The 144,179-nt window shown below is 47.1% G+C and overlaps 2 protein-coding genes across 3 annotated transcripts; both read right to left on the reverse strand.

Annotated features, from left to right (window-relative positions):
* Positions 1 to 19,220: 19,220 nt before the first annotated feature.
* Positions 19,221 to 93,229, reverse strand: ACSS1 (acyl-CoA synthetase short chain family member 1). The gene is made up of 14 exons (XM_059720263.1): positions 92,961 to 93,229; positions 80,156 to 80,252; positions 61,896 to 62,095; positions 60,723 to 60,898; positions 51,673 to 51,825; positions 48,543 to 48,690; positions 46,187 to 46,324; positions 45,121 to 45,213; positions 39,855 to 39,967; positions 37,002 to 37,128; positions 31,118 to 31,245; positions 28,684 to 28,747; positions 28,045 to 28,163; positions 19,221 to 24,050 (listed from the first exon to the last, which is right to left on the reverse strand). The coding sequence occupies exons 1-14, from the start codon at positions 93,208 to 93,210 to the stop codon at positions 23,874 to 23,876; spliced, it is 1,983 nt and encodes a 660-aa protein (XP_059576246.1). The 5' UTR covers positions 93,211 to 93,229; the 3' UTR covers positions 19,221 to 23,873.
* Positions 93,230 to 117,919: 24,690 nt separating this feature from the next.
* Positions 117,920 to 138,237, reverse strand: VSX1 (visual system homeobox 1). Of its 2 annotated transcripts, none has more exons than XM_059720265.1 (5): positions 137,874 to 138,237; positions 137,669 to 137,747; positions 136,095 to 136,218; positions 131,885 to 131,933; positions 117,920 to 121,204 (listed from the first exon to the last, which is right to left on the reverse strand). In XM_059720265.1, the coding sequence occupies exons 1-5, from the start codon at positions 138,217 to 138,219 to the stop codon at positions 120,975 to 120,977; spliced, it is 828 nt and encodes a 275-aa protein (XP_059576248.1). In that variant the 5' UTR covers positions 138,220 to 138,237; the 3' UTR covers positions 117,920 to 120,974. The 2 variants fall into 2 exon arrangements, with proteins under 2 accessions (XP_059576248.1, XP_059576247.1); XM_059720264.1 differs by lacking the exons at positions 117,920 to 121,204; positions 131,885 to 131,933 and adding exons at positions 132,354 to 133,638; positions 134,473 to 134,653 and having other exon boundaries at positions 137,874 to 138,236.
* Positions 138,238 to 144,179: the final 5,942 nt, after the last annotated feature.

A 144,179-nucleotide genomic window follows, 5' to 3' on the forward strand; every position in this document is an offset into this window, starting at 1 on the left:
GTACTGCGGACCGCTGGGTGAGCCGACCCGAGCTCTGCCTGAGCCCCCGCGGCTGGGGGCCTGTGCAGGCCTGGGCCAGGCACACCAGGCCCCCCAACGCGGCTGCTGCCTCCATCCCTGTGGGGAGCCAGCTGCCCGCCACCGCCCTTCTTGCAGGTGGGGCGGGCTCTGGGGCCTTCTGTTCATCCGGAGTCACCAGGGACAACACGGTCAGGACCCCCCCCCCCCCCCCCAATCCAGCAGCCCCTGCAGTGAGGCAGAGGGGTGTGCCCAGCTGTGGCTGGTGGAGGACAATGGGCATTCACCAGGTGACATTTGCTGGTGATGGCTTGATAATTTGAGCCCCTAGTCTAGAGGGAGCAGTGGCCTCACACAACTGCTGGTAGAGGAGCAGGTAGGCACCTTAGTGAGTACGCGCCTTCCTGCACCAGTGCCATGACTCCTCACTTCCCACGTGCAAGCAGGGAGACCCAGGAGCTGCGTCGGGTCCTGCTGATTGCCCTGCGTGACTCTCGTCGTAGGATACGGTACATCACACATGGGCTGCTGACTCTGACACGGCAACGAGAAGCCCTGGAACGTGTCCTCTTGCCAACGCGTACCGAGCCGTGTGTCCTGCCTCTGCACCCCTGCCCACCAAGCATCCATGACTGCGTGTCCAGATTCCTCCTGGAGGATGACGATGAGGCCCTGCTAGATGCCATGAATGCGGGGGTGCTCTGGGACCACCTCCACACTGTTGAGCGCAAGGTCTGGGCACACCCCAGCAGCACTGACTGGTGGGAGCGGGTCGTCCTTGGCACTTGGGATGACGAATTGTGGCTCCAGACCTTCCGCATGCGACGGGACACCTTCATGGACATTGCCGCCCAAGTGGCCCCCCACATCGCACGCCAGGACATTGTCATGCGGCCAACCCTCAGTCCAGAGAAGCGGGTGGCCATTGCTGTATTGAAGCTGGCCACTCCTGGCAGTCTCCGCTACATTGCCAACCAGTTTGGTGTCGGCAGGTCCACAGCTGGAGAGGCTGTCCGGGAGGTTTGCCTGGTCATCCAGGATGTCCTGGCAAATCGCTTCATCCGCCTCATCAACCCTCAGGAAGTGGTAGCTGGCTTCCGATGCATGGGCTTCCCCAACTGTGTAGGGGCCATGGACAGTACCCACATCCCAATTGTCTGCCCACCCCAGGGTGGCCAGGCATTCATCAACCGCAAGGGCTACTACTCGGTCATCCTGCAAGGCGTCGTTGACCATCGGGGCCGTTTCACCCACATCTATGCCGGCTGGGCAGGCAGTGCCCACGATGCCCGTGTCTTCCGAAACTCCCCTCTCCCCAACCTGATGGAGAGCGGGCGCTATGCCTCCGGGCTCCCTGATTGTGTCATTGGCGATGTTGTCATCCCCCCGCTCATCATCGGTAACCCAGCTTACCCCTTCCTGCCCTGGCTGATGAAGCCTTACGAGGGCCAGCTGGACCGTCGAAAGGAGCATTTCAACCAATGCCTGAGCAGGTGCCGTATGGCGGTCGAGTCTGCCTTTTGCCGCCTCAAGGCACGTTGGCGGGCTCTCAGCGCGCGCCTCGAGGTGGACAAGGAGAACCTGCCACGACTCATCAGTGCCGCATGTGTCCTACACAACATCTGTGAGACCAGAGGGGAGGTATTCCTGGAATCCTGGGCAGAGGAGGCACAGCGCACTGACCGGGCATGTCAGCGTGAGCGCACACGGCGCAGGGATACGGATGAGGGTGAGCCCTCCGCCGCTGTTGGGGGTCCTGGCACTGCACAACAGCAGGCCGGCCCTATCCGCGAAGCCCTGGCTGACTACCTAGTCACCCTCGCAGACCGGGGGGCTGAGGAGTAGGGGCAGCATGCTCTGTCTGCCCATTTATTGGCAACGGGCTGTGCTTCAGCCCCTGAGCTACAAAGCAGGATTTGCTGGAATGGGGTGTGATGATGACACAAACCTTGTTTTATGCTTTTGTGTTTGTAAAAAATTTTTTATTAATAAAGAAAACCTGCAGAACATGTTCCCTCCCTCTTTCCAGTTCACACCACACCAACCAGGAGAATTTTTGAAGGGTGCATAGGGGGTGGGATGTGGTAGGGGGAGAATGGCCATGACAGGATAGGTTAGGACAGGGATGGGAGATGGTTAGAGCGGGGTGCAGTGGGGTGGGGTCTCTTGCACAGGGTCAGAATTGAGGGAGAAGAGAGATATGGCACAAAATACAGAGCCTTTCACCAGGGACATGACACCTTGTCCTGGCTCTCCTTCAAGGGACCCTCTGCCCAAGTGCCCATGACCCAGTCTCCCTTTTCAAGTGCTGGCAGCCTGGCTGTCAAGTGGGTTGGGCCCCCTTCCTCCCTGCTAACCTTGAAGCATTCCTGCAGCACTTTGGGGCTGATCTGAAAGTTATTTGGGGGCCTGTGCCTTTGGGCCAAATGCCTGTAGCAGGAATAGTGGGTGGACCTAAGAGGTCACTGTCATTCCCAATGGTCCTGGCTATTGCCTCAGGGGAGCATCTTTAGGGCATGGGTCAGTAAGTTGTGGAGGACTGGGTGTCTGCCAACCTCACCATTCCTGGGTGGTGGGCCTACTTTCCCATGGGACAGAGCACTGGTGCCACTCAGGGGGACATATGTAGCTGCAAATCAGTTCAGGATCATGTAGCTCAATTCCCTCTCCCGGCAAAGCAACTCAATAAGCTCTTCTGTGGTACAGTTTCCCTCATCCAAATTGTGTTTGGCTATCTGGAGCTCCTGCACCATGGTAGCCTGCTTCTGAGCCTGGACCAGCATATCCATTTCCCACCTTCTCTCCTCATGCTTAGCTCACAGCTGATGCCAGGAGTCTGTGGTGCACACACAGAGGTCACAGAATGAGACCAGAGACTAGCATTTCTAGTTACAACCTTCAGGACGTTTCTGACATGCTTCATGAATTCAGCAGATATTTGCCAGGCTGGCCTTGAGGTACCATCCAGTCCACTGTGAGCTGGTCTCCCATGCACAGATGCAGCATCTGTAGTCAGAGGAGGCACAGAGGCTTTGTGTAAATTTGAAACTTTCAGTGATAACTATTATAAAGACAAGCTTCCTGGACCCTCTCATCACTTGCCTGGACACTAACACCTCAACAAGCCACGGTGAGTCCTATGTCAGCCCCCTAGAACCTCCCCCACAACCCACAGGCTAGTGCCTTGGATGGAAAGGGGCAATCTGCTTTGATGGCATCCTGGGGGAAGCCCGGTTTGCCATCAAACGTGAGAATCCACCTCCAGTGGTACCTGTGACAGCACTATGAAGTGCTTGTGCCCCAGGATGAATTTGCAATTGCCAGTGCTATTAACAGTCTGCTCAGCCTCTGACCTGTCCAGGTGGGCAATTCCCAGGATCCTGTCGAGTCCTGCCGTGCACCCCCTGAGTCTTTGAAGCCCTTGTCTTTCCAGCAGAACTTCTCTACTTCGGGAGCGGGTGAGGAGGGGGTGAGGTCATTTTGCTTTCAGAAATTTGGAGTAGGAGGAGGGGTTTGCTCCTGGGCTGGGATGGGGCTGTGGTTGGTGTATGGGGGTGGTGTGCCCCATGGGAGTTGAGGGTCAGATTTCACATTTCCCATGCAGAAAGGGAGAACCATTGGTAGGCTTTAGATCAGGAGCAGGCAAAATATGGCCCATGGGCCAAATCCAGCCCACCAAGCAATTTCATCTGGCCCACCGGGGCCCACCAATTAATTGAACCCCACCAAGGCTGCATGCCTCACCCCCACCCTCATGGGCAGAAGGGCCCAGTCCAGCCAGCATGCAGCTTCTGGGCAGGGCTGCTGCTATCACTGCTGCAGCTACCATGGGACCTGTTCAGCTTCCCCGGCATCCAGCAGCTCCTCCTTGTCTCCCTGCTGCAGCACTCGCTCCAGGCAGCATGTAGGGAAGTGGTGTGTGGGAGGAGCTGCAACTGGGCAGGTCAGGGAGCATGGGGCTGGTGGGAGCGCAGAGCCTGAGTCCGGGGGCAGTGCTGGGAGCTGCATGTGTGGTGTGGGGAGGCCTGCACGACAGAGGCAGGCCAGCCTGGCTGAGCTCCTTGCCACCGCATGCGGCTCAGGCCAGAGCTGCACACTACTGGGCAGAAGTGCCTGCACGGGCCACAAGTGCCCTGAGGGCCCACAACCTGCTGCTGCTGCTGCTACCAGTAGCAGCAAGGGCTGTGTGCCATGGGAGGGAGTGTGGGGAGGTCCCTGCACCCTGCCACCCTCCCTCACACCCCACAAACAACACACACCCACACCCTTCCCTCACAACCCCCAGATACACACACACACACACACACACACACACACACCCATGCCCCCCCACACAGCCACACCGCCTCACAAACCTCCCCACACACACCCTACACTCCACCATACACACAACCCCCCAGCCACACCCCACACACAGTATACAAGAGAAAGGCTTTATTTTTGAGCTATTATGCAATCACCTTTCTATACACTACACAAGCACAAATCATGACAAAAATATTTTTTGTAATAAAATTAAAATATGTTATAGTAGGTTTTTTACTTTTTGTATATGATTTGGGGGTTTTCTGTTTTAAATGGCAACCCCCCCCCCAAAAAAAGGAGTACTTTCGGGGCAGGGGGAGGGACTCCTAGTGGTAAAGGGGACGGGACTTCTGGTCCCAAGATGGCAACTGGGGGCAGGGCACCTGTCAAGGGATGAGGCTACCCTTGCAGCGCTCAACAGCTCACCAACACATTAAGCAGCCCCCTAGCCAAAATAATTGCCCACCCCTGCTTTAGAGCAAAGGGGATGTGGTCTTTCTTGCTGTGGTGAGGCTGCCAGTTATCTGCTGTCTGCAAACATTTTAGAAATTGCCTGCAGTGCTCAATAAATGCCTTGAATGCCTTATCCAGTGCTGGCTGGTGCTACTGGTTCTGTTCTGGCTCCCAGTGGCATACTGATGGGCAGGGGGGTGGGCCAGGCCCCAGGGCGCTGGCCTGGGAAGGGTGCTGGCCAGGCCCTCCAAGGTGTACTTGGCCCCCTGGTGGCACTTCCGGTTTTGCCTCCTGTGTTTCCGGGCTTGGCCGCTGGGGGACGCCCCCTCCTCCTCCGCTGCTCCGTGACCGGCCGTGGACAGGGGGCGTAAATGCAAGCATTGGCCCCCAGGTGCCAGAGACACATGATACGCCACTGCTGGCTCCTCACAATGCAAACTCACAATGGACATAAGAACTAGCAAGCATTGTATCAACAATTAGGCATATTTCTGTTCCCATTGAGTGGGAGGCACTGTTAATTGCCTATCCTGGCTGATGGCTGGCTATTGGCCGCTCTGCTGTGCTGAGGGATTTGGAGGGCGATCGAAAGAGGGAGGTGACCAGTCTCTGATCAATGCTGAACCCTTACTTCACTTTGGTGTCTGGCCTGCTTCATAGTGCATGGGCAGAGGGACCAATTCACCCTGTACCCTGACCAGATGAGATTCTGGTGTGACCATGGGGTTGGCCGGAATCAGCTGCAGCTGCCACTGCTAATCTTTTCCTCCTGATCCCTCCCCTTGTCCCCTGGGCCAGCGCATGTACTACCCTGTGCCCTGGGTCCTCCCGGTTATGTGGAGCTGTGACTAGCCATGCCCTCCAGGGCTGACAGGTGTCCTTCTTCTGGGTCTGAGTCACCAGGAGAATGGTGGGGAAGGTTGGTGGTGGGTCACTCAGGCCATGACCACTGTGAGGAACATTGTACCAGGGCCCATATGCTTGGCCACAGTCTGCTGTGGTCAGGTCAGAGATGGGGGATGCTCCCATGTGGTGGAGGGCATCTCCCAGGGACCCAGGTCCTGCACCTCAGTGTGGTCTCACTCAAGGGCAAGAAAATGTCCTGAGAGCAGATTTCCAGCTGCTGATGGATCTCTACTCCCACATCCTGAGATGAAGCAGGGACCAGCAGCAATGTGTTTGTCTCCTCGGGGGCTGGCACCAGCAGCTGTGCTCTTCCACTGTGTCCCCTGAAACTCCTTCCTGGGCATCTGCCAACACCCTGGGTGTCCCATCAACTCCTCCTCATCCAAAGGGGCCCCTGACACCAGATTTTCTTTGGTGCTATAACTGTGCAGGTGGGAGGGTCCTAGCCAGATCCACTCCCCTTAGACAGAGGGTGCCCGGTGCCTACTGGCACTAACTCTGGGGAAGCAGAAGCCACCCCTTCCTCCACTGACTGACTGGCTGCCTGCCTGCCTCTATGCAGGTGGGCAGGAGGGGCAATGGAGCCAGCAATCGGGGCTTGGGGGGCCCTGGCCAGGTCCCACCACCCAGGGACAGTATCCCCAGTCCCTGCTGGCACCAGCTCTGGGGGCAGATAATCTGCCCAGAGCCCCACCACCCACAGCACATTGGGGCAGGGCAACTCTGACTTTCTCCCCACAACCTGTTTAGGGAGAGGGTCCCCAGTGCTTCTTGCCAATTTCCTGGCACCCCATCCGCCCCAGGATGCCAGCAGGGCTAGTCGAGCCTGGCCTGTACAGGAGTGGGGCTCACCATCCCCCAACTCTGCCCCCTCCTGCCCACCTGCCTGCTACTTCTCATTAGTTTTAGTGCCTGGCTGAAGAAGCAACAGGTGGGTTGGAGTATGGGTTCTGAGCCCCCCAGCCCAGGTCTGGCCCTTCCCCAGGGCTTGTGTGGCATGGGAACTGGCATCTGAAACCCCAGGCCACCAACTGCTGCTACACCATCTCTGGAAAGGGTGGGGGTGCAGCTGGGCAGCAATCAAAGATGGGGGTGGGGGCTAGTTGCCCCCTCTGCAGAGCAAGAAAATATCCCTGGTGCCCCACTGGAAAGGAGGGGGCACACCCCCAAGTCCTGCCCCACCCAACAGGGAATGTCCACTGGCTCAGAGATCTAGCTGTTTCCCAGAGGGTGGGAACGCACATGAGGTCTCTTCCTCCCCACATGGCCGGACAGGGAGGAGACTCTCTGCCTCCTCCCTTTGGCAGACCAGGGGCATGACACCTAACCATGGGCAACTGGTGCCATCTGAGTTGCATGTGGCCCCCCAGCAACCAGTCAGCAACAGGGGGCGGGGATTCCCCTACAGCTGATCACACCACCGACCTGGGAGCCGTGCTCCCAGAAGTGCCAGCAATGCTTCACCTGATGCTCCCACTCCCCGGCCAGCACTTGCGAGAGGGGGGACACCGACACTCCTGCCTGCCCCCACTGCCTGTCACCTAAACAGGGAGTGCTGCAGCTAACCCTCACAGGGAACTGTATACAAGTTCACTAAGGTGCTCTAAAGCAAAGCATCTTAATCTGTTACCTGATTAGATGAGAGTTACTTTTTTACATGATCAGCCATTTTAGAAGCGCTCTGCAGCCGTGTGCATGTGTTAGGACATGGCTGTACAGCGCTTTTAAGAGCCAAATTATGCAAAAAATGTTCATTTCTGTCAGCACCCATAGAGAAGTGGGGCTGGAAGGGATGTCCAGAAAGCATCTAGTCCAACCCCAAGATTATCCCTATTTGACCATTCCATACAAACTATCATCTAACCTAGGGGTTGGCAATGTTTTTGGGCACAGTGCCAAAAACACCTGCACCCTTGACTTGTAAAATGTTGGCGTGCCAGGGGCAGATGGTGGGGGAGCCATGAGGGACCCAATCCTTGTTGTGGCAACACAGCCCCAGCCCCTTCCCTGCTGTCTTTTAGACCCCTAAAATTTTTTGAATGGAGGTGACCCCTTTGGAAATTTCAGATGGAGAGGTGGACCCCTTTGAATTGTAAGTGTGGGCATTCACATACATTTGATTGATCATAATAATCTTTTGCAGACCCCTCAGACACAGTCTATGAATCCCCAGGGGTCCTTGAGCCTGTACTTTTTAACATCTTTATTAATGATGTAGACACTAGTATCAGAAGGAGACTGACCACGTTCGCCAATGACACCAAACTTTGAGGTAAAGCATCCACACCTAAGGATAGGCTGGTAATCCAGGCCAACCTAGACAGGCTCAGAAAATGGGCAGAAGAAAACCTGATGGCATTCAACACTGAAAAATGCAAGGTACTCCACCTTGGGGAAAAAAACCTGCAGCACACTTATAGGCTCAGCAGTGCTATGCTTGCTAGCACTGTGGCTGAAAGGGACTTGGGGGTCATGATTGACCACAAGATGAATATGAGCCACCAATGCGATGTCGCAGCTGGTAAAGCGATCAAAATTCTGCCTTGCATCCCTATATGCTTCTCAAGCAAATCCCAGGATGTCATCCTCCCACTGTACTCGGCATTGGTGAGGCCGCAGCTGGAGTACTGCATCCAATTCTGGGCTCCACAATTTAAAAAGGATGTGGAGAAGGTTGAGAGAGTCCAGAGGCAAGCTACATACATGATCAGAGAGCAGGAGAACAGGCCCTATGATGAGAGGCTGAGAGCTATGGGACTCTTCAGCCTGGAAAAGTGCAGGCTCAGGGCGAACCTGGTGGCAGCCTATAAGTACATAAGGGGTGTGCATCAGGATCTGGGGTAACACCTGTTCACCAGAGTGCCCCAATGGATGACAAGGTCCAACAGTCACAAACTCCTCCAAGACCGTTTCAGGCTGGACATAAGGAAAAACTTTTTTACTGTCCAAGCCCCCAGTGCCTGAAACAGACTGCCACCAGAGGTGGTGCAAGCACCTACTCTGGACTCCTTTAAGAGACATTTGGACATTTATCTTGCTGGGATCCTTTGACCCCAGCTGACTTCCTGCCCCTGGGGCAGGGGGCTGGATTCGATGATCTTCCGAGGTCCCTTCCAGCCCTAATGTCTATGAAATCTATGAAATCTATGATGCGGTTGTCATAACCCAATGATTTTTAGTGCCTCGGCACATTGGAATTTTCCCGCCACATGGAGCTTTCTTTGCACGGTGGATTTCTCAGCTGCAGAGAGAAGACCCCGGTGCAAAAAGCTCCCGCCACATGCATGCAAATTAGTGTCCCACTATTGGTCAATTCTAAATTATTCCTACGTGGCAGCTAGCAATTGGCTCGCTAGCCGTATAAAAGGTTAGAGCAGTTTCCGCCCAAGTTGGAGGACTCCACAACCATCTCGTGGGGAACTCTGAGCACGCTGTGGAGCCTAGCAAACTCCGCGTGTGTCTTGGAGGAGGACATAAAGGCCTGATCAGCTTTTAGCCACTCCCCGTCATAGTGGAAAATTTGACGTACCCCCGTGTGAAGCGCTCGTGGAGTTGTACATCAACGACTCATCTCGGTTCGGTGCGGTTCGGAAGAGATCTCACTTGTGTTTGTTTGTGTGCAACTGCAACTCAAGCAAGTTTCTTTCCTGCACTGTGACCATCGGCAGTGTAAGTAAAGCTTTCTTTGTAAAACCAATACGCTTCCATGCCTAACTCCACTCCGTCGTGGAAAAACCCCACCTGACGGTCCGGGCTACTGGCCATAGCCTCAGACCGCCCTCAGTCCCGACATGGCGTCACAAACAGGATGCGGGGAAGACACAACGGAGTTAGAGCTAGTGAAAAACTGCCCTTGGCGCAGTGGAAAACGGCATGTAACAGACGCCGAAGAATTAGAGGTGCATACTGCTTACCATCAGGCGGGCGGAACGGGTGAAAGGCCCATCAGCGGCTACTTTTTGCTAAAGGGAGAAGAGAAGGTAGTGCATCTTCACCCCAGAGCTTTCGGGTGTGTGATGGGTGGAGAGCGGGTCCTATTTAGATCCCAAGAGGAAGGGGGCACCGTATCCTCGGTCCGAGTGAAACCGGTGGGTGCAGTGGACCCGACCCTCGACCCAAAGTATACCCGCTGCCTGCGATATGTGCAGGAGACGGAAGACCAGTTTACTCCCCAAGCAGTGTTGTCTAGATTGAGGAGCCGCGAGCTCCTGTCCGATCTCCGTGAGAGTTTGGAGACAGAAGGACGCGCCGCAGCTGAAAGGGCAGCCCCGAAGTACGACAGGGGAAAAATTTTAAGTGCAATGGTCCATGCTATGACAACTCTCATGCGGGAAAATGCAAGTTTGAAAGCCCAGCTGCTCGCAACCGTTCAGGCAGCTAAAGATGCGGCTGTGAGAGAGGATCTTGAGATGCCATTTCAAGATGGTGCCGAGCAAGAAGGGAGCCACGCGGAGGAGCCGGAAAAGATGGGCGGAGCTTCAAAAGACTGAGCGAGAATCCATCCAGCAGTCCCGCCCACTGAAGTGACGTCGCCTCCGGCGGCCCCGCCTTCTTGCCGCAGGGAGGGAGCATCGAGCGGAGAAGAGCATCCGCCCCTCCTACCAGAATCAGTAATGGCTCTAGCAGCAGTTCGCCCTGTGACACCGACCTGCCAGGCAACTGATCCATCGAGTGCAGCTTGTACTACCACCTACCGTGCTCATACTCGGACTGAGTTGCAGGAACTGTACGAGAAGTCAAAGATCAAACCTGAAGAGACCCTAGCCGTATGGATGGGACGCCTAGTTGTGGAATTTGGGTCTGACTTGCTGGACTTGGAGGAAGCAAGTTTCCTGATCTGGTGGGCCTCGTGGAGCGGAGGGCATGCCATCGACATCAACACAGTGACATTCAACGTTCATTGGCCCATTCTGCTTCCGGCGCTTGCCGCAGGACAAGTCGGTCGGGAATCTCACGCATGGCATGATGGACAGACGGAGAAAGCCAGCGTGGAGCAGCTTTTGCTGGCCATGGTCGGGATCTCGTACTACTCCTGGAACCCCAGAGCATGTGTACTGGGACTGACATCATCCCAGCAGAGAGGGCCGTGGCCTCACCGCTATCTGCGAAATCCTGGGACAGTTCCAATCAATTTAAACAGTGTGAAAGCCTGTGTTGAGGTCTATGGAGGAAAGAACACCATCGTCATCCGGATTTTCCTCAACCCAATGGTTGGTCAACCTGCAAGCAACCTTTTGCGTCAGCTTTCACAATTGCGCATCCTCATGAAGTCAAAAACACCCAGTGACTGGGAGCATCGATCCACTATATACCCGATCGAAGCTCAGGGCACAAGCCATAGCGAATCTGATCATCAACCGTTGCCACAGAGAACGCCCGAAGAGCGAATCATGTTTGGGTTCCTCATAAACCATTCTGGGCTCACCAAATGACAGCTCTGAGTCCTGGGAGACGCAGGCCAATGGCAACTGGCTTATGAACTGGGTTTTCAGTATCCAGACAAGCTAGACGAAGACTCCTCGACGTTGTCATCGACATTTTCGTCTTGCTGAGCGTGGATAAGACCCCGCGGTGTTTGCCATCCACTTCCGCGTTGGTTGTATCCACGAGCGTGCAAGAGAAAAATCGTCCAGAGCGGAGCTGTGCCCGAGCACCTGTATTGTGTGCTGTGAAAAGCGGGAAGCGGCGACAAATCTTGCTGACTGCCCTATCGCGCGCGGTTCCATGTAAATATTGTAATATAGGTTAATTTATCGTTTTGAAGATTTTCTTTTTTACAGGTCCAGGACTCAAAGTGTGTGGTGGAGGGAAGTCCCGAGAGAGAGACGGAGAACATCATTAAAGAAGCGAGAACTGGACTTGTGACTTCGCCATGACGCCTACTGAAGTCCTGATAGTTGAATTTCTTGTTATGAACATAATTATGTGTCTGTGTGTTAGTGCCGGCTATTATCTGATTCAGTCCTTAGAGGACAAACTTATTTTGTTGTCTGAATTTGTGTTTAACCATTTAACTTATGAACCAGCCGAGAGAGCTCATAACGACTCAAACAACACGCATGTGGTTTAAAATTCCAGCTGTGCCATCGGCAAGGGGGCATGTCATAACCCAATGATTTTTGGTGCCTCGGCACACTGGAATTTTCCCACCACATGGAGCTTTCTTTGCACGGTGGATTTCTCAGGGGCAGAGAGAAGACCCCGGTGCAAAGAGCTCCCACCATGTGCATGCAAATTAGTGTCCCACTATTGGTCAATTCTAAATTATTCCCACATGGCGGCTAGCAATTGGCTCGCTAGCTGCATAAAAGGTTAGAGCAGTTTCCGCCCAAGTTGGAAGACTCCACAACCATCTCGTGGGGAACTCTGAGCACGCTGTGGAGCCTAGCAAACTCCGCGTGTGTCTTGGAGGAGGACAGAGAGGCCTGATCAGCTTTTAGCCACTCCCCGTCATAGTGGAAAATTTGACATACCCCCATGTGAAGCACTCGTGGAGTTGTATATCAACGACTCATCTCGGTTCGGTTCGGAAGAGATCTCACTTGTGTTTGTTTGTGTGCAACTGCAACTCAAGCAAGTTTCTTTCCTGCACTGTGACCATCGGCAGTGTAAGTAAAGCTTTCTTTGTAAAACCAATACGCTTCCATGCCTAACTCTACTCCGTCGTGGAAAAACCCCACCTGACAGTCCCGGCTACTGGCCATAGCCTCAGACCGCCCTCGGTCCCGACAGAGGTTAGCAAGGTTTGGTGTTTGTTTGAAGTCTAGGATGGGTGGTTCTGGGAAGATCTCTTTAAGAGTTGGGTCTCCTTCTAGTATGGGTTGCAATTGTTTGAGAATTTTTTGTATAGGTTCGAGGGAGAAGTGATATGTCATAACCAGCCGTATGTGATTTGTGGGAGCTTTCCTTCTGTACTGCAGCAATTCTTCTCATGGTATCCGGGTGGCTCTTTCAAATATGGAATCTATCTTCTTGAATGAGTGCCCTTGTTGAGTGAAAACCTTTCTAAGATTAGTGAGGTGGCAATCCCAGATGTTCTCCTCAGTGCAAATTCAGTGGTATCTGAGGGCTTGGCTGTATATCACATCTTTCTTGGTGTGTTTAGGGTGATTGCTGGTTTTGTGCAGATGTGTATGTTGGTCTGTGAGTTCCTTGTATAACGTGGTCTGTATTTTACCATTCTGGATACTGATCATTGTGTCTAAAAAGAAGATGTTAGTGCTGGAGTATTCATGAGATAGGCAGATGGAGGGGGGATGATTGTTGAATTTCTGAAGGAACTCAATCAGAGATTGCAGGTTTTCAGGCCAAATGATGAAGATGTCATTGATATATCTTAAGTATAGCAAGGGTTTGATGGTATAGCCCTTGAGGAATTCTTCTTCCAGATGGCTCATAAAAAGGTTGGCATACTGTGGGGCAATTTTGGTGCCCATAGCTGTGCCCATGGTCTGGAGGAAGTGTTGGTTATTAAAAGTGAAATTGTTGTGTGTGAAGATGAAGTTTATAAGGTCAGTAATATCTTTGGGTCTGTACTCCGAGTTGTCATCTTGCTCTTGTAGGTATGTACAGCAGGCTTGGATGCCATCCTGGTGTGGGATGTTGGTATATAAGATGGTAACATCCATGATGGCTATGAGGATGGTGCTGGGAAGGTGGTCCATGTTTTTAAGTTTTCATAGAAAGTCTGTAATGTTTTTCAAGCACTGACTTGCATTTGCTGCTGGTGTCCAGTCGTGTTGTACATTATCTCGTATTCTCCAGAGGTGTAAGAGACCAGATCTGTGTCCAGTCTTGTGCCGTACACTTCAACAAAGATGTGGACAGATTAGAAAGAATCTAGTGGAGAGCAACGCAATTGATCAGGGGCCTGGAAAACATGACATATGAGGAAAAGGGGAAAAAACTAGGCTTATTTAGAAGAGGAGACGGGGGGGGGGGAGGGGGGAGATTTGAAAATAGTCTTTAAATACCTGAAGGGTGATTATGAAGAGGATGAAGATAAACTATTCTTGTTGGCCATAGGAGACAAAACTAGGAGCAATGGCTTTAAACTGAAGCTAAATAAATTTAGGTTGGAGATTAGGAAGAGTTTTCTCACTATGAAGTGAGTTTAAGCATTGAAACAGGCTACTTAGAGAGGTTGTTGACTCTCCATCCCTGGAAATTTCCATGAGCAGGTTAGACAGACACTGGATGGGGATGATTTAGTTAGGGATGATCCTGCCTTAAGCAGGTGGCTGAAGTAGATGACATCATGAGGTCCCTTTTAGCCCTATTTTCTTATGATCCTCTGAGTGTGCCTGTCATGCAGTGCTCTGAAATGTTTCAGTGCAGACTATTGTTTTCTGGGTAAGCTAAAGTGTGGAAGTTCCTATCAGGGGAGGCTCAGCAAAAGGGTTATTCCAAAAATCTTTTAGGTGCATCTCAGGATTAAGTAAAGATGCTCTAAGACTTTTAGCTTATGAGAACAGCTGTTTGCAGCAAGCTCCAACTAGTAGAGACCCATACCTCTAGTACTGACATATAAAAAGGTTAGGTTCTCATCCAGAGTGAGTTAAAAGGACAAGCACACCAGTGCTTTCTAGCTTTACATGGAAGAGAACCACTTATGAGATGGCTAAGAACATCCTTGAAAGATTCAGAAGGTTCTTGTGAGGTTGTAAATTCAGATGGGCGTGTGTGTGTGTATGGATTTTCAGTGGAGGTACATGTGCCAAAACAGACTACCATTGAACAAATGGTAACTGTAATGGTCTAATTATGATTTTCATGGTGGCATCAAGCTGAACATCCACATATATGATTTCTGAGCTGCCTGCCCATGCTGATATGCAACATTCAGCATATCTATGCTAAAGTTACTGTTCAAAATGTGGAGATATCAGCACCTTCCTTTCTGCCTGTGGGTTTTTAGACAAAGCCAATCCTGGCATTCACCTTTTCCAGATGGCTTATAAAAGTCAAGCTTCTCTCTAAAGTTACTCCCTAGTGCTTTGGGTAAGGCCCACTGACAGCAGAAGAGATGCTGAGTGGTCCCTTGGTAATGTATGTTGTGTCATTCATGGCAGTGACAAGTTCCTAGCCAGGAATTTTGCCTCAAGCAGCTTATTTATAGTCTGCAGCACAAGTTTATTGTGGAACAATAACATCAGCATTTTCACCTTGTGAACTCCTGGGAGGTAGGCACACTTAGCATGTGACAACACTTCCACATTAATTTAGTATGCTTTCCTCTCCCTGTCACCTTGAAAAGCATGCATCTGTGGGAAGCAAAATTTCCAATTACTGCAAGCTATGCTGGAGCCTGCAAACAAACTATACCACCTGCAAGCAATGGGTTAGGGACCACTGGCTTAGGGTGTAACCACTCTACAAAGTGTCAGTATCCTTGAAGTTTGAGTGCAGGTTATCTAGGGCTGCTGAGTATGTATTCTGGTTGCTAGTGTGTAGTGAAACTCATACTAGCTTGTCTTTGCTGCAACTGCTACCCCTCCTGCCTCCATGAAAATAGCATGGATATGCCAACTGTGCTGCTGTCACCTGTTCCTTTTTGCTAGCCGAGTAGGCCCTAGTGAATGGATAACTTTTGTACAAAAATTCTGGTCTGACATCAACTGCAAACAGTGCAGGCAAATCTCAGAAACAAAAAGCCTATTTATTCAATACCCAGTTCTATAGTATTTAAATGGACTGTTACCTTGGCATCCACTAGATGGTACTAATATGCTGAATTGATAGGCCTAAGTGCCTCTGTCAAGTTCTTGGATAGCTACTTGGCTAAACAGAAAAACTGAAGCAGCCCAAAGCATCACAAGGTAACATCTTGGCCCATTAAACCTAATGGCAAAACTCCTATTGACTGCAATGAGGCCAGGTGAGTTAGAGAAATGGGGAAGAAATGTCCTCTCTTCCATGTAAAGCTAGAAAGCACTGATATGCTGGTCCTTTTAACTCACTCTGGATGAGAACCTAACCTTTTTACACATGTCAGTACAAGAGGCATGGGTCTTTGCTAGTGGGAGCTTGCTGCAAACAGCAAGGCACTGCATCACAACATGGATCTATGAGTACTGGCTGCTTCAACTGTCTTCTTTGTGCAAGATCCTTCCAGGGTTTCAGCAGGAAGATGCAAACATTGCTACCAAGCTTACTGTGCTCAACAACGGTGAACTCAAATGCACTGCACTGCCCCAGGGAGATGCCTTGGAAACCAGAAACAATGTAAGCGACATCCATTCAGTACCATGAATGGGTAATTAGCACTGCTAAGTGACAGGACCAATTAGCTTGTCCCTAAGCTAATTAGCCTTCAGGACACAGAGCAGGCTACGCTACTTCATGTTTAAGAGACACCCTGCATGGGGCAGCAATGTGTTTGAAGGCACTATTCTCAGCAACGGTAAATTTGCCATGCAGATGTGGTGACTCATATTTTATTCTCCAATCTTACCTGCCTGCTTCATCTCTCAGCTTCCCCAGACCATTAATAAGCCATCTAAGAGTCTGAAAACATCTTTGATTGTTAACAGGTTTTGGCTCCTTTGGGAATGAGGTTGTAAATTCAGTGAGAAGAATGAAGTGGCATCAGCGTGGCGCTGTCCAATGCATTAACAATACAGAAATGACACTTCTCAAGTTTAAACTAATAGGAAATTGAGGCCAGGAACAGTGAAGAGTTCAGGGTTTGGCAGGTAATAATAAAGGCAATCTGGTAAACACACTTCTGAACCAGCTGCCTTCGGTATTGCTCAGGGAGATGGGATGTGAAGGTTTTCACCCATCCTGTTTTGAATTCAGTTAGTCTTGGTGGTGACTGGGAGCTGAGAGAAGCAGGTGAACTCCAACTCCCTCCCAGTGGCTATCAGTCCACATAAACAGGTGCCTCAGCAACTGGTATATCTGTGAACCTTGATGTCAGGAGGGAGGCTGTCCTTACACTTTTCCCATGTGGTAGGGCTGTAGTGTACCACTTGTTAACTCCACAGAGCTGAGGGCCAGAGGACCTAAGGGACAGGCCCAGGGTCTCACAGGAAGTCCCTATCATGGAAGGAAATTGAGTCCGGGTCTTTCATGGCCCAAGCCAGTGCTCTTAGCAACTGTCATGTCAGGATACAAATGGCCTGGTATGGGTCACTTGAGGATTGAGGTGCCAACCAGGGTGGGGCGAGTGAGTGGAATCTGAGATCGAACTGTGTCAGGAAGCCAGCAGGTCAATCCAAGAGCAGGGTCTAGGAGCAAGTTGAGTCAAGAAACCAGGAGATCAGAAAGAGTGAAGTCCTGGAAAAAGCTATGTAAAGAAGCCAAGAAAAGCAAAGCTGAGGAGCAAGCCAGAGGGAATAGCAAAGCAGTCTTGAATCATGTTGTCCTGTTCCCCACACTCCCTGTACTAGGTGAGAGGTTTATATGGGGAAAAATGGAGGGGTCAGCTGACCCCAGCTGGCCACTTCAGTGACAGGGAGGGGGTGGAGGGTTAGGCCATGCTAGAGACTTCATGCCAACCTGGGTGGCAGGGTGGAATGAGTGGCTGTGCAGCCAGACTGAGGTCCCAGGTTTTAGCCCACACCTGACAGCAGCCCGGCTCTTGTAGTCTAGGCAAATAAACCAATTGAAAGGACAGAGGGGCTTAGCTAACCTTTTACCTACAAGTCAGTTTCTCCAAAATGGGGTGAGGCACATTAACTGTGCAGAGGGAGAACTGGCAATTGCAATCTATACAAATAATTCTTTAATTGCTCCATTAAGCTATGATAGTCCTAATCAATGCTGCAACCAAGAGTTACTAGATTACAGGTTGCTCCTATTTGGACTGTTTCTTAGTGACAGTGCTCATTCTTGTAATACAGCATCCTCCACCGCACGGCTGCACTGATGGGATTGTCAAAAAAACAGCTTACTTCTTTTACCTAAAATGTAGGGGGAAAGGGGCTAGAAGGCCCTTAGGAAGTCATCTAGCCTAACCTCCTGCCCTATCTGTGCCTGTGGTGCTCAGCCTTCGGCCGGTAGGCCAGACCTGGCCTATGGCTCTCCCCACAGGCCTGGAAATTTGGCAGCAGTGACAGCATTACTTACTGCTTCTGTTGCCAAATTTCTGGACCTGTGAGGAGCCGTTGGCCAGATGATAGCCCTATAAACTAGATCAGGCCAGCACACAGGGTTAGGCCAGCACACAAGGCCTGATCCAGGCATGCAGGGTCAGGACACTGCACAGGGCCCAATCTGGGCATGTAGGGTCCAATCCAGGTCAGGCTGACATGTGAGGGCAGATCCAGGCACATAGGCTTTTATTGGGCGCACAGGCCTGATCCAGACATGCTGAGTCAACACCCACAGGCTGACCCCATGCACCACTTGTGCGTGTGGGATCCAGCCTGCAGACCAGCTCCACACCTTCCATCCAGCCCATAGCTGAATAGGCTGAGCACCACTGGTCTACACTATCCCAGACAACTTTGTCCCACCTCCCCTTAAAAGCTTCCAGTGATGGAGACTCCACCATCCCTCAGGAATCTGTTCCAGTGCTGAACCACTCTCAGAGTAAGAGTTAGAAAGTAATCAGATTGCTTGTCAGGGTGACTGTTTAACCCCATTTCTGAAATCAGGTGTGTGACTAGTTACTGCACCCATAATTGGTTCCTGTCACAATCCCACATGGAGCTGATATTCAGGCTGAAGGCACAGCCAGTCTTCCATGATACAAAGGATCATTGCCAGAAAATGAATCACCACAGCAGCTTCAGAAAACACAGTAGGCAGGAAAAAATAAAATTCTATTTTAAACCCATAATGCAGCTCACCATTCCCAGGTGATGCTTTTGTGTCTTGTAGGAGCTGTGAATGCAATTGGACATGTATCTAAATAAGATTGTAGGATAGCTAAGCTGCTGGAATGAAACTAAATACCTTGGGGAACCAGTTAATAAACATACACAATATATACTTAGCTGTGTTAGTTCAACAGTGCTATACTTGAATAGTGGTATTCAATGAGTTAATGACATCCTCACTGGAGACAACCTATCCCTGGAGACCTGCAGTAGCATAAGGGGAGAGGGGTGATCAGGGCAGCAGTATCAGGCACCACTGCCTGTGTGAGGCCACAAAAATATCCATAGCTATAGTGGCAGCTGATTGCACTACTATAATCAGCACCACAGCAGCTGGCACTGCCCCAAGCGTCACGCGGCTGCCCTGCTATGTCTCTGCAGAAATGTGTTGTACTGCTGGCATTTGCAAATTTTACATAGCCTTTGGTCAAATAGTACCTTACTTCCATCTGCTAAAGGTGGCTTCTAACAGCTACAAGTTCACTTGTCTCAGAAACTCTCTGCCCTTTTCGAAAAAGTCCTTTTTCTTTTATGTCATTTGTGGATCAGACTTTGCAGTCTGTAAAACTCCAAGGGCTCCTTATAATGAAACAAGTCAGTTGTACAGGCTTGTCCAAATTCATTAACAACAAAAAATCCCCTGATTTCCTCCACCCTGGATGGTGGAGGGTGGAGGTAAGTGAAAGAAAATCTCAGACCTAGGGTCCGAACTAGCTTCAAATTAATTCACTTTATTGTTTTTTCACTAGAAATAAGTCCAAAGTCAGAACAAGAACTCCTCCCCTTTTCTAGCTCTGTTTTGCAGTGAAAGTTTTGTGGTGGAGATGCAATTTTAGCAGCAGATTTGTTGCTTGGATTGCGGTTTAATTCATTTTGATCTCATACGTTTGGGCGCCTATACACATGCAGTGTGTATAGATTGCAGTGTGTCAGAGCAGACTCAATTAATCAAGGCTGCTGGAGTGTTGTAATTACTGCACTCTATCAGACTCCAGCGTCATATGCATCAGCATCCCCACACTGAAAAATGGCAGTGGGGGTGCTTTAACTAAAGCTTGTTCAATAAGCTTTAGTTAAATCACCCCCACCACCATTTTCCAGTGCAGGGATGCTGATACACATGATGCTCCTGAAGTTTTAATCAGAGCAGCTCTTGGACCTGCTCTAATTAAAGCCCCCCTCCCCTGCTTCCTGGAGCATGTGTATAAATGCCCTTTTATTTTGAAAAGCATGTAATGTATAACCAGACCTAAATAATCAGTCAAGGCAAAACTGAGCATTAGGACCAGAAATCCTATGTTTTTTGCTAATCTGTTCTGTATTTACCTCTCATCTGTAAAAAAAAAAAAACAAAGATTTTTCTCCAGTAAGTGTAACAGAATCATGATCTCTGTCATTGGTACATTATAAACATTTATGCCTACAGTAGGAAAAAGGCAGCATGGCTAAAAGTCATTGGCAGAAAGAGTGGAGAAATTAAACAGGTGCAAGCTGGACATAAACACATGGGTTAACAGGAAACATTTTGTTACTACTAGGCTCTAAGGCTAGACCCAGAATTTGTAGACAATGCAAAGCCTTAATTTTCTTTTTTCATTTCCTGTTGTCCCTTCAATTAAAAAAAACAAAGTATCAAAGTGACTTAGAATCTTGTTCTTTGATGATACATCAGCTACAACAATTTTTTTTTTTTTTTTTTTGCACATCAAAAGTCCAAGAGCTTATTTTGCACCATACGGCATGTAAAAGATCCTGGTACCTTTGCTTTGATTTTATAGTAGATCTGTGCTGTTCTCCCATTTTCCAATGTATTTCTTGTACCCAGCTATTCCCCTCTGGGATCGGTCCCAAGCACAGAAAGGCCTAAGGACTTTGGAAGCTTCATATAATCTAATATTCTAGGGAAGGAAATAAGTACATTTGAGGGCTCTGATCCTGGAACCTGAGCCAGGTAGACAAACCATCCTGAAACCCCACTGACTTCAGTGGGGTTGTGTGAGTGTGACCACTGGCCTACACAGAGCAGCTTTCAGAACCAAGGCTAAAGCATGCTGAAAGATCAGGGGTATTATCCTTCATCCCTGCCTGTGTTGCAAGTCAGAGCATACATTTTAATTAGAAGGGATACTGGTTTTCTCAGATTTAAAAAAATCCCCAATTTTCAGATTAGAAAAAGTAACCCCAAATCCACATTTTTCTGTGATTAAAATGAAACACTGCTAATATACTGCTATATATCGAGAGGTGTTTCATTTTAGTCATGGACAAATGTGGATTTGGGGTTACTTTTTTAATATGAAAACTGGGGATTTTTTTAAATCAGGGAAAACCAGTATCCCTGTGGCACCAAGGCAATAGGGAGTTGCATAGTATTTCATGTATATTAAGTGTAAAACTCTGCCTTACTTTGGGGCTGCAGTTTATGCTGGCAACGTATCTGCTAGGAGATCAGAACCAAAATAGAATTTTGCCTGTTGCATATTTACACAATATGGGAAGGACATTTCTGGGAGCAGTCCTAGCCTACTGTTGATTTCAAACTGTTAAAGGGGAGCACCTCTGAACCTCTGGCCTCTTGTCCCTGGGGATTCCCAGGGATCTGGGGGGGATCTATCAGGGATGAAAGGAGTGTCACACTCAGCTTGTCCTGCTTCAGAGTGGGAATACTCTGAAGAACTGCTCCAGACAGGAGTGATCTTACTAACTGTGCTGCATTAGAATTGCAGCCACTAGTGACAATAAACTTGTCTGTTTTTCTGATATGCAAAGGTACAAAGTTCACTCTCATCTACAAACCATGAGTTATGTGAAACAGGCAGACTGTGGTCTGAGAAGGCAGATTCCACCATAACTGCTGGAGCTTTGCTTCCACAGTCAGTGACCTGGCATCATAGCCCCTTGTGGCCTAGCAGCTCACAGCTATCCTCTCCATAGTGTTGCAGACAAAATGTGCCGTTTAGTCTGCAACTCAGGGTGTGGTTGGTTTCAGGGATTGAGCGCTGACCAATCATGTGTCCCTTTGTAAAGCCAGTCCTGGTTTAGCCCAAGTGAGGTCTGTGCTAGGGTTCCAAAACGCAGCTTAACAGCTCCAAATGGCCCACAGCAACAATGGCATCACTTAATGATTTTCAACCAGGTGCTGCAGAAACCTGGGCTGCCTTGAGATCCTTTTAAGCATGGCATAATAGGACATGCAAGGTGAGCACTGTTAGGTGTGCAAATACGATTCACAAGGTAAACCCAAAGATTTCAAATAGGAATCCGTAATGTCAAAACGATTCTGCCCTACTGTAGGCTTTTTGAGTTCTTTGCAACAGAATAATTGCTCTAGTATTTATCTGTAGTGAAAAAATAGAGTGAAAACTAAGCTGGTATTTTCTGAGGGGTGCCTTGAGCCTAAGGAGGTTGAGAACCACTGACTTAAACATTTGATGTAGATGCTGTTCATGAAGCACTAAGCAGGCTTATGCCCATATCAAGTCCTTGGACCAGCAAAGCTCCCTTAAAAAAAATGAAGATGATCAGACCCACAGAGTGTATTTTAACCCCTTCATGGGCAGAAGGAATGAGGGAAATTTTTTTTATCAACCAGTGCAGTTGCAGGTGAGCCCTCCTGAATGCCTAATGTAAGGCACTATGCAAATAAAACAGCTATACCAACTCAGATGTATTTGCATGGCTATAAAAGAAAGTATTTTCTTGCAGCTTGTCCCCATTCCCTCAGCTTTTGGTTCCTGCTGTACCAAGACTATACTCCTCAAGTTGTTTAACAGTATGTGCCTTCCTCTTGCACTCAATGGAACCCAAGTCAGAGCTCTGCCTTCAGCTCTGCAGATAACCCTTCCCGTGGGAGTAGAACAGAAAGGTGAGCTAGCATTTGCATAGCACTGGAAACCAACAAGGGTACAGGAACAGAATGATACCCTGGTCTCCTGACTTATATCTGAGCCCTCTCAAGTACTTTCAGAATTAGGTCCTGCTGTACTGGTGAGGCAGGGTTCTCCTTCTGGGGATGAGAATTCTCAGTACTGAAGAGACTAGCCCAAGGTCACAGGGAGTTTGTTCCACTGGCACACCTACCAGCTGCAGCCTGCCTGTCCAGTTTTCCAAGGGTGAACAGCTGCCAGGCAGATCCTCTGTACAGTAGTGTGGCTAGCAAAAACCATGCTAATGCACTAATGAACAGTAAATTAGTCCAATGGGCATTACGTGTTATAGAAAAAGTATTAATCTGTGCTAATGCACAGTAGCACCAATCATGGCACATTAAGTTAGTACCTGTTATTACAGGTACTAAACCTAATATATCATCATTACAGCGCATTAATGAACATGTAGACAAAACCTACTGTCTCTCAAAAAATCCAGCCTGGTGTCTGAGTTTCTAAAGGTCACATCTAACTATGAAGGACTGAATTCCTGCTTTGGTATGCAATCCACCTAAGTGAGCAGCTCACTGAGGAGGTCTGGGGTGATGGGGGAAAGATGGAATGGCTTTGGGGCTAACACCCACGATATCGAGTTTCAATTTCTACCTCTGACACGGAGCCACATCGCTGATATGTGAAGTGCCATAGGGTTTAGGGTAAGCTAGAAGTGAGTGTTACCATCCACAGTATCTGGAAGGGTTCAAGTTTATCAGTGATCACACAGGGATGGAGGCAACACCACCTTGAAGAAAAGTGTGGGAATCCCTGGCTTCCAAACTGGCTGTTTTGAACCAAGTGTAGCCATGCCTAAAAGCATAATTGGGTGCCAAAGCAAATTTGTAATAACAATCAGCCTGTCTAATCCATTAACCTTTTCTTTCCCATTTCACAGATAATGTACATGAAATATGTACTATAGTATACAGCACTGCTGAAAAGGCACAACTGTTGCTATTAAATACAACTACTTGAACTTGGAGGCCCAAGTCAACATGAAAAAGTGAACAAGTGTTTCTCTGCTACCATGTCTGGAAAGCAGTATTGCTTCAAGGATCAAAAAGTTAACCCCATCTCAAGAGTCAAGGCTACATTACCAATGGGTTGTTTTAATGTAGCTAGTGGAAATCCCAAAATGCTGCTCCATATCCTCCCTAAAATAGTGCAAAGACACTTTCTTATGGCAAATTGATTAAGGCAGGTATCCTGGATATTCCTAACAGGTTATGTTTCACTCTTGGTATTTCACAGTTTCCAAGAAAACAGAGAGGGCAGCTGTGTCTATGATAGGTCATACCACACATTGTGAGAAGCAGCAGCATCTTGTTCTCCTTCAAATGAGAGGAATTTGGTGACAAGCCACAAAAGAACTATGTTGTATGGCCGATTCTTGATGTTCCTTTGAATTTCCATTGGCAAGAGACTCCAGAACTCCATATTATGATGTCCGCTGTTCACTTTTGTATTTTTCATAGGCATCCAATATTTCTGTGATGACACTTGGATCTTCCAGCGTGGTGATGTCTCCCAGGTTGCTGCCTTCGTCAGCGATGATTTTCTTCAGCAACCTTCTCATGATTTTCCCTGAGCGGGTTTTAGGAAGGCGTTTCACCACCTGGTGAAAGAAACACACATCCTAGTAGGAACTAAATAGAAAGATCTGGGCAACTCCAGCTCTGAAACACTCACACTGGCACAGCCCTAAGGAGGCTCTCAGGAGCTATCTAACACTGGCTAACAATTAGTCAGCGTTCAAGATGAAGGAATACAAGTCATGTTTACTAGATTCTATCAGGCTTATTACTCTTCCTTCAGTTCTGGCACACTGGTAGTTGCTTTTGAAAAATCAGGTCACTTTACATACTAAGCAAAAAAGCTAAAACCCCCATCTTGGACAACGACCCGCACATCACGACGAGGGACATGCTCAGCTGGGATGGGCTTCACCTGTCCCCCAAAGGTAGCGTGTGTTTTCTTCCAGGTTGGCGGATCTCCTCCGGCGGGCTTTAAACTAGGCTCATCAGGGGGAGGGGAGTACGAGGGCGGGGGAAGCTATGGACCACCAAACCATGTGGCACCCACAAGGACAGCCCAGCCTGAAGAAAGAGAGCATTGGAAACCTGAAAGCCATGGGGAGACCAGCACTATGGCACAGGTAAGAAACGAGAAGGTAAGAAACAATGGGCCCCTTGGGACTCGGAGCAGGGGGGGGGCAGCAAAGGCACCAGTCGCAGGGCTCAAGTGCCTATATACTAATGCTAGGAGCATGGGAAACAAGCAGGATGAACTAGTGCTCCTGCTTGCACTAAACACCTATGACTTAGTGGGGCTAACAGAAACCTGGTGGGATTCATCCCATGACTGGGCGGTACATATTGAGGGATATAGATTGTACAGAAAGGACAGGGTGGGGAAAAAAGGGGGAGGGGTTGCGCTCTATGTCAGTGAGCAATATACATCAACCCTCATCAAGACAGAATCTGAGGTTGAGGAAGTAGAAGGATTATGGGTTAGGCTACATGGGGGGCAAGGAGAAAGGGATTTGGTGGTAGGGGTCTGCTACAGACCCCCACATCAAGGGGAAGAAAGAGATTCAGGGCTCCTGAGGCAACTCTCGGAGACCATAAAAGCTAAAGAGGCGGTAGTCATGGGGGACCTAAACTACCCGGACATCTGCTGGGAGTCACAGACAGCAAAGTCCCACCGCTCACGCAGGTTTCTAACCTGTGTACAGGACCTCCACCTGACACAGGAGGTACACAGTCCCACTAGGGGGAATGCCATACTGGATCCAGTATTGGCAACGGGGGATGACATGGTAGAGGACCTCCAGATCGGTAGCCATCTGGGGGACAGTGATCACCTAATAATAGAATTCAACATAAGATGTCGAGTGGGTAAGGTAACTAGTAGGGTGAAAGTGCTAGACTTTAGGAAAGCTGCTCTCAATGAACTCAGGCGATTAGTCAAGGACGCACTGCAGAGTAGGAGTTTTGAAGGGATGGGAGCCCAAGAAGGGTGGCTGTGCCTTAAGGAAACGATCCTTCGGGCACAAAGCAAGACGATCCCCAAGCAAGGCAAAAGAGGGAAAGGGACCAGGAGGCTTCCCTGGCTGACCAGAGAAATCCAGGACAGCCTAAGGGACAAAAGGGGAGCACATAAAAAGTGGAAACAGGGAGAGATCACCAAAGACGAATATACCTCCTCTGCTCGTGCTTGTAGGGAGGCAGTTAGACGGGCCAAGGCTACCATGGAGCTGAGGATGGCAACCCAAGTAAAAGACAACAAGAAATTGTTTTTTAGATATATAGGGAGTAAAAGGAAGGCCCAGGGAGGAATAGGACCCCTGCTAAATGGGCAGAAGCAATTGGTGACAGACAGGGGGGACAAGGCTGAACTCCTCAACGAGTTCTTTGTCTCAGTGTTCCTAAGTGAGGGACACGACAAGTCTCTCACTGGGGTTGTAGAGAGACAACAGCAAGGCGCCAGACTTCCATGCGTAGACCCTGAGATGGTGCAGAGTCACTTGGAAGAACTGGATGCCTTTAAGTCAGCAGGCCCTGATGAGCTCCATCCGAGGGTGCTGAAGGCACTGGCCGACATCATTGCAGAGCCACTGGCGGGAATATTCGAACACTCATGGCGCACGGGCCAGGTCCCGGAGGACTGGAAAATGGCCAACGTGGTCCCCATTTTCAAAAAGGGGAGGAAGGAGGACCCGGGCAATTATAGGCCAGTCAGTCTCACCTCCATCCTTGGCAAAGTCTTTGAAAAAATTATCAAGGCTCACATTTGTGAGAGCCCGGCAGGACAAATTATGCTAAGGGGAAACCAGCACGGGTTTGTGGCAGGCAGATCGTGCCTGACCAATCTAGTCTCTTTCTATGACCAGGTTACGAAACGCCTGGACACAGGAGAAGGGATGGATGTCGTATACTTAGACTTCAGGAAGGCCTTCGATACGGTATCCCACCCCATACTGGTGAACAAGTTAAGAGGCTGTGACATGGATGACTACACAGTCCGGTGGGTGGCGAATTGGCTAGAGGGTCGCACCCAGAGAGTCATGGTGGATGGGTCGGTCTCGACCTGGAAGGGTGTGGGCAGTGGGGTCCCGCAGGGCTCGGTCCTTGGACCGATACTCTTTAATGTCTTCATCAGTGACTTGGATGAGGGAGTGAAATGTACTCTGTCCAAGTTTGCAGATGACACAAAGCTATGGGGAGATGTGGACACGCCGGAGGGCAGGGAACAGCTGCAGGCAGACCTGGATAGGTTGGACAAATGGGCAGAAAACAACAGAATGCAGTTCAACAAGGAGAAATGCAAAGTGCTGCACCTAGGGAGGAAAAATGTCCAGCACACCTACAGCCTAGGGAATGACCTGTTGGGTGGCACAGAGGTGGAAAGGGATCTTGGAGTCCTAGTGGACTCCAAGATGAACATGAGCCGGCAGTGTGACGAAGCCATCAAAAAAGCCAATGGCACTTTATCGTGCATCAGCAGATGCATGATGAATAGATCCAAGGAGGTGATACTTCCCCTCTATAGGGCGCTGGTCAGACCGCAGTTGGAGTACTGCGTGCAATTCTGGGCGCCACACTTCAAAAAGGATGCGGATAACCTGGAGAGGGTCCAGAGAAGGGCCACTCGTATGGTTAAGGGCCTGCAGACCAAGCCCTACGAGGAGAGACTAGAGAAACTGGACCTTTTCAGCCTCCGCAAGAGAAGGTTGAGAGGAGACCTTGTGACTGCCTATAAGTTCATCACAGGGGCACAGAAGGGAATTGGTGAGTATTTATTCACCAAGGCGCCCCCGGGGGTTACAAGAAACAATGGCCACAAGCTAGCAGAGAGCAGATTTAGATTGGACATTAGGAAGAACTTCTTCACAGTTCGAGTGGCCAAGGTCTGGAACGGGCTCCCAAGGGAGGTGGTGCTCTCCCCTACCCTGGGGGTTTTCAAGAGGAGGTTAGATGAGTATCTAGCTGGGGTCATCTAGACCCAGCACTCTTTGCTGCTTATGCAGGGGGTCGGACTCGATGATCTATTGAGGTCCCTTCCGACTCTAACATCTATGAATCTATGAATCTGCAATCACCAACATTTAAAAAGTCTGGTCTCAGCATAAATCTGCACAGGCTGTGCACAAGAAGGTGGGCCTCCCTAGTCAGAGCATCACACAATACTGTATCTCAGCAGCAGTCAGAAGCAGGACTCAGGTCTTTGATACCCAAGCCATACCCATTGCGCTATGCTGCTTCCCCTGTAGAAAAGAAAGGGATAACCATAACTACCATGGTCATAAAGAAGGTCTGAGCAATGGGCCCAAAGGCTGGATGGCTGGATGTGTAGAACAGAGAAACTGAGGCCTCACAGCTTCTTACCACTTGCCTGTGCATATCTGAAATGAATCCTGAAGGTAGGCCTATGGGTAAGAAAACTGTTGTGCCTAGGGAAAGACAGCAACATGACCAGCAATGGACTTCTCAGGGACTCTCCTAAGGCTCCGGAGAACCTGGTCTCAGGTGGCATTACTGAGACAGGATTATTCCTGCTAAGCACAGTTACACAAGATATTTTTTACAATTACGCCTCCTAGCACTTACCAGCACATGATCAGGCACTGCATATTTTGCTATCTTGGAAGCAACTATTGCTTTGAGCTCTTGTTTAACATGTTCTGTCTGAACTGTGTCATCTTTCAACACTACGAAAGCAAAGGCACCTGGAAGGAAAGTGAACAGGGAACATGTGCTGCATGTTAGTGACTGAATTCCAGTGGAAATAAGACTAGATTGGCCATTAGTAGGGGAAGAGAAAACTGGAAAGGGACAACTGCATCATGCCCAGACAGCGGAGGGAAGTGAGCAGATGGAATGGAATCTGTCCCGACAGCTCCACATGGGGAATTACTCACCTCTCACCCCCTTGGCCTTTGCAAGTCTCTCCCTGAGGATGTCAAACTTTGGCAGCTGATGTCAAGCTACATGCCGCGCTGATGCAGCAAGAAATCTGGCCTTTAATTAGTAGGGTCCTATACCATCAAAGGCCTTGAGTATCAAGTCTAGACCCTTGAAAGGGATTGAGAAGCAGGAGGGGATAGAGCACTGGCCACAATAGTATCTGCTGGTGTGCTGAACTGGGCAATCTACCCCAGTGCTCAGTGTGCTACATAGGGCAGGAAGCTCCAAAAAAAGAGAGTTCCAGCTGACACTTCAATTCAGGACTTGTCCTTAGAGACATACCTTCTCCTTTGATCTCATGAGGGTAACCAATCACAGCTGTTTCAGGCACAGCAGGGTGTTCATCCTTTTAAAAAAAAAAAAATGGAGCAAGATATAACAAACTGCCCCTCTTTCAGACCTTGTAGCATCCAGGGGCCCATCCCAACTGTTCTGGGAAATGCAGCACTGTTAAACAAGTACAGAGTCCTTAAGGAACTCTTTTGCCATTCTAAGCATGTCTGCACCATGGGAGCAGGGTGCTCAGTCTCACTGCTGAGGAAATACGCCACTCATCTGTCCCCAATTTGATTCAAGCCCCATAAATGAGAAACTTGCATGCCCCAGAGGTGCCCCAGCCTGCCCATCTGCAGTAGGCCAGGAACTCAGATTGTGAGCACAGTGTGAGGGGTGTGACCAAGCCATCCTTCTGGCTTCCTTTCTAGAGCTGGCACACGGAGTGGAAATGGGAGTGAGTAGGCCGGGCTTATTTCCACAGCTGTATAAACATGGCCTGTGTTCCTGCTTTGAGAGCACAGTACCTGGAGGCCAGCTTCCATTCCTGCTGCAATGAGCAAGAGCTCCATGTGCCCAATTGGGTGCATCTTCATGAGACACTTTGAAAGCAGTAGACTAATTCTACTGCACATTAGCGCAGTGGGTAAAACCTGTGCTAATGAGTTAATGCACAGTAGAATTAATCTACTATGCATTAGCATCATGAAAAAAGTGTGCGCCGATGCTAATGTTCAGTAGTGCCAATTATGGTACATTAAGTTAGTACCTGTAATTATAGGTACTAAACTTAATGTGCTATAATTATAGCACATTAATGAACTTGTAGATGTGCCCACTGAAAACAGTAGGGAGTTGCCTGGGTGTGGCTGTAAAGGGCCCCATTTTTAAACAAGCATGTAGTATTTTTGACATGGCTTTCTGCAAACAAGAATAAATCTGGAAGTGAGAAGGGTCCTCTCTATCCTTGGAATGAGTGCAGCCAGAGCCTGGTGAGTGCAGCCAGAGCCTGTCACAAACCCCAAGTGCAGACCACATGGCAGGCTGCACTAGTTTGTGTAGCTTTCACAGAGAGAATCAGTGTAAATGCAGATTCCAAGCTTGAAAACAGCCTCCTTGCCAACACTGTATATGTCCTGCTGCAGCCCCAGTGATTGCTGACCCGGAACAGCTGAATCTCCAGCAGAGTCAATATCTACTCTACACCTTGGGTAACTGTTGATACTAGACTGAGGACAAAGATGCCACTCTGCATGAGCATACATCATGCATAACGTTCAGGGCAAAGTCAGGGAGAGTTAGGCTCATCAATCTTCCAATGGGAAAGGGAGGTGCTGCTTCTCTCAGTGAAAGTTTTCATTATTGAGGTATACAATAGTGGTTTATTCTGCTACAGTTCACTGTTAACACTGACAGTACTTCTACACTGATGGAGCAGATTGTGTATACAGATTGAACAAAACAGCATGTACTAATCCCAAACTGAAAAATGGGTTATGTTAGTTTAAAGTTGATTAAAACATGGAAGAAAGCCTCATTGTACCAGGCTCCTCTGAAGGGCACCCAACATGAAAATATATAGCAAGTGTTGTATTCCCTCATCCAAGAGCTATAATCAAAAATTTGCACTGGGGTGGCTAAGAGGTTTATTTGCAGAGGAGAGATTACAATCACTCCTGAAATGTAAACATGACTTTGGCTTATCCAATTTCACATCTTAGAGCTGCTTGCAAGTGAGGCACATAGTAGAGCAAACATATTTGGGTCAAGCATTGCAAGCAAATGCTTTATAAGACTCCGTGTTCTGTTCTGTGGGTTCCCACAACCCCTTAGCCATGTGGTGGGAGAGCTTATCAGCTGGTGTATACTGTTCCAGATTTAATGCTGCAAAGTGCTGCAAAAACATGCTCAGATATTGCAGAAGGACCCGAGTCACAACATTTAGAGGAAAATACCAACTCTGTCCAAGATGTTGGCAGGAGAGGGGAAGTCTGATCCTGTGTTCTGATTCCCTCACTATCTCAAATTAACATAACAAGGGCATAGAAATATTTCTGGCTCTTTGAGAAACTAAATGCCAAATGAAATCTTGCCAATCCAGCCAAAGGAGCTGCATTTATCCTTTCATAGAGTCACTCTGTGAATGCTACACAACCCATAGAGGAACTGAGAGAAATCTCTTCACCACCAATTCTTCAACAGGCCTTTCCATGATTGCATCATGAGATGGTTCTTTTCTTTAGCCTGATCACCCTTGCTTTTCTACCTAAGGTATGTGCAGATGAAAAATTCAAGAGTAGCAACATTAACACCTGCACACAGAACCTCCCCTCCCTGGGCCAGATCTTCAGTTGGGGTAAGTTAGCAGGGCTCCTTGAAAGCCATGAATCTGTGATGTTTTCCACCACATGAGGATCTGGCCCTAGGCATTACTGAATATTACCATGGCATCTTCAATCTCGGCGGTTCCAAGCCTGTGACCACTGACATTGATGACATCATCCATCCGCCCTGTTATCTGGTAATATCCTTCCTTGGTTCGATATGCACTGTCACCTGTGAAATAATAGCCTGTAGCAACACAGAAGCCACTGATCAGTAGCAGCTGGTACAACAATTCATTATTAGTAGCTACATTGGCAAATCTAGGGTTATGAAAAGGGGGGTGGAGGTGCAGATGGTGTTGGGGCATCATTACATATATCATAGCACATTTTTTTCTTGAAGTAAAAAGAAACAAGAAGCTTTACTAATATGCTATGGGCCCAGGGCTGTGTTATTCAGTTTTAGATTGAAGCAAAACATTTATTGGAATGTACATTAATTTGCTATATCATATATAATGTATTAAAAACATAATAAATGGCACAAATAATAGAATATGTTGTTTCTTTAGTCCTGTAGTAATTACAATTAAATATACATCTCTTTCAGGGTCATAAAAGAAAATCCAGACTTTTTGAGCATCTTGAAAGTGCATCTAATACTTCACTGAAAGTTATTTCCACACCTGAGTTAATGTTAACCAGAGTTAGTGTTCTTAGATAGAGCTAGAAACATCTTCAGGGCTGTGAAATAGGAGCTACATTACCAGAAGCAGCTAACAGGCAGCAGAATTGCCGAAGAAATTATAGTTTGATTAAGGAAGAACAAGACCAATAAAAATGGGAAGGGGTATTAGCACCTGTGGAATCAAGAGTTTAAAACAAATTGGGTAGATTATAAGGAGTCATTGTAACCAGACTTGGGCTCCAGGGGTGGCTGAAACGCCCCCTGGTAGCCACATGACCCTTACCCTGCTCCAGCTCTAGGGTGTTCACCCTTTCTCATTCGCCCACCACATCTTTGATGTAATTGTTTGATTGGAAGGGAGACTACCTAATGGGTCCTAGAGCAAGCCCCAGTTCCTCTAGATGCCATCTAGTTCTCCCAGGGCACCTGTTAGCCTTAAGGGCTAATTACATGGCTCTGACCATACCTTACACTATGCCCATGCCTTGCAGAAGTTACCAATTAATGACTTCAGTGGCCACAGCCTCAATCCAATCCCAGGCCACCTCAGGCCTTTACACCCTTGCTGGGGCCTCAACCTTCCTGGCCTCAGCCCCTTTTCTCTTACTGGTTCCCTTAGTTTAGGCCCATTGTGCTGGGCTTGATTTCTGGGTCCCAGCCCAAGTCTTGCCCTCTTAGGTCATGCCCTGCTTGGGCTCCAGGCTACTGGCCCTAATCTCACCCCTCTAAGACTGCCTCTGCCCTGCATCAAACACTGAGCCTGCTCTGGCTCCATCTGGGCCTTTGGTCCCAGTGTCCTTCACTCCGAGCCCCTGGCCCCCGTCTTTGTTCCTCTTGTGCACAGGACTCCCCTGCCCTTGGCTCTGCTCTCCCTGAGCGCTGATCCCCCTAGCCCTTGTCCAGTCCTGTGGAGGCTAGGCTTCAGCCTTTCTTTCTCTCTCTCTCTCAGCTTGGATCTCTCCTTCAGGTCTAAGCCCCAAATCAAGGCTCTTAGCGGGGCTCTAAACTCTGGTGTGCCCATGGCACTCTGCTGTGGATTAAACGCCTTGTTCCCTTGCAGCTCATGATAAACAGCTTTCCCTGCCTGAGGCTCTCTCTGCTGCTCCTTCACCCTTGAAGTAACAGGAGCCTTTGGCTCCCTGTTACAGTCATGAAGTCAAGTGACTCCCTCATTGCTGCCTGAATAGAAATGCTGCTGCAACTGCCAGGCTGATGGTTTTAAACTTTAGGTGGACCAGGAATTAAACAAAGGGGTGGGGGGGGGGAGGGAAGGTGACTGCACCACTGTATCCCCACTCACCACCACCCCAGCCCCGGCCCCAGATGCCTCCCCAAGCATCTGTATTGTCTAGCTGGGCCAGGTTTTCTTACACCTGCTGTACAGATAGGTAACAATACATACCACCTTTCTCCTAGCATAAGCAATGAGCCCTCTAAGACAGGGGCGGTCTCTAAGACTAGAGATAAATATCACCAAATGAACCAGGTCATCCGTGCCAGGATGTCTCCCTGTGCAGCTGATCCACTTCTTTGGGCAAAACACTCATCACCTATTGCCCTGCCTGTTGATGCTTCAGGGCAACGGGCAAAGTGTTCTCCTGAGGTTTGAGGGGCCCGGTTCTCTGCACACTAGGAATTCCCATGCAGGATTGGGCCCCTCCAGCCATGGGAGTACCTGCCCAACCTTCTCCACTTGCAGAGATGCACCCCAGGATCTCTGGAGCACATCTCCATAAGCAGGAAAACTGGACAGGAACTCCTAAGGCTTGAAGGGCCTGATCCTGTGCAGGAATTCTGGAGGTGTGCACCTGCCCAGGGTGACTGCAGAACGTGGGCAGCTTCAGGCTGCCAGCATCTCACGCCATAAAGTAAACAGACACCTGCTGCTAAACAGCAACACAAATTGGTGCCATCATTTGCAGCATAACAAGAAACATGGACGTCTGTTTGCTTGGCCTTTGCGCTACCATTAAGATGTTCATGGTGGCACAAAGACAATGAAAGGCAGTATCTGTTTCCACCCTAACATTCCCTAAAGCACAATGCTAGCCCTGCATGATTCTGTCCTCACTGCAACTTCTAGGAGCTACTAGAAGGCAAATATTAATGATCAATGAGACATGAAAAAGTTCATGTGCTCCTGCTTCATCCCCCCAAAGAGACGCAAGAGCCCCTCAGGCACCCTCTTCTCCCTTGCCCCAGAGGCAATCTCAGCCCTCTGCAAGCCTAATGCCTGAAGCCACCACCTCAAAGCCCTTCATGCACCCCTCGACCAGGGATCTGGGTTTACAGGTCTCATATCCACTGTGACCAGAGACCAGAGTTTAGAGGAGCCCAAGCTCCAAGAGAGGCATTACAGTCCCAAAGAGAAGGCATGTCACTGGACTTCACCACCTCTGGGCTAGTCTTTCCTCCTGCCCTGCTGTGTTATCTTGGCCAAGTAACATACCTGTCTCTGATCTCTACCTCACCCTTGGATTTGCTTCCCATGATCCTAAACTCTTTGGGACAGGGACACAGATTCTTACCATGGGGTGATAGAGTGAGGCCCTGACCTCATCTAGGGCCTCTAGTTACCCCTGGAAGCTGTATACTAAATCTGACTGAGGACACATACTACTAAATGCTCAGCTGCAGCAGTCATGGGCAAGTGTCACTAAGGCTGAGCTAGTCCACCGGCTTCTGTAATGCAGCCAACTTTACCCATAAACACTGGTGTGCATTCATACTAACAGAAGACTTCTCCACTCAGGCTCCTGCTCCATGGTAAGAGTATGTGTGCATGGCAACTACATCCCCAGGCTTACCCAGGACAGAAAACATATAAAAGAAAAATGGCTTCTACTCTGCCTTCTGTTTATGCTATAGAGATAAATTACATCCAGTGCCATCTGATCTGATGCAACAGCAGGCATATGTCCAGGCTCATGTCTACTAGAGGTCATTGTGCTGCAGCAATTCACTGAAAAAGGAAAGTGCTTCTGCCTGACTTCTGGTAGACTAGCAGTTCCAATTTGAGCCATCAGTGTTTCAGTTTATGCAAAGACGCTTGCTCTTGCTAAGTGCAAAGAGCCCTGACAATGTTATTTTTCATACTATCAGTGTGGCAGGGAATAAATGGCAGGGACCTAAATAGCTCTGGGGATGTATATGAAATATGGAAATCTGAATTTCAAGAAAGTGGCATTACAGATTAAGAAAGTTTAAGTACAAAGTTCAGATCTGGTGGGAGATTTCTAAATACTGGAGAACAAAAAGTTTACCTCTAATTTACGTGATCCCTACCTATCTCAAACACTAACTACACCAAGTCATTACACAGCACCCTCAGGAAGCTTGAAAGTGTTTGTGCAGCAAGTTTCAATATGGCAGGGATGGTCAACCTGTGGTAAAAGTGCCACAAGTAGAACAGGCAGCTTCTGTTTGTAGCATATGGCAGACTGAGGTGAGGACAGGCAGGACAGCAGTAGACAGGCCAAAAAGAAGCAGTCTAGCAGATTGGGCAGGGAGCACAAGGCTGGGAACAGAAAGCAGGGCAGCAGATCAGGCAGGGGAAGGAATCAGAGTGGCACTTGGGTAGGATGTGGGGCTAATTAGCAACATGCCTCCCAGAAAGTTTGGCCCCCACTACACTATGACACAGTAAGATGAACTGATTTGCCTGAAGCCAGACAGTGAGATCGTAATAGAGCTAGGACAAGAAGGCAGGCATATTAAATCTTCACACCATTGCTTTACGCGTTAGGACGCAATAACTATCTACTAGTTTGGATGAATTACTGAACACAAATACACACATCTGCTCCCAGACAGCACGCAACACCCTGCCGAGCCGCACTGCACCTGCGCAATGCAACAGCTGCCACGTGGGTGCCAAGTGGGGGTACCATCCTCGCTGCCCCACATTGTCCCACACTGCGCGGGGGGGGCTCTGCCACAAGCCCCCAAAGGACCTGATTGCTGCTGCTACATTCAGTGAGTGCGGGGCTTTTTTTTTTTGCTTTTTTTTTTTAATTATTAAAGTGCCAGGAGGCTAGTGCTGGGCGGGGGTGGGGCTGGGCAGGGCAACCACAGGACCTTCTCCCATGGCTCCCCCCACCCAGGGAGTGCCAGGCACAGCCAGAGGAGCCACAGGAGAAATTGCAGCTGCCCGGATGTGCCTGCCTCTCCCCGGCTGATCCGAATCTCTGAATCAGCGCCGAAACAACATCGAAACTCTGAAACAGATTCGGCCGAATCGAAATGGAATGGTGATTCGAAACACCAAAATGAATCACTGTCCATCCCAAACAGCCAAATCCAAAACGGAAATGAAATAGCTGTTTCACACAGCCCTATTGGACACATGAGCTACAGGCTTCTGACCAACAGCAGAAAGACGGCTGTGGGTGTAGAAGTATTCTGTGCATGTTTTACAGCACTGTAATTTAGTGCAATTTTTATAGCATTAGAAAGTTACACTGCCCTTAAACATGACAGCAGTGCAGTGTTTGGTGTGGCACCTCTGTGCCTCCCTGCGCTTTCCAGGCTTGGAGGTTGGGGGCGTTCCACAGCCTCCTGGGGCTTCTCCACTGGTCAGAAATTTGATCAGCGTAAAGGATGTTATTAAAGCACTGTAAGTTGCTAGTGTGGTGTTTTTAGGCTTGCAAAGAACTGTACTCATTTATAACGTGCTGTAAAGCCATGCACTTCTGTTAACTTATGGCAATAAAGCACTTTAAATGGCAAAAAAGCAACTTCCATACACACCCTGTCAGAGGAATTGCAATATGCCTTAAAAATAATAGTTGGAGCAGTCAACAGTCTGCCATGTAGATTGTGTCTGCAGCAAAGAGAAAGGTTTATTGGATCCTGACCAATTCAGAGTTTGAAGAGCACATGAATTTTAAGACATGCTGAGCAAAAGGGGCTTTGCTCTCTAATATGCTGGATCAGAACTGTAGACTACAGCTTGTCCATAAATCAAAAGTGGTTGCGGGGTGGGGGGGAGGGTTACAAGCATAAGATACTCTTTGCCATGGAGAAAAGTAGCTTTCTAATGAATTCCCTTTGCCAGTGGCGAAGTTGGTTTGCATCAACCATACTGCTTCCTAAGACTGCTCAAGTGTAACTGTACTACACCCACAGCCATGGGAACTTTAAAGCAGTAGCCTCCACACAGCTCAGAACACATAAGCCTCCCCTTCAGTCTAGCCAGTTCTCACTCCATTCAGCAGAGGCCATTAGCACCAGTTCATTGCAGTATAGACACAAGGTAAAGTCTTGCAGTGCACTGACACTGATAGCACATGGTTTTCCCTAGCCATTCATCTTACCTGGGTAAGTTTTGAAATAAGCATCTACAAATCTCTGATTGTCTCTATAGATGGTTCTTGCCATGCCAGGCCACGGCTCCGCAATGCACAGAGCACCAGAGACATCATTTCCTTCTATCACTTTCCCCTGTAGGTCCAAGAACAGGACAGATCATCAGACCAATGCAATGGAAACAGTACAGATTAAAGGAAAGGAGCTGGCAACACAATCTACCTGAGTGAAGCATCATTCTGGCCTCACCTCAGTTTTACACTGGTATCATCCTACTGACTTGAAAACAGTCATGCCTACCTGCACCAGAGCAAGTGAGAGCCCCACCAGTTTTTCAGTTTCAGTGTTAATTGCTCCACTTATTTATTTTCATTGCTTCCCACTCATATTTTGCCTGTGGTAGAACATATGTGGAAAAATAGGTCTCCACTACTACGTATTGACTGTGTCACACTTTAATTATTCAGATATACCAATAAGAGGGCAGCTGAGTATTATAAGAATAACCCTCTGTGCAGGTGAAAGAGCAGGTGACCCCCTGGACTGTAAAAGACAATACAAGATATACAGAACACCACTCCTCAGCATGCTGCTCCACACCTTCTTTAAACCCCCAGATTCATACCACTACCAGTGAAGAACCCACCAGAAGGATACAGGGACTTACACCTTTCTCATTTGGGGCTGTCAGTACCAATTCTGGCCCAACCACAGATTAGCACAGTCCTGAAGGCCACTGCATCAGCACAACTCCCCATTCTGTCCTAAGCATGCCATCCCAGCTCTCACCCACACATCACTAAGTCAGAGCAGTTCTTCTCACACTGTCTGAAAACCATGGTGATAGAACTGCAACAGCTCCAAAAAAACTGCTAGCTAGAAAAAGGCCACCCAAGTCCCTTTGATTTAAATGGAAGGCAAATGCCTAACCTGCTCAGGTTGCTATAGGAAACCCCACAAAGTGCCATCTTCTATCTCTGGTCATTTAACACCTTGGAAATTTTGGCCCTACATGACTGAGGAGGTGGGTGACACAAAAGCAAGCCCCCCCCCCGAATGAGATCTGTACGGTAGTTTTTTACATCCAGGCCAAGTCCAACTGCAGCCCATGGGCAGGTGACCAACCCAAAACAATTTTTTTTAATGACAACCTGTAAAAATTTTTTACTGACATATGCTTTACATAATGTAAATGTAACCCTTCTGCCAGGCCCTGGACAAGGGTAGGTTTCAAATTTAGGGGCTTAACACCAAACATAGTAAAAATGTTTGGCCGTCAATAAAAAGTTTGCAGATTGTCAGAAAAAAAATCTCTTGGGTTTACAACCCCAGTTTGACTGCAGCAATGGTTTTTCTACCCTACTACCCCCATTCCAGGGTTCCTCTACTCACCCCCACACCGTGACATCCCCGATTGCATCCCGTACCAGACTGCCCCACCAAGACTCCCCACACACACCTTGCCCCTGCTAGCCCCACTCCCTGTCCCAGCTCAGATCCCCAAGGAAGGACTTCTATCTGCCTACCTGCAAGGTGAGCAGTGTTACAGGCAGATGAGATGCAGCAGCAGCAGCACACATGACGGGGTCAGGAAGGAAGCTACAGAGACTCCCATGAGCTACAAAGCCTTGATAAGAACTTCTCTGAGGGTGCTGTGCTCCTGCTTAGACACCAGGTGGCGGTGCTGTACTCTGTCCATCCTTCAACACTGCCAGCGAAGGGAGCTTCAATAAAGCTCTGGCTGCTTAGTGTTTATATGAACAGCTCCATATTTTTATGGACAGGTGTTTTTAGGCTTGCTTTTTATGCAGCATCTGTAAATTTATGGACAGCTAACAACCATACCTGTTGGGCTTTGTGTCCACAGGTCAGGGCCCAAGTCAATGGCAGAGATAGGGCAGCAGCTCCAAATCCAGGACACCTGGGCACACCAATGAGTTGCAACAAAGTAAAAGGGGGCGTGGCTTTACCATGTGTCCACTGTTCTGTGGTGTTTGTGTGTGCATGCTCCTACCCTATGGCAGAAGAAAGCTAACCAAAGAAAGCTTAGCTCTCTTCTAATGCCTGCTTGGTGAGGAGTGCTACCACTGATTAGTTGCATGTACTGTGGAGTAAGAGCATGCTACATGGGCAGTTACTACAATGCAGATGTGAGGGTGTGGATTCCTAGCATTTACTCAGTGGTCACTTACTCATTTGCCCACATCTAAAGTATTGTTAGTCTCTTACAGCTCTCTTAAATGAAGGCACCAGTTCCACCTCTGCAAGGTCAGAAGTTTAACCCAGGCCATAACTATCTCATTCCACAATAAAGGTGGCTGCTAATAATAGAAAGATCTCGTCTCAGGCTACAGACCCATTTTTCACAATACATATTTCTCAGAATGCTCAGAAAATGCCAACAGATACTCTGAGCTCACTGCTTATAAGAAGAACATGGTGGGCAGGGGAATTTTCTTGGCTACAGTACACATTTAGAAGTGAATTTTAAGAATAAAATCCTTTCATGGTTGCAAGTAGGCTGTGTTTTTAGCGAATCTGACTCATGTGAGAAGTTCCTTTGTCTCTAAGGAGACCGTGCCAGAGCCAAGTTATACATGTGTCAGTATCTTCAGGACTGTGCCCTTCCATGATAATATCATAGGAGCCACCCCAAAGCCACTTTGCAGCTGGCATTCTCATCAGTGTTAGAGATATGGTATTTTATGCAACCGGATCCTCTACTGTATCCATTTAACGGAGTTTAAACAATATTTTTCCTTTTCCTAAATTATTTTGGCATTAAAAAGGCAACACAAGACAGACAAATGAGGTGACAGAATCTCTGATAGGTTTCTTATCTGAGTGCAGTCCTAACTCACGTTCTCATCCATCAGTACAGGTACAATCCCAAAGAATGGTCTCATTGCCATAGCTGGAATTATTTCAGCTCCTTCCTCTGATGGTCGTGGAGCAATGCAAATACCACCGGTCTCTGGAAAAAGAATGCAAGAGTCAAAGAGTCTGGGACTCATGTGCATGTCGTTTAATGATGGGGTACAGGAAACACCTACATTTTGCAAACTAAACCAGAACAGAAACTTACAGACCTCTCACAGGTAAAACTCCATGGACTCAGAATTCCTGTTTAATCAAATTATAGGACCCCCCTTTTAGTGGGGGGGGAGGGGCGGAAGGAGGGGCAAATCAAATCTTTTGGCTAAGATCAAGCGAGACTGGGGGCATCTGAACCTCAAGGCCTCTGGGTCTGGGGCTTGCGCACAGGATGCCTGCCTGGATTTGGGAAGTATCCAAAGCCCCAGACCAATGGGTCTGGGAGGGAGGATACTTGCCCAGTGGTAGAGCCATACAGATTTAACAACAGAGCTCTGCTCAGTCAGACTTTGGAACTTGACTACTGGGCTTTGTCCAACTGAATCTGGAATTGATTTGGCCCTTGAAATGAAATATAAAACGGAATCCTTATCAATGGCTGGCCAGCTCGTGAGCTGTGGCTGCTGCTCATTACACTGGTCACACCTTTATCACTGTTACCCTGAGTTCTCTCTCTCTGTCACAGGCACAGAGTGACAAATGAAGACTGTCAGCTCATTTTTTGGACAGGGACCATGTTTTGAGACAAGTCTGACCAGGGCCTAATCATGGCCACAAGATGCTACTGCAACAAGTAACAACAGCGATGATATGTATGTTTCAAATTCTTCCCTCTTTACCTTTCTTCCTAGAGTCTAATTTCTAAACATTTCAGCATCCATTTTGCTTTTCACTGCATATCAAGAACTCCTTTAAAAAGCATGGCACCTAAAGCTACAGACAGAAGGTTTGCTGGCATATCAATGCAAAACATCTGTCTCCCTTGGCCTTCCTAAGCTACATATAAACATACATTTATCTATATGAAATGATGATGAGCGGAAAGAGCAAGGCATGGGTGAGCAACTGGCCTCAGGTGGGTAGCAACTCCTCTCATTGTAGGGTATTACACCAAAAAAATGGACTTAGGGATTAATGCTGCAATCAGTTGTCAATGGTAAAATTCCTGCTAACTTTAATAGTGTAGAAACATGGCCTTCCTGAGGATTAGCCCAACAGCTGCAGCAGCTGGGTCACCATGCAGGAAAGAAAGAAGCAGCCTGTGTGTGTCCTGTCAGGGCAGCAACTGTAATCTGGATGCACATCAACATTTAAAACCTGGAGATTCCTTACCTTAGTCCCAAACCCTGTGAATAAAAAAAAGATAGCTGATCTATTGGGCCTATATACTCCTATCCTAGAATCCAGGCCACAACTATCATAGTTCATGCTCACATAGCCACCCAGTAGATAAATTAATCCCTACAGATATCAGCCAGTGCTAAATGCAGACAGCAAGAAGGTAGCATTTACACCTTTACTGAATCCCTTCACATCCCTAATGCTGCCTGGACAGTGCTATTCAACTCCTTTCATGCTGCACAAATGGGTTCAGAAGTGATGACACAAGCAGATGATTTTGGGAGGGTTGATTTCCTGAGCTGTTTTTGCAGCACTTTGAGAGGTCTGGATGAAAAGCACTCTGTGAAGCTCAATCACCATTATTACAGAATACCTCATGAGAAGCACACCCTGTAGTGTAGGCCCCCTTGTCCATATCCCTCACCAAGAGCTCAAAAACCGGATGGTAGGGCTCTGCAGCTAACTTGATATGGAATGAAGCCTCCAGCCATTTTATGGCCCCTAGCAACTGGCATCCCAAGGAAACCCACCTTTGGTTTCAAACCATTATTCTCTGTAGGAACTCCCATATCTGACTACCCTGCTTTCTGTCCTTTCCATGCCAAGGGAAACATTAATTAGCTGCTCCAAGAGAGAGACCCTTCTGAGCTTTCTGGCCCCACTGTCCATTTCCTATGGCTTAATCACAGGAGGTACAATAATACTGTAATAGTATTACTAATCAAGAGATTGATTAGCAGTTATGTTCTTCTCTCCTTTTGTTGTACCATGGAATAAATTGAAGGAGAAATTCACAATAATGTACTTGGGTCAAGCCTTATTTGCAAATGATGAGTCAATGCAAATAATGAGAAAAGCATCAGTCTTTGCGTGTCCCTGCTCTTTGTTAACACAAAGCAAGGTCAATTTGTCTAGCTGGCTGACAGATATTAGTACCCCTGTTCTGAAAGAAAAGAGGTTTGCTATTGATTTAATGATAGCAGGAGCAAGTGCTTGAGCAGATCCTATATATGTGATGGATAAATAAGATAACAAGCACTAAAAGGCCCATCTGGAGTATAGTATGTTCCTCTGAATACCCCCTACTTATTCAACATTATTCAATACCACAGTCTAGTGATTCAAGAACCACTTACAAACAGCTTTACCTTGGGAACAGAAGTAAATTTCCCAAATGGGAAATTGCAATTTATACACACCAAGAAATGTGGGCTCTGGCTATCAACCTGGCAACTGTTAATCAGTGTTAGCAAACACATAGCAGTCATCACAAGTGTGGGCCCTTTACTAATTCTGTAGCTACATGACAGATGTTAAGTACGTGACCTGAAGTAGCAAGGGAGGGGAAGAAGGCAGGGGAGCTAAATTTGTATTTCAAAGTAAAACTTGTAAGGGGCAAAATACTGGAATACCTAAGAAGAGGCAAAAGACAGAGACATTGAACAGTGCATGATAGTCATGAAACATGGGATACACGAAGGACCCAAGGGGGAGAAAGAGGCAGAGCCCTATGAAAACCTGGCAAAGACTGTGGAATTTCCCAGGCCTGTGGAATTTCCACCTCATCACCTAACAAGACCTGCAAAACCCTCAGAAAGACTTTCTGAATACCTCTGCCCTCAGGATTACATAAAACCTAAGCAAGGCTTTCTGTTGTCTTTTTGGGTTATTATGTTACATTTTAAATTAAGCTAAATTATGTGTACAGTTACTATGTCTTATTGGGTTGTCTTAGCTTAAGCAGAGTTCTGTTGTTCTTTGTTGTGTGCTTGAAGTTGCAAATTGCTGTGCTCAATAAATGCTCTCTTCAGAGAACTGACTATTCTTGCTCAAGCATTTATGAATTCACTGCCACTACCTACAGCCTAATATTCAGTCTAGTAATAGCAAAGTAGTAGTTGCAATTCAATTTTTAGGTTTAATGCTGTAGTTATTTTTTAAATGATATATATCTGGAAATCTGAGCCAATTAATATACATCACTAACTAATCTAGTGAAAGTTCATAAGTCATAACACGGGGACAGGGTACTTTCTCTGGTCCCCATCACTATACAGTAATCATTCATTGTTTTGGAAGGTTTTATTTTCTTACCAATTTAATCTCATGCATCAAAGATGTGACAAGAGGAAAGAAATACAGTTCCCAGTCATCTAGGCACTGTTTATCTTAATTTGACTGAGGAAAAAAACTAGTCTCATAACACAACATGCAGTATTAATTTTTCATCTGAAGAGTTTCTTTCTTTTTTTTCTTTTTTTAACCTAAATATAAGTGGAGTTTAAAAATCTAACTTGGATTACATGGGACTCACTCACTGATCTCCAAGCCAAAACAAGCAGGGAAAGGCACGTTATACTGGGAGTTCTGGCTGGAAGCAGGAAAAATGAGCATGGATCCCACAGTATGGAAACATGGAGGTGGGTTTGGAAGCAATGATAAAGTAAGCATGCTAGCCTCCTCCAGCAGAAGAGGGAGGTGCTCAGTCGCTGGGTAGGAGAGTCTGGAAATGGGAGGGGTGCTTGCTGGTAGAGGAGAGGAAGAAGGCAGTGTGAAAATACACATACTCTTTCTTTAATCTACAGCAGGAAGCCAGGCAGGAAGGAGAGCCCAGAACAAAGTATACACTGGAGTACAAACAGAGCCAGCAGCTTTCATGTGATCTTCCTTATTCCAGGTAAGCTGCTGGTTCAGCTCTAGAAAGTGACCTTTTTCTGATTCTTCTAGTCATATGACAGGCAAGAGCAGGAGAAAAGGCAGACCTGGAGAAGCACTCAAGGCAAGATCCTGTTCCACCTATTAGGTACATAAGTGTACTTAAGAGCCTAAGTATAACTCTATTCCACCCTGATCAAATCCCTAAAAAATAGTTAATGCAAAAAAGGGGAGGAAGGTGGGTCCTTCCCTTCCTCACTGCTTTTATGTGATTCGGTCTTAAAAGGTAGATGATGGTGTGTTACAAAAGTAGATGAACTGATGGCAGAGGTGTAAGTGTGCAGCTGGGTACCTTGGGCAGCTGCCACACACAAGGGCCTCAGCAACTTCTGATTGCTGCTGCATGACTGGTGAGATTGTGGCTGCAGCAATGACCCTTTTTTCTGCTTTACCCACCCCCACCCCACCTCCTGCCTCTCCCCCAAGTTGGTACCTAGGGTAGCTGCCCCAGTCACACCACTGATAGATGGATTTTCAGGACCTGAATACAGTAAAATAAAATCACACTTAGATGCTTCTGTTTACTTAGATACCCAATTGGTAGACTAGGATCTGGTCCCTATCTCCAGAAGGCCCTTCAGTAAAGAACAGTAAAGATGGGTGCATCATTCTTTTGTGACCTGAGAGCCCAAGCACAAAAGAGTATGCAAGAGAGTAACAAATAAAGTAACTCGTATTCAAGAACCTGGACAAAATATTTTCATGAAAATGTTTCCAAATGAAATAGACCATTTTAAACCAGTGGTGCTCAACCTCCAGCCCACATGCTGCATTTGGCCCATGGGGCTATGTTATCCAGCCTGCATGGCTCCTCACTGGTCCAGAAATGTGGTGGTAGGGGAGCAATGGCAGCCATGGCAATTAACTCTGCCACTGCTTCCCCACTGCCAAATACCTGTGAGGAGGCTTGATGGTGCAACCCCACAAGCAGATTGCTCTGGTATGTGGCATTGCTTCACATCTGGGATCACTCCATGACCAGATCTAGTGTGCAGAGCTAGGCTGGCCCACAGCTGGATCCAATGCACCAACCCCACACTGGATCAGTCTCAGCGGATCCAGCCCAAGGACCAGCCCTATGCCACTCATCTGGCCTGCGGGTCAAATAGTTGCACACCACCATTTCAAACCATTTTCTAACCATGATCATTTTTCCTGTCCCTTCTTTGCCACCAACCCCAGTATCATGCTGATTACCTGTTTGCCACCAGGTGTCCACAAGGGTGCATTTGCTATCTCCCACTACTTTGTGGAACCACTGCCAAGCTTCATGGTTAATTGGTTCTCCCACTAAAGCCAAAACAGCAAAGAAAAAGGAGTGAATTCTGGTGAAAGCACCTTTATGCAGAGCACTATCCCATCAACACCCCCTGAATGTGGACTGCATGACAGCAGGTTTATAATTATAGCAACTGGTCTGCAGCTACTAACTTTTCTTAATAATTGGCTGAGACATGAAAAGAAGCCTAATGGGCACACACAATAGCACAGCTAGAAGGTTCACCACTCTTTCCTTGGACTGGGGAACAGCACAGAAAAGTAACTGAAGGTAACTTGAGGATCTTCAGAAAACCACAACTGTGATAATGCAGGGGGGGTCATTTGGGCCTTGCCTACACCTCAGCAGCAGCCGCTAAAGGCAAGGGTGTCTCCCACCCACATCCCTCCCACCTGTATCTCAAGGCACACTCCAAATCTGGAAATACAACACTCAGGCAACTCCAAACTTATCCCTCTGTGCCTGCTCTCAAGCCTGCAGTCAGCCTAAGAACAACCAATAGGCATGCATCCACAGTGGTCTGTTTGGTGAACTTCTGGGTCTGGGATGCATCCATACATGCACATAAGTGCAGTGTGGGAGGGGTGTCCTCATCCTTGTCCTTGCCAGGCTCCTTGCCATAGTGGTGCAGAAAGCCCGTAGGTTGGTCCAGCATGAGAATGTCTATTGCTCTAAATTATGCTATTCAGGCCACTGAATTTGTCTGGTATCTTTTTCTGAGGAATGCTACTCTAGCTAAAGGAATCTCAGAGATAAGGTATAAGTCTGGGTTATTAACTGCCTTAGTTTTAAGTGCTTTTCCTTCTCACTTAGTAACTAAACCACCATAAGTGACAGGTGCGTGAAAGAACATCTACTCTGAGCCAAACTGCAGCTGGGTTAAGCCATCCTGGCTTCACTGATCTCAGCAGAGCTGCCTCCATTGTTATCTGCCAAGGCTGTGGTTCTACAATTCCTTTCACACAAGTTTCCAGTGGTTCTCACCTGACCCCAGGGTTTTTAAGGACGATCGGTCATACTTCTTCACCCACTGATCACCATATTTCAACAGCAGACGGATAGCAGTCGGTGCTCCATAAAACTGATTAATTTTTAGCCTCTGTACGGTTTCCCAGTAACGACCTGCAAAATCCCCAAGAGTCACCTTTAATCAAGCTGTTTACAAAACAAAGCTATTGTTGCAAATGCTGAACGTGAATGTCAACAGAATGTACAGGAGCCACTTGCAGTATCTAGAGTACAATGCTGATGACATCTTTATTACCCTTAGTACATACTTTTTTTAATAATCACATTGTAGCAGGTTTGGGATTAATACTTATCTTAACCAGTCACCTTAAATCTCTCACTTTGTACATTTATTCCCGAGCAACCTGGCTGCACAGGACTTTTAACATGTCAGGAAAAGTCATGGAGCCAGGCCCACCAAAGAAATTATAAGCCCCCTTTAGTACTGGGGGCCACTAACAATGTGTTACAGATGACTTGGGACAAATAATAATGAAAACAAGGACAGGAATGGAGGTCAAGAGTAATAACTAGTGTGTCAAGGGGGGACACTGAGCAGAGCACACCGGACAGTGCCCAATGGCCCCCAAACAAGTCCAAGTAGCCAGTGGACACTGCCCACTGATACTCTGCCCAGAGATGGGAATGAAATAGAGCAAGGAAAGAAGCCCCCCAGTCTCCAGGAAGCCTCCCAGCCAGAGCCTCCTTCCTGGGAAGATACATGACTAGCTTGGCCAGGGCCAGGAGGATGTTGACCAGGAGGTCCCAGGACTTGCTGGGGCCACAAACCTGCAGTGCAAAAATGAACAGATGAGGGGAAAAGTGTAGCCAGAACCTCAACAGGAGGTTCTGGAGAAGGCAGTGCAGGGTAGGCTTGCCCTGGTAGGCTCCACGTAGGCTTGTACCAGGGTCTCCCTCTGCTCACAAAAGGGGTAGGTATCGGAGGGGTGGGGGGGTCTGTGAACCATGCCAGATACATGCCCGTGGTGATGGCTCTGTGGAGAGCCACCAGCTGAGATCCCCAGTGGCTCACAGGATACAGATGGAATACAGTATTGTCCCCAGGGACCCTCACCCCTACCCAGGGTGTCCCGCCACTTGTTGTCTGGGCAGGATGTGAGGACAAGATGATGGATGGTGTGGAGCATGAGCGTATAGAGCTGGTAGTGGTGGGTGGTTCAAAAGCAGACCAGCTTTGTGTCCCCAGCCTGCTAAGATGGTGAGGTGGGGAACACTATGGGGCTGGACGAAGCAGGAGCCCCACAACAAGCTCCAGAGGACTGGGGGACACCAGGGGGGCAGGGACTGCCCTTGTGCAGGATATGGTCTATGTAGGCAAGGGCAACGGGAGGCAGGGCAGCCCTGACCTCCTGGAATAGGCAGCAGGGTGCACACAGTGTGGGCAGCTTCATGCACCAGGCCAGCACAAAGGGAACTGCCCACTCGTGCTTGGCATAGTCCAGGAGGTCCCCAATACAGGTGATGTGGGCCAGAACCATCCTTGGCGCACCCAAGGCACCTCTGTCACTGGCACCACCAGTTGCAGTTTTTTCCAGTAGGGGCTCAGTAAGAAGGTCAGCATCCTGGACAACCGTCTCTGGGGACCTGGAAGCAGAGACCAGCCTTCAGGCCCTGAGGGCAGGTTTCGGGTTAACACTCAGCCAAGCACCTCATTTGTCATACTGTACATTTATCCCTGGGCACCCTGACCGCACAAGAATCAACATAAAAGGAGTACTCAAAACACCCTTAAACACAGCCCGTACAGGACAACTCACAGTCCTGAGGCCTCTCCACAGGCCCCAAGAGGGTGCTACTGACTTCATGCTGCTCCCTCAACACCAAAGTACAGTATTCCTTCTGCCTCCTACATAAGTTGCCCCTCCTGGCCTCACGGTACTCCTGTTTCCAGCATTGCATCCCTGGGTCTTTTGCCAGACCCTGGGAGAGTCCTTGGCTCAGTTCTGCCATCACTACAAGCCAAACTCCCCCTCTATCTCCAACCTATGGCTCCTCTCCCTATGATCCTTTAACTTCCTATCTCTAGCTAATCATCCTCTGCAGCTGGTCCAGTTCTCTTAGGCAGCCTACAATCACTCCTGACTGCCTGCAGCGGACTTGAGTCCCCATCAGCCTGCAGACTCCTCCAGTTTGGAGTGTGTAGTCTGCTGCAAGCCTTTGCCAGCTAGCCTACTACACACATGACAATAGGAAAGTGAGCAGGACACATCCACTAAGGCAGCCAGGTCAGTCCCAATCAGTTCCTAAACTGCCTTCTGCCCTATAATGTTCCCATAGGTGCCTATGTAAAGCTTTGGCCATTACTCCTCACCTGGGTCAGGGTACGTAGGCGTGCTCTCAAACAGTACAGAGGTGGCCCCATTGCAGAGTGGTCCATACACAACATAGCTGTGTCCTGTGATCCAGCCGATATCAGCCACACAGCCAAAGATATCACCTTGCTGGTAGTCAAAGACATACTGCAAAAATGCATAGAGAATTTGAATTCTCAGTAAAAAGCTGAAAGCTCAGTATAAAGGAACTGACACATGCTCCGTTGCATTGGTTACTTCAATTCAGCCAGCAAAAAAGATGGAACAGGGCAAGCGTGGCAGGGCACCTTTGATGCCTGCCACTTTAAGAGGCTTAAACAGGCTGTGGAGTAGCTGGCAGGTGCAGTGTGGCCCAACAAGGCAGTCACATGACCACAAGAGGGTTTCTGGATTGGAGGATGGGGCTGGGCAGCCTCAATATAAACCCAGGCCCTCAGGGCAGAACCAGCAGGTGCTGTAGGGATGCCACTATAATAACACTGGCCAGCTGGAGCTGCTGCTCCCAGAACATCTGGAGATCAGGGTAGGAGCTCTGGTGATGGAGGAGGTTCCTGGTCCTGGGGAGTGACCTAAAACTACACCCTGATGGTGAGGATGGTATGGTGGGGCTGCCTGTGGCAGGGTGGTCTCCAGGAAATGTCACACCTGTGCCTCCCTAGTGAAAGGTGAGTATGGGGCACCTTATAACCTCAGCCCCCATGACCTGGTGGGTTACCCTGTAGAGAGGACAGGTGAGGGGTCTAAGCAGGGATGATATGTGGGGGGGGTGCATGTGGGTGCATGTGCATCCCCTGAGTGTGGTGGTGCACCCCCTGCAAAAAGGTGCTGCCAACACTGTCAGTGGTGCCTGCAGGTGGTCACCACTTGCCACCCTGCTGCTGACATCACCTGCAGTGTCTGCAGACAGTCCACGATCGCCGCTGGCTGCCACCAATGCTGCTGGTGCTGCCTGTGGTTAGTTGCCGACCCTTGGTTGGTGCTTGCCCCCAACAGTTCCAGCGGAGTCTGTGGGAGCTCTGTGCTCCTGCTGCTGCCAGCGCAGCCATGCCCCCCCAGCTGCTGGGGGCATGCACCGTTCGTGGGTCTAGGCATGTCATCAGACACCTGAGGCCCAAGGGGTATAAGGCCTAGTGGCCACAGTGACAAGGTGTGTGAGAGTGAGTGGGCCACGTAGCGTAGGGTCCGCGTGGGCAGGCCTGAAGGACTGTGCACAGGCTGGCTTAGTGATTAAGTGAGCTGGTTAGAGGGGCCCGAGAAGGCGGACCTGTATGGGAGACTGAGGGCAAGTGGCTCAATAACCTACCCAAAGTAACCTTGACTGGCCCATGGTGGGGCCAGGACCAGACAGGTCAAAGGGCCAGAGCATCTACTGCAAGGGACAGCCAGAGATAGAGGCCAGGAGTCCTGACTGGCCTAGAGGCAAGGCCAGGGCCAGTGAGGCCAAAGGTCCCAGAGGGGGCCACTGCCACAAGAAAAACGGGCTTAGGGAGTTTTGCTGCCCAGAATGAGGGTGGAGAATAGACTGCTGAGGAAGAGGGATCCAGGTGGGGTCTGAACATCAGGCAGGTATAGAGTGAGGCCCAGTGGGGGGCCACATAGTGATGCCATCTGTGAAATGTGGGACACATTGTAGGGATGGTACAGAGCTGTGTATTATGCCCTTGGCATCAAGCATTAATTGGTCAGCCTCCCACCTTATAAACAACTACTTTAGAGTTGCATCAAAGGTGAGACAAGTGGGCAGACTACCCTAGACAGGCAGGCGGGCCAACAATTGGACCAGCTGTGAGATGGCCCCCTGTCACAGCAAGCATAAGTGACAAAATGACCCAAAGAGACAAATAGAAACATAAGACTACAGGGGCCTCCTGGGGCATTAGTTTCAGCCCACCACATTCACAGGCAGTTCTTAACCCAAGGATTCCCCAAAATTGTTACTTCAAATCCTCACGTACTCCAACAAGGAACAAAATCTAGAACATCAAAAACATACAATTAAATGCCACAGATAAAACCAGGAGAGACAAGGGCACTGCCAATGCCCTGCCAGAATTTTTTTTTTTTTTTTTCCAGGAAATTCTCAGATCCAGGGGAGCAGGCAGAGGGAGAGGGGGAGCAAGCGGGACATTGTAGTGACAGACCAAAGCCAAGAACTTTCTTTCTGGACTGAGCAGAAAGAAGACCCATCAAAGCCTATGCCTCATATAGCTGCCATCTGAGAAGAGCTGACATGCAACTCCCACATGTCTCAGAGAGCAAGTGAAACACTTCAGTCCTGCAGCTTGAAAGGCTAATCCTCAAATTTTCTGAACAGCTACCTCTGGACTGAGAACACCACAAATCTCTTGGAAAAGATAAGTATGAGTAGGGGTAAGGACACAGAGGCAGAGTGGTTAATGCATCTTGCTGTGGCTCCAGAGATGTGACCTCTAAGCCCTCCTCAAAGTTTACATAAAAGACTGCCTCTAGTTAATCTAACTGTAGCTGGACAACTGATCTTGAACTTGGAAGTCAGAGATAGGTGGCCATAAGGCTGATTGCATCACTGCCTTGAGGGTAGCTAGCTATAGAAATTAATGTGTTTGAACTGTGCTATCTCTGTGGGTACAGAACCTTCATTATACAGTCATTTATTATTCTACAACACAAAGGTTCTGCATCCCACAGCCAACCATATGCCACACAACACCTGCTCTGGGAAGGTATTATAAGGTCCATCTTGCTTCTGCAGAAAAGGAGTTAAAGAACCTGCCCAATGCCACCCAGCATATCAGTGGCAGAGGCAAAAAATTAGTGCTTATACAGTTTTGTCCTTCAGCAGACAAGTGTCACAAAAAGACACTTTAGGAGTAACAATGAATTGAAAAGACCCAGCTGGAATCACTGCATCATCTGGATTCCTTACAAACACAGGGAGCTGATTTGCATGGCAGCATGCTTCCTGGCAGCAAATGGAGGCAATTTAATTATTAATATGCTTTCACACACCTTTCAACTCAACTGCATGCAACACATCAAACAATTGACAAATGCACCACCATGGACTTAATCAAAGAAACAAATGTTTCCCCATGCCCATGCTGAAACAGCACAAATACTCTTTTGCCAGAGATAACACGGTGGCGGTACCTTGTGCGTCAGAGCAGCATACAGCAGATATCCAGCCTGGGTATGAACAATCCCCTTGGGTTTTCCTGTGCTTCCAGAGGTATAAAGCATGAAGAGCATGTCCTCACTCTCCATACTTTCAGGAATGCATACAGGAGCCTCCCTGGCCATCTCCTAAGAAAAGAGAAACAACACAAAAAGCCCTTTAACCTCTCATAGCAAATCCTTTGGTGAAACTCAGCTGTGTCTGGGCTATGCATAAAAGAACTGGCATGTCTTCAACTGGTGTCATGGCTTTCTCCAGAAAGACTTGGCAGAAGTTGTACTAGCAAAAAGCAAGGAGAATTGGATTGAAAATGCTAGAGCATAGGAGCAGTCAAGGTGGCTGCTCAGATGATATGCACTGTCTGTTTCCCTGGGCACTGACAGAAGCTGCAGGGGCATCATGGGCCAGATTCTATTCCATCAAGAAGCAGGTAAGAGGACTGAGGCATTTAAATGTGATTCTATTCCATCCTGCTCAAGCCCGTGAAAAACTGTGAATGCAAAAGATGAGTGGGTCTTCCTCCTTTTGACGCTTTTTTGTGACTTAGTCTTAAAGGTATAAAGACCATGTGTTACCAAACTAAATCCATTCATGTATTTTCAGGATTTAAACAAGGTGGAATAGAATTGCACTTAGGATCCTTACTTGCCTAATAGGGAGAATAGAACCTGGTCCTGTGTACACAGGACACTTACTCCCTATAAGGTCATGGGGATAGATGCTGTAGCTGTTCTTTAGTCTCATGCATCTCTCACACCCAGGTGTCAGAAGATAACAAATGAACAAAACCTGTATTAAAGAAAAAACACAATCAAGTCCTTGGGAGGATAAAAGTGTCTGACAGAAAACCCTAGTGTGAGTCCCATCATAAGCCACACTTTGTAGCAACTGGAAGGTCATTAAGTGACAGTTCTATTTTAATTTTAAATCATACTTGGGATTTCCCACTGTCATTTTCCATTTTCTGGCTGCAGAAAGGACTGTGGGCCCTTTTCTGGTTACATCAGGTACAGAGCAGGGCTGTCCAACTGGCAATCAGGAGGCCACACAGCCCACAAGGGGTTAACCTGTGACCAGTACCATAGAAAAGGTGGTGCCGGTGGTGCGCAGGCATCAGGTGTCATCATACTGCCTTAAATAATAAATAACAGAAAGCAGCTGCTGCTAGCAGCCATATGATCACAATTGCAATCACAGCAGCAACAGGAAGTCATTATTGCCCCTATCCAGTGGGTATCCAGCCAAAGTCCCTACACTGTTGCATGTAGCCCCCCAGGCTTCTACATGGCCACTATTCCTTTCTTTCTCTGCTGCAGCTAGGGACTCTAAGCTCCCACCTTCAGCAGCTTTCACTTCCTGCTCCCATCCTATGGTGTGGGGTGGCACAGCTCATGGCATCAGTACAACTTGTGGTGGGGGAGGGAAGGCTGTGGCCTAAGGGCTTGCTACTTGCACTAATGTGGCCCCTGCTACTGCAGCTTGCATGACATGCAGTCACCAGCCACTTAGAAGTTAGACAGCCTGGGTATAAAGCAGATCCACCTAAATCAGACTACACAAGGAAGCAGCACAGTAGAAATATGTCATGCCCACTTGCTCCTGCATTGCATGCACTACATGCTGAAAAAATGCCAGGCAGCTTCCTTTAGAGTGGCTCCTATGAGCATGCCTGAGATTGTGAAAAGGACCAAGCATGCCTTGGGCACAGACCCAAAAGCACTTACATGGCAGATTCTTGGCATGAGATACACGCAGGGCTGCACCCTGGGCAGAAGTAAAAGGGCCAGGGAGAGTGGAGTGTCTCAGTGCAATGCTCCTTAGCAGTCCAACAGAATGCAGGCATGCCCATGAAGTTTGGTATTTGTTGTAAATGAAAAGATGGAGAGCAGTGAATGATCCTTTATGCCTTATTCCTCCCTTTCCAAATGCAGACCTGGCTACCTTCTTATTTCCATTCTCCCAAAAGCCAAAGGAGTTCTGGAGTTAGAACTCTCAACAGAGGCCATTGCAAAGGCCAGGGGGCAGAGTCTAGCCTGACCTTTCACTTGTACAAGGAAACAAGCAGGTTGCAGAGGTCTCTTAAATCCCTAGGTGAGTAACTCTGACTTTGGGCATGGGCAGGCAGAAGTCACAGGGGTACTGGCCTGTCTGCTCCCTCCCTGGAGCAAGTAAGTGGGTAGTGAATGGAGACTTAGCTTTATCCCACCCCCTGACTTCACTGGGGAAAGTAGCTGGATCAGCACTAACTCAAGTTATCACCAAATTTATGGCCCTCCTTGATTCATAAATTCAGACAAGAAGTTAAATGAGTAAGCAGTGGGGAGGGGTTTTAGGCTTCTGCAGACTCATTCCCTGCTTCTTCTTCTCTTTCATTAGGGTCAGCCCTCCAATTTCCAAGTTCAAGCAGAGAAGTCAGCACTAACATCCCAGGGCTGGATGGCAACAGCCTTACCTGCTCAGTATTATGAAGGGTGAGGACAGAATTTGGCCCTTGGTAAATGGAACCTGTAGGCTGCCAGTCACCTTCCTTAAAATGAAATTGAAAATGGATGGTTCCACAGTAGGAACAAATGGTACTTCCACAAACCTGGAGCACAAATTGAATATAGCAGGGGCGCTCAAGCCCCAGCCCATGGGCTGGATCTGTTCTATGGACCCATGTCATCTGGCCCATAAGGCTCCCTACAGGACCAGAAATTTAGCAGTGGGGGAATGGTGGCAATTCACATTACCACTACTCTGCCACCAAATTTCCAAGCCCCATGTGGCTGGAGTGGGCCTTGGCTGGGCTGTTGCCACATAGCTGGATGCCTAAGCCCCAGCCAGGCCAGCCCCATGCAGCTGGACCAGCAGCATGCCCTGGATCAGATCCAGAGGCCAGATCTAACCCACAGACCATCCTGGCACTGCTTATCCAGCCCATGGGGTGAAAAGGTTGGGCACCACTGGAACAGTATGCTGCTCAGAGTCCACTTAATATCAGGGAATATTCAGCTTGAGATCTCATTAGATGGTCCATGTGTACTCTGCTTGTTCCAGATCCAACATAAGCAATATCCATGAAAAGATCCAACCTTTCAACTGATTTGAATGTCCTAATTTCCTTTCTTCTCTGGAACTATGGGGCACTCCCCTTGTCATTGATTTCTTGTTCTGAGTTAAACCACACCCTGGACTTTGTTCACTTTCTCTCTCTGTTTTGTTTATATGGATTTTGGCAAATTAGATGTGAGAGAGCCAACCTAATTCTTAGATATCACTTCAAGAATAAACCACCAGCTAAGCACAGTGTTCAGAGTGCATTGGAAGCAGAGTAATAATTAGTGGAGGAGGATTTTATTGACAGGTTTCAATGAGTCATCTTGTTATCTAACACTTGAACCTTGCATGAAAGTGAAGCAGATAATTACTGATTCATGCCAGTGGATGGATCAAGCTTAGTTTATTCTGGATGAAAGACAGAGATTAACTTCTTTTAAGGGTGCAGAGACCTAAGAGCTGAGACAAACATATCCTGCCAACCAGTGACAAAAACATTAGGATCAGGTGTTTTTGGGGAGACAGTTTAGAATGAAATGTTTTGTTATTCAAATGACTAATAAAACCAAAATCTAGCAAGGGCACCAATCAGGACTACATCCAGTGTGTATGAACCCTGTTCGAAACAGGGTGGGAGCTTCACTTGCTTACATGATAACTTTGCTTTTACTGGCTCATGGCTTAAAGCCTGTTCCTTTTGTGCCTGTCCTGCTCTTTCCACTTTGCTATCCAACTGATTCCAAAGGAAAGAAGCAGAAGTGTGGCACTGGTACATGCTTGTTTTCTCACCAGCTTTACAAACTGCTGTAATCCTCCAGCAAGTAATTGTAGTCTATTGTCAAATGCCATTTCCTTATTGCAAACAGAGATTCTCTTATTCGTGCCTTCCTTTCCTTCCACTTGCATAGGCAGCTCCAAACAGCCTGCAACATAGGACTACAAGGCTCCAGCAAACTGGCACGTGCAAGTTAGCCTAACTCTGACTATAAATCCACTTGCAATTTTTGTAAATACCAAACATCAGTTCAAAATACCAGTTCATCAGTTCAAAGAAATGCACGCTTCTCTAACTCCAGAGCTTAATATGATGTATCAACTCATGCAAAAGCTTTCACGCAGTGGAACGACATCCCCTTAAGGCAGGGGTGGGCAAAGTCCAGCCCATGGGCTGGATTCAGCCCATGGCAGGCTCCATTTCCGAGCACCCCCTGCCCATATCACTGCAGCCAGTTTCCATGAAGACTCCAGAATGAGCAGAGCCATGACAGTGAGGGGCCCAGGTTTCCACAGAGACTGGCCCAAGCAGCACTGGCAGGGTGGACAGCTGGGCAGAGAGCTACTTCAGGGCTGGAGCAGGGATATTGCAACTGTAGCAGGAGGGCCTGGATCCAGGGCAGAGTTGCGATCCACTGCCTGCATGCCCTGGGCGGGAGTATGCAGGCAGTGAATTGCGGCTCTGCCCCAGTGGGACATGTAGGCAGCAGATCACAGCTCTAGTCTGGCTCTGGACCATGCTGTCACTGCTACAAAATCCAAGCCCCAATGCCAGAGCAGCTCCCAGCCCAGCTGTCCACCCTGCCAGCACTCCTTGGGCTACCCCCTGTGGAAAGCCTGGCCCCCCCACTGTCAAAGCCCTGCTCCTTTGGGGTCTCCATGTTAATGGGATGCAGTGATGCAGGCAGCAGCTGCTGGGAAATGGAGTCCAGCTGCCAACCAGATCTGCCATTTTACTCACCCCTGCCCTAAAGGCTCAAGTAATTTGACAGACATAAAAACAATTATTGCTCAGAAAACATTTTCCAGCCTGGGTGACAACCTCCAGCATCTTCCTTGGGTGTATACAAGCCTGTAGCAATCATGATATATTCCAAATATTCAACAACTGTCTGTAAAAACAGAGAGGCAACCTACTTCCCTGAGACACTGTGCTATTCTAGGTGAAGAAAGACTTCCCTCAAGTTGTTTAGGCTTATGGTCCCCAACCTAGGGGTTGTAATGCCAAGTAGGGACGTGGCAGTTACGAGTGGGGTCACAAGACTCCTATGGCCCGTAATTCCCCCAATCCCACAATTCTTCCATATGCCCCCAATTAATAGGGACCAGGGACTTATAATGCCTCAGCTTTCTGGAAACTGTCCCAGTGCCTGAAATTATGCTGCAGAGAGAGCTAACCCCCCCTAACTCAGCCATATTTTGCTCAAGGACAAGCCTCCAGGCTAGCCCTCATCATGGAGTAATTGTGGGCACAGGGACAGTTACTGTGGAGTAGCAGAGGCAGGGTAAGTCATTGCCCCATTTAACTATGGGCATACAACTGGCACACAATGGTTCCACAGATGTATGACTAATCAGACTCAAGACAGCAAAATATTTGAGAATCACTGAACTATGTGTTTATCTGAGGACATCTCAGTGATCAGTTGTGAGTGCTTGTGAAACACTATAGGGTAATCTGGCCTTACAATTAACCACTATTCAGAGCCTACATTTAGTTCCAAGTGTTTGTGAACATTTAACAAATATTAAAATAGTAACAGTGGGTAAAATCAAAACTAAGTCTTACACCCTGGGCAAGTTAGAGATCTCATCTGCATTCATGTTTTCACAGAATAGTCAGACTGACTTGCCTGAGTTTTGGTACCATGGCCAAGTTCCATGTGCTCCTAAGTCTACAGCAAGGCCCACTGGCTCCAGTGGTATCAAGTGTAGAAGACGAGCAAATCTGTAGTAGCTTCAGTTCAATTAAAATAGTGAGTTAAAGCATAATATCCCTGTGCTATTTAATAGAGAGTTCAACTTCTTTCATCCTGTCTCCACATTCTCAATGTATCTCAGATTTTTGTATTAAAACAGATCACTGCACCACTGCAGAATGAAGCTGGAAGTCACTGGCAATGAAGAAGGGGGGAGTGAGGGCTTTCAGCACCCTGAGGCAGTTTTAGGTTGTGGGATAAATATATTAGCTGGATGTTTCCGCTATACTGATCAGCACTGAAAGAGTTAACACCAGACAACTGCATTCAAGGATTCAAGGTTCACATTTCTTAAATGCAGTTTCAAGTTACCTGCAGACTTCAGAAGCCACCTCTGCTTCAGTTTATTCAAGGATTAAGGCAACACCTAACCAATAAAACAAGTTCTTCCTGTCTAAATTGTACTGTTAGCATCTAGCAGTTGTTTGCTCCTACTTCACTGGAACACCAACTGACTTGGAAAGTGAGTTTTAGCTCCTCAATATCTTTAATGTCCAAATGATGGTTTCCAGAACTGAATGCAACTAGTGCTGTTTATTTATTGCTACTGGTAAACTGACACAATTACCCCTGCCTCAAGCTATATGATCCCAGGTGCACATTTTAATGAGTGATCCTTCCTCCACCAGCCTATATAGGCTGTAAATAGTCCCACAAAATCATTCCCCAGGAAAAAAGAATAATTACACCAAGCCTTTCTTGGGTCTTGTCTACTTCTGCAAAATTAATGTCCAGTTTCACAGCATAGACAATATTTTACTGAGTTTGACTGAACCACATGGGAAGGAAGGAAGGAGAGCAGCAGAATAAGGACCTTGGACTTCAGAAAAGCAGACTTCTATTCACTCAGGGAACTGATGGGCAGGATCCCCTGGGAGGCCAGTTTGAAGGGGAAAGGAGTCCAGGAGAGCTGGTTCTATTTTAAAGCAACCTTACTGAGGGTGCAGAAACGAACTGTCCCAATGCGCAGGAAGATGAACAAGTATGGCAGGCAACCAGCTTGGCTTAGCAGGGAACTGTTCAGTGAGCTAAAACACAAAAAGGAAGCTTACAACAAGTGGAAACTTGGACAAATGAAACAACAAAAGGAAGATCAGGAAAATCCTGGGTCCCTTACTGAATGGGGAAGACAACCCAATGACAGATGATGTGGAAAATACTGAAGTACTCAATGCTTTTTTCATTCATTCACAGGCAAGCACCAGACTACTGCACCTGGTAGCACAGTTTGGGGAGGAGGTGAGCAGCCAACAGTGGCAAAAGAACAGGTTAGAAATTATTTAGAAAAGTTGGCTGTGTATAAATCCATGGGGCCAGACACAATGCATCCAAGGGTGCTGAGGGGGTTGAGCCACTGGCCATTATCTTTGAAAACTTGTGGCAATTGGGAGAGGTCCCAGATAAGTGGAAAAGGGTAAACATACAGCCCATCTTTAAGAAAGGGAAGAAGGAAAATCAAAGAAACTACTGACTGATCAGCCTCACCTCAGTCCCTGGAAAAATCATGGAGTAGATCCTCAAGGAATCCATTTCTAAGCACTTGGAGGAGAAAAAGGTGATTAGGAACAGTCAGCAGGAATTCACCAGGGGCAAGTCATCCGCAGAGCCAGTCATCAGAGAAGGCAATAAGGTTGGTCAGGCATGACTTGGCTCTGTGGATGTGGGGAAACCAGCAGACGTGATATACCTTGACTTTATCAAGACTTTTGATACGGTCTCCCACAAATTCTTGCAACCAAGTTAAGAAAGTATGGGTAGGACAAATGGACTGTAAGGAGGATAGAAAACTGGCTGGATCATCAGGCTCAAAGGGTAGTAATCAATGGCTCAATGTCTAGTTGGCAGCCAGTATCAAGTGGAGTGTCCCAGGGTCAGTCCTGGGCCAGGTTTTGTTCAGTATCTTGATCAAAAACCTGGAAGATGGGATAGAGCGCACCCTCAGGAAGTTTGCAGATGACACCAAGCTGGGTGGAGTAGTAGATGTAATGGAGGGTAAGGCTAGGATTCAGAAGGCCTCGACAAATTGAAGGATTGGACCAAAAGAAATCTCATGAGGTTCAGTAAGGACAAGTGCAAAGTCCTGCACTTAGAATGGAACAATCCCATGCACTGGTACAAGCTGGGGACCGACTGACTAAGCAGCAGCTCTACAGACAAGGAGCTGGGGGTTACAGCAGACAATAAGCTGAATATGAGCTGACAATGTGCCCTTGTTGCAAAGAAGGGTAACAGCATACTGTGCTACATTAGTAGGAGCACTGCCAGCAAATCAAGGGAAATTATTCTTCCCTTCTATTCAGCACTGGTTAGACTACATCTGAAATACTGTATCTAGTTTTGGGCCCCCCACTGCAGAAAGGATGTAGACAAATTGGAGAGAGTCAACAACCGAGGGCAACAAAAATGGTTAGGATGCTGGGGCAAATGATTTATGAGGAGAGCCTGAGGGAACTGGCTTATTTAGTCTGAAGAAGAGAAGTGGGGAGATTTAATAGCAGCCTTCAACTACCTTTAAGGGTGGTTCCAAAGAGGATGAAGCTAGACTTTTCTGAATGGTGGCAGATGACAGAACAAGGAGTAAAGGTCTCAAGCTGCAGCAAGGGAAGTTTGGGTTAGATATCAGGAAAAACTCTCTCACCAGGAGGGTAGTAAAGCACTGGAACAGGCTACCCAGAGAGGTTGTGGAATCTCCATCCTTGGAGGTTTTTAAGACCCAGCTAGACAAAGCCTTGGGTGGATGATCTAGTTGGGGATGGGCCTGTCTTGAGCAGGGGGAGTGGACTAGATGCCCTCCTGAGGTCCCTTCAAGCCCTAATTTTCTATGATTCTATGTCTGAACACAACAGGGCAACAATAGGTGTTATGGTTTTGGGGTATTCTGAAACCTCTGGAACACCATTGCTGAAAGAAAAAATTGGGGGCAATTTCTAAATACCAGGCATTGCGTTCCACCATGGGATGTAATGCAAAGTTTGGCTGTCTAAAGTACCCATCCACCATAGGGAGCATTTCCTGTAGCCTGCACAAGTTGCCCCAATTTATGATCACATCCTAATAATTATGATTTCCTAGTACAGCCAACGCCTGTAAAATACCTGGAATGCCTGCTATGTGAAAACAGAGGTCCTCATACATAAACACCAAGCAGGGTATCTACAGTACCCAGCTCCTTAAGGCAGGGCAGTCTAACCAGCACTGGATTAAATACCTGGATTAAAATAATGTCAACGTACTTCATTAAGCGGGATATCGAGATCACCCATGTGGACTGTGTTGTCTGTCCTTTGAGCCACAAAGACATGCTTGACACTTGGGCAATTCTTCACAGCTTCATCCACAGTCTTCTTCAGCTCTATGATTCGTCCACCCCGGATGCCCTGATTGTATGTAATGACAGCTTTGCATTCCGCTAATGAGAGAGAGAATTGGCAGACCTATCAGGGTGTTTGCCATGACATACACCGTGCTTTAATTAGTCATGAATATGTGGTGAGGATAGTCATGAGAATATACTTCACACTGCTCTTCAGAATTTCGGTGAACATTAATACCCAACAACGATGGCAAACCCTCCTTAAAATGATGGTAACTGAAGGAGTGGCCTTTCCAGTCTTCAAGGCACAAGAGGAGAATTAGACCTCCATCCAAATACCACTGAAGCCAATGTGAATCTTCCAATTAACATTAATGGATCCAAGAGCATGGCCACAAGCAAGTAAGCGTAATCTTCCAGATGCCCTCCTACCTCCACTATGGAGTAATCTCTCAACCCCTTCCAATTCTACTAAACCCCCACCTAATAACTACCGAATTCAGAGTCCTTTATCTTACTTGGGCTGCAAAGAGACATCGTATTTGTCCAGGGAAAAAACATTTTATTCCAAGACAAAATTAAATCATTCAGAAGCCATGTCCATTGTCCTGGAATAAATACTAAAAAAGTACTAATGGTTTATCCTGGGACATCGCAAAGTATGTCATATGTTTATATTATTGTATCATTGAATCAATGGAAGAAAAGCGGCAGTACATTCAGCCACTCACTAAACTCTGACTGGAAGGGCAATGTGTGTACACACTAATCCCAGGGTATTTCTATTCTAACAAACATAGGCACAACTCATCCAGGGACAAATGCAACACCTGTTCTTAGCCTGGAATTTTAGCAATGCCTGTGGATTTCTGAAGAGTCATAGTACAGTATTACTCTTTAACTGAGTGCTTCAAATTGCACCCACACTATTTACCATAGGTCAGAAAGGAGAAATAAAATATTTATTTTTTTCCCCATCTAAATTAACTTTCATTAAAACAAAATAACCATAAAACTTGTTTCCCTATATACCACCCAACTGTAACCAAGGAAACATCCAACTTTTAGTATTTTGCTTTGTCTTTTTACTTACAGTCATTGATCCTCCCAGCTAAAGCTTCAGCACTGAAACCAGCAAAGACCACGGTGTGAACAGCACCAATTCTGGCACAAGCCAACATAGCAGCCACAGCCAGGGGAGACACAGGCATGTAGACTGCAACCCTGTCCCCTTTTTGTATTCCATACTTCTTCAGTGTGTTGGCAAGGCGGCAGGTCATGTCCAGGAGTTCCCTGAAGCACAGAAAGGGAACACATATCATTCTTGTTTGCAAGCTGCTTTATAGCCACTTACCCAGAATGAAGGATTTAGGTCTGCACAAAAAAAACCCTGTGAATCTGAACCCAGATTACCACTGAAGACAACTGCATACCCAGATCCTAAGCCTGGCATGCCACAAGGCTCAACCTGCTATTCTATGCTTTCCAGACTCCCTGCAAAGCCATTACAGGCACCAGTGAGAAAATGGAAGCTGAAAGAGCAACAGTGCTCAGTCTAAGCTGTGGCTCTTCATTTTATGATGAAGACTGAGGATCTTCACAGAAATTTATATCAAAGCTTTGGGTGGGTGCTTTTACTGCATGCATTGAGTATCCTTCCTGAGTTCATGAATAATACAATACATGAGCTATCTCTCTGTATCAATCCTGGTACAAATAATACACAGTGGGACTGTCTACATGTGATATTACTTAGCAGCAGGCTTACTGCACAGTAAGCCTACAGGGGAGTACGTCTATACGCGTTCCCTCTTGGGAGCAGATTTACTCCCAATGACAGTAGCCCGATATAGGGCTGCTCCCATCCTGCTCTGCCCCGCTGCAGCAGCCAGGGGGAGTTCAAGGCTCCTTCCCCCTTCCCCCCCACCATGCTAGCCTGGGGGCTGGCAAAGGGCACAGGGTAGTCCCAGTGGGCATGGGGCCAGGAGAGCTCTGCCAGCTGCAGTGGTAGCTGTCTCTGGGCCCCATGCATATTGGGAACTTGATGTGTATGGAGTTAGGAGAAAGGTGCCCCTGCAGCAGGCAGAGCTCTCCTGCCCAGTGCACATGGGTACACATAGCTGCCAGCAAGCCTCTTGATGGGCAGGGGGTTTGCTGAGAGCTGTCCAGGGTGTAGGGCAGCTGCAGGGGAGCTTCCTGCGGGGTTTGGGGGGTGGGCAGGAAGCATGGCACTCACTTGCAGATGTCCTGATTGGCATAGAGCTGGCTACTCGGAGGAGGGGAGGGGCTAGGAATCTAGCCCTCACTTGTCCCTCAGAGCAGCCAGCTCCATGTTGCACAGACCTGGCTGCTCTGAGGGACAAGCAAGGGATGGATTCCTAGCCCCCACTCAGTCCCCAGAGCAACTAGCTCTGTGCATGGAGCAGGGACAGGGGGCAGACAGCTCCCCAGTCCTGGCCCTGATCAACTGCCAGCTCCTGGAGAGAGCCTGGGAGTTGAGCAGCGCCAGGACCATGGACAGAAAGCTCCCTGTCCCCTGTGGCCCCCTGCTGGCTAAACTGACCAGGAGCAAATTTTTGCTCCCAGTCAGCATCTACATGTTGCACTTCGCAGTTCATTTACTACCTGTATCTAACTGTGCAGTAGATTATTTACTGCACAGTAAATGTGAGCACATGTAGACAGTAATACTTTACTGAGTAGTAGACTAATCTACTGCACAGTAAAGTGTCTCATATAGACACAGTGTCCTTTGCCATGCAGTGGACTTGCCACAGATAATTTTGGGGATGGGTATGTTGCTGTGGCTCTCAGGTTACACAATGAGCCAGCCAGGCTAGTGTCACAATTCTAGGCCCTGCACTCCATCTCCTGTAGGTGAGATATGAACAGTACTATCTTCCAGCTTTTTCAATGTCTAGCCACAATCAACACCTGGATGTAACCAGTGCAGCACTCCATCTGGGGAGACAGCCCCAGCATACTGAGAGGAGACTATTCAGTGTCTTGTACACTCTCCAGTTTCTTGAATTTTTCTTTTGGGAAAGGAATGTAGGACAGAAGGATGAGTCATCTCATCAGACCAGTCATCTCATCAGGCCAGTAAGAATTTTAATCAGGCTAGTCAATTTTTATGAGGATTTTGCCATGTTTCCTAGCTTGCCATTCCATGAGGCCCATTCACTTCTCCATTCATCTCACCCTCTGTGTAGTCCTGTATTTTTAAAACAAGACTTGCCATGCATTTACATTTATTCTCCTAGACTAGAATCTGGTTGTCTCACAAACACCTTTCACTTCCTGCAGAGGCAGAATATCTATCCACCTGGTGGGTGTGTGGACACTCTCAGAAGAAACAGAACAGTAGCTCTTCAGTGACAGCTACTGGACATGCCCTCAGAAAAGAAGCTATTAATGTATACTGCTCTTAGACAAAGCAGGCATATGCACTGGAAAAGAAGCCATTGAGAGCTGCATATGCAGACCAGGTTTATGACTCTAAGCAGCCAGATTCTATGATGAGTCAATAAAAGGTATGTACTTTTATACAGAAGTATTTTCTACCTGGTATTCAGCTTAGGCTATATCTGTTCCTTACCCAGAACTAGGGAAGGTCACTTTGTGCCCAGAAGCTTGCCCAACATCTCTCCTATAGCTAGATAGTCCAGTGAAAGATATTATCTAACAAATCTTGCTTCTTGTGCTTTTCAAAGTCACCTGAGGAAGGCAAAGCCTTAGTTACAGTAAAAACAAAAGGTGAAACTCCAGGCAAATAAATGTTGTGACTGCAATAGCAATCTGTACCTATTAACTACTGGTACATATTAATGACCTGCTCTTCAGAGCTGCTGAGCAGCACAGCTCCCACTGTGAAACCCCTGGAGTGGGGGTGTCATGGGTTTCACATACCCCTGAGGCTGGGGAATCATGGCTGCCATGATTCTGCAGCCCCCCTCCCTCCCAGGGTTTTCATGCACCCCCAAGGCTAGGGAATTGCAGCAGCTCCTGGTGGGGGGGGAGGGGAGATGGACAACACCCCCGTGGCTGGGAGCTCTGGGATCTAAGGTGCAATGGGATCTAAAGCATGATCCACACAATTGTGCTTCCTGCCATACCACATGTGCATGGCAGGAGGCATGATTGTGGGATCATGCTTTAGATCCCATTGCGCCATTATCTGCACATGTAGAGGGGCCCACAGTAAAGCACTGAATTGCAGTGGCTACTTGGTGATTAACACATTTCTAAGCTACAAAGATAAACAAGGCACTTTTTACAGGTATGGGAGCAGAAGTAGAGTAAAATAAATCCCTTTGAATAGGGATTTATAAGAAGCTGATCAACAACAGAGCCACTCTAAATTTATATTGTCACTATAGTATGTAATGTAGTATGGTATCGCTGGGTTCCACAGTCACAAGAACAAAGCCACAATCTACTTCCTTGTTAAAAGAAACCCAGAATACAAACAAAAGCACTATTCACAATGCCTGCCCGCCTCATGCACAAGGCTAATGGCAGAAACACTGTTCTAACTAATTAAAAAGCCCAGTGTGGGCTGTAAATTACTTGTAAATTATATTCAGTGCCTGCACTAGGGAGAACAGTAGAACAGCCTGCTCCTTTGGCCAAGACCTAGCGACATTTCACAAAGAGAACAAAACTACTTGTGGTGAGTCTGGAGGGTGGAACACCAGGTAAACACAAAATGATGCTGGGCAAGTTAAAGGAACAAGCACGTGCCAAGTTGTTTGGAGCATAGGGAAAGCTGTGGGGCCCCTGGAAGAAGGCAGGGAAAGAAATGAGGAATTCAAGCTCCTGATATCCCAGCAGCTCTGCAAAAAATGGTCCTCGAGCCAGAAAAAAATTTGACTAGAACTTTTTGCCAATATTTGCCCAAATTCATTAATATTTTTGGTCTCACCAGAATACCACATTTCTTTATGAGCTTACTATTCACTTTAAAAAAACTGCCCAGTTCTAATGAGTTCTAATGGGAGCTCACAAAAATACCTTACTGGCTATCTAGCCCAGCATCCTGCCTCTCACAGTGGCATAGAGATGCCAAGAAAAAGAGCATCTATGCAGCGTCAGTTCAAACTAATCCATCCCCTGCCACTCTCCTGCAACAGCTTCTAGGGTAGAAAGCCTTAAGGTGTCCTCATTTGGAGGTTACAGTTGAAACTATCATGCTTAAGGCTCACTGCTGAGCCTATTCTCCATGAATTTGTCCAGGCCCCTTTTGAACCAGTTAAATTCTCTTTAGTAACTCACCCATATTAGCTTCTGCAGCACTCTTTTTCCACTACTCCAAGTTGAAGCCTTTTGCCAGAACTGCAAATTATTTTGACAGCAACTACTAAAAAACTCTGACTTCTGTCCTACCACTCATTTCCCTGCAGAAGCTTAATTCAGGGTTTGGCAACATATGGCCCACAGGCTAGATCCAACTGACTGAGCCATGGGATCCAGCCTGTGTAGCCGGAGAGCCTTGTCAGCGCTCCCATCACAGCCACTTCTCCAGCCCTCACTCTCCCCATTCCCTATCTCCCAACAGCCTGGCTGTGTGCAGGCTCAGCTTCCAGCTGGTGGGGGCTGCATCAGGGCTGAGGATCTGAAAACTGCATCTACACTGCTCCTGCTTCTCTGCTTACTCCCTCCCCCCAGCCTCCCAGCTCCAGTGCAGGCACAGCTGGAAAGTTCACAGCCCAGATACAGCTCCAGTGCTTCCACTTACACTGGGGCCAGGCAGCAAGGAACAGTTGTGGTCATGCAGTTTCCAGTTGTGCCTGCTGCAAATGGGAGGCAGGTGGGAGGGAGCAAGCAGAGAAACAGAAGCAGTGCAGATACAGTTTGCAGGTCCCCAACCCTAGCACAGCCTGCACTGGCTAGAAGCTGAGGCCACATGCAGCCTCGGAAGGGGAAGGCTGGGAGAAGTGGCAGTGCCATGGGCACAATTCCCAACTGTCCAGCCTTAGCATGGTGCAAGGAAAGCCCCGGGTCACTGACCTGCCATCAAAGCCACTCAGCCAGTGTCACACCAGAGCTGGACCATGGCGTCTTAAGGGTTGCCAACCACTGACTTAATTGATTCTTGTCAAATATCCATTGCTATCTGTTAATATGAATGAACTACAAAGCCTTGGGCCTGACTACATCAAACAGTTACAATGATGTATTTTATATCCATTTTGGATGCCAATATAAATTACACTGGTGTTCAACATGGACAAAGGGTCAGTTATTTCAGGATAGCTCCTAACCTTAGGTACTGTTAGAGCACCATGCCATTAGATAGCAGGGAAGCAAATGCCAATTCTGAGCCAAATCTGGACACATTTGTATAATTTAAACCACTGTAGTTTTACCACAATTTTTTCCTGGGACAATCCTACACTGGGTTACAGCAAGTTTCACAACTGTAAGGCAGTACATTGTTTGTCTGCTCCTTGTTTACACTAGTGTATAGATGAATTATACTGATGTAAACATATTGTGTAGCTAAGGTCCCAGTAGGTCTTTTATCAAGTTGAGAATGTAGCAAGCAGCACTATAGCTATTCTAGCACCATGCAACTGAGGGTTCACTATGGGAGGACTCCTGAGTGTAGGTGAAAACTAGCTGGGTTCCCTTACTCTTCAGTGTGGGACTTCTATCTGCAGGGAGAAAGAAAGGCAGGTATGCAGGTACAGAGACAAAAAAGGAGGAGGCACTGCTGTATTTAAATACCCCATAGCTGTTTTAGCAAGAAACAGGAAAATTAGCCACATAACTAAATTGGGCAATTATGATCTACATTCCTAACTATCCCCTACAGTTTTAATGGGAGTGAGTATTCCAGAAATGCAGGAACATACACAAATAGAGAAAAGGCTGAACTTGAGCAGATATAAGATCCAACTCTCCCTTGCCCTGTCCCTGGCAGTGGTCAGCACTTGTTACCACAGTTGTAAGCAGCCCCCAGTATGTAGACACAGGTTCTCATCACTAATACATTCAGAGCATATGGTTAAAACCAGAAGCTTGAGGTTTTAATTCCCTTCCTAGATGTGTGTTAGCAATAACCTCTGCACATTCCTACTTTCTTTGTATGTTTTATCTCAACCCTGTTCACCTGGGCTGCAGAGCTTCCCCCATTCCCGTTCTCTTTATATCTTCATCCACAATTTCACATCATTTCTGGCCATAGTTGCTTTCTGAGCCAACTTGGGAAATCGCAAAATATTGCAATTGCATACAATAGTCACAAGTGATTGTTGTATACTATTGTATACTGAATACAGAATACAGAGACCAACAGGAACACTGATCAACTGTTCTGTAGATGAGAAAATAAGCCCCGTGATGCAGATAGCTGTGACCAGGGGGGAGGGAGATGACAACTTAACTAAAATGGAAAAGAAGCCAGGAAATGTGCCCCGTTCTCCTGAACACAAATGATAAAGGATTTCCGAATTGAGCATTGCATGAACACTGTTCCAAGTTCATATAACTTTTTAGGTCTAAAGAAAAACAGTTGTAGAAGCACCCAAGGATTGACCCCGAGTTACTATTTGTTTGATGCCTGAACTTGAATGAGATAATCAGCACTTAGGAACAATTATGTAACAATTACAAAATCCTGCATTTCCCTCTGCACTGCCAAAGGCACAGAAGGAGAAGAGAGGCCCTCTGCTCCTAAGCCTCTGGTTGCTCTCACTACTGGACAGTATAGGCAATGACAGAGAAGATCTAGACAGGGAGGTAGCCATTCAGAAGTGTGGAGGGTGGGATTTGCAAGCAAGGAAACTGTAGACTCTGGTCTGTCAGCGTGGGAGTAGCTGCTTCTGCAAGTCTTCTGGCCCCCAGCCAAGCTATGCAGCATTTGCCTCTTCCCACAAACAGACTTCCTATCTGGTACTGAAAAAAATACAGAAAGAGAATCCCTTCCAGCACTGTAAATCCCAAAGGTCTTGTAGCAAAGGGAAATGTTTTGTATGTAGCTATTTCCTATAGCCTCTCATTTCACCTGCTGGCAATGCCCTACTGCTTCCTCTGGTTAGGCAGTACTGGATTTCAACAAAACAGCACTGGAGCAAAAAGAAGTATCTGTACAGGGAATGGACATTAATCCCAGGGCTGCTTTTCCCCAGTGTGCACATACTACATGGAGCACAGAGACAAGCAAGGCCTGCGAAAACCTGCACTAAGGATCAGAAAATGCTATAAGACAGGGGTTGGTAACCCCCAGCATGCACGTCAAAGCATGACACACGAAGGTATTTTGCTTGGCATGCACTCTCAGCATTACTTGAAAGATGGATTCCTGTTAACCTAGATAGCTACACAATCAGTTGACTGAAAGGCCATAAACAGCATACTGGTGAACTGCAGTATGTTATGTATCAAGGAAGGTTGCATCAAGGATTGTGGTTAGGTCTAATCTTATTTAACATCTGCAATAGTGATATGGAAGAGAAAATACACAACTTGTTCCTCACAACCAATCATCTCCAAGCTCAGAGAGGAAACAGTCTAACTAACCCTTACCCTCCACAGGCATGAATGCATATCTCCAGTCTGTGGGCAAAGATGAGGGAATTAGAAAAATAAGAATAAAATGTAATTAACCACACAGGACTTGAATCCATATGGTAGGAACCATCTGAGCAGGACTCAATACCCCTTTTGCCATAGGGCTGCACACCTAGCCTACTCTACTGCAGAACTGGATAAACCACTGTGAAGAATGTCAGCAAGAGGCACCTGATGTGCACATTACCCTAGCTAAGTAGGGGTATTCCTGTTCTCATGCTTCCTTTCCTGACCAAGGGACAGTTCTTACGCCTATATATGTTAACAGAAGTCTTTTCATTCAGTTCAGTGAGCTTTGGACTACATGTGGATGGCACCCTGTTGGAGCAAGCAGGGCTGCAAGGACTTTTTCACCTATTAGGTACATAAGTGGACTTCAGCACTGCAACAGGGGGTCAATCCCCTGTTACAAAGAGGTATGAGAAAAGGCTGGAAAGTTGACCCTGACACCTTTAAGACCAGGACCTTCTGAGCTGGCAAGGACCAGGTGCAGCTGAATGGACCACATGACTACAGCAGTGTATGGCCCAGACAGACAAAAGCTCACCCAGCAGAGGGGGAGAGGTCAGTAGGGCCCTATCTGTGGAGAGTGCTGGACTGCCCACCAGGAAAGAAGGCCTTGCTAGACCCTATAAGTAGCCCTGGAGGGGAGGATGTTTTGCAGAAGTTTTCCTTTTGTTATGGGTTTGTTAAACAGCGGGTCAGTGAGACAAACCCTTGAGATAAATTTTTGGCTACCACCCCAAAGCAGAGAAAAAGTTTAAATTGAGGATTCTTTTTCTTTTTCCTTTGTTTGGTGGACACCAGGTGGACCAGAAGCAGCTGTATGTGGAGGACAGCTCAGGACAGGCTGTCCCAGCACAAGGAAGGTTGGAGCCACAAGCACAAGCACTCACTGCAGTGGTGCAAGGCATTGAGTAGTGTAGCTGAAAAACCCAAGCTCTTGGGCTCTACCGATGGAGGGATGGGGACTTGGGAGTAGCTTAGTCTGAAGCATCTGAACTGAGAGATAAATGGAAAATTGGCCAAGTGATGGTCTGACCAATGAGCCAGTCAGCACTGACAGCCCCTTGAGTTTGTGAGAGCCTATCTTAGGATTCCTCCTCTCTTTTTCTTTGAGCAGGGATATGACACATCACAAATTAACTTTTTCCAACAAGGCATAACAGACAAGTGGGACTAGGAAGTCTCTGAGCAAGCAGGGGTGGGCAGGACTGACTGTAATGGGATGAGGGAAGCCCCCTTCCTCTGGGTCTTGTCACAGGTACCCAAGTGTGATTCTATTCCACTCTGCTCAAGTCCCTGAAAAAATGCTAGTGCAAAAGGTAGGTTGGTCCTCCTCTTCCATGCTGCTGTCTTGTGACTCAGTCTTCAGGGTTAGGTGACTACAGCATGTTACAAAAGTAGATGCATTAATGGATTTTCAGGACTTGGACAAGGTCAACTATTATCACAACTTAGCATCAAAGTCTACCTAGATGCCTAATAGGTAGAATATTCTCTGGTGATTATTTTCTTTGCCTTTACATGCTTGTTAAATTCTGTGCAAGCTCTCAGAGATGTTCCCAGGAATTGCAGCAACATTCACAGGTAAACTCACAGAAACTCAACAGTCTGGTGTCTCAGTTAACTAGAGCATCACAATTTGAGCCAATTCTCCTCTACAAGCCTTAACCAAATGCAACACTTTCCCCCCCTACTGCCACAGAAAATATATTTAAAACTTCCTGATATGCATTTTCTATTGCTTTTCCTACCAAGGTTAAATGGTAGATGTGCCAATGCCTTACTAGTCAACATCTGGGACAAACAGCTGACAGAGGTACTTGTTAAAATGGATCTATAAACTTGCTGTCAACATGTGGCTGTATTTTAGCAAAGTTTGATGGATCCCTTCCTGTGAGACTAAAACATTTTTCCAGTAACTTCTGTGCTATCTTCCACCACAGTTCTCTAACTTTAAAACAAGTCAGTTATTTTAATCTAAGAGACCATATTCCTTCTTCTAAGAAACCACACTCCTTCTGGATACAGCAATATGCTAAATTTATTTAGATTGCTTTCCCATAAATCCTATCACACACACATGGGCAACTATGAACAGGTAGAAATTTTTCATCACTAGAAATATTTCCAGAAAAGGGAGCAGTACAGGCACTCAGCCTGTAGGTACCCCCTACCTCCTACTCTACTTGCTTTCCTCAGACCAGGATGATCCCAATGTGGAGAAAGCATGGGAAGCAGGGGCTGGTCTAGTCTTCCCATTGCTGCAGCAACTGGAGCAGCAGCAAAAGGGACCCTGATGTGAGGAACGAGCAAGGAACAAACAGCAGCTTTTCGTCTGCTCAGCTCCTAGGCACTGTAAGCCAAATGGAGTGAGCAGCATTGCAAAGCCCCCACCCACTCCTCATACTGAGAGCTCCAGTGTGAGAAACAGGCAAGAAGCAACGGGTAGCTGCTCCCCCACTCCTCTCCTAGTCTATGCGAGGAGGCAAGCAGCAGCTTCTCCCCGTGCCATCCCCAGTCAGGAGTGACCCCAGTCTTGGGAAGGTGTGGAGAGCATCTCCACACTGTTCATTCCTCCTGGGACCGGGAGAAGTCAAGGAACAAGGAAACATACAGGCTTTTGTTCTCCCACAAGAATGATTTTTCTCCCAGAACCACCATTTTTCTTCCAGGAGAAAGTGTTTGAATTCCTGCACACCAATGGTTTTTACTGAGAGAGCTAAGATTCTCCCAGTAGAAATATTACATCTGTATGCAGTCATAGTCACACCACTGTAGTGTTTAAGGCTATAACTTTAATTTATTTCAAAGTGGTCTAAAGCATGCACACTGCAAGTCACCCTGATAGGATTAAAGTTGACAAATTTTATTTTAGCAAACAATGTATTTGCTAAAAAATGCAGTTTTGAGGAGTCTGAAATTATTTGCAAATTTGAATTGAATTTGCTAAAAGTCTTAGCTAAAAAAAAACAAAACAAAAACCTTTCTTGGGTTGATAAGTGTTTTTAATCCATGAAAACTTGTTTATTATTTTGCTACCTGCTGTTCTTCATAGGTACACAGTTTTATCTACTTAGGAGTATAGCAGGTCTTGGACTAAATAATAAGCAAGTGAGCAATGTGGTGGCCAGCAGGGCAAATAACATGCTGGCATGCATCAACCAATGCATCTCATGTAAAACTAAGGAAGTGATACTCCCACTGTACTCAGTGTCATAACCCAATGATTTTTAGTGCCTCGGCACATTGAAATTTTCCCACCACATGGAGCTTTCTTTGCACGGTGGATTTCTCAGCTGCAGAGAGAAAACCCCGATGCAAAAGAGTTCCCGCCACACGTATGCAAATTTGTGTCCCACTATTGGTCAATTATAAATTATTCCTACCTGGCGGCTAGCGATTGGTTTGCTAGCCGTATAAAAGGTTAGAGCAGTTTCCGCCCAAGTTGGAGGACCCCTCAACCATCTCGTGGGGAACTCTAAGCGCGCTGTGGAGCCTAGCAAACTCCGCGTGTGTCTTGGAGGAGAACTTAGGGACTTGATCAGACTCTAACCACTCCCCATCATCGTGGAAATATTGACATACCCCCGTGTGAAGCGCTCATGGAGTCATACACCGACGACTCATCTTGGTTCGGTTTGGAAGAGAGATCTCACCCCTGTGTGTTTGTGTGCAACTGTAATTCAAGCAAGTTTTCTTCCTGCACCGCGACCATCGGCAGTGTAAGTAAAGCTTTCTTTATACAACCAATATGCTTCCGTGCCTAACTCTATTCCATCATGGAAAAACCCCACCTGACAGTCCGGGCTACTGGCCATAGCCTTAGACCGCCCTCGGCTCCCGACACTCAGCAACCCACTGAGACCGCAGTTGGAGTACTGCATCCAGTTCTGGGCATGCACTTCAATAAGGACATGGAAAAACTTGAGCGGGTCCAAAAAAGAGACACCCATATGATCAGGGACTTGCAAGGCAAGCCATATAAGGACAGGCTGAGGGACCTGGGCCTCTTTCGCCTAAAGGAGAGAAGGCTGAGAGGGGACTTGATAGCGGCTTACCGCTATTTCAGAGGAGTGTATCAGGAGCTCGGTGAACAACTGTTCGCTAGGGCACCCCTCGGGAAGACCAGGGCCAATGGATATAAACTCCTGGAAGGCTGCTTCAGGCTTAATATGTGGAAAAATTCCTTCACAATCACGGAGTCCAGACTGTAGAATAAGCTCCCTCCAGAGGTGGTGCAATCACCTACCCTGACAGTTTTCAAGAGGAGACTGGACAGTCACCTTGGTGGGGTCACCTAACACCATCTGTCTTCCTGCCTAGAGCGGGGGGGCTGGACCCGATGATCTGCAAGGTCCCTTCCAGCCCCTTACAATCTATGAATCTATGAAACTGTGAACCAGAACAAATACTGGTATTTGTGTTGCAACTCATTTCCCATAAATACTTAAGCTAGGAAACTGGATTGCTCTGATGTTGGCAGAAAGTGAGCACAAAAGCAGTATAAACACAGCCTATGTCAATTCCTTGCTGGGAAATGAATGAATGTTCAGACATTTTTTACATTATTTGGCCAGTTTTAATTACAGTTCCTTTCTATGAAGAACAGTCTCAAAACCACAAGTCATCTAGTGGCTTTGCTTTAAACAAGTTTAAAGGAAAGCAGTTAGATATATGAATCATTCCAAAGCCAAACAAAAAGATTCAGCCAATTAGCAGGACGACACTTATAATACATGCATGATTTTAATCTTTTACACAGAGGAAACAAAGTCCTTCCCTGGTGGTACCTGGTACATTTTAAAATTGTATTGGAGAACACAGAGGGAAATCCTGACCCCTTTTCAGTCAAGGACAACTCTGACAAAATTTCACTCACTGCCTTATACATATGCTAAGCTGCTGAGTTCATTAGGTTTGAGTATGACTACACAGCAAAGTAAAACTATGATTGTAACACATACCGACATACCTCTCCTGAGTTTGTCAGGCTAGAACAGGTTAATACCACCAGTAAATACACAATAGCACAGCCTGTGCTAGGAACCAGAAAACAAACTCTCCAGGGAACTTGGCTACATACTGGGGATGTCAGCTTGTGCTAAAATCCACACTGCAGCATTTTCACTGCTATCATTTCCTCTGCAAACTATGTTCACACCTTCCTTTGGCTGCAAAAACATGCCCTTCAACTCAACCAATTCAGTACCTGTGACAGGCAGTGTGCTGTGTCTGCTTTGAGATTCTCATCTCCATAGTACGGGGGTGGGCAAAATGCAGCCTGTGGGCCACATGCAGCCCACCAGGCCATTCTATCCAGCCCATAGGGCCCCTAAAAAATTTAGAAAATGAATATTTATCTGCCCCTGGCTGCCTGTCATGTGGCCCTCGATGGCTTGCCAAAACTCAGTAAGTGGCCCTCCGCCCGAAATAATTGCCCATCCCTGGCACTAGCCCCACTAATGAAAGGGAAGTCACTTGGGACTTGTCTGCATAGAGAAAAAGACCAGAATAGCTAGCACAAAATAGCTACTACTAAAGAGCCATCCCACACTAACACCCACTCTGGACACTCTTATTCTGCACCATGAATGCCTGTGTGTGGTATTGTAAAAAGGCCCTGTGGACATGGAAAGATAAAGCACTTAACGCTACTGTACCAAGGCAAGGAAGGCCTTACTATAGTGCAGCAGAACATGGTGTAACTGTTTCATCTGTCTGTTCCTAGCCCATATTAAGGGAAATGCAAACATCTTCCATCTTTACTCTTTCACTCAAGAGTAAATCATTGCAGTGTAACTTTCCTGATTATGGGTTATGACCAGACACACAGAGCAGTTACACCAGATCATCTGATACATGCACCTCAGAGTAAGTCCCCCTCCCCTTTCCATTGGATATCTCTCCATTCCCTCAGTGCAGAGTGAGTGTCCAGAGACAGAGTTAGAGACAGAGTTAGCGTGGAGTAGCTGTGGTGCTCTAGATTCATATACTTGCTATCTTGCAAAGACTTCCCCATGGAGACAAGCCCTTAACTCCTGTCCTACATTTTAATTGCAGCTCTCTGTCTCTGGTTCCCTCTCTTTACCCTGCATGTCACTGCTCTCCCTACAGCTCAGCAGTGATGGCTCATCCTGCCTAGCAACCGCTGGGCATGAGTTAAGTCCCCTCTTCAGAGAGACAATTAAGTTTTATAGCAGTAAGTCATACAAGGTGATAGACACCCATTAAAAACTAGCAGGTAAAGGCAGAGATGATAGACTGCATAAAGCTGGCTGATTTTGCCTGCTGTACAGATAAGGAGACATATGAACTAATTTCCAAGGAAGAAATGTTTATGCCCAGGTCCCATGAAGACAGCTTTGCTGATAACTCTCACTGCAGCATTCCTGACTCACAGGATTCGTTCAGACAGTCCAGTATTAAGTGATACCTGGCTAGCCAGCAGAAGCAGCACAGGGAATAAGGGTAAAGCAATGCTTTATTTCAGATGGGCTTCAACACATGCTAACATCAGGGCTGGACTAGCACTTTGTAATCTGACCTCAGGAAGGTCTGGTGCCCCAGGAAAAAAGCAAGGATCACATGGCAATTCTGAGAGCCCCAGTTCAGTTCCCAGCACCCCAAAGTTATCTGCAGCACCCCATTTCCTAGCACAGGGAACTTTTCTGCACTGACTCAATTGTACTGGACCACACACAGGAATGGAAACAGAGTCAAAGCTGTGCTCACACCTCACTCCTACCTGCATACCAGCACAGAAAGCAGAATAGTAACATGGTGTGCCCTCTGCCCTGTGCAGAATATTGGAGTGCAGGTCCCCCTTGAGGCAGAGGAAGAAAGTGGCTTTTATCCTGTGACTCCCCTACAGAGGCCTGTCCAGCATCTCAAAATGGAGCTTTCAGTTTATAATGCTTCTACCACAGAACAACAAGTACACATCACTTCCATCTTCAGGCACTCTGTATTCCCAGTACAGAGTTGGTATTATTGTCCTGACCTGTCTGTCAGAGAAATCAAAACAAAGGTTAATGGACTTGCCCAAGGTTAGTGAGAAAGTCAGTGCCAGAACAATAAAGCTTATGGTTGTACCCATTGCTAAGGCTCTTGCCAGTGATCACAATACAACCAAATCTTATAAAACAGGGCTACATTTTCACTGGCTTTCCCTCAGCAGAGCCACATTCTTTCAACAGGGAGCAGACCCAGATTAAAGAGTATGACTAGTCTTGAGATCAGGACTAAATTTCACTTTGGCACCGATCATTTCATAGCCAATCTGCACTGAGGTATCATGGAGCCCTACAGTGACCCTGGAAGGGTCACCTTTGGTAAAACATTCACTGGGTGGGACACAGCTGGCATAATGACTTCTATGCCATCTCTTTTACCCTGTGAACCATTTTGGGATGTGGTAAGGTCCTTTGTGTTCCCCAGCTGTTATATTAACCCCTATCTATAGTGCATGTAAATTATGGCATCCTTTCAGCAGCTCTAACATGTATCAGGAGATCATCCAAACATGGCTGGCAGCAAGGGGTGCCACTGGGCAGTTCTGTACCCTGGGCAACAGCAGTGCATGGGACAGCTGCTGCAGCAAGGCTGCTGGCAGCTGCATGATAACTGGGAAACAGCATCAGCAGCTGCTTTTTTTGTGTCCCTCCCCAACAAGTCAGCCCCCAAGAATGGTGCACTGGTTACCCCCCACCTCCCAGACAAGTGATTTAAAGCTACCTTTTACACCTATCACTGCAATTAGGGCTAGCTGGAAAACAAAGATTCAATTTCTCAGAAAATGTCAAGGTTTTGACATCTGTTTGCTCTGCACCAGAATGAAAACAAAACCTTTCAAAAGTTTACACAAAAAGTGATAGAGCAATAACCACCGCTACCCAACAGGCAACAACATAGTAGTCAGGACACTTGCAGCAGATGTGAAAAATCCTAGCTCAGATTCCTGCTCTGAACCAGAGAGAGTAAGAACCAGAACATTAGCCTGGAGAACCCCAAATCTGTCTCCTGCTGTGCGCATCTCTCTCTTCCCCACTAATCCCCAGAAACGCGATCCTGGACCCACAGCACATTTCCAAATGAAAGTTTTGTCAAGCCAGTAAGTAAATGCAAAAAGTTTCCAGCAAACCTTAATTTCAGTGGAAGTTTGGTACTTATAGGGGCCCCACTAGACGCCTCTCTACTTCTTTAGGCATCTTAAAACCTTTACAAATATGATCCAAGGGGGTCCTAAAAGGAGGCAATTTTGAAACAAAGTGCTTGGTTCTCTTCTCACACACACTGCTCTAAGTTGACTGTACAACTTCAAGCAAAGTTACACCCCTTTAAGTGGTGCATGCATAGAGAAGTAAGCTCAGAGAAAGCTCTCTCCCCTCAAAAATATTGTATGCAGCATGTCTGCAGTGCCCCAGCCATTAGAAATGTGTTCTGGAAGGCATAGTCACCCACCAAAACACTGTAGAGGAAAACAATCTGTATCTGAAGGAGCTTTTGAGAGCACTTTTGGAGATTAATCAAGCCTTTTGGAGATCATTTCAACAGGATATAGCTACATCTTTTGTGCATGCTTACAGATTCTACTCATCACAGAGCAAGTCAGAGACAAGGAAAAACAACAACAAAAAAAGATTAATGGAAAATGTGTTGCCTAATTAGTGATTACAAAACTCCAGTGAAATTAGACAAAAATGGGGAAATTTATCTTATTTTTTTCTCACACTAAAAAACAGCATTCATCATGTTCTCCTTCCTGCCAATGCCACACTTCAGTTTATTCAGTATGCTGTCTTTTTTATACCAGATAAAAATTGATTCTTTTTTCAGTGGCAAGCAGCTTGTTTCCAAGCTGCTTCCAGTCACAAGTTTGGAAGCTGGAAATATGTCCTCCTGAAGACACCACTTTTTGGCACAATATGGTACCTGAAATACTGGGTCTCCCCTGTTAATAGGAAAAGAACTCAGGCTGGTTTCTCCTTGAAAGAGTCCAATCATATGGCCAGATCCAAGTAGCACATCTCAGGGAACACAGCTGAAAGGGGAACTAAGATAATATTAAACCTCCTTTGTGCACTCCCAGGCCTAGGCCAGCATTCAGGCTTTGCAGCTAATCTGGGAGTAGCTACTTAGATTCTGAATCTGAACAATCTGACACTAACACAAAGCATTCCAGAGAGGCCACTAGACCCCAGCACACCTCAATGTCCAAAGCTGAGAGGAGAGGGCATCACAGGGGCACTTGTCCACCCCTTTGTACCCCAAGGAACCTTATTGCTCTTGACTAGAGGTGTCTCTTAGGTTCTGGCTACATTATATCATGACAATGACACCAAAGAATACAAATCCAAGCCAGTTTGTCTAGCAAAGATCCTTACCATACTGTCCTTGTGTTGCAGTTACCCTGTAATGAGGCCAATAAAGATGCTTATAAATGTTACCGCCTGATTGCTGTCTTGAGGCTACTCTAAGCTATACTGGAGATGATGCTGGTGTAGACAAGAGCTACAAATAACTCTTTTGACCCTTCCTTCTCTTGCAATCAATTGGACACAACTAGTGGTGCAACTGAGGACTCAAATGAAAGATACTTCAAAACCAAGACCATTTGTTTTGGCCTGCACAGATAACCAGGACATTTGCTACCATCCAAAGAAATTAAGATGAAAGTGAAATTCACATTTTGCCATTAGTGAAGCTTGAATCTTCCCCTGTCCTTATTACTCACAATAAAGCAGTGTTGGAAAAAAAAGGAAAACATAAGCTGTACATGGCAGGCTAATATTATTACTCCCAATTTAAAATTGGAGAAATGAAACACAGAGCAGCTAACAAAAGAGAACAATGTGTCCCATCTCCAGCAGTGGGGCTATGGACATCACATTAGCCCATTGCACACCAGAGGAGTAGCAGTCTGATAGTAACTCTGCACTCTGACTGATGGAGTGCCCCTATTTCTGGTTCTAGTTCAGTTAGAAATAGCAATGAGAACACCCCAGTTCTGCCTGGCTTCTGGGAATACCCCTGCTTTGTCAATAGGACAAAGAAGAAAATGGACAGTTTTGAAAATATACTATGGAAAATTAAAAGCCAACCCTTTTGATCCTTGAAAGCCTCCACTCAAGCAGAAATTCATTATAGCAGATCTCCTTAAAGCGCAGCAGAAATTTACAGCCAGGTCTTAATCTGGTGCAAATCTGCCTGGTTCAATTAACATAACTTACACCAGCCGAGCAGCTCACCTTTACTAGCTCAGGTTTGAGTAAGCTTGTTCTTGGATGAGGGCAGAAGAGCAGGGAGAAGTGCAGGGAGCCCAGCCACACCCATCCTGGTGAGGTGATAGACATAATCAGCTGCCAGCACCAAGGACAGGGGGCTATCTAGTCCTCTCCAGACTGCTGATAAACCCCACACAGGGCCTCATTTCTAGGCAAATAAATGGCTACACCTCTGTGCAGTGGAGTGTTAGAAAGAAGCAATCACTGTAGTTGTCAAATGTAGGATAATACCTCCAGCTCCTAGTGCCCCTGCAGGGTGCCCACCCCAAGAGGCACCCCCACCTCCATTCTGGAACCCCCTCCCTTAGTTGGTACCTGGAGCTTGTGCCCCCCTCATTCAACATTAGTTAAGCTACTACCCACCCTCCTCCACCTCCCCGCACACACATCAAGGCAAGTAGGTAATTTCTCAGAGTAGCAGCTCTCCACCCAGGCAGTGAAAATGCCATATTGCTATGCCAGACATACTTTAAAGTAATCTGTGTCATACCTGTATGTGATTTTCACTTCGGTGCCAGGCTCATCCTTCTCCCAGATCAAAGCCACTCTGTCTGGAGATTGCTGGACATGCTGGTCTAAGCAGTTTACTGTGTGAAAACAAGCATTGAACAAAAGATTTTGTTTTGTGTTCACACAAAAGGGACCTGTATTTGCAATTTGTTTGGCTAACAGCTTTCCAGTCATACATGCAGGCAAAGTGAAACATTAGAAGTTAGTGAAAGAGACATCTAATCATCTCTGTGGCTTGGAATGTTTTAGTCTTAAGTATACATGGTGACACACTATATTTAATGCTTCACAATGAATTAAAACTGTTTACAGAAAAGTGTCCTTGGGAGAGTTCATAGGCCAAGTCCTCAGCAAGACTAAATGAGAGCAGCATCCCTGACTTCAAAGGAGCTGTGCCAGTTTTCAGCAGCTAAGAACTGGCTCTCTGCATTTCCAAACAGACATACCCAAACTGCCTGCTACCAGTTATGTCACCAGAGGTGTGTACCAGTTTTGTAATGATATGGTTCTGTAGCCAATCTTAATATAGATTTTTCTATCAATTTTACCATATGGCGCGTAAGGGTGAAAACAACTCCTAGTGGCAAGATATCCAAGGGACACTTCCAGTTATTAGGCATATTCTATTCCACCCTGCCTAAGTCCTGAAAACCCAGTTATTCATCTACCTATTTTTGTGACACACCACCATCTTAGCCTTAAGATGGAGTCACAAAACAGCAGCAAGGAGAAGGAGGAACTGTCTGCGAACAGAAGCTGGCCACTGGTCAACCTAGAAAAAAATAACACACACACGCTTGGTCTGTCTCAACATGTATGGTTATTCACCTCCCTGCTTTGGGTGTTTCACTTTACATAGCCCTTAAAGCCACACAGCCTGTCTCTGTAAAACAATCCAAATGTTTGTTTTACCCTGCATGCCCTCTAATTCAGTAATCCAGGAGCACAGAACTGGATAACTTTCACATTCTCATCAGCTGTGGCTTCGCCTACTCTCCTACAGAGCTGATTTTATGTGTATGGACAGCAACACTTAAAATTACTTTCAGACTTTTCTAAATATAGTCTGATGAATTCTATACCAGCAGGAAGTAGCTGGGTTCCTTCCTGTTTTTTTCTAGACTTTTCAACAATTAGCTTTTTTGGAGATAGATTCATAGATTCATATTCATAGATTCATAGATTCATAGATGTTAGGGTCGGAAGGGACCTCAATAGATCATCAAGTCCGACCCCCTGCATAAGCAGGAAAGAGTGCTGGGTCTAAATGACCCCAGCTAGATACTCGTCTAACCTCCTCTTGAAGACCCCCAGGGTAGGGGAGAGCACCACCTCCCTTGGGAGCCCATTCCAGACCTTGGCCACTCGAACTGTGAAGAAGTTCTTCCTAATGTCCAATCTGAATCTGCTCTCTGCTAGCTTATGGCCATTGTTTCTTGTAACCCCTGGGGGCGCCTTGGTGAATAAATCCTCACCAATTCCCTTCTGTGCCCCCGTGATGAACTTATAGGCAGCCACAAGGTCGCCTCTCAACCTTCTCTTGCGGAAGCTGAAAAGGTCCAGTTTCTCTAGTCTCTCCTCGTAGGGCTTGGTCTGCAGGCCCTTGACCATACGAGTTGCCCTTCTCTGTACCCTCTCCAGGTTATCCGCATCCTTCTTGAAGTGTGGCGCCCAGAGTTGCACGCAGTACTCCAACTGCGGTCTGACCAACGCTCTATAGAGGGGAAGTATCACCTCCCTGGACCTATTCGTCATGCATCTGCTGATGCACGATAAAGTGCCATTGGCTTTTCTGATGGCTTCGTCACACTGCCGGCTCATGTTCATCCTGGAGTCCACTAGGACTCCAAGATCCCTTTCCACCTCTGTGCCACCCAGCAGGTCATTCCCTAGGCTGTAGGTGTGCTGGACATTTTTCCTCCCTAGGTGCAGCACTTTGCATTTCTCCTTGTTGAACTGCATCCTGTTGTTTTCTGCCCACTTGTGCAACCTATCCAGGTCTGCCTGCAGCTGTTCCCTGCCCTCCGGCGTGTCCACTTCTCCCCATAGCTTTGTGTCGTCTGCAAACTTGGACAGAGTACATTTGACTCCCTCGTCCAAGTCGCTGATGAAGACATTAAAGAGTATCGGTCCAAGGACCGAGCCCTGCAGGACCCCACTGCCCACACCCTTCCAGGTCGAGACCGACCCATCTACCACGACTCTTTGGGTGCGACCCTCTAGCCAATTTGCCTCCCACCGGACCGTGCAGTCATCCACATCACAGCCTCTTAACTTGTTCACCAGTATGGGGTGGGATACCGTATCGAAGGCCTTCCTGAAGTCTAAGTATACGACATCCGCCCCTCCTCCTGTGTCCAGGCGTTTCGTAACCTGGTCATAGAAAGAGACTAGGTTGGTCAGGCACGATCTGCCCGCCACAAACCCATGCTGGTTTCCCCTCAGCATAATTTGCCCTGCCGGGCTCTCACAAATGTGAGCCTTGATAATTTTTTCAAAGACTTTACCAAGGATGGAGGTGAGACTGACCGGCCTATAATTGCCCGGGTCCTCCTTCCTCCCCTTTTTGAAAATGGGGACCACGTTAGCCCTTTTCCAGTCTTCTGGGATTTGGCCCGTGCGCCATGAGCGTTCGAATATTCCCGCCAGTGGCTCTGCAATGACGTCAGCCAGTGCCTTCAGCACCCTCGGATGGAGCCCATCTGGGCCTGCCGACTTAAAGGCATCCAGTTCCTCCAAGTGACTCTGCACCACCTCAGGATCTACGTATGGAAGTCTGGCGCCTTGCTGCTGCCTCTCTACAACCCCAGTGAGAGACTTGTCGTGCCCCTCGCTTAGGAACACTGAGGCAAAGAACTCGTTGAGGAGTTCAGCCTTGTCCCCCCTGTCTGTCACCAATTGTTTCTGCCCATTTAGCAGCGGTCCTATTCCTCCCTGGGCCTTCCTTTTACTCCCTATATATCTAAAAAACAATTTCTTGTTGTCCTTTACTTGGGTTGCCATCCTCAGCTCCATGGTAGCCTTGGCCCGCCTAACTGCCTCCCTACAAGCACGAGCAGAGGAGGTATATTCATCTTTAGTGATCTCACCCTGTTTCCACTTTTTATGTGCTCCCCTTTTGGCCCTTAGGCTGCCCTGGATTTCTCTGGTCAGCCATGGAAGCCTCCTGGCCCCTTTCCCTCTTTTGCCTCGCTCGGGGATCGTCATGCTTTGTGCCCGAAGAATCGTTTCCTTTAGGCACAGCCACCCTTCTTGGGCTCCTATCCCATCAAAACTCCTACTCTGCAGTGCTTCCTTGACTAATCGCCTGAGTGCATTGAGATCAGCTTTCCTAAAGTCTAGTACTTTCACCCTACTAGTTACCTTACCCACTCGCCGTCTTATGTTGAATTCTAATATAAGGTGATCACTGTCTCCCAAATGGCTACCGATCTGGAGGTCCCCTATCATGTCATCTCCCGTCACCAATACCAGATCCAGTATGGCATTCCCCCTAGTGGGACCATGCACAAGATGTAGAACATTTTGTATGAAAAGGGTACTACTATGTTGAGGGTTGAGATGAGATGAAGACTTAACTAAAACAAATCTTCAGCTCAACTTTACTAACTTATTTGTACAATTACACTAGCATATGTTAGGAGGTAATGGAGAGCAAGAGATGCATGTATTTTTTTCATTTTGCACTTTCTCTATATATAATCACTGTTTGTAATCTCTAGCAATAGTGTACGCAGAATGTTTTATCAAGTACACTGAAGGGCACTTTACAATGAAGGAGTTACTGTGTACATTAACCAGCTTTCAATTTGTTAGATATTAACGAGGTGTCTAAACTAAGGTTAAGAAGCTAATTAAGTGGTTTTAAATGCAGCTGCTTTACTCCCACAGCTCCATTGCAAACCAGCCATATACAACACTTTATGACACCTGATGTAAATGATAACTTTTCAAAATATGTGCACAATATCACATATATCTTTCTGGAAGCTGTTAATATCTGTGATTAAACAAATGGCTTCTTCCAGATAAATCAAGACTGGTGAAAGCTGAGCACTGTGCCATCCCTATTTGTTTTGGGGTTTGTTTGCTTGCTTTTTTTTTGCACCAGGAATGGAATACCATTCATGGGCCAGATTTCACTCTTTACTTGGTCTTAAGTTATGCTGGTACAAATAGGAGGAGGACCAGTCCCTGTTTTATGGACAAAAGATGCTATCCTCAGTGAAATCAGGGAATCTGGGTGACTGCACATCATTAAAGGAAGCTTAGGTTGCTTTAGCCATTAAAACAACCTCCCATATCACAAACAGTCTCGGGGAAAAACAGTTTAAAAGGTATTCAGAGAATGGTATCCCTCCTCTACCTTGAAATGCTTGCAGAAACACTCTAATACAAATGTAAAGCAAAGTACCATATTTTTCACATTGCTGCCTCTCCTCATCTTGGAAGAATGCAGGAGAATTTATTATAGGCACTCCTTTGTCCATCAGCACTCAGTTAAGTCTGCTGTGAGAAAGTGTTGTACCTCGCAACGAGGCTCAGAAACCAACTGCCACTTAGTACAGCACAGAAGGTTATTTCTAAAAGGTCCCCTCTGGAAATGAGCTAAAACTCTAACAGAAGAGAGAGAGAAGGCAAGGGTAGATGAAGAAAGGGAGGGACAAACACCTGTAGGAAACCTTGCCCCCAAACTGCAGAACACACACTCAAGTACCTTGCAACACCCACAGTGGCTCTATGGCAATGCCAGCAGCAGCAACACTCCCAGCAGCAGTCCAACTTACCAATGGGACTGACAGCTTTGAAAAGGAGCTACTGCTGTGTCAAGCACCCACCTTGCTCAGCTGGAGCCTAATAGATATAAATGGACTGCTGAATAGAAATGGATTGCTGAACTGAGGCTTAGCAACCTTAATCCTTCCCTGATTGTAAGTGAATCACCCACAGTTTTCTGGAAGGGAGAATCCCACTCAGTGACATGTCCCCTCACTCCCCCACTGCTCTTTTCTCTGTGGCTTTTCTCCCTTCCATAACAAGGCTCAGAGGGTAGTACATGGACAGCGGCTTTTATGTTGAAAGGAAACATTACACTTGCCCCCCTCCCCCCCAGTACTATTTTTCAGCAGAAATCATATTGCGTTATAACTGCTAACTCCAACTCAGCACTTGTAATAAATCCCAGTCCAAGGTCTCACCCAGAAGAAAGGTAAGGACCCAGAAGAAAGACAAACACTCAACAGTAGCTGGACTTCAACAGTAGTTGAAGTGGAAGCATAGGACCATCTGATCAGGGTGGGCTTACTATCAATACAGAGAGTGCCCCAAGGCAACAGTCTGAACAGCAATCATACCTCGCCTTCACTAATGTACTGCTGGGCAGCTTCCTGGGATGCTTAAAGGACCCTGCCCAGGTATGAGATACAGTGCAGACTGAAGCAAGTTTCGTATTCTACTCTCTACCCAAGGAACAATGCGTCTCTCCACTCCAGAGGTAAAATGCCCCATTGCAGTTTGCAGCAACTGGTGCCAGAAGGGTAGCCTGCACTTTTGGGTTCTGATTCATTGTGCCCTGAGGCCAACAGAAAGGTTCCCGCTGTCTACAGTGGGCACTGGGTGAAGGTCACACCAACAGTCCCTTAGGGCACCATTTCTCAAATTGTGGGTTGCAGCCAAAAAGTGGGTCACAAGAATATATAAAAGGGTATGAACAAACTTTAAAAATGGTTTCTCCTTTAAAGGAGAAAAATGTGGGAAACCATGGCTTTTCCCTTGTAGGCTGGCAGAGTTCTACCCTGCAAGGGCCTGGTTGAGGCCCCCCATGGACCCCACATACCCACCCCCTGCCCCACACACTAGGGGGCTGTGGTCTGGGGGCAGTAGGTCAGGAGTGATGGGCACTGGGTCTGGATTAACCACTGATTTTTACAAATAGGTCCTGATCCAAAAAAGGTTGAGAACCACTGTCTTAGGGCATGATGTCTACAGCACTCCTATGGCACTCTTGTAAGTACCACTGAGAAGCATGCCTTGCCCACATGCCAAATCTGGAATTGAAGCAAGGAAGCTGCCCAGGGGAGCACTCCCTGCTGCTCTTCTCCAGCTCTCTGTCTCCAGCATGCTTGAAAGAGGTGGTGACTGGTACCTGTAGGGCAACTTTGCTGCCTCATTTCCAGATGTGACATGTGCAATGCAGGCAGGGATGGAAAGGGTGTGCTTTCTGATGGTGTTCTTAGCCTGACCCTGGAGACACACATCTCTCACTGTAGATTTTCTATTTCTTTTTCCACAACCAGTGGAGTTTTGCCAGGTCTACTGGGAAACCATTCAATGATATTCTTAGCAATTCCCTGAAAAATCCTCATTTTTTGCCACAAAGGAGAGATGAAAAGAAAAAATACCAAGCACAACTAGGGAAGGAAATCTCCCATTCACTTCAGTTTGCTCCCTATCTGGGCAATGTGACAAGAACATCCTGCCCCCAAAAAATGGACAGGGGAAAAGCTTAGCCTTCCAAAATAAGAAGGTAGGAAAGGATGAGCCTGGAACCTTGTTTTTTAACCACTGAACACCAGTTGACTATTCTTCTTACATTACTACCACAATAAAAATCAAGTTTGGTTTGCTTTTTTTAAAGGTAAAAGACAAAGTGTTCAGAAAAAACTATTGCAGCATCCTGTAATTGTATCCATGGCTTTCTAATATTTCTGGTTTCTAACAATCTGTTCATGTTTTAGATACCAAATTAAAACTAAGTGGCTTCTCTTGCAAGGCCTGCGGGCTGTGTGGATGGTCACTGAGAGCCAGCCAGCAAAAACACTGAGGCGTGTCTGAAATCACAGCCCTCTCCAGAGCTCAGGCACCTGAATTGGGGCTGCAAGGGGCACCTCTGTCCAAGTGTTGACCAGAACCCTTCCCCAAAGGTAGGTACCTTCATCTGTTCTTACAAAGTACTGAGAAGAGCTCCCTTTTCAAACAGGAGTACTGAAGAAGATGTAGGACATAGACTCAATGCCCAGCTCAGACTGAGCTCAGACTGAGGGGACTCAAACTCATATCTCCCACCTCCCAAGTGACTGCCTTGGCCACCAGCCAGCAAGGTACTTAATAACCTGGGGAGAGGACAATCCGCATCCCTCTCTCTTGTTGAAACTGGGCCACTAGGCAGAAAGAAAATCAAGCTTCATAGACCCAGGAAGAGACAGTCCAAGGGGGAGCCTGCCTCTGTAGTTTAGTAGTTAGGCCAGGGGTGGGCAAAATATGGCCTATGAGCCAGATCTGGCCTGCCAATTGATTTTATCCAGCCTGCAAGTAGGTGGCACAGGTGGTGGCACCATGCAGCAGGACCTGGGCAAGCCACGCTTGGGCCACAGCCTCTGCTGGTGGGCAGTGCTGCCGGAGGCTCTAGTGCTGGTCTCTGTTGGCACAGCGGGCAACCCCGGGCAGAAGCAGCCCTGCCCACCTGCCCACCCTGCACCACATGGCAGCCTGGGAGACACTAGGTGGGAGCAGCCCCACCCACCTCCCCAACACCATGCAGTGCAAGCAGAGGCTGGGAAAACCAGAAGGCAGCATCTCATTTGAAGCAGAAAACAGGCTGAAGCTGCTGACATCTTCATTGTCTCGAAAAATTAAAATATAGTTATATTGTCTGTGTGTCTTGGAACATCTTTGGGCAGGTGTTCAAAAGCACTTAGCATCCCTGAAGTGTGGCAACCTCTACAAAACAAACAGCAACCAGCCAATGGAGAGCACACTATTCAAGAATGATCTGAAGAATCAATTTCTAGAAAGGGTACTGTAACAGGGAACCCTAGCCCTGTTACTAAGAGGCAGAGCTGTCCCTTTAAGACCGGAGTCTACAGGAACAACAGGCACCAGGAGGGTAGGGATTAATAGCCCAACCACCCAAGCTGGTCAGCTGACAGGAAGGGGATAGGCCTCTGGGCACATATAAGCCCCAGGGCTGAGGCTGGCAGGAGGAGGTCTCTGGCAAGCAGCCAGAGGAAGAGAGCTCCTGCACAGCAGAACTACCCAAGAATGCTGTGGCTGCTGGCCAGTGTTGCTGTGGCCAATGTGCTCTAGGAGTCTATAAGGTACCCAGAGTTGGGGTGGTGCTCAATGCACGAGGAACTGTTTGGGGTTTTAAGGAACCACAGTGTGGCTTTTATGACCTGTATTATGTTATAGCCCAGGGCCTCATATTTATGTTATTGTTGTATCTGGTGCACCAGACTGAGGCTATTTGGGGAGGAGGAGGCCTCATTGGAGTACACTACTGTGCAAAAACCTCAGAGCCAGAGGTGGGTGCAGCGACAGGCGGGTGATCAGACCCCAGCGCCAGGGGGTGCAGTGACAGGGGGGCGATCAGACCCCAGTGCCAGGGGGTGCAGTGCCAGGAGGCGCAGAGACAGGGGGCAGATCCCCGCCAGGGGGCACAGCGACAGGGAGTGAGCCGACCCAATGCTCTTGGGTGCAGGTCAACAGTTATTTACCATCTGTGAGGCATGGGCCACCATGTAGGGGAGGTTTGGAGCAGTGGATAGGGACCCCTAGCATTGGAGTAGTAAATGGGCAGCCTCTCGCCTGAGTAACACCATAATTATTGTTCCGTCAAAGCATGGCAGGCAAGATAGGTGGGTGGGTAGCCCGGAGACAGAGGGACAGGCCTGGGGATGGACCCCTGTCACAGTTACCAAAGGCAAACTCGGCAGGTATAAAAAGCAGGATGATCTAACATAAACTAGATCAACTAGCCACCGGGGGTACCCCAACCAAAAAGGGTTGAAAACCCCTGAACTAGACCATGAAACCCAATGCACTCATCCATCCATCTATCTCAGTTTAGCGGCAATCTCAAAAGGGCTCCAGCATCTTTCAGAGAACTTCTTAAATGGGAAGATAAAATATATACATCAGCTACAGTTTTTTTTACAGAAGTGTTGGATGTGAGCCTGCATTATGTGAGATACTGTGTGAGGAAGTGGTAAGACACTACCTCACAATGCCTATACAAAAGAGGAAGAAGTTGCAGCTGCATACACAACTTGAACTTTGCCTCTTCTTGTTTCTGATGTAATGTTAACAGCTATATCCCTTTTAACTGAATTTCCTGATCTTCACTGAAAGTTTAATAAAAAAAGGAAATTCCAAGCTGTGCAGCAACAAACTCAGAAGGCAAGAGAATGCTCTGCTCGGCAAATACAAGCAGCGCTACAGGACATCTGCCTCCTCTCCTGTGCTTACAACCCCAGCAAACAGGTCCTTTATACACTTGCAGAGGTGGCTGTGAGGGGCAAGGGTAGAGATGAAATAATAAAACCAGTTCTTATTGCTCCAGTGGCTCAGTACCACGCCCACCTAGTTTCAAGCAGCTGTCAAAAAATAACAAATCAAATGAAAAACATAAGATGATAATACTTTCAAATTAAAATGGAAATACATTTTCATCTGTAAGCTTCAAAGCAATCTGCACAAAGCAATCTGTAACCCTATTTTACAAAGGAGACTGTTGAAGCAAAGATTTATACAAGGTTGTCAGATTTACGATCTGAAACAAACTTTTTTGCTCACAATCTAAGGTCTGTTCCACTATTCCTCCAATCTCCAGCAAAAGTCACTCAGAGTTAACACATCTTCAGTTTTTCTATCTCTCAAAAATATCTAATGATAGGCCCTTTTCCATTTGAAGGTTTCTAAGTATTTTGCACATATGAATAGCCCTGTTGTACAAATGAATGGACTGAGACCCAGAAAAATTAAGCAATTTGCCCAAGTTCATGTGCAAATATTACAGTGGGATTGGTTTCATTCTCTGTGCACTCTCCACCCAGGCTTGACATTCAAGCATGTGCTACACAGCCAATGTGCACTCTTAAAGACTAGCCAAAAAAAAAATGACAGAGCTCCAGCAGCATCAGAAAGAGGGCTGCCTACTTAACCCCCTTCGTCATTTCCTGCAGCAATTGTGTTACTGTGAAGTTCTTCCAACAAATACTGGCAACTCCACTCCTGCTTGGCTCTGATTACAGTCCCAGGGGATGGAACATGTCAAGCAGCAAAGCTATTATCAACTAGGGAAATTATGGTAAGATTAAAAAAAAACAACGGACTCGAGGGAAAAAAAAATCTAACTTCTGGCATATCCCCACCCCACCTCTTGCCTGCTGAGAGCAGAGGAAGTGTTTGTTCACGTGGCACAAGCAGGGCTTTATGGAGTTATGACTCCTTTTCTGCCAATCCACTCACCGCAAAAAGCCCATCCCCTAAGTTGCTTGTGAAGGGAGAAATTAAAAACACAGAAGGAATGCGGGCAGGTGAAATAAGTCTTAAGTACAAGCAACAATATTTGTGGGGGGGGCACTCAGAACAGGGTACGTGTATCAGAAGAAGCTAAAAGACTGGAGAGTAGAGCTATGACTATGGTACAATGGGGGACTCAAAGGCAATAGGCTAAGGGGACCTGAAAAGGAATGGGATGTAGGGAAGATACGGGACTTAGGGGCAGGGGTGAATCTAAAGGAGGTTCGGTAGTGCAGACACACACGCCTTTTTGGACTGCACCAGGAGCACTGCTGGGGAATTTTTAAGTCCAAAATCAAGTTAAAATCCCATCCCCCACTCTGGGCACCCCCTTCCTTCCCCTCCATTCTCAGCAGCACAGGAACCCTGCTGCTGCCACTGTCCCCAACTGACTCAGGGGAATCCAGAGCTGCTCCTGCTTGCTCCAGTCAGGGACAGCAGCAGCAACACAAGGTTTCTCCTCTGCCTGATTGCACAGGAGCAAGTGCAGCTGTCCAGCTTGCCTGCCACCATCCTCTGCTGAGCGCAGCTGGAGCGGCCCTCGAACCCCTCCCCACTGTGACATGAATTGGGAGAGTTGTGGTTTGAGAGGGCTGCTGGGGAAGGGGCTCCAGAGCCTCCATCCGCAGCCAGGCTCAGCAGGGAAAAGTAATGGTGGAAGAAAGCCCCGAGGACTGGGCAGAAAGGAGATCCTGTCCTCTGCTGAGCCAGGAACAGGAGCTGCTTAGGATCCACCTCTCATCATCCTGAGACAGTAGCAGTGGCAGGTGGAGGAAAAGGCAAAAGGAAGGAGAGGGAGGGGACATGCTGCTGTGGATGAAGGGGAAGGGGGAGGGTAGGAGGGTAGTGAGAACTGGAGGAGGGGAAGCAGGGATGGGGAATGAAAGTCTTACCTGATTTGAGACTTAATAAAAAGTCCCCACTGCTGCTCCCACAGTCTGTCTGCCTGGGGTGAGGGAGCTGGGATGCATCCATCCATGTAGCGCCTGTCACTGCTCCCACAACCCACTGTCAGAAAAATACTGGATCTGCTCTTGCTTTGGGATGTGTGTTTAGGGGGAAGAGAAGGCAGAGCGCCTTGCAAGTCAGCAGAAGAAGAAAACAGAGGAGCTTGACAAGGGGCTGACCGGGAGCTGAGCAGACAGGATTCTGTTTAGAAGGTGAAAGGACAGATCGTCTCTTCCTGGCTGGCTTTACTTGGCCTTGAGTTTGTGGCTCTCAGTCTTCTTGGGCAACAGCACTGCCTGGATGCTGGGCACGATGCCACCCTATGTGATCAGCACTTTGGCTAGCAGCTTCTTGAGCGCCTTCTTGTGGTGGGTGGCCAGTGCTGGGTGGTGTGGAGGATGGCATGCGCCTTACAATCATGAAATCATAGAAAATGAGGGCTAGAAAGGACCTCAGGATGTCATCTAGTCCAACCTCCTGCTCAAACAGGACCAGCCCCAGCTACGTCTTCTTGGCCAGGGCTTTGTCTACTTGGGTCTTAAAAACCTCCAAGGATAGAGACTTTCCAACCTCTCTGGGGAACCTGTTCCAGTGCTTTACTACCCTTCTAGTGAGACAGTTTCTCCTAATATCTAAGCTGCTTGTTATCTTGCGCCACATTGCCACCAGCTCCAGGATCTCAGTTGTGAGGTACTCCAGCCTGGCAACCAGGCAGACAGGCACGCCTGCCCCAACCTGCTCAGCAGTTCCCCTTATGTGGCACATGTGGCAGGCAGCCAACTGGGCACTGCAGTCCAGTCCATGTCAAACATGGCTTGGCCTTGGCCTGCACTCCCCCACCCCACTTGCAGCAGCCTGATACAGTGTGAGAAGTTGGCACCACTCAGCAGTGGCAACGCGCAGTGGGTGCACAAGGATGCACGTACACCTCCTGACAAGCTGTGCTCACTGCTCAGGTGATGGTCGCCACTCAGGTTGCTGCAGGGGGGTACGTGCTCCCCCTGACTAGGGTGGCACCAGTCTCCTGTGCACCACTGAAGGGAGGGGAGCGGGAGGCATGGCAGTTGTTGTGCCAAGGTTTAGGGATTGAGAGTTTGGCCACTAAAGCGGAATAAGGCGCGACCCCGGCACTTCAGCACATGGCCCACACCTGTGACGGGCACGGTGTGGCGCCGGGTGTGCTCCGTGCAGGTGACAGCCTTGCAGCTCCGGTTCTGCTGGCAGACCTTCCGCGCCCGCTGGTCTCCTCGGAGGGGGGCTCGTCTCTTAAGGGGGTGGGCGCTCAGCCCCCGAGCTCCCCCTTCACTCACGCCCTGTGCGGGGCCCTGAGCCAGCCCGGCTGCAGCTTGTCTCCCGCCCGGCGACGTGGTGGCCCGTGCCACCTCCTGCCCGTGCCCCCAGCGGAGCCTGCGCACGCACTTCGCGCCGAGCCGGGCGCTGCCCTGCACGAGGTGCGCTGGGCGCTGCCTCCCCGGCCCCCTGCCCTCGGCGCAGACTGGCGGGGAAGGGGCCGGGGCAGGCGGGGCGGCACTCACCAGCCACGTTGAGGCGGCCGCCCAGGAACCAGCGGGTGGCGCCGGGCCCGGGCGCCGGGCGGCGGGCGGCGCTGTACGGCGTGTCCCAGCGCAGCGCCGCCCGCGCCTGCTGCCCCCAGAAGGCGGCCGGGTCCCGCGCCGCCCGCGCCCGCAGCTCCGCGTAGCTCGCCGCAGGCAGGGAGGCGCTCAGCCCCCGGCACAGCGCGCCCAGCCGCCGGCCCCGCGCCGCAGCCCTCACCGCCGCCGCCATGGGCCGAGCTGCCCAGTCCGCTCTGCGCCCCGAGCTGCCGTCACAGCCCGCCCCGCGCGCCCGCGGCCTGCCCCGCCCCGCCCCGCCCGGGCGCTCTCCTCCGCTCCTCCTCGGCCTGGCTCCGGCTTCCAGTCCGCTTCCCCGCTCCTCTGCCCACTGCGCCCTTGAAGCCTCCCCGCCGTGCCCCGGCTTTCATGCCTTGCGGGGGCTCCCTGTGCCCAAAAGCTTACAAGAACTTTTTCCCAACAACTCCGTCTAATACAACATATCACATCCACCCAAAGAAGCTTGTGTGCCACCATCCCCAGGCATCCCTGTGCAGCTCCCCTGCCCTCCTCTGCCAGGCGCTTCCCTACCTCACTCCAGCACCCTTGAAGCCTTCCCACCAGCCCTCTTTCATGCCCTGGAGAATGGACAGCAGAGGCTCCCTGTGCCTGAAGAAGGAGGCTTGTGCCCAAAAGCTTGCAAGAACTTTTTCCCAACAGCTCAGTGTAATAAAACACATCACATCCACCCAAAGAAGCTTGTCTGCCACTATCCCACAGGCATCCCTGTACACCCCCCCGCCTCACCCATGCTGCACCAGTGGGAAGCAGGCTCTGGGAGTGGACAGGGTGTGAGTTAAGGGGGGGTAGGGTGAGAGCACTGAGTCCCCCATACGAGGCAAGACCCCCCCAGTAAGATTTGAAAATTATAGCCTGGGGGGTCTCCAATCACACTACTCTTTCACTTTGGTAGACTTGTTCATCAATAAACTGATTTAATTTTTTTTGCAGACCCCGCAAGAGTCAAAGTGTGATTCCAACTCTGGGCATGGTGCCATGTCATCTGGCCCTCAGGGCAACCCACCGGCCTGGAAGTGTGGCAGAGGGAAGAAGGGTAGGGCAGGGGACAGAGGCCACATTTCCCACCCCATGGGGAGCTCACAGGCCAGATGACACAGGTCTGGATACTAGATCGGGCATATGCAAGGCCAGGCTGGTGTGTAGCTGTCAGGCTGGGCTGCTGGTCACACCCACAGGCCGATGCTACACACCAGATCTGCACAGGATCCAGCCTGCACACCAAGATTTCACTATTCAGCCAGGCTGCTGGTCCAAAGGATTGCACACCACTGCATTGCATTCTCTCCCATCACCACAATCTCTCAACCCTTCATCATCCTCCCAATTTACTCCAATCTCCCCCAGGCTGCTGCTGTGCTTGCTTACTGACAGGCTTGCAAGCTATCGCCAGCCCTTTCACCCTGCTCAGGGCAATGCTTACTATCTGGGTGTAAATTGTTCAGGATGATTTCTATACCTTGACTTGTTCTTCCCCTACTATCCAAGGGTATATCCAAAAGGCAAGGTTCAGCAGTAATCTGTAATACTGCAAACCTGTGGAGCTCCTGGGTGCTTATAAACCGCATGAGAAGGAATCAGACCCAAAAATGTTATTCGATAGGGAGATGAGACACTGTGCTAACCATTTAGCATAGACTGTATTTACATTACACAACCACTCAAATGACATTGTGCCATAGGCAGGAGTTTACACGCAAATCCAGCACCTGTGCTCTCCTTTTTCTTACTTACCTAGCTATTTATAATGTGCCTGCCACTATGGTATGACATAAAACAGGCAAACACATGCAAGGAAGGAAAGTACAGTACTCCACTCAGCGTATCTCAGGGGAGGGGAGGTTTATAATCCAGGCAATTATTGTTATATGGTTTCTCTTGAATTGTTATTCTTTGACCTTATTAAGAGCAAATTGGTTAATGTAAAATGGAATACTATAGATTTACAATATATCTTTGTTCATTAAAAGTCAGCTCCCTCTCTCCTCAGATACACTCCTGTTTCTGATGTCACAATCCCACCACTCAACCACTGCTTACAGGGGCAATTTACCTGTGTTGTCATAATCTTAGCATTTAGCAGTGACTGACAGACTGCACAAGTGGAGAGGGAGGGGGAAAGGAAAACAGCTTTGATCATGGCCATGTACTTCTTCCCTCATGAGAACTTGGCATGGGGAAGGAGAGTCTGCTAGGATCCTAGCTAATACACAGAGCAGGAAACTGGTTCTAACAATGCTTGAAGGGATAATACTTTTATCTGGGCTGACAAGACTCCCCCCACCCCATTATGTCCTTTTAAAAAATTGCTCAGGAAAAATGTTTTAAGCAAAAGACATGATTTCTTAGGATGATATCTTTTATTGAACCAACTGTACAGTAGGGATAGAGTTAGACAAGCTTTTGAATAAAAGACATTCTTCTTCAGGTCTGAACAGAACAAGCCAAACACAGCATAGAAAAAACAGTTGAGAGAAATGTCTGACGTGGCAATTCTAGCAGTAATTGTCTGTATCAGTAAATTAAGCTCCAAAGCACTGGAGTGATTTACAAAGTGAAATTCCACTGGCTCACTGGACTTTGTGGATAAAAGGAGCTCAATTAACGACTCAGAGTCACAAGATTTGATCTTTTCCTTTTCCTTTTCCAGATTCAAATAAAGACTCTCTCTGGTGACAGTAGCCGGAAGTATCATTTAAGTTTTTCTATTACTATATTTACTCAGATATAAGATGAACGAGGAAAATGGTCCTTGTCTGACATCCGTATACAAGGAAACCTCATTAAATACATTGTTTATCATTAAACTGCTGCCAAAGACAGCATGGGTTCAATAATGGAAAACAACTATGAAATAAATTACATACAGCCAACACTGAGCATGACTATAAGACACATGGCCTATATGGGGCAAATATACTGATTGTCAGTGGCCCTTAAAAAAACCCAAGAGTTTATCTAGCAGGAAACAGGCACTGGGGTAGTGTCCACCAGGGTTTGAATTACACTTTGACTCGGGGGGCGGTCCTGCAAAACAAATTAAACTGGTTCATTGGAAGGAGCAATCCAATCGGAGACCCCCCCCCCAGTTATGATTTTAAAATATCCAGTCGGAGACACCCCCCCAGGTTATGATTTTAAAATCTTACAGGGGGCTCTCATGTCTTATGAGGGGACTCAGCCCCCCCCAAACTCCCCCATAAGTCACACCCTAATGTCCACTGTGCTCAAGGGGGGCATGGACCGCACCTGCAGCTGCATCATACCACACCACCCTGGTGAGCTATGCTGCATGCACCCGCTGCACTCCCCTGCCCTCTTTCCACCCCAGCCATCTCCTGGGACCTAGACTGTGGGCAGCCCTCCCACACATACACCCACACTGTTCCAGACACAATATATAGGAGTAAGACTTTATTCTGAGCTATTATGCAATCACCTCTATATACACTGCTCAAAAAAACCCATTAAAATATGTTATAGTAGATGTTTGATTTTTAGTATATGATTTGGTTTTTTTATCTATAATTTGTTAAAATGATATCTTTTAAAAGATTTTATGTGTGTGGTCCTCAACAGCTCACCAAAATTCATTAAGTGACCCGCATCCGAACCCCAAACCTCTGGGCTTGGATCTGCAAGTAGGATGCCTGCCAAAGGTTTTGGAAACATTTGAAGCCCCAGATGGGGGTGGAGGATGTTTGCCTGTAGTAGGGCCACTTATGGATCTGGACTCTCGGATTTGGAATTTGTTTTGGCTAATTTGGTCTGGAATACATTTTTTTTTTAAGTTTGTACTATAAAATGTGCTGTTTATGGAGGACCTGTACTAAAACTTCCAGCAGTTTCCAAAAAAGGTAAAACGTATCAGTTCTGGATAAACTAAGTCTACAGGTACTCAAAGTAATTTGCCTATATGTTTATTTCAATTTTAATTCTCATCTCCATGTGCTCAGGGAGAACAGGGCCTGACAGGAATGGGGAAGGGGCTGCAGGGCAAAGAAGCTGGAGGGAGAGAGGGCAAGGGGCCACCTAACTTACCCAGATTTATTTTCCCTGCTGTATCAATGGGGAGGGGGGAAAATTCAAGGCAAACCTCTAAAAATTAGATTCTATATCTGGAAAATATCTGAAAAATTATAACAAATTTATAAATTTTCCAGATATAAAATCTAATTATCGGGGGTCATCTTATAATCAGGGTCATCTTATATTTAAGTAAATACGATATATGAACATCCACAAACAGATACATTTTAGCTTGAGGTTTGATGGCTGTTTTCATAGAGTACAGCAGTGTAAATAAGGCATCAAGCCCTTGAATTCCTGATATGATACAAATTCTTCACATAGCTTCATCTGCACAACAGACTGACAGCTAGGAACAAACAGACTTTTGTTTCCTTGCAAACAAAAAAAATCTGTTTCTGCACAACTAACATAATTCTCTACCACTTCCCTAGTATTGCAATATTAATATTTCTTTTCAATTAGTTTCTGAGTTTTCCCCTCTGACAGCAAAACAGTGGGAGCACCATAACAGGAACAAATATTATACCTTATCTGTGTGGGTGTTTAGATAGTTAATAGAATGAGTGCCACCTACTGGCACATCAATATATGGATGGAGCATTGTTCCTAAATTAAGTCCAGTTAGGGCTGGTCAAATATTTTTCATCAAAATTATTTTTCCGCAAAAAAACTGAATCATCCCATAAACAAATTTTGTGCAAATTTCTGCTTTCAATTGACTTTTTAAATATTATACCTGAAAATTGGAATATTTACATTTTCAGGCAAAATATTTTGAGATACACTGCCACTAAACCTTGACAGCCTCTGGATATAAAATACCTTTATTTATTTTTCTTTTATTTAGCTCTGGTTTTCCACATCTTTCCAAATGAACTGTGTTATGTTTCCATTTATCAAGTGTTGAGGTCTTTTAGTTCGGGCAAGTTTTTTCAATTGCTGCTTTACCATCATGTCCACAGACAGAACTATCTTTTTTGCTGATTTGGGGTTTTTTATATTATTACAAGATCACAAATGGTCATAGAGGCATAAGTTTTAAGGTCAGAAGGAACCATGATGATAACCTAATGTGACCTTCTGCATAACACAGGCCAGAGAATTTTACCAAGAAGTTTCTGCCTCTGGCCTACAATTTTTGGTTCTGGCACATTTTCTAAAAAGATATCTACATAATTAGTTTACAGATTATAAGGCCAACATTTTATAACATTCTTCACTCAGTTAATATTGCTAACTAATGCATATCTTTTAGAAAAACATCCTGCTGATTGGAATATCCTCTGTATATTTTTTCAAGAGTTATTTACCCTCATTGCACAAAAAAAATGCCCTTCATTTCTATTCTGAACTCGTCTAGCTTCACTGTCCAGCTACCAGATCTTATGTTTTTTCTGAAAAATCATAAAGCCTTCCACTACAATAAACCTTTTTCCCATACAGAAATGTATTAATCATGATCAAGTCACCCCTTCACTTCCTCTCTACTAAACCAAAATAACTGAGCTTCTTTAGTGTTTCATTATAAGGCATTTTTGAGACTTTGAATCATTCCTCATCTTCTTTCTGAAGAATTCAGTTTTTTATCTCCTTTTTACAGTCAAAATTTCCCCAGACCTAAAGCCCCATTGAGCTACTGCAGTTTAGGCACACCAGTTTCTGTAGCCAGCAGCCCACAATGGAGTGATGTAGCAGCCTCACACCTATGACTTCCCTGTCCAAGAGACCAGGTATTCACTCCCAGCTGGGTAGACTAGAGGCAGCCTTAGGCACAAGTCCAAACCAGGATTCAGCACCTCAAAGCTCTGGAGTCACAGCAAGATGCCTTAACCCAGTTGTTCTCAATCTTTTTAGACTCAAGGCACCCCTCCATAATTTCCGTGAATTGAGAACCATTGTATTGCATCATATTTCAAAAACAAATTTATTTATTACAGGTTTGACCTCCTTGAAGATCGGGCAGGCAGTGGGGATGGAGGAGGAACCAGGCAAGGAGAGCCTGAATCTAAGCCTGAACCTGCCTTTATTATCTGCTTATCTCCTCACACCTCGCCTATTCCTTCTTACTTCCACATGCTGCGGCACCCCAGGGTGTCCTGGCACTCCGATTGAAAATCACTGCCTTAACCACTCCACCAATGCACCTCTCTTTTCAAACCTGGATGAATATTTCAGCAATTACCAAGACCATACCCAGCAGATACAACACCTCCTTATTGCTGCTCAGTATGCCAGTCATAGTTATGCTAACACAAAGTCTGCCTTAGCTTCTTAGCCACCAGCACAGCAAGCACAGTGTTAGCTCATGGTCAGATGGTTTCCATCACCACTTCTTTTCTGAGTCATGGCTTTCCAACACAAAGTCCTTCATTCTAGAAATGTGACCTTTGCTCTTGGTTCCTAGAAGAACCACCTTACATTTAATAGTATTAAAGTGCATATTATTCAAGTGATTCCAGCTTATCATGAGATAAAGATCACTGGGCACACCTATAAGAGATGCTTTGCTACACAGCAGACTAATCTACTGAGCAGTAAAGTGTCACCATGGACATATGCAGGGCATTTACCATGCAGTATACTAGGCTAATGCACAGTTAGCTAGTACCTGTAAATACAGGTACTGGATTAACTGTGCAGTAGTTACTGTACAGTAGTGATCATTTAGACGCTGACTGGGAGCAAATATGAGCAAATTCCCCAGCCCCTGATTGCTCTCTGGAGCTGGCAGCTTTGCACCGTGCCATGCAGAGCTGCTCCAGGTGCAGGCGGGGGGCTGGGAACACAAGCAAGGCAGTGCTCAGTGAGCCCTGTGCCCCGGTTCCCAGCAGGAGGCTCTCAGGCAGCTGTCCCACACCCAGGACAGCTCCCAGAAAACCTGCCAGCAGGTGAGCCCTGGCCAGCAGGGGGCTTACTGACAGCTATGTGTTCATACAGGGTCAGGAGAGCTCTGCTCACTGTAGGGGCAACTGTTTTCCGGCCCCATGCACATCAGGTCCCCTCTTGATGTGCACAAGGTCAGGAAACATCTGCTGCTGCAGTTGGCAGAGCTCTCCTGTGCCCATATGCTTTGGGATAGGTCTCATGCCCCTTGCCAGCCCTTGGGCTAGCACCCGGGAGAGCCTAGAGCTCTGTATCAGGCTGCTCCCATTAGGAGGAAATCTGCTCCCAATAGGTTACACATGTAGATGTGATCCTGGGGAAGGCTTACAGTGCAATATTTTACTGTACAGTAAGCCTAACGCAAATTATTAGCACATATAGACGTCCCCACTGGGGAAGTGACTTCACCTCATCATTTTCTACCCCTCTTCACATTTTTGTCATCTTCAGAATTGACTGGCACTGATTTTATATTTTCTTCCTGATCTGTGGCAAGCCTTTCAAATAACACTGGGCCAAGAACAGCTTCCTCCCTGCAGAACCTAAGGAAGAAGGGCCCCCACTGAACAATGATTCCCCACTTGCAAATTCTTTTTCAGATTGTCCAATTTTTAATCAGTGCAGCCTACAAGTTATGCAGTGATAACTTTCATCAGAGTTCAAGGCCATACTGAGTCAAATTCATCACAGAAGGCTAAGTATATTATTGTTAGTCCTCAGCAAACTAAGGTTTGTGCTCCTATGACAACATCTTTTCATAAGATGATAATGATGTCACAGTTGACAGGCTAGTTGCACCTGTCCCCTTTCTGGACTCTCCACATACACTGCTGTGGGTGATCAGGCATCTTGCTCTTATTTCTTCTAAAATGGTATCCCAGAGTTTTCCCACTCCTAGTCAGAGCACTGGACTGAATTATCCTGCCTGCTTAATCATTCATATTTAACAAGTTTGGCTGAGTTTAGCAGGTATGATCTTCCCTTCTGGAGCCACTGGGAGCATCTATACGTGCCCCCCATTGCGCAGTTGTTACTGCGCCATCATTTAGTACTTGCTTTAGGAAGTACTAAATGATGGTGCAGTAACAGTTGCTACTGCGCCATCCCAGCAGTGTATGGTTATTTTTAGCAGCTATGTCACTGTAGTGACATGCTATACTGAGGTAGCTCATCACTATGGTGATGTAGCACCGGCATCATGATTTGTGCCTGCCAATGCTACATTGACATAGCATCTCGTGTAGATGCGCCCTGTAATTTGGAGGGAATAGAGTGAATGACCTGACAACTTTCTTCAGACCCAAGGAATATTGTTTGTTTCAATGCTAGGAACAAAGCACAGGGAGAAAATGTGCTTATAGACTGCTGCTTTAAAATTCTCTCACCTCCAGGTTTAACATTCCTTCATGGTGGCCTTGGCATACCTAGCTTCTTCAGACACAGGGCCTTGTCTTTCATATTCTGCTTTCTCCATATAATTCTCCAAAAACTACCTCTTTGCTTGAGAGAGTCCCTTCCTAAACTGCTTTGTCCTTTATCAGTACTCTGACTATGGCCCTGCTCATCAAAACCAGCTCTATTAGTTGGCTGGAGTCAGAAGGCAGAACCTGTGCACACCTAGCAGGTCAGGAAATGTCTGTTAAAGCCCCCATGTGCCTACAGGAAAAGGAGGGGTTGGCTTATTTTGATTCCTGAGATTTTTGTGAGCCCAAGATTTCTCATCTGAAAAGAACCCTTTCTTCTCTCTCAAATTCTGGAGGTAAGAAAGGAAACTGCAAATGACCATTTCCTTGTTTATTCTTAGCTCTGGTAGATATTTATGTAGCCCGGGTACACCAGGCAGGATGCTGAGGAAGGGGTCAGCTACTAGAGCAGCTTCTTCCCCTCTCTATAGAGCTAGGCCAAAATTAAATACTTAACTATGTACAATTTATTAAAAGAATAAATAGACACTTAATATAAAACAAAATATTTACAAGGCTTAACATATAATGCTATATATAATATTCCACAATTCACATATAATACCAAATATGAACCAAATCACTTACAACCTATACAACACAATTAACACATAGGGATATTAACCTATATAACCCAAGTAAATTAACAGCAGTATTTCTTTAAACCTTAACAAATGATGATACCAATATACACATTGAGGCATTAAAACATATAAACCCCCTTAAAGAATACCCTAAGCTATATAGTCCTTAACACAATGACAACCTCAAAATAGGGAGTGCACTCACCACTTCTCTGAAGGATTTCCCTGCAGCCCCTCCCCTTTAGGGCCCTGGGATGTGGACATGCCCCTCCCGCAATGGAGGGTGGAGGTGGCAGACCCTCCTCACCCATGTCAGCCTCCCTTGCAGGGCCCGCTTCCCCAGTAACTCATGTGTCCTTTCTGGAGATGTCAAGACTCATGCCATGGTGGCCAATCCCACAAGAGCCTCTCCCCAGTGGCGCCTTCAGCTCTCCTCGATGGCCCAGCGCCCCGCACTGGGTAGCCCAGGGCTCTCCGTCTCTCGTGGGAGCCAAGCCCTTGCAGGCTCCAACTCCCAGGTCTCACACCAGGGGTTCTCCCCTTTCCCGGGCCCTGCTCTGGGCACTGGGGCTCTTGTAGTTAAAGGTGGAGCTGCACTGCAGGGCTCTGGTCACTCAGCCTAGGGCTGGGGCTAATGTGAGCAGCCTGGAGCTGCTTCCAAGGCAGTTCCCTGTGCACCGACCTGCGCACCGGATGAAGCCTGAGCAGCTGCAAGCTGCACCCAGGGCAAATTCTCCGCGCGCCGACCTGCGCACCAGGTAAGGCCCAAGCAGCTGTGAACTGCTCCCAGGCCAGGCTCTCCATGTGCTGATCCACGCACTATGTGGAGCCCAAGCAGCCTCGAGCTGCTTCCAGGGCTAGCTCCCCATGAGCTGACCCATGCACCACTGAAGCTCAAGCGGGGTCCCAAGGACAGCCATCTTTGGAGCTCCTCTCTCCTCGCCATCCCTCATCGGCTCTCCCCAGCCTGCTGAGCATGTTCCCCTTTTATACTCTTCAGGGGCTCCACCCCTGAAGTTCTCCGGACGCGACTGGTGCAGTTCTGATTCAGGTCCAGCTGCTCCTTGCACCCCTCCCTCCCAAAAAGGGTGTGATATTGTTTCTCTTTGCTGTCTCCAGATTGGTGGATGAGCTCCACCAATCAAACAACAGACTCTTGAGCCTGTGACTCTACCCAAGCCCTGAGAAAGGTAAGCCTGCTGCATTTAGATACCACAGTGTGGTATAAGTATCAGAACGGAATTGAAAGGTACCATACAAATGAGATCATTACCATTCTAAGATTAGCTACCTTCGTTTGGGAGATGGTTGTGATTTGGAGTCTCATGAAATACCAAATATAGGTACATGCTTCGTTAAAGCATTTATGTTTTGTCTGGAAACTGGTTCCACCCAAGAAAGTCCATTACTGACTCCATAAGGCATGTTTGCAATAAAAATATACTAGCTATGGACAGAAACACAAATAAATGTTGATGGAGTAACCCAAACTAATTACTAGTTGTTTGCTTCCCTGTGTCAATCACAAACAACTTTGGCTGTGCTCCCTGCACAGCCATTTGTTCCCTGTTTGTCTTACTGTTTTGGAAAATAACAATACCTAAGAAATAAATATGACATGTGAAAAGAAAATGTAGTGTATATGGTAATAAAAATGATGCTTTTATATTTGTTTTGACCTGGTTTGTTATGTTTTGAAACAAACAGTCTCCTTGTACGCAGACGCTGGCAGCCGTTTTGTCCTCAAAGCTGGGGTAGCCTGTGAGAGAGGACACATATACATCCTCATTCCAGAGTTTCTTATAGAAATTTCTATTCTGTTCTTTCCTGTTATTGTCCTGATATAATCAAACATGGAAGTAATTTTAAACTGCACATATTTCTCTGCGTCTGGAGACATACCAGAAATTCTTTTTTAAGATAATTTAGATTTCTTTTTCTGCATGTTTACCTAAAAGGAAAATGATACCAGGAAGTTTAGGGGCCACATGCCCCCATTGCCTTTCCAGATCTTATCCAGACTGTCCATCTGCACTATGCAGTGGTTCTAGCTACCATCCTTCCCAGATAGTGGGACTGTTTTAGCCAGCCACTTCCAGACCTTATTAAAGCCCATTTAATAGCATGCACTTGTCCATGCTTGCTCACAACTTACCAGGCCATTTACATTTGTCTAATGCTTTTAACCAGTGAAATGCCTGTTTAAATACAAGAATAAACTTGGCACACACATTTGCACATGTGCGCGTTACAAACAGGATGCACCCAAGAATGTATTTGTAAGACTGCTAACCCCAGAACTTGGAGAAATCGTGAAAATATCTTTGTAAGTAAAAAAATTATCATGCTTTTCCATCTGTCTTCTGAACTCTCTTCACGTACCTCTGAAACTGTGTCAGCACTACCGCCTTTTCCCCCTTTGACAGAGTGGGGAGATTTTAAGAGCTCTCTTCTGCCAGCTGCCTGATGAAGTGGAGATTCCAGACCCTCCTCAAGCCTCACTGTTCCAGTTAATTAATGTGTCACCCGCAACATACAGACACATACGTGCCCAGACAATTAGCTATACCCCCAGCCTATACCCCCATCCTGCAGTCAGCAGAAACCCCTTCTTTGACCAAAACCCTTCTTCATCCAGGTGGAGCCACTTTGCTCTATCAAAGCTGTCTTTGTAACTGTGGTTTTCCAAACACATCCCCACTGAAAAGAAGTAAGCTTCCCCTGTATGTAAAAACCCATGAACAAGAGACAGTAAATCAAACTAATGAACACCCTGAGGAAATAACCTGAACTACATATGGGAAGATTTTTCTCGCTTCTTTCTAGAGTACTGTGAGGCAGTGGGTGCATCTACACAAGATGCTTTATTGTACAGTAGCATAGTTTACTATGCTGTAAGCATGTGTCTACATGTGCACATGCTTTCTGTACAGTAAACCTCGCTAATCACAAGTAAATTTGCTACCTTCAAATGCAAGTAGCAAATTTACTTGTGATTACTTACTGCACAGTAGTGCTCATGTAAACACCTGACTGGGAGCAAATCTGCTCCTGGCCAGCCGGCCACTAGGGTGTGGGACATTGCTCCCTGCCCCAGGGAGCTGTATGCTGCCAGGGCAGGCTCTGCCACCAGAGCCCGGATGGAGACCGTGTCTCTGTGGCAGGGCACTGTTGGTGCCTGCCAATTTAAGGGCTGGAGCAGGCAGCAGCCAGGCGCTTGAGTACAGCAGCCATTTTGAGACCCTGGATATATATATAGGGTGAAGCAGCAATTTGCTGCTGGCAGCTGTGAGAGAGACATCAGTCGGCTGAGCTGAGGCTCAGGAACATCTTGGAGGTTTATGGGCTGGGGCTATGGGGATGGAAGAGGCTCCAGGTCGTGGGCATGACCTAAAACTGCACCCTGTCAGGGATCGGTGGCCTGGTGGGGCTCTTCGTGGTGGAACAGTCCCCCAGAAATGCCAGGCCAGTTACCACCCCAGTGAAAGGCGGGTCAGGGGCACCTAATAAACTCCAGCCCCACCCTGCAGCCAGCCCTTCACTCCTGCCTTTCTTTCTTCTGGCTCTACTCCAAGGCTGGGTCCCCATCTGCAGGACTCATGGCCAGCACAAGGCTAAGTATGCCCGGCCTGGGGTCCAGGGGTAATGACTGACCCTGAGCCCCCTCCTGTTGTACTGGCTCCCAACTGACACTGACGCCCGTTCTTGATGGGGCAGTGTCATTTGGTATGCCAGGTAGCTCTTCGGCAAGCTCGGCATCTCACCTCCTGCCTTCCCCTTTGCACCCAGCTTCTGCTGGGGTTTTTAAATCTCCCGCGGTGGTGGTCGCAGCTGATGTCATCAGCCGGCCACCGCCCAGCTTGATTGACAGCCGCTTGAAAAGCCAGCACAATGTCAGCTCGTGTGGCTCCTTCCTGTTCCTGTCCTGTCCCTCCGGTATGTTTTGAATGGGGCCAGGGTCCCTGAGCCCTCCACCGGGAGCGGGGTCTGTCCCCGGCACTTCCAGACCCTGAAGACAACTCCCACCACCACAGGAGGCGATCAGCTAAACAGAGAAACAGAGGGAGTGGAATATCTGTCAGGGAATGCCCAGTATGGAGGATACAGAATGCAGCTGTTCATCACCAAGTTGAGCTGTTCTCAAAAGAACAGCAGTTAAACTTATAGAATGATAAAATTGTTGCTCAGCCTATTGTTCTGCTGTTCCCTTCAGTTCCCTGGGGCCAATGTAACAATTTATACACAACACTCTTAAAGGTATCCACACATCTTCCCCCTTTATGTGTAACATATCCCATGTAATACTAACATTGGAAGTTTTGTTCAACCGATAGTTAAAGCACATTTTAACAGGTCTCTCTTAGTCTTTGTGTTGGTTTTTTGGCTCTTAGTGATCTTCTCACTTCCTCTGCATTTTCAATCTGGTGGTTGCATCAGATGAAAAAGCAGACCTTTTTAACAAATTCTTTGCCTCCATTTTTCTGAGCAGGAACTAGGATTTCTCCCCCACCGGGATTCAGGACAGACTCAGGAGTGACTCTGTCAGGCCTATGGTAAGGGAGGACCGAGTTAGGAAACTTCTGGAGGGGCTGGACATGTTCAAATCAGCAGGTCCAGACGCTCTCCACCCTAGGGTGCTGAGGGAATTGGCAGGGGTCATTGCGGAGCCCCTGGCACGGCTTTACAAGCACTCATGGTGCTCTGGCCAGGTGACAGAAGACTGGAAGAAGGCCAATGTGGTCCCCATTTTCAAAAAAGGGAGGAAGGAGGCAACTATAGGCCTGTTAGTCTTATTTCGGTCCTGGGGAAGCTCTTTGGAAAAATTATCCAGGAGCATATCTGGGAGGGACCAGCAGTGGGGAAGATGCTCAAGAGCAACCAGCATGGGTTCATTAAGGGCAGGTCCTGTCAGACCAACCTGATGGCCTTCTATGATCAGGTCACAAAATCATTAGATGCAGGTGTCATGGTGGATGTAGTCTTTCTGGACTTCAGCAAGGCCTTTGACATGGTCTCCCACCCCATTCTCATTAAAAAACTAGGTGACTGTGGCATTGATGCCTACACAGTCAGATGGGTTGCCAATTGGCTAGGGGGCCGTACCCAGAGAGTGGTGGTGAATGGGTCATATTTGACCTGGAGGGATGTGGGCAGTGGAGTCCCCCAGGGCTCAGTCCTCGGGCCTGTACTGTTCAATTTCTTTATCACCAACTTGAACGAGGGAGTGAAAAGCACCCTGTTCAAATTCACTCATGACACCAAGATTTGGGGTGAGGTGGGCACACTAAAAGGGAGGAACAGGATACAACTAGACCTGGACAGGTTACAGGAGTGGATGAATGTGAATAGGATGGGATTCAATACTGACAGGTGCAGGGTACTGCACTTGGGCAGGAAGAACTAGCAGCATACCTATAGGCTGGGAAACTCCCTTCTCATCAGCACAGAGGCAGAAAGAGATCTTGGAGTCATTATCGATTCTAAAATGAACATGGGCTGCCAATGTGAAGACACAGTCAGCAAGCCTAACCGCACCTTGTCATGCATCCACAGATGCATCATGAGCAGGTCCAAGGAGGTGATCCGCCCCCTCTATGTGACACTGGTCAGGCCACAGCTGGAGTATTGTGTCCAGTTCTGGGCGCCGCACTTCAGGAGGAATAAGGCCAGCATCAAGAGGGTCCAGAGGAGGGCCACTCGCATGATCGGGGTCAGCAGGACAGGCCCTATGAGGAGAGGCTACAGGACCTGGACCTGTTCAGCCTTCACAAGAGAAGGCTGAGAGGGGACCTAGTGGCCGTCTATAAACTTACCAGGGGGAACCAGAGGGGAATGGGTGAGACCCTGTTCTCCCGAGCAACTCCCAGAGTAACAAGGAATAACGGCCACAAGTTAACTGAGAGTAGGTTCAGGCTAGACATCAGGAAGCACTACTTCACAGTCAGGGCAGCCAGGATCTGGAACCAGCTTCCAAGGGAAGTGGTGCTGGCTCCTACCTTAGGGGTCTTTAAAAGGAGGCTTGATAACTACCTAACTGGGGTCATATGAGCCCAGTATTCATTCCTGCCCAGGGCAGGGGGTCAGACTTGATGATCTGCTCAGGTCCCCTCCGACCCTACATCTATGAATCTATGAAACCCTTATTGGTTCAGTTCTTGTTTGGTTTCCTTGTTGAAATGTCTCTACTTCTGTGTCATTTTTAATCTCCTCTGTCATTTTGTGCTGCTTTGATGTTATCTCTGTTTCCTGTCATGAATCTCATAACGCTGCTTCTTTTTTCCCCGCTACAAGCTGCAAGTGTCATTTAGTCCTTCTGAACATGCGTCCTTCCAGTGTGACTACTTGATAGGATCTGGGAGCTACTTGATGGAAAACTAGTGCTTCTTGTTTCTGTCATAACCCAATGATTTTCAGTGCCTCGGCACATTGGAATTTTCCCGCCACACGGAGCTTTCTTTGCACGGTGGATTTCTCAGCTGCAGAGAGAAGACCCCGGTGCAAAGAGCTCCTGCCACACGCATGCAAATTAGTGTCCCACTATTGGTCAATTCTAAATTATTCCTATGTGGCGGCTAGCAATTGGCTCGCTAGCCATATAAAAGGTTAGAGCAGTTTCCGCCCAAGTTGGAGGACTCCACAACCATCTCGTGGGGAACTCTGAGCGCGCTGTGGAGCCTAGCAAACTCCGCATGCGTCTTGGAGGAGGACATAGAGGCCTGATCAGCTTTTAGCCACTCCCAGTCATAGTGGAAAACTTGACGTACGCCCGTGTGAAGCGCTCGTACATCGACGACTCATCTTGGTTTGGTTCGGAAGAGATCTCACTTGTGTTTGTTTGTGTGCAACTGCAACTCAAGCAAGTTTCCTTCCTGCACTGTGACCATCAGCAGTGTAAGTAAAGCTTTCTTTGTAAAACCAATATGCTTCCGTGCCTAACTCTACTCCATCATGGAAAAACCCCACCTGACGGTCCGGGCTACTGTCCATAGCCTCAGACTGCCCTCGGTCCCGACAGTTTCCACGTTTATTCATCCAAAATAAGCACCATATCTTTGTTGTGCAGTTGTGGTAACTCCCTGCAACCCCTCTCTTAGTACCATTTTTGTTTAACTTTGTCAAGTTTTTGAAAATATTTTCATGTCTTGCTTTTCATTATAATGAGCATCATCCAAAATATTTGGCAGCCTGGTTTTGAATTTCCTGTTAAACAGTAGGCCTCTGTGAAGCGGCAAGTATTTGATTCTGATTCAGCTGATTTGGAGGGATAGCAATTCGATTCGGTGATTCGAGTCACTGTCCCGATTCGATTCAGCCAAATCGGATTCAAAGATTCAGTGCCAATTCAGTGATTTGGCCATAGACTATAATGGGAAAATCACTAAAATACCTACAATTTTGTCAATTTTTTGCATATTTGGATGAAAACAGTGGGGAAGATAGCCCCTTCTAAGGGCATGAAGCCTGCCAAGTTTCAAGGAGATAGGTGCAGGGGTTTCTGTGAAAGCACCCCTCAAACTGTTGAAAGAAAAACTTGTATCACTTGTATGTGTTAAAGAGTGTAGGTTGTAGCCATGTTGGTCTAAAGACATTGACCCAAAGAACCTCATCTGCCTATCTGATATCTTATTAGACCAACTGAATAGTTGGAAAAATATATCTTAGCAAGCTTTCGGGTTTAAAAACCCTTCATCAGGCTAAGGAAGCATCTGCAGTTGGTGTGTGCGCTCTTCCTGGATGGAATGAATACTAAAGAAGCCACAGGCTGGGCTGCATGCAAGAAAGCCAGCTAGTGAAAATGTAAATTGAGGCATCACGGGGCGAGAGACAGGCTGGGAGTTGAGGGGTGGGAGGGGAAGGGGATGTAGCAGATAAACAGTGGAGAGGTGCCTGGGAAGTCAGATGTCAGGCAGGTTTTGCATTTCTTGTCATGGCCTGGTCTGGATCCATTTGGTGTGTTTTGGGCTGTAAGAAGTTTGCTTCTGGTGATAAGGTTAGCAAGGTTCAGTGCTTGTTTGAATTTACAAAACACTTTTCACAGACAAGCCTATGAACTTCACTTCATCAACCTCCTAGATACAAAAACTTATGGACTCAATATAGACATTGGATTTATGACACACTATAACCTGCCTGACATCTGGCTCCCTAGGTACCTCTCCACTTTTACCTGCTACATCCCCTTTCCCGCCCTCCCCCCTACTCCCAGCCTGTCTCTCACCTCCTGATACCTCAATTTACATCTTCACTGACTGGCTTTTTTGCATGCAGCCCAGTCTCTGGCTTCTTTACTATTCATCCAGGAAGAGCACACACCAACTGCAGATACTTCCTCAGCCTGACAAAGGGTTTTTAAATGCAAGGGCTTGCTAAGATTTATTTCTCCAACTATTCAGTTGATCTAATAAAAGATATAAGATTGACTCAAAGAACCTTGTCTGTGTTAAGGCAGAACAGGATGAAAGCAGCAGGGATTGAAGCCTGTAACAGGGGGCCTTCCCAGTGCCAATTAGATCTCAGCCTGCCCACCTGTTTCTGGGTCAACCGCCCACCCCTCTTTCACCTGCCATGTCTTGATGGAAAACTGATTCAGATGTTACCCAGGTGGGAGGCTGCCCATTTAGGCCCCTGATGTCTAGGGGTGACATCCATTCCGTAGCTCTGTACCTTCCCTATACTGCAGCCCATGCCTCACAGATTGCATCCTTCACCTCCTCAAGCTGTGATCCCCTCTCTGGGACCTTTGGCTCCTCCTTAGGCCCTGGCCCTGCCTTCAGGCCAGTCAGAATCCTAAGCCTCTTGCTTTGGGCATTACTCATGATGGGCCCCTGGTCCTTTGATCACGCCCCCACCCTTTTGGGTCCTGGCTCCAGCACGGACCAGTCAAGCACACCTCAGGTCAGATCTGAGCTGCCTGCCTGCTCTCACCCTCACAACTCCACTACAACCAGTAAGCCTCAAACCTCTCAAAGATTTTACAGGTCTGGGCTTTCCCAAGCGCAGAACTGTGTGCACAGTGGCTTTCCCCAGCCACTGTGTGCACAGTGGCTGAAGGTTATCAGGCGCCCCTTACCTGCCTTTCACCAGGGAGGTTCACAGTCCTGGCATTTCCTGGGGCTGCTGCGTCACTGCGTCCCACCAGCCCTCCCTACCTTTGCAGGGTTTAGTTTTAGGTCATTCCCAGGACCTGGGGCCTCCTCCTTCCCCATAGCCCCAGCACATACCTCCAAGTTCATCCTGGCACAGGAGCTCATCAGGGAGATGTTCTTCCCCTGCTGGCTGATGATAAACTAAACTGCCGCCTCCAGCTCTTAGCAGGGCATTAAATAGTTCTGAAAGCAAATGAAAAAGGTGCGGAGTGAGGAGGGTGGCACTCACTCCGTCTGCATGTGGAGCTTAGGGAACTCCAGCAGTGGGAGGTTCACCTTCAGGAACACCAACTGCTCCACCAAACCAGGATCGGAGGTGCAGTAGGATGTCACAACATCCCCAGCAACGCTGAACACCCTCTCACTTGGAACACTGGTTGGTGGACAGGACAGGTGTTCCTGGGCAACTGTGGCCAGATTCTGCCACACTTGACTGCGGGTTGCCCAATAGGCCAAGGAGTCGCAGTGCAGCAGCTCTACGTCCTTGGCAAGATAGGTAGCCACCAAGGTCTCTGCGCTACCTGCTGGATGGTGGGTGGGGTCCGGTGCCTCTGGACCCCAATGTTGAAGCCATGCCCTTGGCCCACATTGGCAGTGGCTGTGGTGGAGGAGATTGGCTGGTGGTTGGAGTGCTAGCAGAGGAAAGTGGATCCCCCTCTTCGACATCCCCCTGCCTCTGCCTTTCTGCCTCCCTTACCCTGTTCAGCAAAACCCTTGATCACTGGAAGGAGGTTCTGGTGCTGCAGATGCTCCCCTTCACCCTCGGATCACACATGTCCACCAACAGATGGCCCAAACTGGACCGCAACGGATCCAGCCATTTTTTGATCGCTGGTAGTGGTAGTGATGGTGCCATCACTGGGAGCCCTGTCCACCTCCAAGGCATCTCTGACTATGAAGTGAAACTTGTATGCCACACAGCAGACGCCAACAAAGTTGGCATCACAGACCACCTTCACCATATTAGCCCTGTTATCAGTGACCATGAACTCCCTTGCCGTGTGGGACTCATCCATCACCTCAGCTTGAAGAAGAGCCCACCGACACCCTGACTGATTGCACCAGCACCCTGTGAGAGAGATAGGCATGATCTCCACCCCAGCTGCTCCAGATGTTCGAGGTGAAGTGCAAAACTACCTGTGGCCCTGCCTTCCGCAGCTCCTCCCTCAAGTACTCCCTGCATAGCTCATACAAGGAGGGGACCACCATCCTGCTACAGGTAGTGTGTGCAGGCACTTGGTAGGATAGGGCCATGAGCACCAGGAGCCACCTGAACCTTGGACATTCAACAAAGGAGAAGGGTTTGCCATCCAGAGCAAGCATCTCCCCAATGCTCTGAGTGACCTCACTTGCCTTGGGAACGCACCCCACTTCGTCTCCACCTTTCCCCCACTGGTCCAATGTGGCCTGCCTCTGCTTCTTGGGGATGGGGGCTTTGGAACAAGAGGGGAACTTCTTTTTGGGCATGCTTCCACTGGTGCCAGGCTGAGGAGGAGCAAGGGTAAGGGGGTGCTGCCTCCTGAGATGCAGCAACATTGCTGTGTTGCTGAAGTGTTTCATCTCTCCAGAAGAAGTGCCCCTGCCTCTAGGGGAACTTTGAAGGGTGTGAAACACATTCAGATTCCCCCTCCTTCCCCAAAATTTCCTTAGCTATGGCACTCAGCTCCTCTCCTTCCAGATCCAGCTTCTCCTCTGGCACTGGAAGGCTCACACTAGGAACTGAAATTGGACTGGAGATTGTCATGCTGGTGCTGATGGTTATTACTGGTGTTACTGGAGGTGGTGCAGGTGCAGACACTGCTCCCACCTCCTTGCTCCCAGTAGCAGCAAAAGATTCATTTCTGCCAGGAAAGAGGGTGTGTCTATGTTTGGGGGCAGGAGGGTAGGAACTTGCAGCTCTCCCTCTGCCCCTTCTCCCTCCTCTGCCAGAAGACCTGGCACCTGGCCTGTCCAGCACACTTCATGTTTGATATGCTACAAAATGTGTGTGTGTGTGTACGCGCGCGCATGCGCTGCTTTCCTGCACAGTGATGACACACTGTCAGGAAAAACACAGATTTCTTTTTATGTGGGGGAAAAAACAGACTAACAAGAACAAGTAAGAGGATTTTGGGGAAAGAATAAGTTGAAAGGGATAACAATAGGGATGGTAGGCAAGGGTAAGTAGAAAAGAATTGGCTACAACTTGCTAGCAAAAGACTAGCTAGTGCTACCAAGCCAGAACCTTCCAGATGCTGCTGCAAGACAGACAGCTCACAAAAGGCACAGAAACAGATCATTTCACATGCAGCCTTATATGTTGTTTCTACATCCCTCCCTCCAAGAGCACTGTGATTGCAAGGGAACTCAGGGAAAGATCACAGACACTGGCCAGCTACAGATGTCAATATTGGAGAATTCTTTCCCCCTCCTCTTCCTCCTCCCTCTTCTCAGTTTCTGTTTCCTGCAAGCCTGCCTTCCAAATTGCTTCAGATGCTTCCGATTCGATTCGGACCTTTTAATCGGTCTCCTGATTCAATTCGGATTCAGAGATTCAGCTGCTGAATCAGGCCAAATATCCTCTGAATTGAATTGGCTACTGAAGCTTCATACAGCCCTATTAAACAGCATTTCTGCTGGGGGCAATCTATGTTTCATGGGTGTTGCCCTGTAATTTAAGAGTAACAGGTAAACATTGATATGCAAATCTTTAGCTTTTTTCAATAATTTCTTTACTATTTGTACTCCATTTTCCACTAGACCATTGGATTGTGGGTATTTAGGAATTGCAGTGGTGTGACAGAATCCATATTTGTTTGCAAACTCTTTGTCTAGGGTGTCATAGGCTAGCTGGGCACTGTAAGTGTATCAATTCAGTTGCAGGCTGACCGAGTACTGCAACTGTATCAGCCACTGGTCTGTTTGGTTCAGGATCAAAGAGGTGATGTTGGGAGTGAAGCAATGACAAGTTTTACTTATGACAGTAAAAATGAATTTTATTTATAACAACAAAAGATATAGTTTGCACTTATAGCAGTTAATAAAAAGATTAAGCTAATAAACAGACAACATAACAATAAAAGTTTAAAATTGGCAGTGATAATAAAAACAGACAGACAAATTAACAAAGAGTTCCCACTTGGTTAGCAATTTAATCGATAGTCCCTCAGTCAGGTACACGTCAAGTTGATTCAGCAAAGTCAGGCATCCCCGATCCACGCTGTCGGAGGGAAATACCAGGGAAAATCCCTCAGTCAGGATCTGGTCTTCACTCACACTGGGAGTAAGAGATCCAGGGGCATGGGACAGCAATGACTATTCTGTTCCATCCTTCCTACTGGTCACTTAACGTGCATGTTCTTTTATATCCTGTCTATGCTAATCTGTTGGCTTCAGAGCTACGCATATTCTTACACTATAGCTGTTACCCTATGGGGTTAAAAGGTGTTAGAAATTATTATAATAGGTTACTGCCCAAGCTTGGGTTTACCCAATAAGCAAATCACACCACATCACTTTGGGGTTTGAGATTAGCATATTTTCCACCTAAATTCAACCTACTTGAATAATTTGAGATACATTAATTATACCTTATGGTTAGGTTTGTTAATCTTACTGACCCTAAGCAAAAATGTGTTAAATCAGCTAAGTCTGCAGTTATATTTAGTTTTGTTTTGTATTTAAAGCTCATATTTGTCTCATGATTAGCGCAAACAGTTATATATATTTTTTTTATGCTTATACTCTAGACAGGCAGGAAACAGTTTCAGGAATCAGTTTCATAAGCTCTATTTCAGATACTCAAAAAGCAGATTTCTTTTTGCTATAAGTTGCTCATTAACCCTTGTGGTTCTGGCCATCACACTAGGGACAGACATTCAAAAAGCCAGAACCTGAATTGATTCAATCTTTGCAGGTTAATCTAACCTGCAAAACTTGAACCGATTTGGAGGTAGATCTACATTCCTTTTTCATTCCAGAAATGCAGGAAAAAGCCTGCAGTGGCTCAGGTTCGAAGCCGGAGGGCACTAAAGCAGCCCTCCCTTCCCTTCCATACCACTGAGCTGAGATGGGGCATGGCCAGGCCCCAGCAGGATGCTCTGATTAGCCTAGCAGGGAATTGATAACAGAGTTTATCACCCCCAACTCAGTATTTATTATCCCATTAAGAAAACAACATAGGGACATTACCAACTACCTATTGATTCTGCCCTTGTCACAGCATGGACCAGAGCCAGCATGTGGGCTGTTGGATAATACAGATACCTCTCCACAAGGCAGAAGGGAGGAGGAATTCCTGATTAGCAGGGAGTGGTGAGGGAGAGTGGGAGCAGCAGCCTGCAAGTCTCTGCCAGAGCTGCAGTCAGGGAGCATAGAGGAAGGGCCAGTTCTGCTGTGGAACAGAGAGCCACACCCAGCCCAGAGAGCATGCTGGGATGCTGGGGGAAGTCTGGCTTATCTTAAACTAGCAGGGTGTCTGGGACAGACATGGCTCAAACCAGTTTGAGCCAAATCAATGAAGTCTGACAAAAACAGGATGCGTTTCAATACGGACAAGTGCAGGGTGCTGCACTTGGGCAGTAGTAACCAGCAGCACACTTATAAGACGTGAAACTCCCTTCTTGAGAGCACGGAGGCAGAAAGGGATCTTGGAGTCATCACTAACTCCAAGATGAACATGGGCCGACAATGCGAGGTCACAGTCGGCAGGGCTAATCGGACCCTATCGTGCATCCACAGGTGCATCTCAAGTAGGGCCAAGGAGGTGATCCTCCCCCTCTATGCAACACTGGTCAGGCCACAGCTGGAGTGCTGTGTCCAGTTCTGGGCACCCCACTTCAAGAGGGATGTGGACAACATTGAGAGGGTCCAGAGGAGGGCCACCCACATGATCCGGGGACAGCAGGGCAGACCCTATAATGAGAGGCTATGGGACCTGAACCTGTTCAGCCTTCACAAGAGAAGGCTGAGGGAGGACCTAGTGACCGTCTATAAACTCACTAGGGGGGAAGGGTTTGGGGGAGACCTTGTTTCCCCTAGCGCCCCCCGGGATAACAAGGAATAACAGCCACAAGTTGTTGGAGAGTAGGTTTAGATTAGACATCCGTAGGAACTACTTCACAGTTAGGGCGGAGAGTATCTAGAACCAACTTCCAAGGGAAGTGGTGCTGGCTCCTACCCTGGGGGTCTTTAAGAAGCGGCTCAATGCCTACTTGGCTGGGGTCATTTTAGCCCAGTTTTCCTCCTGCCCAGGCAGGGGGTCGGACTTGAAGATCCACAAGGTCCCTTCCGACCCTACTTCTATGATACTACGTTCAACCAAGTTTATCTCAAACCAGTTTCAGCCATTTTCAAACTGGTTTATGTGCACGGAATAGCAGTTCTGTTACAAGTTTAAACCACTTTCTGATCACGTAAATCAGTTTGTGTGTAACGTTTGTCCCTAGCCCTGAAAATCAAGACAGTTGAATTGAGGTCTGTTCTCACAAGTGGAGGAATCCCATGTCTAGCAAAAATCAATTTGATGCGAGTTATGACATGGTTTGTTATTGTACTTCCAAGTAGTGCAATTTGAGGATGGTAAGAATAATAATCCAGAACTAATAGTTATTTTTCCTGTGTGCATGAATACCACTTGATACCACGGAGCTATGGGCTCCTCCATGACCATTGTGGACTCTTTTCTTTGCGCTGATCTGTACTTAGGCATGCTGTACAAGCCTTTACAGCATCTTCCATGTCATTATTTATGTTGGGCCAATATAGAGTATCCTTTGCATTTTTTAATGCTTAGATGCCCCTCGTGTATTCTGTTTAACATGTCTTCCTTTAGCATTACTGGAACAAGTCCTGAACCTTTGAATAAAATGCCATCCAGTAGTCACAGCTCTTTCTTGAACTGAGTATAAAGGCTTGGTATACGTTTTCCAGGCCAACCAGCACAAATAACTTGTGGTAATAAATGTGGTGTCCTGAGCAGTAGCTTCTGCAATTAGTGGCCACATTTTATCTGTGACAGGAATCACTCTTTTAATTAGATTAACACATACTGTGTCGGTGTCTGAAATTCAGTCATTTTCCATTGTGTCACATGCTCTGGACAATATAGCTACAGTAAGTACTGTATTTCACGGTGTATAGGCTCATGTGGTATACAAGTCAACCTCATTATTCTGATCCAAAAGGTTAGTTTTATAGGTCTGGTGTACAAGTCGACCTAATTTTTTGGTTCAGAACAATAGGGTCAACTTATACCGGCCCCTATGTGCCTTCACTATGGGCCAGGCACCCCGAGGGTGGATACATGCCACCATGCCACTTGCAGGGGACAGGGCTGGGCTTGCGCAGCCCAGGCAGCACCAGTTGCAGGGGATGGGGCTGCACCAGCCGAATGCCAAGCCCACCCCCATCCCCGTGAGTGGCACCGGGCTCAGCCCTATCCCCTGCAAGTGCACTATGGAGATGCTACTTGGGCGGGCAGTGAGCCTGTCCCCTGTGAGCGGTGCTGCCTGGGCTGTGCCAACCGAGCACCAAGCCTAGCACCACTTGCAAGGGATGGGGCCAGGCTTGGCACTTGACTGGCACAGCCCAGGGAACAAGGCCAGGCTCAGCACCCAGCCAAGAGGGGTGTTTCCATACTGACAGCAAGGCCCACAGGCTATGTTCAGGCTGGGCCTAGGCCCCATGGCCTCCAGCAACAGGGACGCTGTCAATAGATAAAGCAACTGGGGCAGGTCAGGGCCAGATTGAGCTGGACTGGGGGGGGGGGGGGGGGGAAAGGGGGTAAAGTACTGATATGGTGTATAAGTCAAGGTGGAAAATTTAAAAAGGAAAATATTTTGGCTTTAAACCTCGACTTATACACTGTGAAATATGGTAGATGTTTTCCTGGTATATACTGTATGTCTACATCATACATTTGTAGATGAAAGAAAAAAAAAAAAAGTCTCTGTAATCTGGGTGGCATGTCTGATAACCCTTTCTTTGCTACAGTTACCAAAGGTTTATGATCAGTTTCAGCATCACAGAGTTCCCATAGATGAATATATAAAATTTCTTACAGCCATACCAGAGCTAAACTCTCTCTCTCAATTTGTGCATATAGACACTGTGACTTCGAGAGTGCCCTAGATACATATACTACTGTTCTCCAGCTATCCCCATGTTTCTGAAGCAAAGCTGCTTCAATGCCTTCTTTAGAAGCATCTGTTGATAATTTAATGGGTCTTTTAAGGTCATAGTATTTTAGTACCACAGCTTGCATTATTTTTTCCTTCACGTTTTTAAATTCAGCTTCATGCTCATGTTCCCCTAACCACTGAACATTCTTTTGTAGGAGTGATCTAAAATGTTTCACCTGCTTTGCACTACTTCCTTATCTGTAAGGACTGGCATGTTAGTAATGGCTTTAAACCCTTGCAGAATCAATTTGCACCTTTTTCTCAGAGAGCTTCTCTCTCATATAAGTTATTTCTTCAACCCTGCATTTGCATTTTAGTTTGTTCAGTTTCAAACCTGCTCTGTGAGCTCTCTCTAGTGCCTTTCTTGGCCTCAGGTCATGTTCTTCCATAGTAGGTCCCCAAATGAATACATTGTCAATATAAACCATAGTTCCATCAAGACCTTCAAAAAAAATTGTTGCACCTTTCTGTGAAATACTTCAGATGCAGAACACAGTTTAAAAGGAAGCCTACGAAAGTAACACCTTCTGAAGGGAGTATTGAAGGTACATAATCTAGTGCCACTCTTTTCTAGACACATGTAACAGGGTGCCATCTTCAGCAGCACTTGCTAAACACGAGGGCACCCCTGAGTCTCTTATTCCACCTTTTCTTTGGGAACAAGCTCCCCTTCAATAACCAAAGAACATCAAGACGTGGCAGGTGAGTGAAGGGAAGGCTGCCCTAGGACTTCCCAGGTATGATCTATACTTGCACTCACAAAGGCGAGGAGCTCTTGCCTTAAGGGCTAATTGCATGCTCCAGCCTTCCCTTAACGTGCCCTATGCCTTGCAGGTGTTATCTATATGCCTCTGTTGGGGCTTCAGCCTACTCAGCTTCTACCCCTTTCTCTTTAGCTAGGTCCACCAGCCTAGACCCACTAGGTAGGGTCCAACTCTGAGACTCTAGCTCTTTAATACACTACTTATTACTGGGCCCCTGAACCTTGTCTACTGCACAACTCTGGCACTGGGCTTTCCAGCCCCTTCTGGCTTGCGCCCCTCTGACACTGGGCTCTTTGGCCCCTCTGCAGCTGCACCCTGTGGACACTAATGAGGCCTCTACCTCCCCTACAGCCTCAGCCACAAACCACCAGTCTTAAACTATAAACATAAATACTAAAGCCCCTGGGCTATAAAACAATAAGATAAAACACCCGTAACATATTAATGGTGTCAGTTAGCCTTCTTAATTGCTTTCTTTTCATGGGCTCCTGTCTCAGTGTCTCCACTGCCAGATGCTCTCACTTGTTGAGCTGCTGCAGCTTTGCTTGAAACTTGCTGGAGTCCACCATCTATCTCAGTCTCTCCTCCCAAGGCTTGCTCAGATCAGGGCTTATATAGTTCTGGCCCTAGACCCTCTTTAAGTCGCACAATAAGCATATTCAGCTGACCAGCCTACAGGGCTTTGCCCTTAACCCTTGCCCTGCTGGTAGGCTGTGCTTTGAAGATCTGGGTCTTAAAGGGGCCACCCTGTCTTCTGGTGACAGGGCTAGGGTTCCCTGGTACAGGGCACTAGCCAAAACCCAGAAGAGGCACCCAAAGCAGATAAATATTTAGCTTCTGCCATGTTGCCAAAAACATTTTCCCTGGTGGGAAGGGGAAAATACTCCCTTTTGATGTACCTATTAATTTGCTTAGGATCCAGACCCAATCTCAAGCATCCATCTTTTTTTCCTATTAGGACCAGTGAATGAACCCAAGCAGTTGGTTGCTCTACTTTTTTTTTTTATTATGTCCATGTTAATTAATCTCATTCCTTTTTCAGTTTCTTCCTTGGTAAAAGGGGAACACTTCTTGGAGCATGTATGGTGGGAGTATTAGGTTCTTTTCATTTTATCTTGTACTCATTTGACAGTTTCCCTATGCCTTGGAAGAAGAGTTTTATGATGCGTTTCATGTTCTTGCTTTCTAGTCCCTCAATGGCATGCATTTCCTTAATCAAACCTAGAGTTTTACACATTCGCAACCCAATAATTGACAGCAGCTTTCCCAGGACTGTTACAAACTTAATTTTACTATATTACCCTTGTAATTATTATGCAATGCACAAACACCCACGGTTGTAATCATATTCCCATTATATGCTCTAAGTCTTAGTTTCTTATTCTCATAGTACACAGGTTTAGTTTTCATTTTTGAATAATGTATTCTGAAATTACACTGCATCTAATTTAAAAAGTTACCATTAGTCCATTGGTATCCAGGGTGATTGTCCAAGCCTCAGAAGAATGAGTTTCTTGCATGGTTCCTCCAGTTTCTGCCGCCTGGCATTTGTGATCTCAGACACTTGGCATATTCTAACTGCCTTTTCCAAATTAAGCTCAAGATCCTCTAGCAGTCTTTTCCTGAGGCTCATCTCTCTTATACCCAATACTATTTGGCCTCTGATCATGGCATCTTTTAGGTCTCAGAGTACTGAACCAGATATGCAGCTTTGGAGGTCTTTAACAAACTCCTCTGTTGTGTCACATTCTTTCTGCTGACTCATGTGGAAATTATATTGTTCAAAGGTTCATTTTGTTTGGGTATAATATTACTGAAACTTTTTTTTTTTTAATTTATTTATTACTATGCCATAGCTTTTCTGTTCTGCTTTTTACCATTGTAGGCTACTATAAAGAGATAGAGTTTCTGGGCCTGCTATATTTAAAAATAATAGATACCTTGGAGTGGATCTTCCTTCTCTGTAGCTCCACTGGCCATTGTGTATATGGTGAAGGTCTACTTAAATTTCTTTCATTTTTCTGCTGCATTGCTGGACAGATTAAACTCCTCTGGAATTCTGAGATGCTCCTTTTATTCTGTCTTTCTTCACACCCCATTCCTGGTACCATGTGTTGTTCTCAAAATAAAAAGGAGTTAAGCTTATAGAACAATAGAGTTTGTTTATTCAGAGAACAGTACCTTGCCTACACTTCCGCTGTTCACCTTTAGTACCCTCCTGCAATTCCAGGGCAAATGTAACAATTTATACATAACACTCTTAAAGATATCCACACACAAAAGTGGCTACTAGTCCACACTTTAGCTGCTCTTGTCAGTTTCAGCCTCTAGCTGGTTATTTCAGGCAGGCTCCTTCTCTAAAGGCATATTGCCTAGGAGGGAGAGAAGGGAAAGGTTAAGTGCTTCGGGAGAATGGAAGGATCTCCCTTGCTCAGGGGGTAGGAGTGATGCCAGCCAGGCACCATTTTACACCCCCTAACAAGTTGTTTCAACTGGGGGGAGGGGGGAAAAAAGCTCCTTATTTTTTGCCAAATACCTAGTGCTGTGAAGTGTCCTAAATTTCTTAATGCTACAGGGCTCGTTAAAAGTGGCTGAATGGTAGCAGAACACAGGGCTGCAACCACACAAAGCACAGAATATGCCTCCCTCCCAGCCCCATGAATGCCCAATACCAATTCTGCAAACCCAGTTCACTGGTGCTGTTGCAAGTAAAAAGCAAGTAAATGCTGCCATCTTCTGGCAGACAGCAACAACTTAACATTGCTTTCTGAAAGAACTTGCTTGTCTGAAGGCTCTACAATCTCATATATTTTGTCAAAAGCAGCTGCTGACTATCCCTCCCCTTCTTTACAATGTAGTCACCCTGGCCCATACTTTCAGATGTGACTAATGATTTTAGATGCCCCGATTTCTGAATCCTTCACTGGAGTGGTTTTCCATGGGCCTTATTTTCAGAAAGTGCTGAGCATGTGTTTTGTGGAAATCAGGTCTTTCCAAGGTATCTCAAGTTGGGCACCCGAAGTGATCGTCTGCATCATGAAATTCCTGCTCTGGGATCCACATTGGACCCTCTGCTGCACCTGGAACCTAGGAGGTGCCAGGCATGTAACAGAGAACAATGTCTGTGTGCCTGGGATATGGGCTGAAGCAAAACAATATTGAGAAAGGGCTCAGTCCTGAAATGTCCATGCACCCAGAACCTTCCCTAGGGTTTGTGGAGTCCAGTTAAATCATCCCAGGGAAAAAACAGGAATGAAAAGAGGAAGAAAAAGTAGGAATTGATCAACAGTGCATCTTAGTCTAGCTGGTGCATCAGCTAGCAGTTGTTCAGGCCATGAATTTCTGTAACCAACACAAGGGACTGATATGTCAACATCGAGTTGTGATGGCCAGAACCAGAGGGATTAATAAGCAATAAATATGTGCTTCTTGGAGGCATTAGTGTTTTGCCTAATAGGTAATATTACCTAATATAAAGCTTGTAAGCTCGTAACCCGCAAACATAACTCATCTGTCGTAAGTTTAATCAAAATGATAAAACTAACTGTTTGTATTAATCGTGGAACTGACTGGGCCCCAAAGGTGAAGCTACAGCTGCAAGATTAGCTGACCTAGTAGTTTTTGCTCATGGTTCAGCCTTGACGATAAAAACTGGATCCAACTGCCTGGCACACCCAACACGTTCCTGGAAAGCACATCCCAAGAAAGCATATTCAGAAAAACCTAAAAGGGTTGGGCTTAGTAATGTCAATTTCAAACCTGAAGATGCTGCATTGTAATTTGCTTATTGGATAAACCCAAGTCTGGGTAGTAATCTTTTATGATAATTTTTAACACCTTTCAATCCCATACGTAACAGCTATAGGGCAAGATTGTGAGTGGCTCTAAAGCCAACGGATTAGCATAAGACTAGGTATAAAAAGCACGTGCATCAGGTGACCAGCAGGAAGGAGAGAACAGAATGGTCATTGCTGTTCCAAGCCCGGACTCCGGACTCCCGGTGTGAGTGAGGATTGGATCCTAATCAAGGGATCTTCCTTGGTAATCCCTCCGACAGCATCAACTGGGGACACGCGACTTCACTGAAATCACTTGGCGCGCACCTGGCATCGAGGGACTATCTATAAATTGCCAACCCATGTCTGTCTATCTGTTGTCTTAAACAGCCCAGTGGCTGATACCCTCGCAGTGCCCAGCTGGCCTACGACAGAATTGATCCATCTATCTGTTGTTATTATTTACTATTAGCTCTTTAATACTGCATTATCTGCTTATTGCATTTATCTTTCTGTTCGCTGTTGTGTGTGTGTAAGCTATAAATAAATTTGTCATTGCTTCACTCCCAACTTTGCCTCCTCGATCCAAAAGTGAACCAAACAGCCCAGTGGCTGATACCCTCGCACCTCCCAGCTGGCCTGCAGTAGAATTGATATACTCGCAGTGCCCAGCTCATCTGACACAAGTCCAGATCCCTTTGACTCCCCAGCCCAAGTGACCTGGTACCACTCATGCCTGGGTGACATATCCATGGTTCTACAGTGAGACCCTATAGCCCCCCGTCACAATACCACTAAGAGAATAACTGAATTATGCATCCTGCCTTAAGACCCTGGCTGGTGCACCTGGGGTAAACAGACCATTGTGCCTGCAACTTTCCCCCCTCCCCCCATTTTAATTCACAGCTGAGAAAGCCCAGCTTCAGCTTACTGACCAGCAAGAGCAAGAAACAAGACAGGTAAAGCAATGCAGAAAAGTGTCTTTGCTCACTGGCCCCAGTGCCTCTCAGGTTTACTGCTAGCCTGATATCACCTACACACTAGTCTTTACTGCAGGGTGAAGGCACAATCCTGTACTCTCCCTTGGCCTTTCTCCTTGTTCATATGCATTCAGACCTGAGAGGTCTCTCAGCCCAGATGTCATAGGAAATCACGGCCAAAGATTCCTATTCTCAGACCTCAGAACCCAGAACAGGTCAAACATTAATATTTCCATGGTGATTGATGATCAGAAGTTGCTAAGGAAACAGCAAACACTCCCCATTCCCAGCCATCTCCACAGGAGGGCACTCTTCCCACACCTTCAGGTTTGCTTGATCTCACCATCTCAAAGTATTGTCTGGCTTCAAGATGGGATAAGCCACGATAAAATTCCAGTTAAAAATGAATATGACCAAGCCATTCAGAAAGGGCAGAATGCAGAAGTTTTTACAAAAAAATCCAGCAGTCTCCCCTTCATAAGGTCTAATTTAGGTGCATTACCAGATACACCCCCACCCCCACCCCCAGCTACTTCCTCATTAATCCTTAAAATGCACGTTCCACAGTCCATCACAGACACCTCCTCCCCCCCGCCCCAAAATTAAAATAATCTCATTTTGTTCATTTTCTTCCTCTCTCCCCTCCCTCCCTTTCCTGAAGAGTTTAGCAGATATTTTTTAAATCCAAGGATAGAACTGTACATATGGCCAAGTGAAAAGATGCAAGTATGCCAGGAAAGGCTGCAACCCAGATACATAGAGAACACTAAGGAATTATTTAGCACATTATGCATGTTTCTGTTCAGGATGCAATGAGGAATGGCAGCTGTCCTGGAAAGAGTGCTGCCTTCACTTCAATCACAGCTAAGAACATCAAATTGCTCTTATCATATAAAATGAGCAAGGTACCATCACCCTTCTCATCATCACAGCAGATCCCAATGGGTCAGGCTGAAGGCCACTCAGTTTAGTTTCCAGCAAGGTCCTCAAGATGGCCTCTCTAGGTGTTCAGTCTCCACCAACAACTACCAATTTTACTGGGTTTTTGCTGACTAACCACTGAGCAGCATACCTCTGCAAATGTCCTTCATAATCCATTGGTCTTTCACAACAGTAACACCAAAGTGCCGAGGGAGCTGTGAAAACCAAACAAGTGCCTACAGTGCTGGTGGCCATGGGTCATCTTCAAGCATCCATATTGCTAAACTTATCTTAGAAGACCTGATTAAAGTGATGAGAGCAAAGAACACCTTTCCATTAACAGTAGCAGTAGTGTGGCACTGACAGGCACTAGAATTATGCTGAAATACAGTGAGAGCTGGTTCCTGCCTCAAGATATTTTCTGCTTTTGCAGAAAGTGTGGTAATCCCTTTGGCTAACCACTTCATTTGCAGGCTGCAAGATCATCAAAACACCCTGCCCTTTGCCAAAAAAATTTTTTGTCACACCCAAATCCACCTCTACTCTATTTTCTCATGGCAAAACTCCACCACACCTGCCCCTTTCATAACATGCAAGCTAGTTTGCTCTGCTTTTGTTGTCAGTGAGGACAAGGAGCAAAGGGACAGCAGAGAAGTAATAGAACATCATACTGCAATACAGTGTATACTACAGAGTCCCCTTCAATGGTAAGGGCTTAACACCCCCATGCCCTTTACCTGCTCTCAATAAGCCCCTGCATGTGTGATTTCCAAACAGCACCCACCCACATTTGGCCTGGCTGCAAAGGGTGGATGCTGATCTCTTGCTTCTGTACCTAGAAGGAGAGGGTGCTGTGCTGCCATAGGGCAGGATGGAATTGCTTCTGTGACAGCATAGGTAGACAGGCTTGTCTTTGATTTTTATTTATATGCATTCAGCAAGAATAATTTTTTTTTCCTGTAGTCCAGGATGAGAAGGCAGCATATATTCAGTGCTGAAGCCTGTCTTGCACAGGTAATCAGGAATGACAGTGACACATCCACTGATGAAATCTTATCCCAAGGCAGTGATGATGCTGACTTTGTTCCAGTCATGGGAGATTGTTCAGAACAAGAAGACCATGTGTTTATGGAAGCTTCATCCAGTTCAGATGAGGAGTTGGAGCCACAAGCAGAAGTGATGCCAACACTTCCAGTAGGAAAAGGAAGAGGACCAGCCCAGGGCTGCTGTGGAAGACGAAGAAGAGCTACAGCAGGACATGGAGCAGAACCACTGCCACCACCCCCAGAAAACATTGCAGATGATGACACAGAGGAAGGAATGGTAGAATGTGGAAAAAAGTCCACAGCTAATACATCATAGGAGAACAGCCAAGGACAGTCCCTGGAAGTGCTGGGCCAACAAGAGAAAGTAATAAAGACAGTGGTAGAAACGTTCCACCTGTTTCTCTCACAAGCTATCCCGACTGTTATCATAAGAGAAACAAACAGAGGCAGAAACAAGATTTAGGGCTTGGAATGATAACCATTAGAACTGTGCGAATAGGGAACTATTTGATTTGGATTTGGCAGAATTCGGATGCCAGGGATTCGATTCAGAGATCCGAATCATTTTTCCAACTCAATTTGCCTGAAGCGCTTCGGAAGATTCGGAGACTCAGCTATAGAGTATAATGGGGAAATCAATGAAATATCTAACTTTGTTGGCATTTGGCTGATTCATATAAAACTTACAGGGATGGTAGCCTCTGCTGTGAGCATGACACATGCCAGATTTCAAGGCGATAGGTGCAGGGGTTTCTGGGAAATTGCACCTCAAAATTCTGAAAGCAAAACACACACACACACACACACACACACACACACACACACACACACACACACACGTGACAAGCCACAGCAGGGTGAAAACTGCAGGGATGCTAGCCCCTGTGGAGGCCACAAAGCCTGCCAAGTTTCAAGAAGATAGCTGCAGGGGTTTGGGGGAAACTGTACTTCAAGCTGTGGACAAGCAAAACTCGTGACATGGGTGCTTGTGCAACTGACTGTCTCGGTCTTGTGCCAGAAGCAGTTCCCGGCTCTGTATTGATTCTTTCCTCTCTTTAGACTGTGGTTTTGTAGGCATTAACCCTTGCTCATTAACTCATTATCCTCACTAGCTACTGTGTATTGAGCTGGTCCCTGAGTGAATCATGACTGATTGGTAACACAGTAGCCTAGCAGCCAGGCCTGCGGCAGTTTCTACCTCCCCCGGAGCCCCAAGACAGACAGTCCCACAAGCACCCATGACATAAGTTTTGCCTGTCAACAGCTAAAAGGTGCAGGGCCCCAGAACCCAGAAGCCCTTGTACCTATCTCCTTGAAAGCTGGCAGGCTTCGTGGCCTCATCAGGCTTTCACCCTGCTGCGCCTTAACATGCACAGTGTTACCCATGTCATGAGTTTTGCTTGTCCACAGCTTGAGGTACAGTTTCCCCCAAGCCCCTGAACCTAACTCCTTGAAACTTGGCAGGCTTTGTGGCCTCCACAGAGGCTACCACCACTGCATTTTTCACCCTGCTGTAGCTTAACACACACATTACATGAGTTTTGCTTTCAGGATTTGGAGGTGCAGTTTCCCAGAGGCAGAGGCAAAGCCTACCATCTCTGCAGGTTTCATCTGAATCATCCAAAAGACAACAAAGTTATAGATATTTCATTGATTCCTCATTATACCCTATGGCCGAATCTTTTCCAAATCAATTCAGAAGCTCCGAATCAATTCAGAAAGCCTAAAGCTTCCAGCAATTCAAATCAGATTCGTAGATTCGGCCTCCAAATCATCTCCGAATCCGAATCATGATCCAAAGCTTTGCACAGCCCTAATAACCATCCTGAAAATAGAAAGGAGTGGAAATAGAGACGAAACAGAGCTGAAAGCTTACATTGGCTGCTTACTGCTGAGTGGTCTATACCACAGTGCTCACAAGGCACTGGAGGAGTTGTGGGAACAACGCACTGGGTGTCCTTGCTTCTGTGCCACCATGAGTTTAAAACGATTCTGTCAAATAACCAACTACCTGAGATTTGTCAACAAATAGACGCGTGAGGAAAGGAGAGCCGTGGGCAAGCTGGCTGCCTTCAGAGATATTTGGACACAATTGTGGAGCAACTCAGGAAATGGTATATTCCAGGAATAAACCTGACAGTTGATGAACAGCTGACTGCGTTCAGGGGTCACTGTCCCTTCAGACAGTATATGCCCAGCAAGCCTGCCAAATATAGCTTGAAAATTTGGTGGGGCTGTGATGCAGCAATATCCTCCTCCCTGTCTAGAGACATCTACCTGGGCAAGCAACCAGAAGCTCCACACCAAGGTAATCTTGGTACCCAGGTCACTGAAAAACTGGTTCATCCCTGGTACAAGACAGGAAGGAATATTATGGGTGACAATTTCTTCATGAGTACTGACCGGGCAGAAAAAACTGCTACAGCAGGACTTGACCTATGTAGGCACAGTTTGGAAAAACAAGGCCGATATCCCAAATAAAATGCAAGCAAATCATTTTTTCATCTATTTTTGCTTTTGATGGGGGAATTCACCCTAGTTTCCCATGTTCCAAAGAAGTCCAAAGTTAGTACATGCTTGACAACAACAGCACATGACCTGTCAGCGGGTGGACAGCAAATAAAGTCAGATATCATCCACAACTACAATAAAAACAAGGGTGGGGTGGATAACTTTGACCATTTAGTCCGTATAACCACCTGCAGACGGAAAAAATCAGAAGGTGGCCAATGACACTATTTTTCAATATGCTGGGTGTGGCTGCCATTGCCAGCCTCATCATTTGGCTAGGCCACAATGCAAACTGGAAGCAAAGATCACATTTAAGAAGATGGCACTTTTTTTTGTAGGAGCCTGGAAAACGGTTGATCAACAGACAAATAAAATGAAGAATGATGCATACACATAATCTGTTTAAGTCCGTCAAGTATGACTGCCCTAAATTACAAATTACCATAATACACCCCAGTAGAACCTTCTGCAAGCATGCGTGGATGTCGTGCTTTTTGTCCAAAGACACACGACCACAAAACACGGAAACAATGCAAAGATTGCAAGCGATTTGATTGTGTGCACCACAGTACATCACTGCTGTTTTGTGAGGAATGCAATATTTAGTTAAAACAGTTAAGAAATGTTTTTGGAAGTAACTGTTAGTTTAAAAACAGTGTGAACTGCAGACTTAACTAGAACTATGAACAAAATTTAAAAGTGTGGGGTTTTTTTTTTGGTTTTTTGGGGTTTTTTTTAGAGTTTCAAAATGTGAATGAACATTTTGTTAAATAATATTTTGGTTTCAAATCATCATAAATACTCTTTCAAACAATCTGTACGTTTAATAAATAGTTTTTGGTACATTTATACTGGTTCCATTTTGTTTATGTGGTTGGGATAACAAGTTACACCACGAGAACAACAATGTTGAATTGTGGGGTAACAAGTTCTCTCATGAAAACAACAACGATTATGGTTTCATGAAAACGGATGAGGGTTAAACACTTCCAATGGCAGGAAATCCAGTTTCTCTGGGCAAGTAATTTTGTTTAAAAGGGAATCCAAACATTTGTTCTCTCATGAAAAAAGTTGAAAGAACAAAGACAGCATGACTGTTAATCTACTGAGTGCCCACAGAGTCAGGCCTTCTGGTAGGTAAGTGCAGGGGCAGAGTACGTGACATCAACACCCCACAACCCAGAGCCACTCTGTAGAAATAGCTATGCAACCCCCAAAGTGAATGCCCTAACACATGCCTCAACTTTCTCATGCCCCTTGCAGAGTGTATTGGAGTTGAGATCCACAGTCCTGGGGATTCTATTGTGCTATTCTTGCCCTGGCACCAGCTCTGCTCTAGAGCTGGGACAGAAGTTACACAAACTGGTTTAAGTGATCAGAAACTGGTTTAAACCTGTAACAATAGAAGTTCAGTGCATATAAACCAGTTTCAAAATGGATAAAACTGGTTTAAGAAAAACCTAGTTAAATATAGTATCAGATTTAACTAATTTGAGTCAAACCCATTTATGAAAATTCTGTCCCAGACTCCTTCCTGGTTCACATTAAATCACAGTCCCCCAGCATCCCAGCATGCTTTCCAGCCCTAAGCTCAGCTGTCTGCTCCAGCCGGGGGGGGGGGGGGCAGCAGGAACTGTCATCCCCATCCCACCCACCAAGGCAAACCCTGGAAGGGGTCTGGCATGGGGGTTAACCCCCAAGTACAGAGATGACCTGCCCTACTAAAAATTTACTGCTGGCTGCAACTGTGGACTACAGATCCCAGAGGCATCTGGAAGCAGGAAAAGGAACTGACAAGCAACCCTGGAGAGTCCTGCTGCTGTGATTCCAGACTGCAAATCCTGAAGACCTCAGGGGCAGCAGGAAGAAGCAAAACACACAGCCCATGCTGGCAACATGCCAGAGAGCTATGCTGTAGTACCCCCTCAGCTTTTGGCCTGAGCCACTGCAGGTATGTGGCTGCGTTTCCTGAATCAAAGGTGAATGTCTGTCCAATTGTTTCTCAGTTTAATCTGTGCAGTTTAAACTAACCTGCAAAAACTGAATTGATTCAGCCTCAGCCTTTGATTGTCTGTACTTAGCCTATGACTCCAGTGTCAAGAATCTCTTCCTGTCCCTCATTTCTGGCTGCCATATGCTCCAAGGTAGGGCTGAGTGCAAGTGAAGTAGGAAGGTCTTTCTGCTCACATTCTACTGCACAGGGCACACCACCCTGAGAAAACACCCACTTTGAGTCACGTTCTTATTAAAAGGCTGTTACCCTTGGTAATAGTGGCAACATGTCACTACCTGGTAACTCTAAAAACCAAACACCTTGAGATCCAGCACAGGACCAAATGTCCTGCAGTGCTTCAGGTCCAGCAGCTACAGCTCTCCCCCACAAATGGTTCTCATAAAGAGTTGAACATGAGCCAGGCAAAGCCTGCAGGTCACTCAGAGTCCATCAACAGCCACCCGAAGCAGTCATCGAGAGTACTCAGAGTCACTTCTCCCACCTTCCTAGTAATCATCTTGTGTTGGCTGCCTATGAGCATGCCATCTGAACATGCAAAAGCATGGGAGCCAGCATTATACAGCCTATACAAACTGTTTGCAAGTGCTGCTGAATTGGGATTAGGCATCAGATACACTAAATCTCAATTCACACAGAGCCTAATTGCTGATGGAACAAGCCCAACCCATTCTTTTGGGGGGGGGGGGGGGGGGGGTCAGCTGTTTTGGGTTTTTTTTCCTGTACAAGGCATGCACTATTATCTCAGTCCCTGTAATCATCTCTCTCTTCCCAACAAGGCCTGGCCATTCTAATAAGCTTTTAAAATAGATACTGGCATACAGAAACATAGGACAGCTGTTTATGCCAGTTTTTGGTTGCCTTCATATTCTTAACACTACGCTGCACCACTTTGCTAATCCATGCCTTCACAAACATTAAATGTGTGCATATGTAAATTTCTGTTACAGCATGGGAAGGCAGACACAGGCAAATTCTAAGTGCATGGACATTGATATGCTGATCTGTATTAGGAATCTTTCCAAATTGGAATTAGCCAGATTTTAATAAAAGCTTTTGATCATGTTCAGTTAAATTTTTGCCAGCAGATAAATGGGCTCGGTTTCAATACTACTGTTACAATGCATCTCTGAGCCAGTTCTAAGAGAAATGCAAGAGAGAGAGAGAGACACACAAATTATAATCGAAACAATTGAATTTTGGCTACCTAGTTTTCTCCCATAATGTAGGAGACCATATTCCACCACTCCTGTAATTAAATTAAATAGTTCTGACTACAGGCATAGTTCTGAATCTTTACTTTATTAGGCTGTCACCTGGGATTTCCAAAAGGATCTGAACTATTCTTTCATCCTATACTAGTATAGAAGGTGTTGGCACAGTAGACAAGGAAACCTAGAAGTGTCTATTAATATAATCACAATTTTGTGGAAGGAGAATAGGTTTTAAAATATAGTTGGCATATATGCTAACATTTGGTTTAAGTGACACATTTGAGGCACTCACGTCCAGTGCCCTGATCCTAATAGCTAAGGAAAGCTATCAGCTCTTTACCTGCCAGTGTTCCATTCACAAAACTTCTAGTGATTTCAATGGAAGCCTCCTGAAAAGAAAAAAAAAAAAAAAAAAAATGTAATTAATGACAGAAGAATAATCATGCTTAGCCCCTTCTAAGCAAGATCTGTCAAAGTACCTGAAATAATTAGGTCCATATTGCTTGGTTCCTATAGAAAGTCACGGGGAAACTATCACCATTGGAAGCTTTGGAAAAAGTACTGTGCACAATGGCTTTCATTTTTAAAACAACTTGCAGCAATAAATAACATCCCACTGAGTCTCATAGTTTAGACCTCAATTTCACAAAGATCTGCTTCACCTATTTAACTTTATGCACTATTCTTTTTAGTAAGACTTCTCAAACCACAGTTGCTCCATTCTTGCAAAGATGGGTTACCTTAACTTGAAACACCATATGGATACACATCTACTAAAAGCTGCTATCAAACCCAGACTGAAAAAAATAAAAAGATACACAGAACTTTTATTGTTTGACTCATAATAAATAAAGATGACAAACAAAAATGGGAAGAGTGACATTCAGAAAACAAAAGTGCTTGTCAACATAAAATGTAAAAAAGACCAAGAAGCAGGTCTGACATTATAAACACTGTTTTACAGACATTTAATACTTACAAAATAGTTTTCTATCTTAGTTCACAAAATATCATAAAATTTCTTACGGGTATTATGGCTTGCTTTTTTTCCCCCATAAAGGTTTAATATCTATTATGCATAGCATGTCCAACATTCAGAAGTGTATAAAGTTATTGCATGAAATAAATTATTTTTCCCAAATACACATTTATTGCAAGATACACAGTGTAATTCATAAGGCTGTGACGACAAAGCCAAATCCTCAGCTGGCACAAATGGGCATAGCCCTATTGAAGTCAATTACACTTCCCCAATTTGCATCACCTGAAAGACTGACACCTGGTGTTTAAAAATAAAAACCTTCTCTTGAAGCCAAACAGTTGCATTTTAACATATCAAGTGGACACTTTCATGCTACACCAATATGTTATAGTAGTCCATGATGGCAAAATAGAAATTGAAAGATAAGGTTTATGTTAAGTTCTGCACTGTCTTGTACATTCCATTAGGAATAGCTCAAGCCCAGAAGATCTTCATGCTCCTGTTCAGCAGGCAGAAGCATCTTGCAGCTGTTTGTATTATGGACTGGAAGGGAGGTTTCTCTTCATCAAATACTAGAGCTGCTCAGAAAGCACGGGCATTTTCTCAGCCAGACTGAGATGTCCCCATCACTGTATCTATTATGTTGTTTACAAAATTAACAGCTTTAAAGAGTCAGAGGGAGAGGGAAATTGTGGTGGGATCCAGTTTTAAAAACATCTCAAATTCATATAAAAAGTGTGTGTTCATTATTTAAAAAAAAGTTAGAAAATTATAAATATTCTTATCTTTCCAAAGCATGATCAGGGTTTGCTCTCCTACCATGCCATCCACCCCACCACCCAGAGTTTAGTGGTCATTGTCCTGCTTCTCTGTCCGGAGGTCTCTGCTGAGACACTGCCGCAAAGTGCTCCGTTTTTCTTGCTTGGCCGTGCTAGAGAGGTCAATGGCTGTGTCCTCTGAAGTATCCATTGTACACAGTTTGTCAGAGCTTCTTTGCTGATCTCCTTGCTTCACTTTTAATTCTTCCTCAGCATGTTCTGATCTCCAGTTGTCCATCACCTTCTCCTCGTTTTCAGATCTTCTGGTCACTTCCATCGACTTCTTATGCATCCCTTCCAAAAGGAAAAGGGCAAGGAGATAACGTCTGGTGACAATTCACCAGGCACAGCTGAGAGCCTGGTGCCTCCTTGCTGATGAAAGCCCACCACTCCCTTGTCTGTCCCCCCCTTCTGCCCCCTATACATACATTCATTTAAAAAAAAAAAAAAACTGACCCAAAGCCTACTGGGTTCAACAGAATAGCTCCCCCTCATTTCTAGAGTCTTGGATGGAGCCTCTGATGCCAACTGTTTGCATCCTAGATTCACAGTTCTCTGCAATAGGAACCATCTATTTGCTTGTACAGAGCACAACAGAGCTCTAACCTCTACCTGGGAATCTGAGACACTAAGTTATAGCAACAGCTATTATCATGTCCCCCTGCACAAAAAAGCCTGCTAGTTAAAGTTACAGTAATTTTATAGTAAATATGCACATAATACTTCCTTCACTCAGATTAAACCTGTGCATAAGTGTTTCCTCGACTCAGAGACCATTATAATAATTTGCAATGAACCTAGGAAATATTATTAATAATAATAGTAAACACAGTTGCTTATTACCACAAATCAGTTCTTGATTAGGCAGAAGCAGAAAGCAATGTTTAGCCACATGCACTTTTAACTTAATGAATACTTTTAAAATTGTAACCTAAGGACATATTATGTACTTTGAATCCCTTGCAAAAGAAGTGGAGTATTTAAAACAAAGCACCAACTGGATAGCAAGGGGTGAGATGCAAAGTATTTTAGTTATCATGTGCATCAGCCTCTCACTAGCTCCATGGCTCTTCCATCAGTCTTCCTCAACAGAACATGCCCCCCCTACTGTGCTAGGTGCTGCCTTACCCAGTAGCCAAGGGGCACAGGAGCCCATGAGCCCACTTTTGGCAGAGTTGATGATGGACTCAGGGAGAGGAATGGAGTGCCTCACCATTGCCCCGTAGAGGCCATACTCTGCCATGACACTGCTCCTGCCCCAGCACTTCTCACGCTTCCGCCACTTGGCTCTTCGGTTCTGAAACCAGACCTTCAGGGCAAAGGTCCAGGGCATGTGTACATATGTGTTCAGGGTTGCATATGTTCAAGTGCATATATTCATGATGAGGTATTGGGAGGGGGAGTGTCCAGATATTCAAGTGTGCAAGTGTTCAGGAGTTTGTATGTGTGTTTATGTACATATATCATGGGAGTGTTCAGACATGTAGGAGGCACAATCAAGTGTGAGAGTTTATTTAGATGGAGGAGAGTAAATGTTTGCATAAAGTAATAAAGAAAAGAAATGGGAGGGAAAAAGAGAGAGAGAGAGAGAGAGAGAGAGAGATAGCACAAGTTACATGACGTTTATCACAACTGAATGGAGGAGTTTGCAGTTAAAGCCCCTACTGGGGATGTTTCAAATGTTTTGCCACTGTGATATGAAGATGGAGGTGGTAAGCGCACCTTTTAGAAATAGCTGCCTGCGTGCAAGTCTTATTTTCACTGGTAGCACTGGAAACCTTTCATATTCCCAGAAAAATGAAGCCTTATTCAATCATGTTACACAAATAAAAGGTGCTCTTGGAAAGCAGACACCCTTTCTCCCATAACCCAATATTCACAGCCCAAATTCATGGGAATACAAAAGCAACAAGGCTGTGGTCCAAGCTATAATGCTCCAGTGAAATCAACAGCAGAACTCCCATGATCTTCAGTGGGAAAGGGGGCAGCAGGATCAGGCCCCAAGTGTAACAGTTTTGTCTACAGTACACACTGCTTCAGCATGGGCAACTGGTGCCTCCTGGTGGGCACCAGCAGCCAGTTGTCAACAGGGTGGGGGAGGGAAGAAAAAGAGTCCCCCAGCAGCCAATTACCGACCCCAGAAACACCAGTAGCAAACTGAAAGTGCTCCCCACTGCCCAGCTGGCAAGGGCCAATTTCCAGGAGGGGCGGCAGCAGCACGTGTCCCCCTATGAGTCACCCATGTCCTTGAGTAAAGGGAGAAAAAAAAAAAAAAAACCACAACAACAAAAAAAAAAAAAACTTGGCTCAATATTTGTTGAAATCATCCATGTCCTCAAGTCATGGGCTCCTGCTCCATAGTTTTGCCTCACAAACATACAAACATTAGTTACTGGACTCAATATACAAGTATTTGGGTGAACTTTAATGGCCTGTGATATACAGATCAGAGTAGGCAATCTAAATTGCCTTTTGGGGCATTAAACACCATACAGGACACAAAGCCAAGGAGGATGGCACCTGGAGGAGAAGACAAGAGGCAAAGCAGCAGAGCCAAAACAACAAACCACATGCATTTCAGCAGGTGCTGACAAGCTCTCTAAAAGATGCTATGCTTCAACTGTGGCCATATGTTGGCAACAGTACAGTGTGGTGGGCATGTTACCTCTTGGACCGCCTAGGTGACAGATGGCGCATCGGGGGCATAATCTGGCTCTGGACAGAGCTGTTCAGTGCAGAAATAGACATACCTGTATCCTGTCCTCTGGGAGCTCAGTTTTCATTGCTAGCATTTCCCGGGCATATACATCTGGGTAATGAGCTTCGTTGAAAGCCTTCTCCAATTCCTCCAGCTGGTGAGCCGTAAACACTGTCCTGCAGACACAGCCAACAAGCAAACAGTTACCACACAGGGGAGGAAGCAATTACTTTTAAATTAAATTGTTTGTTTCTTTCACTCTGGCAGGCCTGACACCCCTACCAACCCTCGAGCCACTGAAGGAAACCAATGAATACACCCAACCTCTCCCACAGCCCTGTCTAGATCCATTCCCTCAGATTAGGGGCAGAAAAAAAAAAGTATCACAGGAAGTAAGGGTTGGAAGGGATCTCAAGAAGTCATCTAGTCTAGGGATTCTCAAAAGTATTTACAAGTGGCTCAAAAAACCAATGGCTAGTCTTGACCTAGTGCCCCTCACTCCTGATCTGCTGCCTGCAGCCCACCAGTGTGTGGGGCAGAGGGTGGGTGGGCATGTGGGGCATGCCCCCTCCCCCACAGCAGCCCTTTGCAGGCTGGAGCTCTGCCAGCCTGCAAGTGAAAAGCGACAGTTCCCCACATGTTTCTCCTTTAAAGGAAAGTCCATGTTTAAGGTTTGTTGATCCATTTTTAAAAGTTTGTTCATGACCTTTTCATATTATTCTTGCAACCCACTTTTGGGTTGTGACCCCCAGGTTGAGAAACGTTGATGTAGTCCAACACCCTGCTGAAAGCAGGACCAGCCTCAACTAAATCACCCCAGTCAAGGCTTTGTCTACCCAAGTCTTAAAAAACCCCAGAAGTGAAGACTCCACCACCTCTCTAGCCTGTTCCAGTGCTTTACTACCTTCCTAGTGAGAAAGGTTCTCCTATTAGCTAACCTAAAACCTCCCTTGCTGCCACTTGAGACCATTGCTCCTAGTTCTGTCATCTGGCACCACCAAGAACACAGGCTGTCGTGTACCAGTAGCGCAGGGCAGAATTGGTCACAGAACCCCCTAAATCTTGATGTTTCAGAAGGGGTCACTTGGGTCCTGAATCTTAAGCCTGCTGAGTGTTGCATTGCCCCACACCCCAGCTCAGGCAACAGCAGGAAGGAAATCCTTGCAAGACACTCAGTTAAAGAGGAAGAGGAGCAGGATGCAAGGGAAGTTTAGGCTGGATATTAGGAAGAGTTCTCATTAGAAGGGTGGTAAAACACTGGAGCAGGTTACCCAGAGAGGTGGTGGAAACTCTATCCTTGGAGGTTTTCAAGAGCCAGCCAGAGCTTTGTCTGGCTGGCATGATCTGGTTGGGGACAGTCCTGCTTTGAGCAGAGGGTTGGACTACATCAGCAGCTCCCAATCTGTGCTACGGGTACCACCATCAGTATACAGAAACCTGCCAGTGGCACGCGTCTAACAGATTGATGACGGTTACTTTATCTGACAAAAGTTTGCTGGCGGTACTTAAAGTAGTCTGGTTTTAAGTTGGCAGTGTGCAACCCATCAGAGTTGGGGCCCCGCTGGACTCGAGGTCCCTTCCACCCCTCGTTTGCACCGATTTCTGTGCTGGGAGCTGGGCCCCTACCTATGCCGCCGCTTCTTCCTCTTGATCTGCGACGCGGAGGCTTTCAGGTCGCTCCTGTCCCCGCACAGACTGTCCTCATCTGCCAGCAGCGCGGGAAAGGGTTACAAGAGCCCCATCCCCGTGCAGCCCCGCGGCCCGCCCGCGCCCGAGGGCGGCCGCCCGCAGGGAGGGAGGGAGCCAGGGAAGGAGCCGGGTGTCCGCTCACCCGAGAGCGCGGCCGGCGGGCGGGCGGCGGGGCCTGGCGGCGGCGGCGGCTCGGCACGGGGCAGCAGGGGCAGGCGGGCGGGCAGCAGGCAGGGCGCCCCGGCGGGCGGCTGCGCCAAGCCGCACAGGAAGCCCAGCCCCAGCGGCAGGGCGCCGCCGCCCAGCGCCGCCCGCCCTCCCGCGCCCGCCGGGGCGCCCGCCGCAGGGGGCGGCTGCAGCTCGGCCTCCAGCCCCAGCAGGTCCGTGATGGCGAAGCCCTTGGCGCGCAGCCCGGGACAGCCCGGCCGCGCCGCCTTCTCGCCGCCCCTGCTGCCCCGCGCCTCCGCGCCCTCCTCCCGGCCCGTCATACTGCCTACACCGCCTGCCAGGCCCCCGCGGGCTTTTATGCCGTCGCCCCGGCCGGACCCGCCAATCAGCTCCGGCCGCGGCCCCGCCCCGCCCGGGGGTGCTGGCCGCCCCCAGCCGCGCCCGCACGTGGGCAGGCGGCGCCACGCATCTCCCAGCCCTGCACATCAACCACCCTCCACACGTCCTCCCCGCACATGCCCCACACACCCCCACCCCTCCCACACCCCCCCATACACCTCCCCCTCCACACGCTTCACAAACTCCCACACACACCCCGCACCCACACACCCCCAGACACCTCTCCCCAGACACCTCACAAACCCCCACACACCCCTCACAATCCCCCACATACACCCCTGCCCCACACACCTCTCCACCCCCCCACACACACCTCACAATCCCCCACATGCACCCCTTGACCCTCCGACGCATGCCCCCCCCACTCCAATAGCTCTATAGGGGTGAGGAGCACCCAGCGCTGGATCAGGGCAGCAGGGAAAGTTTTCTCACAACCCAGGTCCTGGGAACAGGATTGGGACATCTTTCAGGAAGCCAGGGGAAGCTCTCTCTGGGTCAGGGCCAGCACCCAGGCAGCGGCAGAGGCTGGCATGATGGGGCTAGGAGGGGGAAGAAGAAAGAGTCATCCCCCCGCACTAAGAAGGAAAGGGAGGAAAAGAAGTTGGCTTTGCCTTTGAGAGCCAGTTTGCTTGTGCCGGTCTGTAGACCTGGTTCTGAGAGGCGTGGGCTTGCCCAGGCCACAGCCAGCTTCATTGGATGCTATCCGCTTGCTTTGGGCAAGTAAAACCCTGGTGTGATTTGTTTTTCAGCAGGCCTGAGTAGGACACTGTCTGAAGCTCTAGGCAGCCCCTGGCTCTGCCCGGTAGGAAAGGGTCCAGCCTCCCCCCAGCTTCCTTTCCTGAAAAGGGGATTCAGTCCGTTATGCATGCAAATGCAGTTCTTGCACCTGGATTGCAATTCTTTGCTTCATCTGTTTATGCAAACGATTTACAAACAGCTTACATAGAGTGCTTTAAAGCAGATCTCTTTTTTGATTTGGTCCTTTTCTGCTAAACATGCAGATTAAACAAGGGTCTTCTGATAAAGATAATTACAAGGGGACTATGTATTAACTTTACATTATTAAAGAAAGACCCAAATCTCCCTTTGCAAGCTGTTCCTGGGATTAGCAAAACAATAACTTTCATTTAGGATAATTGTAATTTCAATTGCTTGGGCTTTATGGTTTTTGCTTTTGACGATTAGGAGGTTTTAGACTTGGCCCAAAAGGAAAACTGAAATTTCTTTCAAAAGTCAAGTCACTCAGGTGTGAAGAGAAGTATGGAGGTGTAATCCTCACACATGCTTACTACCAAATACCACTGGAGCTGCCTGTGATTTTATGAATAGCTTTTCCATCCCCTATCAGGCAGAAACTGAAGCCAGGAAAATTGTTACAGTCATACCTAGTGATGGACAATTGTATAAAAATCTAGACCAGTGACAAACAGACAGACAGTTAAGCTCTCCCTGTAGTATTATTTCCATATCACTTAAATTGCTTTAAAGCAAAAAGACTTTTCTCCAAACTAGCTTGTTAGGAGCCTGGTTAGCTCCAGTAACAAAACATCCTTATTCTTCTTTGCTTGATGTGTTTTTCTCAGTGCATCCAGCCAGATTTTGATCCTGCCAGGATGACAGATTTAATAACCCAACTCTTAGAGTTGAACTTATCCTTTTTCTGTGCCAAGATGTGCACATATATCTGACATATAGATCATAACCTCAGAGGAGCCTTGAATTTGCCACATTCACTTTCCTTGTTTTGCTGTAGTTTTGTTGAAATAAGAGACTTTCACTGCTAACCAGGGAGCAAATCTGCCATCGTAATTAGAAGTGGTAATCCAGCCACCACCCACAACAAATTTCCTGTCTGACCAGATATTAGTGGATAAAACCCTAATTTTTGACGTTGCACCAGAATCAGCTTAATTTCAGCAGTTTATGTTAAGGCTGAGCTGCTGCAAGGGATGATGAAGCCTTAAATATGCATATGGCCAAGTCATTTGGAAAGTTTGGGGATAAAGCATATATAATTGCTCCTAATCAGTTTATGAAACATAAAAGCTAAAAATGGAGAGAAAGCCGATAGATGGGGTAATGGAAATAGAGTGTATATCTCCTGCACTCCTCCAGCAAGAAGTGATTACCCACACACATTCTGGGATGTCCTGGATACACTGCCCTGGGGCCAGCCCCATGCATGCATGCTCACTAGCACTTTGCACAAGCAGGCTCTATGCATGTAGGAAGCAAAAATAGTGTATACTCCTGACTGAGACTTTTGACAATACATCAGTTAAGGGATATCTTGATACATGCTCATCAGATAGGATTATCTGGGATTAAACTAATCAGTAAATGTTTCTCTGCTCATTATTTTCCAGGGAAGATTTTCAGTCGATTCTCCAACGCCAAAAGATTATTAATCCTTTAAAGAGCCAACATCAAACATCGCTTCTCGCTCTAATTTCCTTGTGTCTCTCCCTCCCCAGCCAAGGGACACATGGCAGCCCTGATATCGGACTGCTCGCATGCGCACTATGCCCAGGAGCCAGGCCTAAGTATCACAGCAGATCGTGGCAGTCTGACCAGGTTTCTGCCTCCTTGCTGCCCTGTTCCATGTCCTCCATATTGGCTGGCTTGCCCAAGCACATTGTAGACACACTGCCATCTCTGAGACAGCCTATATCAGCCCAAATGTGCTTCCTCAAGCAAACTGGAGCCCCACAGGGGTTTATTTTTGGGTCCTCCCTCTTTTCTAGACAATCATACAAGAAAACAACTCGAATGCAGAAGGACCCCCCCCCCCCCAACCAGTGCAGAGCCCTGTGCCATTGGAACAGTTTGCATTGCCTTAATGTTATGCCTAAGCGCACAGCACAGCTCCCCAGTACATCCATGCACAGCTTAGCTCTGCTCAGCATTGCCTCCCTAGGTCCTCGGAAAGCTGTCAAAAGGATGTACCAGCCTAGGCATAGGTTGTACCTTGCTTCCTGGCACCAACCCCTGGCTTCCCTGTGACAGCAGCACCTCTTCCTCTAGTGGCAAGTGCCATGCAAGGCAGTATCACTCTGGTCATCCCACTGCTTCCATCTGGTGCCAGGCAATGAATTCTCCTTGTTGCTCCTTGATGCAAAGTCTTTTGCAATCCATGATTACTTGAACCATTCTCACACATCAAAATAGAGACCAGATCCCTCAGCCCTTCTTCATTCATGCTCCTTGTGCTGTATCTGCTCCACTTCTAGATCAGATTTGGTACCTCCCAGTTTCCAGTTCTTTTTGCTATGGATTGTTATTTGGCCAGTCTCTCAGTTCTGCATATTCCTATCTGGAATATGCAGAAGCAACTCTGGAATGGGATCTGCAGCAAGTCAACAAATGCTTCTGACCTCAATGTGCTCATCCCAATGATTCCTAGGTGCTTGGGCATCTGGTGGGTTCATTTGCTCCACTGATCTCACAGAGAGAAAGAAAAACAATCAGCAAAGATGATGCCTTTAGTTTCATTGAACCTTGATCTTTTCAGGCTGAGGGTTTGCTGCTTAAGTTGAGATAGCACCAGAAATTGAATGTTTCCTCCTGTATATTGATTAGCAGGGGGGATCCACCCACCTCTGCTCAATAGCTTTTTTTTGGAGTTATTCTGCACAGAGATTTGTCTGTAGACCTCCTGATACACCATTATTTCTGTTTAGGCTTTTTAAAGATCCTGTTGATATAGTTGGAAGGTAGGGATGAATAAAAACTTCACTATAGGAAACACCAGGAACTCTTGCGTAGTTCTGGCACTGGCAAAAGTTATATCCGTCCAATGTTTTTCTGGAAATGTCTTCACTGTATAACTACCTAGTTCTCCTTGGCTTATGGATGTAGATTCTCACTGGGTGCAGCTACACGTGCAATTAATGCACCTTAAGGTTACTGTGCTTTAAAATAAGGCTCAGTAAACTGTGCCCGGGAACATGCCTACAACAGAATCATTTGAAGCCGTGGTAGCTCCTGCCCCCCTGCCCTGTTCTGCCCCCCTGCAGCAGCCAGGGGGAGCTCCAGGCTGGGGAGCTCCAGGCTAGGAGGCCTGGGCTCCAGAGGAGTAGGGGGAAGATGTGGCAGAGAAGGAGACAGCTCCCAGCCACACAGAGTTCAAGAATGCAGTCCAGCTTGGTGACGCTGGCTTGGGGTGATGCCCTGTGGCTGAGAGGCAGCAGCCCCCTGAACTCTCTCTTTGCTTTGCTTTGCTTTCTGAGGGGACAGGGGAGCTCTCTGTCCCAGCACTGCTCAGCTTCTGGCTCCCCCTGAGCAGCACCCGGGGGGGAGCTCACCTGGTGCTGCTCAGGCTTTAAAAAAAAAACTTAAACAGAAATAATGATGCATCAGGAGTTCTACAGACAAATCTCTGTAGAATAACGCCAAAAAAGAGCTACTGAGCAGAGGTGGGTGGATTCCCCCTGCTAATCAATATACAGGAAGAAACTTTCCATTTCTGGTGCCCATGGGAACAGAGAGCTTCCCCTGACCACACCCCAGTCAGCTCCCACTCCCCGCTTATGCCTGGGGAGAGCCAGGAGCTGAGCAGCAGTGGGACCAGGGACAGAAATTTCCCCCATCCCCTCAGCAAGCAAAGTGAGGAGAGAGATCAGGGCACTTCTGCTGCTTGACCACGGGCATCACCCCAAGCCAGCACCACTGAGTCAGGCTGGGATCCCAAGCTCCACACCAGGACCACAGACAGCTCTCTCCCCCATCCCCCACCACTGGTCTCCTGCTGCCTAGGCTGATCAGGAGCAACTTGCTCCCTGTCAGGATCTACATGTGCACAGTAACTAGTGCATGGTTAATCTAGTAACTGTATCTCTTGGTACTAGCAAACCACATATTAGCATAATTTACTGTGCAAGTAAGTCCTGCATACATGTAGACAGTGATGCTTTACTGTGCATTAGATTTGTCTAATGCTCAGTAAAGCATCCCGTGTAGATGCGCCCACTGTGTCAGCCAGCAGCCTTTCTAACCCTCTTCTGGCACAGAAACCCAGACACAGGAACATGACCAGCTTTTCAGGATCAGTGGTAGTCAAAGGGAGTCAGGCACCTAAGTACCCATGAGGACCTGGTCCTTGGATTTATGTGTACTGTGGAGCAGTGAGTCCTAGCACTAACATGTTTGAACACACCTCACCCATCCATGCCCACAGACATGCTTCTAGCCTAGAATATGCCAGTGAGGCTGTTCTGGGCTCATCCCCAGTGGGTGCTCTCAAGCATACTGGAGACCAAGTGTTTGAGAGTGGGATCAGAAGGATAAGCCCAGAGCAACCTCATTGGCATACTCCTAGGCTTAGAACATGTGGCAGGTTTGAGTGTAGCAGTGCTGGCAGTTTCCACTGCCATGGTACAGACAAGCCCAGTCACATCTTGGAATTATGAGTCCCCCTGTCTGATTACACACCATTTGAAAAGAACAGGTGGGCTCTGTTTTTTAATCTCTTCAGGTAGACTATAATACAGCCAGAACCAGCTTGACTATTGAATACATGCAGGGCCCCTCCCAGGCCTAAAACCCATCTGAGAAATGTATGTGATAAAACGAGATATTCTTTTCATTAAAAAAAACTGAAAATGTTGCACATAACTGACTGGATAAACTGGACTGCTACAGGGTGGTCAGAGCTAGTTTGATTTTGTTGTTGTTGTTAGGCATGGGCAGATCTAGGATTTTGAAAAGGGGGATGCAGATGATGTGGCACATCATCACAAAACAGATTATTCTCCAGGTAAAAAAAAAAAATCCTAGAAGCTTTACTAATAAGCTAAGGGCCCAGGGCTATATTATTCAGATCAAAATTTAAGCAAAAACAAATGCAACTATTGGCATGTGTATAAATTTTCTGTAACATATA

This window comes from Alligator mississippiensis, chromosome 1 (genome assembly GCF_030867095.1).
Source record: "Alligator mississippiensis isolate rAllMis1 chromosome 1, rAllMis1, whole genome shotgun sequence".
Classification (NCBI taxonomy): Eukaryota; Metazoa; Chordata; order Crocodylia; family Alligatoridae; genus Alligator; species Alligator mississippiensis.

Bases quoted from the DNA above. Each gene is read 5' to 3' on its own strand.
- ACSS1 (XM_059720263.1), bottom strand. From the start codon at position 93,210: ATGGCGGCGGCGGTGAGGGCTGCGGCGCGGGGCCGGCGGCTGGGCGCG. The intron at 80,253-92,960 runs GTGAGTGCCGCC...GTTTTCACACAG, and splicing joins CGGCCGCCTCAACGTGGCTG to TAAACTGCTTAGACCAGCAT. The intron at 62,096-80,155 runs GTATGACACAGA...TCTGTGCTTCAG, and splicing joins GAAGTGAAAATCACATACAG to GGAACTCCTGGACATGACCT.
- VSX1 (XM_059720264.1), bottom strand. From the start codon at position 138,219: ATGACGGGCCGGGAGGAGGGCGCGGAGGCGCGGGGCAGCAGGGGCGGC. The intron at 137,748-137,873 runs GTGAGCGGACAC...CGCTGCTGGCAG, and splicing joins CCCGCCGGCCGCGCTCTCGG to ATGAGGACAGTCTGTGCGGG. The intron at 134,654-136,094 runs GTATGTCTATTT...TTTGCCCTGAAG, and splicing joins TCCCAGAGGACAGGATACAG to GTCTGGTTTCAGAACCGAAG.